The sequence below is a fragment of the Bos grunniens genome, chromosome 11 (assembly GCF_055505025.1).
Source record: "Bos grunniens cultivar Pamir isolate PY7600 chromosome 11, Bosgru_T2T1.0, whole genome shotgun sequence".
In the NCBI taxonomy this organism is placed as follows: Eukaryota; Metazoa; Chordata; class Mammalia; order Artiodactyla; family Bovidae; genus Bos; species Bos grunniens.
This window is the reverse complement of record NC_141175.1, coordinates 59897507-60041685: the sequence shown is the minus strand read 5'-3', so window position 1 is coordinate 60041685 and position 144179 is coordinate 59897507. Positions and strand designations below refer to the sequence as shown.

The following is a 144179-nucleotide window of genomic DNA, read 5'->3' as shown; positions in this document are numbered from 1 at the left end:
TTTGACTGTTTAACAGTAACTGATAGACCAGACTAGGAAGCAAATATGAAGAAATGTTACTGCCTGGATGTCTTGTGTGTGCATGCAAGAGTGTGCACTGTTAAATTAACTATGATCTTGCAACAGAGATAAGCAGCTGTGGGGACCCAGAGGGAAGTAAGAGTGGGGTGGCAGTGAAAGGGAAGCACAAAATTCTAGCCAAATTAACAATTAAAGGTAACAAATATAGTTAATATATAATGTAATGTAACACACATGTATACATATACATATACAGGCACATACATATGTTCACAGGGAACTCTCCTCAGTATTATGTAACAACCTAAATGGGAAAAGAATTTGAAAAAGAATAGATACATGTATATGTATAACTGAATCATTTTGCTTTATACCTAAAACTATCACAACATTGTTAATCAACTATAAAATAAGAAGTTAATAAAAAACAACAAAAAGACTAAAAAAAACCCACTTTATTTTCACTTGGATTCAACATGTCTCATAGAGAGGAAAATAGTTCTTATTGGACTAAGTAAAAACAGTGCACTAAAAAAATATAAACTTTGGGGGCTTCCCTGGTGGTGCAGTGGATGAGAATCCACCTACCAATGCAGGGGACACAGGTTCCATCCCTGGTCCAAAGAGATTCCACATGCCGAGGAGCAACTAAGCCCATGTGCCACAACTACTGAACTCACACACTAGAGCCAGCAAGTTGCAAATAATGAGCCCAGGTCCTGCAACTGCTGAAGCCCGAGCACCCTAGAGCCTGTGCTCTGCAACAAGAGAAGCCACCACAAGGAGATGCCTGCACATCACAACTGTCGAGTAGCTGAAGGTACAGAAAGCCCATCAGTCAGTTCAGTTCAGTTCAGTTGCTCAGTCCTGTCTGACTCTTTGCGACCCCATGAATTGCATCACGCCAGGCCTCCCTGTCCATCACCAACTCCTGGAGTTCACTCAGACTCACGTCCATCAAGTCAGTGATGCCATCCAGCCACCTCATCCTCTGTTGTCCCCTTCTCCTCCTGCCCCCAATCCCTCCCAGCATCACAGTCTTTTCCAATGAGTCAACTCTTTGCATGAAGTGGCCAAAGTACTGGAGTTTCAGCTTTAGCATCATTCCTTCCAAAGAAATCCCAGGACTGATCTCCTTTAGAATGGACTGGTTGGATTTCCTTGCAGTCCCAGGGGCTCTCAAGAGTCTTCTCCAACACCACAGTTCAAAAGCATCAATTCTTCGGCGCTCAGCTTTCTTCACAGTCCAACTCTCACATCCATACATGACCACTGGAAAAACCATAGCCTTGACTAGACAGACCTTTGTTGGCAAAGTATTATCTCTGCTTTTCAATGTGCTATCTAGGTTGGTCATAACTTTCCTTCCGAGGAATAAGCGTCTTTTAATTTCATGGCTGCAGTCACCATCTGCAGTGATTTTGGAGCCCCCAAAAATAAAGTGTGACACTGTTTCCCCATCTATTTGCCATGAAGTGATGGGACCAGATGCCATAATCTTCGTTTTCTGAATGTTGAGCTTTAAGCCAACTTTTTCACTCTCCTCTTTCACTTTCATCAAGAGGCTTTTGAGTTCCTCTTCACTTTCTGCCATAAGAGTGGTGTCATCTGCATATCTGAGGTTATTGATATTTCTTCCGGCAATCTTGATTCCAGAAAGCCCATGTACAGCAACAAAGACCCAGCACGACCAAAAATAAATGTGACTTCCCTGGTGGCTCAGATGGTAAAGCGTGTGCCTACAATGGGGGAGACCCGGGTTCAGTCTGTGGGTTGGGAAGATCTCCTGGAGAAGGAAATGGCAACCCACTTCAGTATTCTTGCCTGGAAAATCCCATGGACAAAGGAGCCTGTAGGCTACAGTCCATGGGGTCACAAAGAGTCGGACACAGCTGAGTGAGTAGAGAAAGCCCATGTAGAGCAACAAAGACCAGCACGACCAAAAATAAATAAATAAATGTTAAAAAGAGAATACCTTAAAACAAAACAAAAAAAACTTTGAGTAATATAAATAAAAGTTACAAAATTCAAACCCAAAAAACAAAAAGAGCAGAATGGGACTTCCCTGGTGGTCAGTGGTTATGACTCCAATCATCCACTGCAGGGGGCACAAGTTTGATTTCTGATTAGGCAACTAAGATCCCACATGCGGCAGGCCAGGGCCAGAGAATAGGAAAAAAAATGGACAGAAGACCTGAAAAGACATTTTTCCAAAAAAGACATACAGATGGTCAACAGGCACATGAAAAGTTGCTCAGCATCACTGATCATCAGGGAGATGCAAATCAAAACCACAATGAAAGATCCCCTCCACCTGTCAGAATGACCGTTATCAAAAAGATAAGAAAGAATAAGCTAAGTGTTGGTGAGGACGTGCAGGAAAGGGAACTCTTGTGCACTGATGGTGGAACAGTATATCGGTGCAGCCACTGTGGAAAATATTGTGGAGGTTTCTCAAAAATTAAAAATAGAACTACTGTACAATCCAGCTATTCCATTTCAGGTATTTACCCAAAGAAAAAGACACTAATTTGAAAATATATATCCACCCCTATGTTCATCACAGCAAGGAATATTTACAATAGTCAAGACATGCAAAGGACTAAGTGTCCATCAATAGGTGAATGGATAAAGATGATGTGGTATACACGTATGACAGAATATTACTCAGTCATAAAAAAGAATGAAATCTCACCATCTGTGACAACATGGATGAACCTAGAGGGTATTATGCTAAGTGAACTATACCAGGCAGACAAAGACAAATACTCTATGATCTCATTCATGGAATCTAAACAACAAAACAAATGAACCAACAAAACAAAACAGAAATGGACTCATAGAGATCTCACAGCTGAGAACACCCTGGGGAAATAGATAAAGGAGATTAGGAAATACAAACTTCCAGTTATAAAGTAATTGTCATGGGGATGTAATATACAGCATAGGAATACAGTCAATAATATCGTAATAACTTTGTATGTTGACAGATGGTAGATTTATCGTGATTATTCTGTAATGTATGAAAATATGGACTCTCTATGCTGTACACATGAAACCAATATAATACTGCTGGTCAGTTATAATTCAAATAAATAAATAAATACATTTTGAATTTTAAAAGTATTTTAAACTAATTCTAATTAAAAAACAAAGCATATAGCTCATGTACTGTCAACTTGGGAACCGTAACAAAATACCATAGATTTAGTGGTTTAAACAACAGAAATTTATCTTCTCACAGTTCTGGAGGTTGAGAAGTCTAAGAGCAAGGGGCTGGCCAGTTCAATTCCTGGTGAAGACTCTCTTGCTGGTTTGCAGACAGCCATCTTCTTACTGCTCCTCACGTGGTAGAGAGAGAATGTGAATTCTCCCAGGTCTTCTCTCATAAGGACTCTAGTCGTATCAGATGTAACAAAGGAGTATCTTTATTTCAGGCTTCCCTGGTAGCTCAGACATGCGGGTAGCTGCCTCAGACAGGTAGCTGCCTGTCATGTGGGAGACCCAGATTCGATCCCTGGGTTGGGAAGACCTCCTGGAGAAGGAGAGGGCTACCCGCTCCAGTATTTTTGCCTGGAAAATCCCATGGACAGAGGAACCTGGTATCCTACAGTCCATGGGGTTGCAGAGAGTCGGACACGACCGAGCACACATGCACGTGCATTAATTACTGTTTGACAGCATTTTGCCCACAATAGAACATCACCTATAGTCCTTGCTACCGGAAGTGTAGTCTGCAGACCAGCAATACCAGACTTCACCTGGGGGCTTAATGAAAAAGCAGAGTCACCATCACAACCCTCCTGAATTATACTCTTTTCTAAAATAAATCTTTGGGTGATTTGTGTTCCCCTTACTTTGGGATTCTCTGGTGGCTCAGATAGTAAAGAGTCTGCCCGCAATGCGGGAGACCTGGGTTCAATCCCTGGGTCGGGAAGATCCCCTGGAGAAAAAAATGGCAACCCACTCCAGTATTCTTGCCTGGGAAATCCCATGGATGGAGGAGCCTGGCTGACTACAGTCCATGGGGTCGCAAAGAGTCAGACACGACTGAGCAACTTCACTTTTGGGTGATTTGTGTACCCTTCACTTTGAAAAGCAGTGGTCTATAGGATACCTACTCTCTCAAATACTCTGAGACTTGCTTTATGACTGCATAATCCATTTTGATAAGTGTTCTATTTATGCTGGAAATAATGTATATCCTATGATAATTGGGTGTAGATTTCCATATGTATCCTTTCATCCAAGCTTGTTAACTGTGTTGTTCAAAGCTTCTATGTATTTTCTGATTTTGTCTGCCTGAACTACCATTTACTGAAAGATGTGTATTGAAACTTCCCAATTTAGTAATGATTTCTCAATTTCTCATTATAGTTCTATCAATTTTTACTGCATATATTCTGGTATTTATAAATGAATTGTTTTATACTCTTGCTGAATTAAACTTTTTATCATTACATACTGATGTACATATTGATATATAGTGATTTCTACTCACTGTTTTTTAAAGGAAAGTAGTGATCTTTCTAAAAAATATTTATTTATTTGTGGCTGCATCAGGTCTTAGTCGTGGTGCGTGGGCTTCTCTCTAGCTGGATGCTCTGCCTCCTGAGTTCGTGGGCTCTGTAGTTGAAGCACTCTGGCTTAGTTGCCTCTTGGTGTGTGGGATTTTAATTTCCTGACCAGGGATCGAACCTGAATTCCCTGCCTTGGAAGGTGAATTCTAAACCATTGGCCCACCAGAGAGGTCCCAGGAACTCTATTCTTAGTGATGTTCCTTTTCATAAATCACACTGTGATATTAGTGTAGCCATGCTTGCTCTCTTTGGGTTAGTATTTGTCTGGTATATCTTTTAAATTCCTTTTACTTTCTCTTTAGGCTTGAGGTTTGAACCATAAAGCACCATTTCACTGATCCAGAAATTGTTGTAATCTTCTGCCATTTTTGAAGTTTGTCCTTGTGCTTATAATTTCCAAGAATGCTTCTCATTTCTTGTGTTTTCAGTATCACATCCATTCGGTTCAAGACTGGTTGTTCTAAAAAAAAAAACAAAAAAACAAAACAACAACAAAAAAAAAAGACTGGTTGTTCTATTTGTTCATCTTGATCCTTCTGTTTATGTTGTCGGCTATTGTCAAGTATCTGGTGATCCTTGCTTGTCTGTTCACATTTCTAAATGAAGAACTCTTGATAAGTATTTGTGGCTATGACAAATTCCTCTGCCATTGTTCAAGTCTGTTTCCCCAACAGACCTTACTCTTGAACAGGGAGGCTGAGCAACCACTGCCTGTAAGAGCCGATGCTTGGGGAACAGCAGGCCAGCAAGCAAGGAGGAGCCCCCATGGTTGTCAGAGAAAGGAAGGTTACTCCACAGGAGAAGCACTGTGGTGTGTTTTATTTCTGGGAAGATAAGTATCTCTCAGCTTCTGTACAACCATCATGGACACGCAGTTACTGGGCATTTCTTTGCTTCTTCTGGCACTAATACTGCCCACGGCACACCCTTCAGCTAATTCAGTTGCTGTTCTAAGGATTTTACATGCAAATGATTCCCCACTGGCTGCTCTGAGCAGAAGGGGCTACACAGGTGATTTAACTCATTCTTGCAGACATAATCACTGGACACTTACCCTGGTCTCTGTATTTTGAGAATTGCTTTCCTTGGGGACCCTTTTAGAGGAGCATTCTTTACTATATCTGTTTCAGATGTGTTTTCTCTATGAACCTCATCAGATGTGTTTTCTTTTTTTTCTTTTTCTTTTTGCTCTTTTTTTAAAATATAAATTTATTTATTTTAATTGGAGGTTAATTACTTTACAATATTGTATTGGTTTTGCCATACATCAACATGAATCTGCCACGGGTATACACGCGTTCCCCATCCTGAACCCCCCTCCCTCCTCCCTCCCCGTACCATCCCTCTGGGTCATCCCAGTGCACCAGCCCCAAGCATCCAGTATCATGAATCGAACCTGGACTGGTGATTCGTTTCATATATGATATTATACATGTTTCAATGCCATTCTCCCTAATCATCCCACCCCCTCCTTCCACTAGCTCTTAAAATTTTTGTGCTGTTGATGGCACCAAGTCTTATTTTTTCAGAACTGGTATATATTTATTATTTTAAAATCGGGGAACTTCCCTGGTGGTCCAGTGATTAAGAATCCACATTCCAATGTAGGGGACATGGGTTCAATCCCCGGTCACGGAAAAAAGATTCTACAAGCAGTGGAGTAACCAAGTCAGCATGCCGAAACTACTGAGCCCACAAGCCACAATGAAAGATCTCACAGGCCGCAGTGAAGATCCTGTGTGTCGCAGCTAAGACCTGATGTGGCCAAAAATAAATAAATAATTTTTAAAAACTAAATTAAAAAATAAAATTAGGCATTCCATTTTTTCACCTAAACACATGCTCAGTCCATCATGTTGAACTAAATATTTTATCACTAAGTTTAGATTTGTAGATTCCAATTGAATTTACAGTAAATTGTCCATTCCATTTCTCTGCCTCAACAAAATATAACTCTATTTAAAGAACCATTTTGATAACTATATTAAATTATTGTAGTAATTCTATATTAAAATGATGTTTCCTTTAACAAATAAAAAGATGTTTTCTTTAGAACAAAGTAGAAGAAAAATAAGTATCAAAGTTCTCTTTTTAACTACAGTAATTTTAGAATAATAATATATATACATTATATAATTGTAATAATACTAATTAGAATAATTATTTCTATTAACAGGCTTTATTTTGAATATTTCATTTCAATTTAATTAGTCATAAATCTTGCCACATCTTCCAGCATTTTCCTTTTTGAGTTGTAAGTTTTCTTTCTCTTCTCATCAATCAGAATCAATATTTAAAATTCTTTTTCCGCTTTCCCAAAGGTAGCAGAAATGAGAGAAATCACCTCTTTCTCTACATTTGACATTGTGAAACCCTATGAATGTTCGTAAATCACAATACTCCCAATAACTCAGCTTTATAGAGCTTCCAATTTGGCGTTTCTCTTCCATTGCTAGGGGCTTCCCTTGTGGCTCAGCTGGTAAAGAATCCGCCTGCAATGTGGGAGGCCTGGGTTCAATCCCTGAGTTGGGAAGATCCCCTGGAGAAGGAAAAGGCTACCCACTCCAGTATTCTGGCCTGGAGAATTCCATGGACTATAGTCCATAGGCTCGAAAAGAGTGGGACACAACTGAGTGACTTGCACTTCACTCACGTCACTTTAGTTCCATTACTAGAGGTAATGAAAGCCGAAATTCACAAATTTTATATACTTTAACATATATAATTTTGCATATATCATATAATGTTTGTACTTAGAGTATATATTTATAGTACATATATGATATATAGTATTATAATACAATATAATTATGTATATTATAGTACTATATAATATACAAAATTATAATTATATACAATTTATATACTTTATTTACACACACATATATATTTGAGCACAGCCAAGAGGAGCTACCCCCACATCTGAGGTCAGGGGCAGCGGCCAAGAGTGCCAGGCTGGGACAACACAGGAGCAGCCGAGAGGAGCTACCCCACATCCGAGGTCAGGGGCGGTGGCTGAGAGGAGCTACCCCACATCCGAGGTCAGGGGCAGTGGCTGGGAGGAGCTGCCCCATGTCCAAGGAGCAATGGCTGCATGGGCGCAGGAGGACCTAGAGGAGCTACTCCACATTCAAGGTCAGGAGGGGTGGCGGTGAGGAGATACCCCTCGTCCAAGGTAAGGAGCAGTGGCTGCACTTTGCTGGAGCAGCTGTGAAGAGATACCCCACGCCCAAGGTAAAAGAAACCCAAGTAAGACGGTAGGTGTTGCAAGAGGGCATCAGACGGCAGACACACTGAAACCATACTCACAGAAAACTAGTCAATCTAATCACACTAGGACCACAGCCTTGTCTAACTCAATGAAATTAAGCCATGCCCGTGGGGCCACCCAACACGGGCGGGTCATGGTGGAGAGATTTGACAGAATGTGGTCCACTGGAGAAGGGAATGGCAAACCACTTCAGTATTCTTGCCTTGAGAACCCCCATGATCAGTATGAAAAGGCAAAATGATAGGATACTGAAAGAGAAACTCCCCAGGTCAGTAGGTGCCCAATATGCTACTGGAGATCAGTGGAGAAATAACTCCAGAAAGAATGAAGGGATGGAGCCAAAGCAAAAAGAATACCCAGTTGTGGATGTGACTGGTGATAGAAGCAAGGTCCGATGCTGTAAAGAGCAATATTGCATAGGAACCTGGAATGTTAGGTCCATGAATCAAGGCAAATTGGAAGTGGTCAAACAAGAGATGGCAAGAGTGAATGAACATTGACATTCTAGGAATCAGCGAACTAAAATGGACTGGAATGGGTGAATTTAACTCAGATGACCGTTATATCTACTACCACGAGCAGGGATCCCTTAGAAGAAATGGAGTAGCCATCATAGTCAATAAAGGAGTCCGAAATGCAGTACTTGGATGCAATCTCAAAAATGACAGAATGATCTCTGTTCGTTTCCAAGGCAAACCATTCAATATCACAATAATCCAAGTCTATGCCCCAACCAGTAATGCTGAAGAAGCTGAAGTTGAACGGTTCTATGAAGACCTACAAGACCTTTTAGAACTAACACTCAAAAAAGATGTCCTTTTCATTATAGGGGACTGCAATGCAAAAGTAGGAAGTCAAGAAACACCTGGAGTAACAGGCAAATTTGGCCTTGGAATACAGGGCAAAGGCTAATAAAGTTTTGCCAAGAGAACGGACTGGTCATAGCAAACACCCTCTTCCAACAACACAAGAGAAGACTCTACACATGGACATCACCAGATGGTCAACACTGAAATCAGATTGATTATATTCTTTGCAGCCAAAGATGGAGAAACTCTATACAGTCAGCAAAAACAAGACCGGGAGCTGACTGTGGCTCAGATCATGAGCTCCTTATTACCAAATTCAGACTTAAACTGAAGAAAGTAGGGAAAACCACTAGACCATTCAGGTATGACCTAAATCAAATTCCTTATGATTATACAGTGGAAGTGAGAAATAGATTTAAGGGTCTAGATCTGATAGAGTGCCTGATGAACTATGGAATGAGGTTCGTGACATTGTACAGGAGACAGGGATCAAGATCATCCCCATGGAAAAGAAATGCAAAAAAGCAAAATGGCTGTCTGGGGAGGCCTTACAAATAGCTGTGAAAAGAAGAGAAGCGAAAAGCAAAGGAGAAAAGGAAAGATATAAATATCTGAATGCAGAGTTCCAAAGAATAGCAAAAAGAGATAAGAAAGCCTTCCTCAGCGAACAATGCAAAGAAAGAGAGGGAAACAACAGAATGGGAAAAACTAGAGATCTCTTCAAGAAAATCAGAGATACCAAAGGAACATTTTATGCAAAGATGGGCTTGATAAAGGACAGAAACGGTATGGACCTAACAGAAGCAGAAGATATTAAGAAGAGATGGCAAGAATACACAGAAGAACTGTACAAAAAAGATCTTTATGACCAAGATAATCATGATGGTGTGATCACTTACCTAGAGCCAGACATCCTGGAATGTGAAGTCAAGTGGGCCTTAGAAAGCATCACTACGAACAAAGCTAGTGGAGGTGATGGAATTCCAGTTGAGCTATTCCAAATCCTGAAAGACGATGCTGTGAAAGTGCTGCACTCAATAGGCCAGCAAATTTGGAAAACCCAGCAGTGGCCACAGGACTGGAACAGGTCAGTTTTCATTCCAATCCCAAAGAAAGGCAATGCCAAAGAATGCTCAAACTACCGCACAATTGCACTCATCTCACAAGCTAGTAAAGTAATGCTCAAAATTCTCCGAGCCAGGCTTCAGCTATACGTGAACCGTGAACTTCCAGATATTCAATCTGGTTTTAGAAAAGGCAGAGGAACCAGAGATCAAATTGCCAACATCCGCTGGATCATGGAAAAAGCAAAAGAGTTCCAGAAAAACATCTATTTCTGCTTTATTGACTATGCCAAAGCCTTTGACTGTGTGGATCACAATGAACTGTGGAAAATTCTGAAAGAGATGGGAATACCAGACCACCTGACCTGCCTCTTGAGAAACCTATATGCAGGTCAGGAAGCAATAGTTAGAACTGGACATGGAACAACAGACTGGTTGCAAATAGGAAAAGGAGTTCATCAAGGCTGTATATTGTCACCCTGCTTATTTAAATTATATGCAGAGTACATCATGAGAAACACTGGGCTGGAAGAAGCACAAACTGGAATCAAGATTGCCGGGAGAAATATCAATAACCTCAGATATGCAGATGACACCACTCTTATGGCAGAAAGTGACGAGGAACTCAAAAGCCTCTTGATGAAAGTGAAAGAGGAGAGTGAAAAAGTTGGCTTAAAGCTCAACATTCAGAAAACGAAGATTATGGCATCTGGTCCCATCACTTCATGGCAAATAGATGGGGAAACAGTGTCACACTTTATTTTGGGGGGCTCCAAAATCACTGCAGATGGTGACTGCAGCCATGAAATTAAAAGACGCTTACTCCTTAGAAGAAAAGTTATGACCAACCTAGATAGCATATTCAAAAGCAGAGACATTACTTTGCCAACAAAGGTCTGTCTAGTCAAGGCTATGGTTTTTCCAGTAGTCATGTATAGATGTGAGAGTTGGACTGTGAAGAAAGCTGAGCGCCGAAGAATTGATGCTTTTGAACTGTGGTGTTGGAGAAGACTCTTGAGAGTCCCTTGGACTGCAAGGAGATCCAACCAGTCCATTCTAAAGGGGATCAGCCCTGGGTGTTCTTTGGAAGGAATGATGCTAAAGCTGAAACTCCAGTACTTTGGCCACCTCATGCAAAGAGTTGACTCATTGGAAAAGACTCTGATGCTGGGAGGGATTGGGGGCAGGAGGAAGAGGGGATATCAGAGGATGAGATGGCTGGATGGCATCACCGACTCGATGGACTTGAGTTTGAGTGAACTCTGGGAGATGGTGATGGACAGGGAGGCCTGGCATGCTGCAATTCATGGGGTCTCAAAGAGTCAGACACGACTGAGCGACTGAACTGATATATTTTATAGGCCAATCAATCCTTTGGAAATTTTCTAAGAAAACTTCAACTCACCAGCTTGTTTCTGTATTCCATTAAAGATTATATTCTTTTAGCTAGAACACAACTTTGGGGAGGGGGAAAGAAATCCTCCCATTTTAACAGAAAACTTGAGTTTTACAGAAAGAGACTTCATGTGGTTTCAAGACAGACAGGCAGAAACACACAAGTTTCTCAAGGCACATCAATGCCCACCGTGAGTGCCCTTCAAAAGCAGAACCTTGATTCTGGGACCTTAAGCTCAGTCTCCTGGGGAGCTGTTCATGTTTGTTCCTTCCTCCATGTAGGGAAGCATGTTGGCTGTTACCTCTGGTCCTGGCCATTTATTTACACTAGATTCTTCAGCGTCACTGCCAGAGATATTAAAAAGCAGAGAGAGACCTTGTCCTACTCCTTCTGTTGGTCTGGGCTATGCACCTATGTGGAGAGAGCGACGAAAATCTCAGACAGTGGGGAGAGGGAGGGGCAGTGTGGACGCCTGTCACTAACCACCTTTTCCTTTCCTCTTACTGTAAAGTAGTAAAAACAAGCAGCATCCAGACCTCTTTGCCGGGGAATGGGGCTGCTGTTTACAGATAAACAGAGACCTGCTGCCTGTTAGGATCCCAGTAACAAAATTCGGTCAGAAGACCGAAAACACAATTGTGTTTACAGATCAGCAGCGACATGCCAATGTCATGTTGGTGGCGGAAGGCAGAGGTCATGTTTACTGCAAGCAGAGGTGCCTGGAGCTGCCACGGGGGCTGCCGGCGGGGGATCACGAGGAGGAGGCGGAGGAGGCGGAAGCAGCTGTGAACCCGCAGTCGCCTCAAACCTCAGACCGCAAAGGGTCGGATAGCAGAAGGGAAGAATAGAGACTGCTGTGCTTCACAACATAGCATCCGAGCACCGCGGGGGCTGAAACGGGCCATCTTGACCCCCTGCGCGGGCTCTGGTTTTCCAGTTCTCAGAAACATGACTTCTGGCTGGGGAAAAGCCTGTGCAGAAAATAAGCTACAGCAACTCTTGCTCAGTCGTGTCAGACTCTTTGCGACCCCATGGACTGTAGCCCACCAGGCTCCTCTGTCCATAGAATTTCCCAGGCAAGACATACTGGAGTGGGTTGCCATTTCCTCCTCCAGGGGATCTTCCCCACCCAGAGATTGAACTTGGGTTTCTTGCACTGGTAGGTGGATTCTTCACCACTGTGCCACCTGGCAAGCTTAGCCAAAAGGCTACAGCAGCAGGAGGTCACAAATGGCACAGAATAGCACCTCCTGGGTGGACATATTACTGTTTGGGACCATGACCCCTCCCCTAAAAACAGGTACTGGTTGCCCTGTGGATCAGTCCCCTTTAAAGGCAGGATGTCGTCATGGTAACGACATGTTTTCTGCAATTGGAGTGACCTGAGACCTTCCTGGTTCTGCCACATACTTTTGGTGTGACCGTGAGCAATTACTTAAGCTCTCGTTGCCAGAGTTTCATCATCTATAAAATAAGAAAAAAATTGCTTGTCTCTTAGAATTAGTAAGAGGATTAACAGAAATAATAAACGGAGAGCTAGAGTTCCAGGTGGTAAGCGCTCAATAAACAGTAGCTGTTGTTACAAGAAAGTTGTTGTTATTGGGGTGAAAGCCCTACTCCGAAGACAATTAGGTATAAGTTGGTGATTCATAAAGAGTTAAAGAGCTCAGGAAAAATAGTCCTGCTGACCTGTGCTTTGGCTTCTCAGCTGAAGGACTGCACAAAGCAGCCGCACTGAGGCAGAAAGTAGGGTGACCAGCTCGTCCCAGTTTGCCTTGGATTTTCCCAGTTTTTATAGGACAAGTCTTCGGTCCTGGGAAACGCCTGGCAAAGATGGATGGTTGATTGCCGTAGAGGCCACATGGCATTTGTTTGGGAATGATTATATTTAAAAGTAATGTACGTCATGGAATGTTTGCTCCTAGAGTGACCCTCTGTGTCTTAAAGCTCAGGCGTTTGGTTGGAGGGAGTCTAATAAGGGATAATGGTGCTTGGCCTCATTCCTCGTTAATGGCTTTAATTGGAGCTGGGGTTATCTGGCAGGGCAACTTCCACCCAGCCTGCTGGGCAAATCCCCTCCCCACTGGGCCCAGTCATCAGACAGATTTGTGTGGGGAGGCGGGGACATGGCTTTCTCTTGTTCTTCTCTGGGGACAATCCATGCAGAATGTTCAAGGGACACTGCCCACCATCCACCTTACGGGGCAGAACCTAGGATGAAGTTGGGTCTCTCCCAACCCTGACCCACCAGAGTAATGAGCAAGCTGGTGCAGCCCACCCTGGAGACCGCATCTGTGGCTCTTCCTAGACCTTGACCTCTGCCTCAGGGAGGAGCTGGACTCCAGACTTTGAGGTCGGCCCGCCTGGCGCATCCAGGCTGAGTGCTGTCTCCTGTGATCGCCAGCTTGCTGTCAGACGTTTGGGGGCAGCACACACAGCATGTCCTGATTCCTAACAGCCTCAGATCAGCATCCTCAGGATCCTTACAGTCCTTCCAACTTCCTCCTCTGAGCTCCAGGCACGAGGGAAGAGTGCTGATTAATATCAATATTGGGGAGCATTCAATATGATGTTTTAATCCAAAGACATGGTTTAGAAATTGAAATACATAATTTCAGTTTGGGCTTCCCTGGTGGCTCACTTGGTAAAGAATCTGCCTGCAATGTGGGAGACCTGGGTTCAATCCCTGAGTTAGGAAAATCCCCTAGAGAAGAGAATGGCAACCTACTCCAATATTCTTGCCTGGAGAATTCGATGGACAGAAGAGCCTGGTGGGCTACAGTCCATGGGTTGCAAAGAGTCAAACACAACTGAGCGACTAACCTTTCCTTTCTTTGTCATAGTCTGCATTCCATCTTGGAATACAAACATACATCCCACATCTTTTTTATTGGACACTGAGGTTGCCTCCATATCTTGACATGCATTACAAGAAGACAAATGCTATCTTTGGGGATATACAATATATTTGTTTACTGTTGCTACTGTAACAGATTACCATAAGCCTTACTGGCTTAAAACAGTACAAATTTGTTATTTTGTAGTTCTGGAGGTCAGAAGTACACATGAGTTGGTGGGGCTGCCTTCATTTCTGGAGGATCCAGGAGAGAATCTGTTTCCTGGACTTTTCCACCTTCTAGAGGTTGCTGTGTTCCTTAAGTGTGGCTTCCCTGGTGGCTCAGGTAGTAGTCTGGCTTCCCTCTTGGCTTAGACGATAAAGAATTTGCCTGCAATGCAGGAGACCCGGGTTCAATCCCTGGGTTGAGAAGAGCCCCTGTAGAAGGGAATGTCAACCCACTCGGGTATTCTTGCCTAGAGAATCCCATGGACAGAGGAGCCTGGTGAGCTACAGTCCATGGGCTGGCAAAGAGTTGGACACAACAGAAAGACTAATACTTTCACTAAGTCAAGGCTCTCTTTACCTTGACCTCTGCTTCCACTATCACATCTTCTCTGCCTTTGATGTGGACGTTGTGTGAGCCGTTATTGCTCATCACAATGGGAAATGTGTCTGGGACAAAGCCTGAGGTGGCTGTCCCTTTCTTGGTAGGGAATGCAGTACTGCATCTCTGCCCTTGATGGTGACTGCCATCTGTGGGGGCAGGGCAGTAACCCAACATGACCAAGCTGACCCTGCAGCTTGCTGGCAAAAGGATGGATCAAGAGCAGAAGGAACGTCTTCATGGAGTGGACATGAGTGTTCCTCCTCCTGGGGCTGTCCAGGACTTGAGGGAGAAGACTGTCAATTTACATACTCACATTTACATATTTAAATTATATTAAATGTAATTTAATATGTACATATTTAAAATTATATTTAAATATAATTGTCTTAGAAAAATTTTCTCAGAGGCAAATCTACAGGAATAAAAAAAAAATGAGAATGAAATAATCCTTTCCTTGAAATATAGCCTTGTGAGGCAAGTAAACACATACAGGAAATGAAAACCAAGGGGACTGGTGTAATAAATCTAACAGAGTGAAGTGTTATTGTGCCTGTGTGATTCTATAAACAGTGAATAATTTGTTGTGTTTCTTTTTTTTTTACATTTATTAAGCACCTACTGTGTGCCAAGCCTGTGCTGATTCTAGGGCTGCTTTTGTAAAGTAGGTGGGCATAGACCTCTTATCTTCTCTCAAAGAGAGTACAGTTCAGTTCAGTCGTTCAGTCGTGTCTGACTCTTTGAGACCTGGTGGACTGCAGCACTCCAGGCTTCCCTGTCCATCATCAACTCCCAGAGCTTGCTCAAACTCATGTCCATTGAGTTGGTGATGCCATCCAGCCATCTCATCCTCTGTTGTCCCCTTCTCCTTCTGTCTTCAATCTTTCCCAGCATCAGGGTCTTTTCCAGTGAGTCAGTTCTTGGCATCAGGTGCCCAAAGTACTGGAGTTTCAGTTTCAGCATCAGTCCTTCATGAGTATTCAGGACTGGTTTCCTTTAGGATTGACTTGTTTTGCACTGGTTTGTTCTTTGCACAGAATGGCAGCCCATCAATGGAGAAGATGAGGAAAGGCTTTGCTTCTGAGATGATGACTAAGTGTACAAAGATGACACAAGAATCAGTCTGCTTGTTATCAAAGAAATGCAGACTAAAATAAGAATGGAACACTATTTTACATCAGTCAGATTGGTCAAGTATTAAAAGGCTTGACAACACTATGCATAGCTGAGGATGTAAGAACATGGAAATTCACACAGGCTGATGGTGGAATAGATATTGAAAATATTAACTATATAGCCCAGCAATTCCTCATCTAGGTATATGACCTAGGACAACAGTTCTCAAAGTTTTCTCCCCAGTACCCTTTCAGGGTTCTATGAGGTCAAAGCTATTCTCATAATAACGTTAAAATACTATTTTACTCTTTCACTTTCATTCAACAGATTCAATGCACAGATAGAAAGAATCCAGACTCTTTTTATTAAGCCACACATTAGAGATATGCAAAATAGAAAACAATTTTATCTTCTATTTTTTTTTTGTTTTTGAAAAGAAAATGTTTATCTTATATATGTCATTTTTAAAAATTAAAGTAATTTTATTTTATAAAATTTAGTATTGTAATGCTAGTTGCTCAGTCGTGTCCAACTCTTTGTGACCCTATGGACTGTAGCCCTCCAGGCCCTCTGCCCATGGAATTCTTCAGGCAAGAATACTGGAGTGAGTAACCATTCCTTTCTCCAGGGAATCTTCCTAACCCAGGGATCAAACCCAGGTCTCCTACATTGCAAGCAGATTGTTTACTATCTGAGCCACCAAGAAAACATTTTCAATTTAGTTTCTAATATGGTAAAGAGTGGAAGGTATGATATACATAAACAAAAATTCTTTGGATTCTCAATGATTTTTAAGAGTGAAAAGAGCCCCCAAACTAAAAGATTTGAGAATTACTATCCTAGAGAATTTTTCACATGGGTGTGAAAGAAGACATAGAAAAGGATGTTTATTTTAGCACTGTGGGTTTTTTTTTTGGTTTTTTTTTTGTTTTTTTTTGATGACACTGTGCAGCTTGTGTGAACTCACTTCCTCGACCAGGGATTGAACTCAGGCCCCTTGCAATGCAAGCACCGACTCTTAACCACTGGACTGCCAGGGAATCCCCAGGACTAGTTTTGATAATTAGAAATAGGAAACAACCTGAATGATTGTGTGGGACTTGCATAACTACTTTATGGTATATTTATAAAGTAGCACACCATCAACAGTTAAACTGAATGAATCAGATGAATGTGAATCAACACTAAAAACTTCAAAATCAATGTTGAATGAATAAAAATGAAGTATTAAAGGAATTATATTTAGCATTATTCCATTTATATATGATACAAAGAGATATAAGTCCATTCTATTTGTTGTTTTGGATACATACAGGTATAATTAAATTATAAAATATAAATGGCTGCTGCTGCTGCTAAGTCACTTCAGTCGTGTCCGACTCTGTGCAACCCCATAGATGGCAGCCCACCAGGCTCCCCCATCCCTGGGATTCTCCAGGCAAGAACACTGGAGTGGGTTGCCATTTCCTTCTCCAATGCATGAAAGTGAAAAGTGAAAGTGAAGTTGCTCAGTCATGTCCGACTCTTCTCGACCCCATGGACTGCAGCCTACCAGGCTCCTCCATCCATGGGATTTTCCAGGCAAGAGTACTGGAGTGGGGTGCCATCGCCTTCTCCGATATAAACGGCTATCATATAATAATTCTGACAATGCCAAGTGCTGGTGAGGCTGTGGAGCAACTGGAATTCTTTTTTCTTTTAATATTTTATTTATTTATTTATTTTTGGCTGTTCTGGGTCTTTTTTGCTGCAGGTGGGCTTTCTTTAGTTGCAGAGAACGGGAGCTATTCTTTGCTGTGGTGCGGGGGCTTCTCTTGTGGACCACTGGCTCTAGGCATGCAGGCTTCAGCAGCTGCTGAAGACTCTAGAGCTCAGGCTCAGTAGTTTTGACTTAGTTGCCCTGCAGCAAGTGACATCTTCCCATATCAGGGATCGAACTTGTTTCCCTTACATTGGCAGGTGAATTCTTAACCACCTGACCATCAGGGAATTTCGAAACTGGAGCCCTTACACACTGCTGGAGGGATGGTCAAACGGTCCAGCTTCTCTGAAAAACTGTTCAGCATTCTCTTATAAATGTAAACATACACCTATCATCTGATCTAGCCACTTCACTCCTCAGTATTTATCCAAGAGACATGAATGTACTGATGTTCACACAAAGACCTGTACACAAATGTTTATACCATCATTTTTCATAATGGCTGCAAATTAGAAACAACCCCAAACTCCTTTAGTAGGTGAATCAATAAGCAAACTGTAATATTAATCTATCCACACAGTGGAATATTACACAGCAATAAAAGGGGACAAATTATTAACACACTCAGCAACTTAGATAAACCTCAAAAGCACAATGCTAAGTGAAGCAAATCGGTCTCAAAATGTCATGTACTACTTGATTCTAGTTATGTGATATTTTTGAAAAGACAATATTATAGTCATGAAAAATAGATTTGTGGTTGTCAGGGGGTGAGGTGTCAAGACAGTGTAGCAATGCAAAGAGATAACAGGAGATAGTTTTTGGAAATGATGAAGCTATTCTATATTCTGATGAATCTGTATGTGTGCTAAAATTAATAGAATTGTACACAAAAAGAAGTGAATTTTAATACTATCTTTTACGTTAAAATTTTATTTGGTGGCTCAGAAGGTAAAGCGTCTGCCTACAATGTGGGAGACCTGGGTTCGATCCCTGGGTCAGAAAGATGCCCTGGAGAAGGAGATGGCAACCTACTCCAGTACTCTTGCCTGGAGAATCCCATGGATGGAGGAGCCTGGTGGGCTATAGTCCATGGGGTCGCAAAGAGTCGGACACGACTGAGCAACGTCACTCACTCACTTAGTTTTAGAAAGTTTTAAATTTACAGAAAAATTATAACCATAGTACAGAATTTGCATATAACCCACACCCAGTTCTTCCCACTGTTAACATCTTACATTAGTGTGGTAACTTGGTCACAATTAATGAACCAATTATTTATGTATTATCAACTAAGTCCCTGCTTTATTCAGATTTCCTTACTTTTTTTTTTTAACCTATTTTTTTACCTATGTCCTTTACTCTTCCAGGATCCTATCTAGGATACAGTATTGTATCTTGTTATTATGTCTTTTTAGCCCCTCTCTCCCACCTGTAACAGTTTCTCATTTTCCTTATTTTTGATGACCTTGATAAGTGGCTCAGAAGGTAAAGAATCTGTGTGTAATGCAGGAGACCTGGGTTTGATCCCTGGGTTGGGAAGATTCCTTGGAAAAAGGAACAGCTATCCCACTCTAGTATTCTTGCCTGGAGAATTCCATGGACAGAGGAGCCTGGTGGGCTACGACTAGTCCATGGGATCACAAATAGTCGGGGGCAACTGAGTGACTAACACTTTCACTTTTCACTTTCATTGACAAGATTGAAAGGTCAGCTATTTTGTAGAATGTCCCTCCATTGGGGTTTAGTGTCTTTCTCATAATTAGGCTGGGATTTGGGGTTTGGGGGAGTAAGGCGGCAGAGGAAGTGCCTTTCTCAGCACATCATATTGAGGGTAGACTTCCCTGTAGCTCAAACAGTAAAGAATCTGCCTGCCATGCAGAAAACCAGGGTTCAATTCCTGGGTTGGGAAGTTCCTCTGGAGAAGGGAATGGCAAATCCACTCCAGTATTCTTGCCTGCAAAATTCCTGGCAAGAAGGACTGTCGACGTCCTTCATCACTGTTGATTGACTTTGACCACCTGGCTGAGGTCGTGCTTGTCAGGCTTCTCCACTGCGAAGTTAACCCTTTTTCTCCCCTTTGGTACTCGGGAGGAAGGAAGCACACGTAGTGCATCCTTAAAGAGCGTTCCACCATGCTCCACTGGCTTTTCTTTCTTTTGGCTGCACTATATCTTCACACGGGCTTTCTTTAGATGTGGCCCAAGGCATGTTGGGTCTTAGCTTACCAACCAGAGGTCAAACCGGAATCCCCTGCCTTCGAAGGTGGATTCTTAACCACTGGACCACCAGGCAAGTCCCCATTCTCTGCTGTCTTGAGAGATGAACGTCTAGTTTGGAGTTCTTCTGTGCAGGATATCTATCTATCCTCCCCTTCCATTTATTTACTTAGACATTTATTTATATTAGGATGGACAGATGGAGATTTATATTGTGGTTATAAGTCAATAACATAATTTATTTTCGTATTGTTCCCAGCTTGTGCCACTGGGAACTCTTTCAGTTGGTGCCCGTGTCCCTTTAACATATCCCCATTGCTGCACATGATGGTCTTTGGCACTTCTTTCCTTTCTGGTACTATAGATGCTCCACACTCATCTTGTGTATTTTCTGCCCCTGCCCTACATTTAGCCAGTTCTCTAAGCCTGTCCCTTCTATTGGGTAATGGTTTTATTTTTATTTATTTTTTGAACGTCTCTTTTTTATTTAAATTAAAAAATTATTTATTTATTTATTTACTTTTCAGCTGCGTTGGGTCTTCGTTGCTGTGTGCGGGCTTTTCTCTAGTTGCGGCAAACCACTCTTCCTTGTGATGTGCGAACTTCTCATTGCAGCTTCTTTCGTTGTGGCCCTAAAGCGTGGATTTCAGTAGTGTGGTGCACAGGCTCAGCTGCTCTGCAGCATGGGGGAATCTTCCCAGACCAGGGATTGAACCCATGCTCCCTGCATTGGCAGACAGATTTCTATCCAGTGTGCTTCCAAGGAAGTCCTACTGGATAATGGTTTTAGAAAGCAAGATCCGGGCACTGCATGTGCTTACTATACTACTGGTGTGCTTTTACTTCTGGGCTCTCTCAGCTGACAGAATGAGGAGATGTATTTATACTAATTCATATAGGTATGTGTGCGTGCTCAGTCACTTCAGTCGTGTCTGAATCTTGGTGACCCTAAGGACAGTAGTCCATCAGGCTCCTCTGTCCATGGGATTTTCCAGGCAAGAATGCTAGAGTGGGTTGCCATGCCTTCCTCCAGAGGATATTTCCCAGCCCAGGGATCAAACCCACATCTCTTGTGTCTCCTATATTTAAGGCAGATCCATTACCACTGAGCCACTGGGGAAGCTCTATATAGGTACACGTATCTATGAATATTTCTATTTGTGTCCATCTCTATTACACTAAACATGAGTTTATACTAATGTCTCCAACACTAGTTCAGAACTGCAAGGATCATTCTGGCCTTCTTCCCTCACTTGTCTGTAACCCCCTACCAGTGAGAAATCCAGCTCCCAATATCTACTATCCATTTACTTAATTGTTTAATTTCTCATGTGTATACTGTGTAATGGTTTTAGACTTGTCCATATCCCACTGAGAAATAATTTTACCAACTAGAATACAGTGCTTATGTAAGTTTCCCTTTGCCTTTAGTCTTGTAGCCTCTCTTCATTTTCAAAGTCACTTTGTTGTTCAGTCACTCAGTTGTATCTGACTCTTTGTGACCCCATGGACTGCAGCATGCCAAGGTTTCCTGTCCTTCATGTCCAATGAGTCAATGATGCCATCCAACCATCTCATCCTCTGTTGTCCCCTTCTTCTGCCCTCAAAGTCACTTAGGTCAGCACTTTTTCCCTTGCTCCAATCAATGAGGCTATTTAATATGTTTTATATATTCAGACACTTCATGCATTCATTCTTCTGTCATAGTCTGCATTCCATCTTGGAATATAAACATACAGCCCACATCATTTTTAATCTATTCATCTCTTGATGGACACTTAGGTTGTTTCCATATCTTGGTGATCAAAAATAGTGCTGCTGTGAACACTGGAGTGTGTCTAACTTTTCAAATTAGTGCTTTTGTTTTTTTCAGATATATGTCCAGGAGTGGAATTTCTGGGTCATTCGGTTGTTTTGTTTTTAGTTTTTTGAGAAAACTACATACTGCTTTTGTAGATATGTATTTTCAATTCATTTGTATATATACCTAGGAGTAAAATTACTGGTCATAACTATATTTAACTTTTTGAACAATTGCCAAAATGTTTTCCAAAGTGGTTGCACCATTTTGAATTCCCATCAGGAAGAAATGAGAGTAGCTGTTTCTCTGCATCCCAACTGGAAATTGATATTTTAAGATTTATTGATTTTAGACATTCTAATTGGTGTGTAATGGTATCTTATTGTTGATTTAACGTGAATGCCCTTAATGGCAAATGATATTCAATATATTTTTCTTCCTTTCTTGCTCTGGGTCTTCATTTACAGTGCAGCGACTTCTCGTGGTGGTGGCTTCTCTTGTTTTGGAGCACAGGCTCTAGGCACATGAGCTCCAGTAGTTGTTAGCATGCAGGCTTAGTAGCGCCATGGCATGTGGAATCCTCCTAGACCAGGGATCGAACCTGTGTCCCCTGCATTGGTAGGCAGATTCTCATCAACTGTACCACCAGGGAAGTCCTCAATATCTTTTTGTATGTTTATTTTCCATCTGTATATCTTCTTTAAAGAAGTATTTGTTCAGCTCTCTTGCTTGTTTTAAATTGGAGTGTTATTTTCTTATTGTTAAGTTTTAAGGGTTTTGTATTTTTTTATACAAGCTTTTTATTGGGTAATTGATTACAAACTACTATAAGATAATTTTTTTAATAAGAATAAAGAGAACATTAAGAGTAAGGAGAAAAAAGGAAGCAGGGGCATGGTTTCTGGAGCTGGTAATCCTGACTTCTGCTTCTGGCTTTTCTTCTTGTTAGCTGTGTATCTTCCTGGGGACTCAGTTTCTCTGTCTGAAAAATAAAGGTTAAAAAATATCTATCTTTGAGAGTGACTAATATGGACTAATTATGGACTAATACGGACTAAGATAGTTAAAAAATATCTATCTTTGAGAGGGACTAATATGGTGAACTGTAAAATTACTGGTGCTTGTGAAACATTCAATAAATGCTAATTTAAATCAATTTACCTTACCCACGATTACCGGGTCAGCAAGAGGGGGAACCGGAAAGCTAGACATTTCTGCTTTCAAAACCTGTGCTTGCCCCACGTTCTCCCCACTAGAGGGCAGCACTAGAAGTCCAGCCGCCCTGGGGGCCAATTTTGCCTCCGCTGCCTACTAGCTGTGTGACAGTGGAAAGGAGACTTTATCTCTCTGAGCTTCAGTTTCCTCATCTGTAGAAGGAGGGTTAGATGAGCCAGTGTATTTTAAAAAGAATCTAGCACTGTCTTTGGGACATCAGATCAGATCAGATCAGATCAGTCGCTCAGTCATGTCCGACTCTTTGCGACCCCATGAATCGCAGCACGCCAGGCCTCCCTGTCCATCACAAACTGCCGGAGTTCACTGAGACTCAGGTCCATAGAGTCAGTGATACCATCCAGCCATCTCATCCTCTGTCGTCCCCTTCTCCTCCTGCCCCCAATCCCTCCCAGCATCAGAGTCTTTTCCAATAAGTCAACTCTTCACATGAGGTGGCCAAAGTACTGGAGTTTCAGCTTTAGCATCATTCCTTCCAAAGAAATCTCAGGGCTTATCTCCTTCAGAATGGACTGGTTGGATCTCCTTGCAGTCCAAGGGGGTCTCAAGAGTCTTCTCCAACACCACAGTTCAAAAGCGTCAATTCTTCGCTGCTCAGCCTTCTTCACAGTCCAACTCTCACAGCCATACATGACCACTGGAAAAACCATAGCCTTGACTAGACAAACCTTTGTTGGCAAAGTAATGTCTCTGCTTTTGAACATGCCATCTAGGTTGGTTATAACTTTCCTTCCAAGGAGTAAGCGTCTTTTAATTTCACGGCTGCAGTCACCATCTGCAGTGATTTAGAGCCCAGAAAAATAAAGTCTGACACTGTTTCCCCATCTATTTCCCATGAAGTGGTGGGACCGGATGCCATGATCTTTGTTTTCTGAATGTTGAGCTTTAAGCCAACTTTTTCACTCTCCACTTTCACTTTCATCAAGAGGCTTTTGAGTTCCTCTTCACTTTCTGCCATAAGGGTGATGTCATCTGCATATCTGAGGTTATTGATATTTCTTCCGGCAATCTTGATTCCAGTTTGTGTTTCTTCCAGTCCAGCGTTTCTCATGATGTACTCTGCATAGAAGTTAAATAAGCAGGGTGACAATATACAGCCTTGATGAACTCCTTTTCCTATTTGCAACCAGTCCGTTGTTCCTGTCCAGTTCTAACTGTTGCTTCCTGACCTGCATACGAATTTCTCAAGAGGCAGGTCAGGTGGTCTGGTATTCCCATCTCTTTCAGAATTTCCCACAGTTTATTGTGATCCACACAGTCAAAGGCTTTGGCGTAGTCAATAAAGCAGAAATAGATGTTTTTCTGGAACTCTCTTGCTTTTTTGATGATCCAGCGGATGTTGGCAATTTGATCTCTGGTTCCTCTGCCTTTTCTAAAACCTGCTTGAACATCTGGAAGTTCACGGTTCACATATTGCTGAAGCCTGGCTTGGAGGATTTTGAGCATTACTTTACTAGCGTGTGAGATGAGTGCCATTGTGTGGTAGTTTGAGCATTCTTTGGCATTGCCTTTCTTTGGGATTGGAATGAAAACTGAACTTTTCCAGTCCTGTGGCCACTGCTGAGTTTTCCAAATTTGCTGGCATATTGAGTGCAGCACTTTCACAGCATCGTCTTTCAGGATTTGCAATAGCTCAACTGGAATTCCATCACCTCCACTAACTTTGTTCGTAGTGATGCTTTCTAAGGCCCACTTGACTTCACATTCCAGGATGTCTGGCTCTAGGTCAGTGATCACACCATGGTTATTATCTTGGTCATGAGATCTTTTTTGTACAGTTCTTCTGTGTATTCTTGCCATCTCTTCTTAATATCTTCTGCTTCTGTTAGGTCCATACCATTTCTGTCCTTTATCAAGCCCATCTTTGCATGAAATGTTCCTTTGGTATCTCTGATTTTCTTAAAGAGATCCCTAGTTTTTCCCATTCTGTTGTTTTCCTCTATTTCTTTGCATTGATCGCTGAGGAAGGCTTTCTTATCTCTTCTTGCTATTCTTTGGAACTCTGCATTCAGATGTTTATATCTTTCCTTTTCTCCTTTGCTTTTCGCTTCTCTTCTTTTCACAGCTATTTGTAAGGCCTCCCCAGACAGCCATTTTGCTTTTTTGCATTTCTTTTCCATGGGGATGGTCTTGATCCCTGTCTCCTGTACAGTGTCACGAACCTCATTCCATAGTTCATCAGGGACTCTATCTATTAGATCTAGACCCTTAAATCTATTTCTCACTTCCACTGTATAATCATAAGGGATTTGATTTAGGTCATACCTGAATGGTCTAGTGGTTTTCCCTACTTTCTTCAATTTAAGTCTGAATTTGGCAATAAGGAGTTCATGGTCTGAGCCACAGTCAGCTCCTGGTCTTGTTTTTGCTGACTGTATAGAGCTTCTCCATCTTTGGCTGCAAAGAATATAATCAATCTGATTTCGATATTGACCATCTAGTGATGTCCATGTATAGAGTCTTCTCTTGTGTTGTTGGAAGAGGGTGTTTGTTATGACCAGTGCATTTTCTTGGCAAAACTCTCTCAGTCTTTGCCCTGCTTCATTCCATATTCCAAGGCCAAATTTGCCTGTTACTCCAGGTGTTTCTTGACTTCCTACTTTTGCATTCCAGTCCCCTATAATGAAAAGGACATCTTTTTTGGGTGTTAGTTCTAAAAGGTCTTGTAGGTCTTCATAGAACTGTTCAACTTCAGCTTCTTCAGCATTACTGGTTGGGGCATAGACTAGGATTACTGTGATATTGAATGGTTTGCCTTGGAAATGAACAGAGATCATTCTGTCATTTTTGAGATTGCATCCAAGTACTGCATTTCGGACTCTTTTGTTGACCACAATGGCCGCTCCATTTCTTCTGAGGGATTCCTGCCCGCAGTAGTAGATATAATGGTCATCTGAGTTAAATTCACCCATTCCAGTCCATTTTAGTTTGCTGATTCCTAGAATGTCGACATTCACTCTTGCCATCTCTTGTTTGACCACTTCCAATTTGCCTTGATTCATGGACCTAACATTCCAGGTTCCTATGCAATATTACTCTTTACAGCATCAGACCTTGCTTCTATCACCAGTCACATCCACAACTGGGTATTCTTTTTGCTTTGGCTCCATCCCTTCATTCTTTCTGGAGTTATTTCTCCACTGATCTCCAGTAGCATATTGGGCACCTACTGACCTGGGGAGTTTCTCTTTCAGTATCCTATCATTTTGCCTTTTCATACTGTGCATGGGGTTCTCAAGGCAAGAATACTGAAGTGGTTTGCCATTCCCTTCTCCAGTGGACCACATTCTGTCAAATCTCTCCACCATGACCCGCCCGTGTTGGGTGGCCCCACGGGCATGGCTTAGTTTCATTGAGTTAGACAAGGCTGTGGTCCTAGTGTGATTAGATTGACTAGTTTTCTGTGAGTATGGTTTCAGTGTGTCTGCCCTCTGATGCCCTCTTGCAACACCTACCGTCTTACTTGGGTTTTCTCTTACCTTGGGTGTGGGGTATCTCTTCACGGCTGCTCCAGCAAAGCGCAGCCATTGCTCCTTACCTTGGATGAGGGGTATCTCCTCAACGCCGCCCTTCCTGACCTTCAATGTGGGATAGCTCCTCTAGGCCCTCCTTCGCCCGTGCAGTCACGGCTCCTTGGACATGGGGTTGGTCCTCCCCGCCGCCGCCCTTGGCCTCGGGCTTAGGGGCGTGGGATAGCTCCTCCGCCAGTCCCTCCATAGTAGATGGTATATATTTCACTTACATGTATTTTAAAAACATGCAACATAGCATATTGGGAAAGACAATGAACAAAAAGTCAGGAGTCCTGGACTCATGTACCTCATCTTGCTGTGTGACCTTGGGCAAGTCTTGACCTCTCAGGACCTGAGTCTGCATCTACATTAAAGCATTAGAATCATGGAGGTGGGGGAAAGGATATTTTAAAATACAATACAAATTATGAAATATACATGACTGCTGCTTAGTCACTTAGTCATGTCCAACTCTGTGACCCCATGGTCTGTAGCCTGCCAGGCTTCTCTGTCTATGGGATTGTCCAGGCAAGAATATTGTACTGAGTAGCCATTCCCTTCTCCAGAGGCTCTTTCTGACCCAGGAGTTGAACCCAGGTCTCTTGCATTGGAGGCAAATTCTTTACCATCTGAGCCACCAGGGAAGCCCACATATATGGTGTAAACACTAAAATCAAGGTAGCAGATGCTAGTAGAGAAGAAAAGAAATGAAATTGAAGAAAGACTCATATATGAGTTTCAATTGTACTTCTAATGCTTTATTTCTTAAAGACAATTTGAAGTAAATATGGCAAAATATTTAGCTTTGGTAACATGCATGGTAGAACATGGTGGATATTATTCAATATTTATTCTTTTAAAAGAGAGAGAAGAGTTTGGTGAAAAGAAGATTGAGGATGGAGGTATTTGTTAAGGATGTTACAGGCATAAGGAAGTGAGCAGCAACATAAAGGAGATAAATAGTATGGTGTTTCCTGAGATATTGTGGATACACTGAGTTCAAGAAGGGAGTGGCTGAGATAAGCAAGCAGTCTAGACAGAGTCAGGTCAAGGAGGGTCTTGACTGCCACAGTGGGTCGTATGACTTGATCTTGTTTGCAGTAGGCATGGGGGATGGTGGTCACCAAAGAGTTGTATGGTATGTGATTGCACATTTTAAAATCATTCATTTATTTGTTCTAATTCATACTTCATTGACCAATTCACTTTTAAATGCCGTGCCAGTTATTGTCCTGGGCACTACTAGTGTTGAAAAAGATAAGCACTGTCCTTTTTTTAATGGAGTAAGTCTTGAGGAAGCAGGCACTGAAGCTACTGATTAATCCATCATGATACATTACTCCAGTAGAGTGTAGCTGCTAGAGGCAAGCACACCAGTTAGGGCTTTGTACAAGAGTTGGACTGGGGGACTATTTAGAGAGCCTGGTCCTGGGCAGTGGTAGGCAAGAGGAAGAAGAAAGGATGAAATTAAGGATGATTGCTGCTAAGTCACTTCAGTCATGTCCAACTCTGTGCAACCCCATAGACGGCAGCCCACCAGGCTTCCCCGTCCCTGGGATTCTCCAGGCAAGAACACTGGAGTGGGTTGCCATTTCCTTCTCCAATGCATGAAAATGAAAAGTGAAAGTGAAGTCACTCAGTCATGTCCGACCCTCAGCGACCCCAAGGACTGCAGCCTTCCAGGCTCCTCCATCCATGGGATTTTCCAGGCAAGAGTACTGGAGTGGGGTGTGGAGGTAATAATTGTTGGTTGGATGAGTCGAGAAGAGAGATCAAATCATCACTGATGTCTTTAGCCAGAGTGCCGGGGGAGCCAGTGGTGCCACCCTCTGTGGAGAATAATATTATCTTCTGTGTCCTTTCTGTCTCTTGCATCTATGGCCCTCAAAATTGTTTAGCATTTAGTAGTCCTTCTGTTTCTGCAGAACACAATGAAATATTAATATTTGTACCTTGAGAGTGAAATGTATAATACTGTGATAAATCAAGCACCATTTTATATTAACTCCTAGCATAAGCAAATTATAACAGACACTTTGAATTAAAATAAAAATCCCAGGAGAAAAAGTTAAAATTAAAAATTTACTCATTAATTTTTTCCCCCCCGAAGACTAGAAAATGACCATCTTTATAGTGCTTGAGCATCAGAAAATCTTGGTCCACTTTGAGATGCCTGGATTCTGTGAGCATAGTTGGAAGACCCCTACTTTTTATGGTGAATCAGAGCCCTTCCTGGTGGTGTTTCCAGAAAGTTGCATAAATATTCCAATTCTCTCTTTAATAGCAGAGATGATGGGAGGGGCAAGGAATAGTACTACCAGTAGGGATTTTTGGTGCTAATGCTGGCAGAGGGACCATCAGTCTAATCCTGAAGCTTCTCGTGATGTCAGTATTGGGGGAGCTTTCAGAGTCAAGAGTTGAGTGGCAGTCAAGAGTTAGTGGTATGGAGATGGATGCTCAAATGGGCCTTCAAAATGAAGTTAAGAATGACAAACAACCTAAGTTTTTAAATGGCCAGAAGATTTGAACATATGTTTCTCTAAAGAAGACAATCAAATATACTCACATGAAAAGATGCTCAAGTTATTAGTCATTGTGTGCATGTGTGCTAAGTTGCTTCAGTCACATCTGACTCTTTGTGACCCCATGGACTGTAGTCCACCAGGCTCCTCTGTCCATGGGATCTTCCAGGCAAGAATACAGGAGTGGGTTGCCATGCCCTCCTCCAGGGGAACTTTCTGACCCGGGTATCGAACCTTAGTCTCCTGTGGCTCCTGCATTGCAGGCAGATTCTTTACCACTCAGCTTGGCTTATTAGTCATTAGGGAAATGTAAATTACAATAAGATAACACTTCCTACCTGCTAGGATGACTATAATCAACCAGCTAAACAACAGTAAATGTTGACAAGGATGGGGAGAAATGGAATTCTCATACATTGTAGGTAGGATTGTGAAATGGTACAATCACTCTGGAAAACATTTGGCAGTTTCTCAAAATGTCAAACCTTACAACCCAGAAATTTCACTCCTAGAAAATTGAAAATATATATCCATAAAAATATGGTACACAAATATTCATAGCAGGATTATATTTTTAAAAAGTAGAAGTATCCAAATTGTTCATCAGTTCATGAATGGATAAACAAATGTGATACATTCACACAAAGGAATATTATTTGGTTACAAAAAGGAATGAAATGTTGATACATAATGCAACATAGATGAACTTTAAAATATCATGCTGAATTTACAAGAGGGAAGTTTATAGAGATATAAGCTTACCTCAGGAAACAAGAAAAATAAAGATCAGAGCAGAAATAAATGAAATACGGACTAAAAAAAAAAAAAAAAAACAGAAAATATCAATGAAACTAAGAGCTGGTTGTTGGAAAAGATAAACAAAACTGACAAACCTTTAGCCAAACTCATCATGAGAAAAAAGAGAGGGCCCAAGACAATAAATAAGAGATGAAAAAGGAGAAGTTATAAACAACACCACAGAAATACAAAGGATCATAAGAGATTCCTACAAATAGTAAATGCCAATTAAAAACAGTCTTGAAAAAGGGGACAAATTCCTAGAAAAGTACAATCTCCCCAGACTGAACTAGGATGAAATAGAAAATATGAACAGACCAATGGCCATAATGAAACTGAATCAATAATTTTAAAATTCCCAAAAAACAAAAGTTCAGGACCAGATGGCGTCACAATAAATTCTACCAAACATTTAAAGAAGAGTTAACATATACCCTTCTCAAACTATTTCAAAAAACTGCAGAAGAAGAAATGCTTTCGAACTCACCCTGAGGCCAGAGTTACCCTGATACAAAAAACCAAAGATATCACAAGAAAAGAAAATTACAGGCCAATTCTGATGAACACCAGTGGACAAACCTTCAACAAAATATTCACAAACCAAATCTGACAATACATTAAAAGGATCATATACCATGATCAAATGGGGCTTATCCAAGACATGCAAGGATGGTTCAAGATTTGAAAGTCAATCAATGTGATATACCACATTAACAAACTGAAGATAAAAAACATTTGGTCAGCTCAAAAGATGCGTAAAAACTTTTGATAAAATTCAACATCCAGGTGTGATTAAAAAAAAACCTCCTCAGAAAGTGGGTATAGAGGGAACACACTTTAACATAATAAAGGCCATATATAATAAGCTCCACAGCTAACATCATACTCAACAGTGAAAAGCTGAAAGCATTTCCTCTAAAACCAGGAACAAAGCAAGGATGCCCACTCTCACCACTTTTATTCAACATAGTATTGGAAGTTCTAACCACAGCAATCCTACAGGAAAAAGAAATAAATGGAAGCATTCTGGTCACTGTTAAGATCAGACTTGGGGTAAGACAGCTTGAGGGTGTGGAGGGGAGGAAGAGTTTGAATCACTGAAACCAGTCAGAAGGCCATCATAGCAACCCAGGTAACACATGGTGGAGACAGGGATGCACCATTGTGGAGAGAGTGGTGGTGGTTAGAAGCTCTTAGATCTTGGATATTTTTGATTGCTTATTTCATTTTTTTCTTGTGCATATATTGACTTATTATCAGTTTTATAAAATTTAGATAATATATGCATCTTGCTTTTTTATCACTTATCAATGAATTGTGGAAACTCCAGCAAATTTCCTAGTAAAAAATTGATTTAAAATAATCAATTTTAATTGATTTTAATCAAGGGGTGGCGGTGCGATACGCCTTGATGAAAATACTGAAATGTATTCAACTGTTAATGGTTGAATGTAAATTAACTATGAATGTTAAATGTCATCTATATTTATAGGTATTCACTTCATTTCCACTATTTTTGTCTCTGAAAAATGCTAGATTATATACATATTATTATTACAACTGTTTTTACTTATTGGGATAGATTTCAAAAGAATAGTACCGCTGGGCTCAATGTTACATGCAATTACAATATTATATTATGAGAAATTTCAGACATACACAAAATAGAGATAATAATATAACATAATGAACCTCCATGTACCCACCATGCTGCCTCAGCAATTATCAGAACATGAACAATCTTGTTTCATTTAAATACCCTCCCCCTTCTCTTTCTTTCCACCCCCAGTACACACTGGATTATTTTGAAGCCGTCTGGATATATTTTTAAGGTAGAGACAAGATTTCCTAACATACAGGATGAGGCATGTAAGAGAAAAAGAGGAGTCAAAGACTGTTCCGAGATTGTTGGACTGGGCAGCTGAAAGGCTAGTGTGGGCATCAGTTAAGATGGAGAGGACTAGGGGTGAGGGAGGTTTGGGAGGAAACATTTGTTTTTGGACAGGTTGACTCTGTGATTGGTTAGGCAGTTAAGTGCAAATGTCTAGGGGTCAGTAAAATAAATGGACCTGGAGTTTGAGAGAAAGTAAGTGCCTGGAGGCATAAATTTGGGGACCACTGATTTATCCCATCCACAGGCTTGGATGATATCATCAGGAAATGAGTGTAGGTAGAATAAAGACCAAGCTTCATGGCCTCTGTGGACAGTAGAATGTGTGCATGCTCAGTCGTGTTGACTCATTGTGACCCTATGGAATGTAGCCTATTAGGCTCCTTTGTCCATGGAATTTTTCAGGCAAGAATACTGGAGTTGTTGTCATGTCCTCTTCCAGGGATCTTCCCAACCCAGGGAATGAACCTGAATCTCTTGTATCTCCTGCATTGGTAGGCAGATTCTTTTACCACTGTGCCACGCAAAGAAGGTCCAAACCCCAGAGCCTGTGAATATGTTACTTTACTTGCAAAAGGGATTTTGCAGATGTGATTAAAATTAAGAACCTTTACATGGAGAGATTGTCCTAAGTGAGTGAAAGTGAAAGTGAAAGTGTCAGTCATTCTGACTCTTTGCAACCCCATGGACTGTAGCCTGCCAGGCTCCTGTGTCCATGGAATTCTCCAGGCAAGAATACTGGAATGGGTTGCCATTCCCTTCTCCAGGGGATCTTCCTGACCCAGGGATTGAATCCGGGTCTCCTGCATTGCAGGTAGATTCTTTACCATCTGAGCCACCAAGGAAGTGTCAGATTATCCTAAATTATCCAGATGAGTCCAATCTAATCACATTGTATGGTCAGGCCACTCAAGATGGCTGTTCTCTTGCTTTCCATACATCCCCTTCTTGACCAGTGGCTGCTTCACTTACAGCCTACTCACATGACTGACCTTACTACATACTTGCCCTGGCCCAGTTAGTGATTGTTTGAACTTTTAGATCAGAATATCTCCACTATGATAGAGATACCACCCACTTATCAAAGGGGTGGTAAGGGGCATACCCCTCTGCTGGTTTCCTGAGTAACCGATGAGCCAACCTGATGTCAGTTCACCCTATAACTGGCAGAGGAAATGCAACCTACTCCAGTATTCTTGCCTGAGAAACCCCAGTGGACAGAGGAGCCTGGCGGGCTACAGTCCATGGGATCACAAAGAGTCAGACGACTGAGCGTCTGAGTAGCAGCTCCTACATGAAGGGGTGGAAGAAGCAGCTGAGACCTCTGACTGAGAAGCAGCCAGGTGGATAAGAGGAAACCAATGAAGATGGTGTCCCAGAAACCAAGGAGGTAGCAGGAGTCTGGGCCATGTGATGCTGATCAGTCTAATAGAAGAAAACAGAGATGCTGCCATTGGACTTAGGAATGTGGTGTGTAATTCTCTGAAGAGTTTTCTGCAAAGGGGAACAAAGACATGGGATGAAATTTAAGAGATATTTGTTGTCACTTTTTTTCTCAGTGGAGCAGTGGGACTTCCCTGGTGGTCCAGTGGTTAAGAATCCACTTCCCAATGCAGGGAACACAGGTTTGATTCCTGGTGGGGCACCTAAGCCCATGTGACTAGAGCAGTCACGTGAGGTCACCATGCCACAACTACAGAGCCTGTGCACTCAAGAACCCACATATGGCAACTACGGAGCCTGAATGCTCTAGAGCCCATGCCCCACGAGAGAGGCCCGAGCACCACAATGAAGAACCAGCACAGCCAAGAAATAAAAATAAATAAAATGGGAGAAGAAGCAGTATGTTTGTAAGCTGGTAGGAGTGAGAGAGAAAGTGAGAAATAAAGAGAGAGGGGAGACTAGATGGAGGGCTATTTCTGAGAAGAGAACAAGCTGAATCAGCTTTTCTGGAAAGAGAAGTTCAACAGATGGAAAAGCAGAGCCTTGGGTGTTATTGGAGGAAGCTGTGTGGCAATTTTGCCAGGAGTCTATGATTTTCTCTTCTGTTTGTGTCATCTCCTTAGTGAGGTAGAAGGTGGGGCCAGGGCTGAGGAGGTCTGGAGAGAGAGAAGACGTAGAATAATTACCTAGGAGAATGGCAAACGGCATGAAAAGGTGGTGTAGTTAAATTTGGAAAACTCAGCAGTGGGCACAGGACTGGAAAAGGTCAGTTTTCATTCCAATCCCAAAGAAAGGCAATGCCAAAGAATGCTCAAACTACCACACAATTGCACTCATCTCACATGCTAGTAAAGTAATGCTCAAAATTCTCCAAGCCAGGCTTCAGCAATATGTGAACCGTGAACTTCCTGATGTTCAAGCTGGCTTTAGAAAAGCAGAAGAACCAGAGATCAAATTGCCAACATCCGCTGGATCATCGAAAAGGCAAGAGAGTTCCAGAAAAACATCTATTTCTGCTTTATTGACTATGTCAAAGCCTTTGACTGTGTGGATCACAATAAACTGTGGAAAATTCTCAAAGAGATGGGAATACCAGACCAGCTGACCTGCCTCTTGAGAAACCTGTATGCAGGTCAGGAAGCAACAGTTAGAACTGGACATGGAACAACAGACTGGTTCCAAATAGGAAAAGGAGTACGTCAAAGCTGAATATTGTCACCCTGCTTATTTAACTTCTATGCAGAGTACATCATGAGAAATGCTGGACTGGACAAAGCACAAGCTGGAATCAAGATTGCCGGGAGAAATATCAATAACCTCAGATATGCAGGTGACACCACCCTTATGGCACAAAGTGAAGAAGAACTAAAGAGCCTCTTGATGAAAGTGAAAGAGGAGAGTGAAAAAGTTGGCTTAAAGCTCAACATTCAGAAAACTAAGATCATGGCATCTGGTCCCATCACTTCATGGCAAATAGATGGAGAAACAATGGAAACAGTGACAGACTTTATTTTAGGGGGCTCCAAAATCACTGCAGATGGTGACTGCAGCCATGAAATTAAAAGATGCTTGCTCCTTGGAAGGAAAGTTATGACCAACCTAGACAGCATAGTAAAAAGCAGAGACATTACTTTGTCAACAAAGGTCCATCTAGTCAAGGCTATGGTTTTTCCAGTGGTCATGTATGGATGTGAGAGTTGGACTGTGAAGAAAGTTGAGTGCGGAAGAATTGATGCTTTTGAAGTGTGGTGTTGGAGAAGACTCTTGAGAGCCCCTGGGACTGCAAGGAGATCCAATCAGTCCATCCTAAAGGAGACCAGTCCTGGGTGTTCATTGGAAGGACTGATGTTGAAGCTGAAACTCCAATACTTTGGCCACTTCATGCAAAGAGTTCACTCATTTGAAAAGACCCTGATGCTGGGAAAGATTGAGAGCAGGAAGAGAAGGGGACGACAGAGGATGAGATGGTTGGATGGCATCATCGACTCGATAGACATGGGTTTGGGTGGACTCCGGGAGTTGGTGATGGACAGGGAGGCCTGGCGTGCTGTGGTTCATGGGGTTGCAAAGAGTCAGACACGACTGAGCAACTGAACTGAACTGAAATCATGTCTGCTGCTTTTGTGACCCCATGGACGGTAGCCTGCTAGGCTCCTCTGTCCAGGTGACTTCCTAGGCAAGAATACTGGAGTGGGTTGCCATTTCCTTCTTCAGGGGATCTTCCCCACCCAGGGATTGAACCCACATTTCCTGCCTTGGCAGGTGGATTCTTTACCACTGAGACACCTGGGAAGCCATGGATGAGAGAAGCACAGAATAACTGCCAGGCAGCATTCAAGACCCACTTAAGGTTCACTTACTTCCAAAGGGAAATAAAGTGGAAAATATCACTAAAAATAGATCTGCAAAGGGCAGGTTTCCCCTGATGCTAGATCTCTAATTCCCCGTTCACATTCTTCTGACAGAGGCTGTGAGCATTCGGTCTTTAACTCACTCTTAGCAACTTTTTGGCCTCTACTCATGGGGCCTCTGGGCTCTTCATTGTTAGCCGCCTCCCTGGAGCTAGTCTGCTGAATATCCTGTTCAAGGCCAGATGAAACAATTTTTCTGTTTCCAGCTGTACCACACCCTTTGGCGACCTCCCACTGAGTTCTGATTTCTGGTCTAGACAAGACCCTTCTTCTTCTTCTTCTTTTTTTTTTTTTTTGCTCATTTGCATAGTAGAGATTATTGACATCAGCCAGATCCCAGTGAGTGCACAAACCCGTCTCAGCCCAGGTTCTCAGCCTCAGCACCAGTCCAGGCTCCTCTCCCAGGTGGCATCTTCCTTTTCTTTGGAAAATATCATGTGAAGACTCACATCTGAGTAACAAGGATACACCCCTTGTAGAAATAATACAGTGATCCCCTTGGGTAGTTCTTTCCTAGATCTTGGGGGGCGGGGGGTGGGGTGGGAAGTAAGCATAACTAAGGAGGTGAAGGGGGAAGAAGTGCTTATTAAAAAGGTAAAGTCAGGGACTTCCCTGGCAGTCCATTGGTTGAGACTCTGCTTCCAATGCAGGGAGTGTAGGTTTGGTCCCTAGTCGAGGAATCAACACCCCACACTCTGCGGCACTGCCAAAAAAAAAAAAAATAGAGGTTAGGTCAAAGGCAATCTGTTCTAATCCAATTTGGTCATATTTTAGCTATGTAGGACTGAAGTGTGTGTGTGCCTGCTCAGTCATGTCTGACTTTTTGCCACACCATGGACTAAAGCCCACCAGGCTCCTCTATCCATGGAATTTTCCAGGCTAGAATACTGGAGTGGGTTGCCATTTCCTTCTCCAGAGGGTCTTCCCAACCCAGGAATAGAATCTGAATCTCTTGCATCTCCTACATTGGCAGGCAGATTCTTTATCACCACCTTGGAAGCCCTAGCACTGGGGAGGTAAGGTTATTAAGAAGGGAAAGACCTAGAAAGGTCACTGTAAAATTAGGGAAGATATTTTTAGATGCATAGGTGAAGTCTTCATTTTCCGTGGAAGCTTCCAGAATTGCCTGCTTTGGACTCTGCTCCATGTAGAGTCAACTATTTGCTGTTTCATCTGGAGGAAAGCTCCTTTGCTACCTTCATAATCCCATTCACCCATTCCCTCTGCCAAAGAGCCCTCTAGCCCTAATCACCAACTTTAAAACTTTTTTTCAAACTTTAACTTCCACTTCAAATTTTACCTCCTTTATCATCTTTGGTTGTTTCAGCCAGAAGCTTTCTTAAGCTTCTTCATAAGTTCTTAAAGCAATGTACTTTTTCTTTTATTTATTATCACCCTGATGAAAGTGAAGTGAAAGTGTTAGTGGCTCAGTCGTGTCTGACTCTCTGTGACTCCTTGGACTGTAGCCTGGCAGGCTCCTCTGTCCATGGGATTCTCCAGGCAAGAATACTGGAGTGGGTTACCATTCCCTTATCTAGGGAATCTTCCTGACCTAGGGATTGAACCCGGGTCTTCTGCACTGCAGTCAGACTCTTTACTCTCTGAGCCATCAGGCACAAGGTAAATGCTATCAACTTACTAAGGAGCCTTTTTTAGACTCCCCTCCCCACCCCCAGTAACCTTGCTCTTGCAAAGGAACCATAAGACTACAGAGTCAGGGTGTCCAGAAGAAGGCTAAGACTCCAGGATTTTAAAACCATTGTAATAAGAAGGATGCAATATAAGTCACATGGCTGAAGAATTGGCATACTGGATTCTGTCCATAGGGTTCCAGTTTCTTTGACTCCTTCTTTGACCAGAAGACCATTCACTGACAGATACCAGGAACCTGGTTCAGATGTTAGATGGAAGGCACAGGAGAACTAGGAGGAACTCAGAAAATACAAAAGGGTTAAGTTTAGGAAAATCATTACAAAATCTTAAATTTCAAATCATATAAACAAGAGATGGATCACAGGACTTTGTTGGTGATCCAGTGGTTGAGACTCCACCTGCCAATGCAGGGGCACAGGTTCAATCTCTGGTCCAGGAAGACTGCACATGGCACAGGGCAAATAAGCCATGCACCACAACTCCAGTTGTGTCTGCACCTACAGAGTCTGCAGTATAGAGCCCAGGAGCCACCACTGCTGAGCCCATGTGCCACAACTGTTGAAGCCTTGTGTCCTAGAGCACATGCTCTGTGACAAGAGAGGTCACTGTGATGGGAAGCTTGCACACTTCAAACAAAGGGCAAACACTCACTGAAACTAGAGAAAGACAGTGCACAGCAATGAAGACCCAGTGCAGCCAAAAATAAATAAATCTTAAAAAAAAAGAGATGGATTACAAAGTATTATTCACACTACAGAAGTACCTTAGAGCAAGGGTCCCCAGTTCCCAGGCCATGGACAGGTACAGTTCCTGTTAGGAACTGGGTTACATAGCAGGAGGTGAGCGGTGGGCCAACTTCATCTGTATTTACAGCTACTCCCCATCACTCACATTACTGCCTGAGCTCTGCCTCCTGTCAGATCAGTGGTAGCATAATAAATGTAATGCATTTGAATCATCTTGAAACCATCCCCCACTCCCACCTATGCTCCATGGAAAAAGTGTCTTCCATGAAACCTGTCCTTGGTGCCAAAAAGGTTGGGGACCACTGCCTTAGAGTATGCCTTTGGATAATAGCATAGTGAAGGGCAATGAAAATAGAATTTGACTTACAAAAAATATACACAAATTCTGAGAAACATTCATTATACTAAACGTAGTACACTAGAGAGTTCAGTCATTCAGTTGTGTCTGACTCTTTGTGCCCCCTTGGACTGCAGTACACCAGGCTTCCCTGTCCATCACCAACTCCTGAAGTTTACTCAAACTCACGTCCATTGAGTTGGTGATGCCATCCAACCATCTCATCCTCTGTCATCCCCTTCTCCACTCACCTTCAATCCTTCCCAGCATCAGGGTCTTTTCTAATGAGCCAGTTCTTCCCATCAGGTGGTGAAAGTATTGGCGCTTCAGCTTCAGCATCAGTCCTTCCAATGAATATTCAGAGTTGATTTCTTTTAGGATTGACTGGTTTGATCTCCTTAAGAGTCTTTGCCAACACTACCATTCAAAAGCATCAGTTCTTTGGCTCTTGGTATGGACCTAACAGAAGCAGAAGGTATTAAGAAAAGGTGGCAAGAATACACAGAAGAACTGTACAAAAAAGATCTTCATGACCAAGATAATCATGATGGTATGATCACTCACCTAGAGCCAGACATCCTGGAATGTGAAGTCAAGTGGGCCTTAGAAAGCATCACTATGAAAAAAGCTAGTGTAGGTGATGGAATTCCAGTTGAGCTATCTCAAATCCTGAAAGATGATGCTGTGAAAGTGCTGCACTCAGTATGCCAGCAAATTTGGAAAACTCAGCAGTGGGCACAGGACTGGAAAAGGTCAATTTTCATTCCAATCCCAAAGAAAGGCAATGCCAAAGAATGCTCAAACTACCACACAATTGCACTCATCTCACACGCTAGTAAAGTAATGCTCAAAATTCCCCAAGCCAGGCTTCAGCAATATGTGAACCGTGAACTTCCTGATGTTCAAGCTGGTTTTAGAAAAGGCAGAGGAACCAGAGATCAAATTGCCAACATCTGCTGGATCATCGAAAAGGCAAGAGAGTTCCAGAAAAACATCTATTTCTGCTTTATTGACTATGCCAAAGCCTTTGACTGTGTGGATCACAATAAACTGTGGAAAATTCTGAAAGAGATAGGAATACCAGACCACCTGATCTGCCTCTTGAGAAACCTGTATGCAGGTCAGGAAGCAACAGTTAGAACTGGACATGGAACAACAGACTGGTTCCAAATAGGAAAAGGAGCACGTCAAGGCTGTATATTGTCACCCTTCTTATAAAACTTCTATGCAGAGTACATCATGAGAAACACTAGGCTGGATGAAGCACAAGCTGCAATCAAGATTACTGGGAGAAATATCAATAACCTCAGATATGCAGGTGACACCACCATTATGGCAGAAAATGAAGAGGAACTAAAAATCCTCTTGATGAAAGTGAAAGTGGAAAGTGAAAAAGTTGGCTTAAAGCTCAACATTCAGAAAACTAAGATCATGTGATCTGGTCCCATCACTTCATGGGAAATAGATGGGGAAACAGTGGAAACAGTGTCAGACTTTATTTTTGGGGGCTCCAAAATCACTGCAGATGGTGACTGCAGCCATGAAATTAAAAGACGCTTGCTCCTTGGAAGAAAAGTTATGACCAACTTAGATAGCACATTAAAAAGCAAAGACATTACTTTGCCAACAAAGGTCCATCTAGTCAAGGCTATGGTTTTTCCAGTGGTCATGTACGGATGTTAGAGTTGGACTGAGAAGAAAGCTGAGTGCCGAATAATTGATGCTTTTGAACTGTGGTGCTGGAGAAGACTCTTGAGAATCCCTTGGACTGCAAGGAGATCCAATCAGTCCATCCTAAAGGAGACCAGTCCTGGGTGTTCATTGGAAGGACTGATGCTGAGGCTGAAACTCCAATACTTTGGCCATCTCATGCAAAGAGTTGACTCATTTGAAAAAACCCTGATGCTGGGAGGGATTGGGGGCAGGAGGAGAAGGGGATGACAGAGGTGAGATGGCTGCATGGCATCACCGACTAGATGCACATGAGTTTGAGTGGACTCCGGGAGTTGGTGATGGACAGGGAGGCCTGGCATGCTGCGATTCATGGGGTTGCAAAGAGTCGGACACGACTGAGTGACTGAACTGAATGCTTTCCTTATGGTCCAATTCTCACATCTATACATGACTACTGGAAAAACCATAGCTTTGACTAGATGGTTTGCCTTGGAAACGAACAGAGATCATACTGTCAGTTTTGCAAGTACTACCTTTCAGACTCTTTTGTTGACTATGGCTACTCCATTTCTTCTAATTCTTTTTCTCCTATTCTTGCCCATAGTTCAGTTCAGTCGCTCAGTCATGTCTGACTATTTGTGACCCCATGGACTGCAGCACGGCAGGCCTCCCTGTCCATCACCAAATCCCAGAGTTTATTCAAACTCACATCCATTGAGTCAGTGATGCCATCCAACCACCTCATTCTCTGTCATCCCCTTCTCCTCCTGCCTTCAATCTTTCCCAGCATCAGGGTCTTTTCAAATGAGGCAGCTCTTTGTGTCAGGTGGCCAAAGTATTGGAGTTTCAGCTTCTACATCAGTCCTTCCAATGAATACCCAGGACTGATTTCCTTTAGGATGGACTGGTTGGATCTCCTTGCAGTCCAAGGGGCTCTCAAGAGTCTTCTCCAGCTCACAGTTCAAAAGCATCAATTCTTCGGCACTCAGCTTTCTTTATGGTCCAACTCTCACATCCATACATGACTACTGGAAAAACCATAGCTTTGACTAGCCAGACCTTTATGGGCAAAGTCAAGTCTCTGCTTTTCAATATGCTATCTAGGTTGGTCATAACTTTTCTTCCAAGGAGCAAGCATCTTTAATTTCATGGCTGCAGTCACCATCTGCAGTGATTTTGGAGCCCAAAAATTAAAGTCTGTCACTGTTTCCATTGTTTCCCCATCTATTTGCCATGATGTGATGGGACCAGATGCCATGATCTTAGTTTTCTGAATGTTGAGCTTTAAGCCAACTTTTTCACTCTCCTCTTTCACTTTCATCAAGATGCTCTTTAGTTCTTCACTTTCTGCCGTAAGGGTGGTGTCATCTGCACATCTGAGGTTGTTAATATTTCTCCAGGCAATCTTGATTCCAGCTTATGCTTCATCCAGCCCAGAGTTTCTCATGATTTACCCTGCATATAAGTTAAATAAGCAGTCTGACAATATACAGCCTTGACATACTCCTTTCCCTATTTGGAACCAGTCTGTTGTTCCACATCCAGTTCTGACTGTTGTTTCCTGAGCTGCATACAGATTTCTCAAGAGACAGATTTCTTGCCCACAGTAGTAGATATAATGGTCATCTGAATCAAATTTGCCCATTCTGGTCCATTTTAGTTCACTGATTCTTAAAATCTTGATGTTCACTCTTGCCATCTCCTGTTTGACCACTTTCAATTTACCTTGATTCACGGACCTAACATTCCAGGTACCTATGCAATATTGCTCTTTATATCATCAGACTGTACTTCCATCACCAGTTACATCCACATCTGGGCTTTTTTTTCCACTTTGGCTCAGCCTCTTCATTCTTTCTGGAATTATTTCTCCACTCTTCTCTAGTAGCATACTGAGTACCTACTGACCTGGGGAGTTCCTCTTTCAGTATCATATTTTTTGCCTCTTCATACTGTTCATGGAGGAGCTTCCCTCATAGCTCAGTCAGTAACAAATCTGCCTGCAATGCAGGAGACCCAGGTTCGATTCCTGGGTGGTGAAGATCCCCTGGAGAAGGAAATGGTAACCCACTCCAGTATTCTCGCCTGGAGAATCCCATAGACAGAGGAGCCTGGCAGGCTACAGTCCATGGGACCTGGACACGACTTAGCGACTAAACAACGATGACCACCACCACTATTCATGGTGTTCTCAAGGCAAGAATACTGAAGTGATCTGGCCTTCCCTTCTACAGTGGACCACGTTTTGTCAGAACTCTCCACCATGACCCGTCCGTCTTGGGTGGCCCCACATGGCATGGCTCACAGTTTCACTGAGTTAGACAAGGCTGTGATCCACATGACCAGTGCTGTGTCTTCACTGTGACATGCAGGATATTTTGGTTGACACATGTGGGATCTGGTTCTCTGACAGGGGATCGAACCTGGGCCCCTTGCATTGGGAGTTCAGAGTCTTAGCCACTGGACCACCAGTGAAGTTCCTTCAATCTTTTTTAAAATGCATATTTGTTCCTTCCCAAGATTAAGATCAAACACCTTGTATTGTCTTTTTATTCCATTGATTTACACTTAGAAACAGAGGCTAACTATTTTCCAGTACCATTGAGTTATCTATCCAAATCACACTTTCTCATGTGTAGTATTCCAGACTACGGGTGGACCATGAATTATTATCTAAGCTCTCATTAATGTTTATAGTTTTGTATTTTGCTGTTATAAACAGTGGGCAGGGAGTATCTTTGCAGAAATCTGTGTTCACACTCATGGTTAGGACAAATTCCTAAAAATGAAATTGCTGATTCATGTAAATACCTATGGATTAAAAGGCATCCAAGCATCTCAAGACATGGACAGGAGAAAGGGATGTTTCCAGTTGCATTGTACACATTTTGTATGACGCTAAGTGAGGTGAAGAGTGGTACTGACTGGGATTTCCCTACTGGTTCAGTGGCTAAGACTCCTTACTACCAATGCAGGGGGCCTGGCTTCGATCCTTTGTCAGGGAACTGAGATCTCATATGCTTTGCAGCACAGCCAAACAGATAAATAAATAAATTTCATCATGTTCCTTTATCATATATTTTAAAACACATCATTTTCTTAAATTGAAGTATAGTTAATTTACAATTTTATGTTAGTTTCAGATGTGTAGCATAGTGATTCAGTATTTCTGTGGATTATATTCTCTTATAGTTTATTATAGGATAAAGGGCACAATTCCTTGTGTTATACAGTAGGCCCTTATTGCTTATATATTTTAGACATAGCAGTTAATCCTATATCCTTAATTTATCCCTCCCCTCTTCCCTCTCTTCTTTGGTCGTCATTGGGTTATTTTCTATGTCCTGTGTCTATGAGTCTGTTTCTGTTTAGCATATGCATTCATTTGTATTATTTTTTAGATCCCACATATAAGTGATACTATATAGTATTTGTTTTTCTCTGACTTATCTAACTAAGCACAATATTCTCTAGGTCCATCCATGTTGCAGCAGATGGCATTATTTCATTCTTTTTTATGGTCAAGTAATATTCATATATATACATATGCCACTTCTTCTTAATCCATTTATCTATTGATGGGCACTTAAGTTGCTTCCATGTCTTGGCTATTGTAAATAGTGCTATGAACTTTGAGGTTCATGTGTCTTTTTGAATTAGTATTTTCATTTTTTCTGGATATATACCCATGAGTAGAATTGCTGGATCATATGGTAGCTCTACTTTTAGCTATTTATGGAACCTCCATAATCTTCTCTAAACTGGCTGCTGCTGCTAAGTCGCTTCAGTCATGTCCGACTCTGTGCAACGCCATAGACGGCAGCCCACCAGGGTCCCCCGTCCCTGGGATTCTCCAGGCAAGAACACTGGAGTGGGTTGCCATTTCCTTCCCCAAAATTGGCTGCACCAATTTACATCCCTACCAAGTGTTCCCCTTTCTTCCCATCTTCTCCAGCATCAGCTATTTGTAGACTTTTTTATGACAGCCATTCTGACAGGTATGAGGTGATATCTCATTATGGTTTTGATTTGCATTTCTCTAATAACTAACTATGTTGAGCATCTTTTCACATCTGTATGTCTTCTTTGGAAAAAAAATGTCTATTCAAGTCTTCTGCATATTTTTTAAACATACCATTCTTAACGTCTACAATGTAAATCATTTGTTCTTTACTAAGTTTCAAACAAATCAAAACTATAATAATTTCTGAAGAAAATTTTGTTTTTACTTTGAAAGGGGCACTTCTTTGGTTGTTTTTTTTTCTTTTTTTTTTTTTAGTTAGTTTTGTATTTTATCAGTGTGGGCAGTAACTCTCCTTTCAGGTGGAGAATAGTACACTGGCTTGTTTTCAGCATCAGCTTATTCTCTGCTTTGTAAGCAGTGACATCCTTCCTCCCTGATTCTGATCATCACCTCCAGCCCCTGTGAAGGACCGTGGTTCTACAGGACCTTAGTGTCACTACAGACAGGAAAAACTTGAGGACTGAAGCCAGAGAGGTTCTGTCCAGGGTTCCAACAGAAATGTAGTTCTCTTCTCCAGAGTCCAAAGGGGAGGCTGCCAGCAGCCCTGTCATTACAACAGGAGGATGAAAGGGCTGTCAGTAGAAGGATATAACCTCCGGTGAGGGTCTTGAGAAAGGAAGGATCTTCAGACTAAAGGGGATGGATGGCAAGGAGTGCCTTGAAGGGTTTGCTTAGTGCTTTATACCTGAGCCAAGTTACCTGAACAAGGAGAGACTATTCTTTTTTTTTTTAATTAAAAAAAAAGTTTTGGCAACACCACAGGACATGAGGGGATCTTAATCCTCCCGCCAGTGATAGAACCCATGCCTCTTGCAGTGGGAGCATGGAGCCCTAACCACTGGACTGCCAGGGAAGTCCCCATGGAGAGACCACTCTTATGAGAACCCTCAGGGATCTCAGTCGACCTGCCGAGGATGCACAAGGCTTCCGGTGCCCTCTGGAACCCAGCCCAGCTCCTTTGCTCCTCTCCCTTTTCCCAGCACTCCTGCTCTACTTCTATGGACAGCTTACCCTAACACTCCCACCTTCTTACATCAAGCCTAAGGACCATTTACGTTTTGTTGGGGTCCAAATTCCCCAAGATGGTGATGCTCCAACTCCAGGTTCTAGCTCCACCTCGACTACTACTCAAGTGAGCCATCTTAGATCCCTTATTCCATTGGCTTCATTGACTTCACGTGTAAAACTAAGAATTGGATGATCTATCCTGTAAAGGATCTTTCAACTTTCAAGTTAGTTAAGTTGCTCAGTCGTGTCCGACTCTTTGCAACCATGTGGACTGTAGCCCACCAGGCTCCTCCGTCCATGGGATTCTCCAGGCAAGAATACTGGAGTGGGTTGCCATTTCCTTCTCCAGGGGGTCTTCCCTACCCAGGGATCGAACCCAGGTCTCCAGCATTGCAGGCAGACGCTTTAACCTCTGAGCCACCAGGGAAGCCCTTAACTTTCAAGGTGTTTCTACAAATCACTGCAGCAAAATGCGCTGTGCTTAGTTGCTCAGTTGTGTCTGATTCTTTGCAATCCCATGAATTATACAGCCCATGGAATTCTCCAGTCCTGAATACTGGAGTGGGTAGCCTTTCCCTTCTCCAGGGGATTTTCCCAACCCAGGGACTGAACCCAGGTATCCCGCACTGTAGGTGAATTCTTTACCAGATGAGCCACAAGGGAAGCCCAAGGAGTGGGTTGCCATTTCCTTCTCCAGGTGGTCTTCTCAACCCAAGTCTCCTGCATTGCAGGCAGATTCTTTATGGTCTGAGCCACAAGGGAAGCAGCAAAATAGGGACCACCAAAAACAAGCAAGCATCTAAAGGAAAATTATAGGCTCCTAGGAAACCTCAATGTATCCTCATAAAGTTTCATTTGAGTTATGGTGAAATGACAATGGGACCAATCCTTTCTCCAATTCCTTTTCTTGACAGGGTAACAGCTCTTGTGATACAAGAAACTGTCACCTATATGTCAAAAAGTGGAGCTCACAGACCAACTGGTGAGTTTCAGTTTACTTTCAGATGTAAGGAGTCTGAGGGGCAATTTAAGTCTCAGGTAGCAATTTGTTCAAGATATTTTAATGATTAATAAGCATGCCAGGACAAACTTTTGGAAATGAGAATGGGCCTGAGATTTGGGGGACATTTAGCTATTAAATAGGCTCTAAATAGGCTCTTACTCTGAGGAAGAGGAGGAGGAGATGAAATAGAGGAAAAAGAGAAATAGGAAGAAGGCAATAGGAAATTTTATTGTCTTACTCAAGGTAAATGAAGCTCATCCAGCCTCCCCCTCCCTGGAAACACTGGCTTCTTCCTGGCCTCTTGATCTTACCTGCCCACCAAGACTAAGTCACTTTTTTAGAGAAGAAGACAGTTAAGGGATTCAAGTGCAGACTCCAAAGTCAGCCAGCTTGAGTCTGAGTCTCCTCGCACTACTTACCTGCAGGGCTATGGGCAAATACTTAACCATTTCTAAACCTTAGTTTCCTCATCTGTATAATGGGTTCCTATATTATAGGCCCTAGATTTAAATGAGAGAAAGCAAGTCATGCCCCTAGCAGAGTATCTAGTGCTCAACAGACACCAGCCATTGTTATACTGAATCTCCCTGGATTAAATTCTATGGCAAGAGACCCCGCCTCTCCCCCTAGACCTCAGTCTGCCACCCACTCCTCTGCCCACAGCACCCCTCCCCCTTTTTTTAAAAAATAGGATTGATCATTCTGATCCCCTACAAGGAAATGTGCGGAGCCGCAGACAGAACGGAAGAGCAGCTTATGGAACCTAAAGAAACTCATGGCAATCAGCGGCCCTGGTGCTTTCCACCTGGAAATCCTCCCTATTCATCCTTGGTTGGTGGGGAGGGCCAAAGTGAACACACCAGATCTAGTGGAGGCCTCCCTTGAGGGTAAAAGGAGAATGGAGAAGGTTCCAAGCCCAGCTCCACCACTGACGAGCTCGGTACACGGTGGAGCTCAAGACGCATTTCCTTCTTCGTCTCTGAGCGATGCCCCAGAAACCACAAGAGAAGACGCTAAGTCCCCAGTAACAACTTTCATCTTTCTGCCTGCTTCTCCGCTCTGGCCTCTGGAGGAAAGTTCTCGCCTGCCTGCTTCGCTCCTCAAGAGTTTATCAGGCGCTTCCCCGGGACCCAGATGGCCCAGCCACTCCTGAACCACCTGGGGAGGGAGTCTCACCAAAGCCTGCTTGGGGCCCCTTCCAGGTGCAAAGCCGGTAATGGGGCCAGCCTCGGGGCAGGCGGCGGCTGCGGGTCGGCAAGCAGGGCCTAGAGCCGCCTGATCCACAGAAACTTGGGGGTGGGGAGGCGACATCAAAGGCGCGGGGGGCCCAGAGCGCTGGGGTTGTGGCGCAGGGCGGGGCGGAGGGGGCCAACGCCTCGCCGACCTGCACATTTCTGTTTCTTTCAGGGTAAGAGAACACGCCTTTTGAGGATGACGATCGCCTTCCTCTTCCTGCAGAGCCGCGGTCCTTACACACTCCGAGCTGGGAGGAGGCTGCCGGGCGCCCGGGGAGGGGGCGGTAGCAGGGGTCGGCCTTCCGCACGTTGTAGCTTGGCACCCACTCCCAATGGCTCAAAATTCTCCAAACAGCAGAATGGGCTTGAAAAGAGATAATGACAACTGAATGACAGCCGTGATTTCAGGAGGCAGATATTCGCGGAGATGCCGGCACCGATTCTTCTCTGTGGTGGCCTAGGTGTAGAGGCTTCCGGGAGGTGGCGCGGCTCCGGGGAGGGGGAGGGTAGAGGTTCTCAGCCCCCAGACCAGGGCCTCGGGGCTGGACAGACGATTGGACATTCGCCCTTGGCAAGGTCGGAGGCCCTCGAGGTCTCAGCAGGCGGGGTGCGGCTGGTCCCCCTGGCAGACCCTTGGGCTCTTCGCGGGAGCTTCGCTTCTCATGAAAGTGGGCTTGAGAGTGGAGGGGATGAGCATTGGAAGAGGTAACTTGGGGGTGCTGAGGCAGATTGTGGGGGAGGAGGCTAGAGACACTTCTGGAGAGGACCTCCTGGAAAATAGGCCATTGTGAAAAGCATCACCTGGGAACTTGTTAAATAGGTAAATCATCTGAATCAGGTTGACCCTGGCAATCAATTGACTCAGCAATGGGCAGGCCCTCCTCCAAGTGATTCTGATGCCGGCTCAAGTTCAAGAATCCCTGGTACAAAGGAAGGGCACTGACCTCTGGGGCTGGGACCCTCAGTTCTCCCATCAGTAAAGGAAGGGTGGGGCCAGATCAGGGAACCCTGGTGGATGGAATCAGGCAGGTTACACAGGGTGAGAGGGGGCAGGTAGGTAATGTCACACCCCAAAGGGCCTGTGCTCTGTGCCAGCCAGATGTCACCTGGCCTGAACTGGGGACAGATTGTTGCTATATTATCTGGTTTTGCAAGAGAAGCTGGAAACCTAGGTTTTTAAAATGTGAAGTCTTCTGTGTTTTAAGTGTTGGGAACTAGTTAGACATTTCAAAAACATTGTGTGGGTCTTCACTATAGGGCAAGCACAACACATCTACCACCTGGATTTGCCCTGTGGTTCCTAGTTTATTCTTTAAACTCCAAGATCTCATCTTACCTTGAAATAGCCTGTGAGATTGACAGAAATGTGGCCAAAGCCCTGGGACAGAAAAGTACGGCTTTCTGAAGTTCTAAGAAATTATTATTAGGAGAGACAATTTTTTGAACACCTGGTAGTCACACAAAAATATCATTGTTCCTTTAACTCCCTCCTTGCTCTTCTCTATCATCCTCTTAATCAGGGCACCTCATTGTTCTCATTATAATTTAGACCTAAAAAATGCTGACCCACAGAAACGGTAAGTAACTTGCTCAAAGCTATCTGCCAGAGTCAGACAACATCCTCATCAAGACCCGCTCTAAAAATCACCTAGCATTTACCAAGTGTTTTGCCTCCATGCCAGATATTGTTCTAAGTACTTTACAGATATTAACTCTTTTACTCCTACAACAACCCTGTGAAATGAGGATCGCTTTCATCTCCCACTGTACAGATGAGGAAACTGAAGCCCAGAGAGGTTAAATGACTTGCCCAAGGTCACCCAGTTTGTAGGCTGGTAGGTGGCAAAGCTGGGATTTGAACATAGGTGGCCCATCTGACTCCAGAGCCTACCACACTTTACTGCCTTCCCTGCTCTCAATGATAGGCTCCTCCTGTCCCACCAGGATGAGGTCCCTAGGAATGTAGCAACTCAGATGGGCATAAAAGAAGGTACAATTGAGCCTCTTTGCAGGGCAGGAATAGACACACAGATGTAGAGAATGAATGTGTGCAAACAGTGAGTGAAGGAGAGGCTAGGACAAACTGGGAGAGTAGCCTTGACATATATACACTACCATGTGTGAAATAACTAGCTAGCAGGAAGCTGTGGTATAACACAGGGAGCTCAGTTCAGTGCTCTGTGATGACCTAGAGGGGTGGGATGGGGGGTGGGGTGAAAGAGGGGCTCAAGAGAAATGGAATATATGTATACATATAGCTGACTCACTTCATTATATAGCAGAAACTGACATAACATTATAAAGCAATTATACTCCAAGAAAAAATCTAATCCAATATGAAAAGAAAAAAAGGGTCTGTGCTGATGGAGCCCAGCAAGCCAAGCGCATGCAGAGCTCTGACCCAGCAGGTCAGCCTCTCTGTAACATCCTCCCTAATGTAGCCAGTCGGGCTTAAGGTGTCAGGGAATTTGACAGTTTTAACAAAGGAGGTGTCATCTGGAGAAGATGAAAGAGCAGAGCTATTTATTTGAGGATTAGAGCCTTAAGAAGTGTCTGTAACTCTCCAGGCTGCATTTCTGCATCTCATTCTTCTTGTTCCTGACAGTGTTCTCAGGGCTTTGGTGGTAAGAATGCCCTGTAATCTAGTTTAATGTCCCATGGCATTCTAGGCAGAGGAGCTATTTTCCTACCCCACAGCACTTGCTCTGAAATTGTCCAGATGGAAAGAGCACTGAAAAAGGAGTCAGGAGGTCTGGGTCCTAAGCCCTCGCCTTATAAATAGTTGATTGCGAGACCTGTGGAAATGACTTTTACCTTCCTGGGTTCCGGCTGCTCCTTCCCTGGTGTAGCTTGCACCACGTGTAGCTAAGGTGGAAATTCCTTTTCCCACCTGCGCTCTCTACATGTCCTGTGCTCAGCAGCCATGTGTAGCAGGTGACAACGGTCATACTGGATGGTGCACATGTCAGACATCCCTCTTATTGTAGCAAGTTCTGTAAGGAGGTGCTGCTGGTGCTCGAATTAGCTAATCCTAAAGCCCTTTGAGGGGCTTCCCAGGTGGCTCACTGGTAAAGAATCCACCTGCCAATGCAGGAGACAAGGTTTGATCCCTGGCTTGGGAAGATCCCTGGAGGAGGGAACGGCAACCCACTCTGGTATTCTTACCTGGGAAATCCCATGGACATAGGAATCTGGTGGGCTACAGTACATGGGGTCGCCAAGAGTCGGACATGACTGGGCAACTGAGCACACACACTCAAAACTCTTTGAACCCTTAAATCCTATGCTTTGTTTGTTTCTGATACATGAGCAGTCACTATTCATAGCTGCGAGATGTTCTCTAGGGTTGGTTGATCTTTGCCAGTGAGGCGGGTACAGTGAGCTTTTAGCTGGTAATTTCACCTTGTGCCCAAGAGCGACTATTAGAGAGACATCCAGTCAGAATTAGCAATGCAGCTTTAGACCATGAATGTTCCTGCTCTTTGATTCCTATTGGCCCGTAAAAGAAGAGAACGTTGGATTTAATTATTTAAGCGTAAAGGTAAGAATGAGACGAACAGCACTATTCGACAACAGTCAGGATATGGAAACAACCTAAATATCCATCAGTAGATGAATGGATAAAGATATATGCATGCAGTGGAATACTATTCAAGCATAAGAATAAAATAATGCCATTTGAGCAACATGGATGGACCTGGAGATTATCATACTAAGTCAGAAAGAGAAAGACAAATACCATATGATATCACTTATATGTGGAATTGAAAATATAACACAAATGAACTTATCTACAAAACAGAGACAGACTCACAGACTTTTGGTCGCCAAGAGATTACAGGATGGAGGAAGGATGGAGTGGGAGTTTGCGATCAGCAGGTGCAAACTGTTATGGAGAGAATGGGTAAATCACAGGGTCCTACCATATAGCACAGGGAACTATTTTCAATATCCTGTAATAAACCATAATGGAAAAGAATATGCATGCATGCATGCTAAGGTGCTTCAGTTGTGTCCAACTATTTGCGACCCTATGTCAGGCCAGGCTCCTCTGTCCATGGGATTCTCCAGGCAAGAATATTGAAGTGGGTTACTATGCCCTCCTCCAGGGCATCTTCCCAACCCAGGTATTGAACCCACGTCTCATTATGTCTCCTGCCAGGCAGGTTCTTTACCACTAGCGTCACCTGAGAAGTCCAAAAACGAATGTATAAGTGTGCATATATGCTTATAACTGAATCACTTTGCTATACAGCAGAATTTAACACAATATTGTAAATCAACTATACTTTAACAAAATAAATATTTTTTTAAAAAGAATGATATTATTGCAACTGATGTTGGGATAAAAACATTGAAGGGGTTTCATCAAATAAGAGTAACAGCTAATATTTATCTAGCACTTAGCCTATGTCAAACGTTGTTCTAAGCACTGAACATGTTTTAACCCTCATAGCAATGCCATGAGGCGGGTACCACTATTACCCCATTTTATGGAGGAGCAAGTTGAGGTATAAGAAAGGTTCAGCAGTGCCCACTGCCACGTGGCTAATATTTGCTGGGGCTGGAATTAGGGCTGCCAGATAAAATCCATTCGATTTTTACTGGGTGCCCTGTATTTTTATTAGCTAAATTGACAACCCTAAGTGAGACACAAGTCTAAGCATTCTGGCTCCAGAGTCTGTACTCTGTCTCTATTTGCTGTCTCTTGGAGGACGCTCTTCGGAGAAGGCAATGGCAACCCACTCCAGTACTCTTGCCTGGAAAATCCCATGGATGGAGGAGCCTGGTAGGCTGCAGTCCATGGGGTCGCTAAGAGTCGGACACGACTGAGCGACTTCACTTTCACTTTCCACTTTCAAGCATTGGAGAAGGAAATGGCAACCCACTCCAGTGTTCTTGCCTGGAGAATCCCAGGGATGGGGGAGCCTGGTGGGCTGCCATCTATGGGGTCGCACAGAGTCGGACACGACTGAAGCGACTTAGCAAGAGCAGCAGCAGCAGCAGCAGCAGAGGACACTCTTTGGAAGAAAAGCTATGACAAACCTAAACGGCATATTAAAAAGCAGAGGTAGAGGCATCACTTTGCCAATAAAGGTCCCTGTGATCAAAGTTATGTTTTTTTCAGTGGTCATATATGGATATGAGAGTTGGACCATAAAGAAGGCTGAGTGCCAAAGAACTGATGTTTTCAAACTGTGATGCTGGAGAAGACTCTTAAGCGTCCCTTGGACAGCAAGGAGATCAAACCAGTCAATCCTACAGGAAATCAAACTGGAATATTCACTGGAAGGACTGATGCTGAAGCTCCAGTACTTGGCCGCCTGATGTGAAGGGCTGACTCACTGGAAAAGATCCTGATGCTGGGAAAGATTGAGGGCAGGAGGAGAAGGGTGTGACAGAGGATGAGATAGTTTGATGGCATCACCAACTTAATGGACATGAGTTTGAGCAAACTCCAGGAGATAGTGAAGGACAGGGAAACCTGGCGAGCTGCAATCCATGGGGTCTCAAAGAGTTGAGGTGACTTAGCGGCTGAACAACAACGAAAGAGAAAGGTAATTTTAGATGCTATGTTCCAAGACATGAGGAAGCACCTCCTTGGAACTCTGCAGCTCTCCTCAATGCCACCCCAAGTCCTCAACTCAAACGCATGGATATCAACCAGAGCATGAAGAATCTGGGAGTACACACTGTATACAAACTAACCAATTACAGATGCCCTGTAACAGGATCCAGGTTTTCTGTCCTAAAGCATAAACCCAGCTTCACATCTAGACAAGTAGCTGCCGTCATTCCCAGAATTCCAGAAAGCTACCCACCCCGTTCCCATGGATGCCCTCTCAACACTTTTGCTTTAACACATGACAAAAAAAAAAATCAGGCCATGACTTGAGAATACCTGAGGCATATATTCTAGAAGTTTCATCAGCCAATTCCAGATCTGCTAGAATTGAATCTTCAGAGGTGGGATAGGGGCATCTGCATTTTTAATAAGCTCACCGGGTAGTTCTATTGGGTGCCCAGGTTTGATGACCACTGTTTAGAGCTGCTATTGATGCTATTGTCCATTCTCAGGAAATTTTCCCTACATCACGCACCCCATCTTCCAGGACCTGCCGTCTCCCTTGTTACCTTGAATCCTTTCTAGTCTTTTCCATCCTTGCCTATTTCCTCCACTCGTTTCTCTCTTTGAAAATATTTGTATTTTTTTTTTAGGCTGCATCAGGTCTGAGTTGTGGTACGTGGGGTCTTCTAAAATAGTTGTGGCATCTGAACTCTTAGTTGAGGAATGTGGGATCTAGTTCCCCGACCAGGGATGGAACCCAGGCCTCCTGCACTGTGCGCACAGAGCCTTAGCCACTGGACCACCAGGAAAGTCCCCGTTCAACCCATTTCTTGTTTATTCTCCCCACCCCAGAGCTGAATCCTCCCAGGCTTTCTCTCCTAACATCATTCTGATTTCTATGTAATCAAATTTCCGGCCCATCACTATATCAATATTCTCATGACCCATTTATGCACCACCTTCACTGACTGTCCTGGGCTTCCCAGGTGGCTCAGAATGTAAAGAATTTGCCTGCAATGCAGAAGTCCTGGGTTAGATCCCTGGGTTGGGAAGATCTTGGAGAAGAGAATGGCTACCCACTCCAGTATTTTTGCCTGGAGAATCCCATGGACAGAGGAGCCTAGTGAACTATATATAGTCCATGGCATCATGAAGACTCAGACACGACTAAGGAGCTGAGACTTTCACTTTTCCACTGTCAGAGAATCTAAGTTAGATTTGTGGCTGGGACCTCAGGGGTGGGGGTGGGGAACAAAACTCAGTTTACAAATGGAGAAGGGAAAAAAAAAGGTTGAACAGATGAAGTAACCCTCCCAAGAGGCAGAGAGAGCTTGAAGGGAATCTCTCTGGAGAATCTGGTCTCCTGAGATCCAGGCATGTGCACGTAACCTGTCTTATATTTACAGGGACAAAGGCTACAGCTCTAAGCCAGATATTGACTCAAACAAGATATTTGGTACATTTTCGCCCCTGCTCCAGGGATGATTTCGATAATTGGAAATTTATGGGTATTTGGTGAGCCCAAATCAACTCGCCACAGCCTAGGAATTCTTGGAGTCTCTAAAATGTGAGATAAGCGGGCCTGTCAGCTGTTTAATTAACTATGTGTACTTTGCAGAAACTATGACTCACCTGTACTGATCTGCACTGACAGGAGAGTCTGACAGGTGGGTGGCGGGCTGGGTGTCCTTTACGGCAGTCAGCTCAGAAACCAGACGAGCACCCTTCTTTTTCTTTAAACACCTGCCCTCGAGTTGCGGTCTATTAGTGATTCCGTCTAATTTGGCAAGAAATTCTTGAGTATCTGCTGTATCCCCAGCACTTTTAGGAATCATACTGTCTGAGAAAGGGCATATGTGCCATCTTGTTAGACAAGACAGGAAGAAAGGTGATACAGGATGTATGCTCCCTGCTGGTGTCAAAATCAGTGAGTTGTTGTTGTTTAGTGACTAGGTCATGTCCGACTCTTTGCAACCCTACAGACCATAGCTTGCTAGGCTCCTCTGTCCATGGGATTTCTCAGGCAAGAATCCTGGAGTGGGTTGCAATTTTCTCCTTCCAGGGGATCTTCCCAACTCAGGGATGGAACCCACGTCTCCTGCATTGGCAGGTGGATTTTTCTTTCTTCTTTTTTTTTTTTTAAACCACTGAGCCACCAGGGAAGTCCATCAAAATTGGTGAAAGCAACTCTAAAGACTAAAGACCCTTAGGAATCCTTCAGTGCATCTGTGAAGTGAGCATTGAGGACCTACTTTGTATTGCAGGCAGGCCTGAGAGCTGAAGAAGTGGATGGAGGTGAATAGGGTGTGGTCCCTGCCTTCAGGGAGCTGGAGGCTATTACTGGAGGTGAGAGGCACCTTGGGGCCTTTGGATACAGGGAAGTTTTACTACAGCTGATAGTCTTAAATTAGAAGAAAACCTCTGGGCTTGAGGGTAGGGAGGGGTCTCTGTGGCTCACATCACTCCAGGAGTGACACAGAATGAAAAGAGGGCTCATTTTTTCCATACATATCTTATCATGGTGATTTAGTCTCTAAGTCGTGTCTGACTCTGTAGTCCACCAGGCTCCTCTGTCCATGGGATTTCCCAGGCAAGAATACTGGAGTGGGTTGCCATTTTCTTCTCCATGTTAATGTATGATACATGTGAATCATACCTGGGCAAGCTACTTAACAATTCTCTGCTTCTATTGGTTGACTGGTGAACTATACATACTAGTTACATCTACTTTGCTGAATGGTTTTGATGTTTTCTGTTGGTTTTTTGTTTTTTAGTGGGAACTTTTTTTAAAACAGTCTTTATTGCATTTGTTAAAATGATGCTTGTTTTTTGTTTTGACTTTTCGGGCCGCTAGGCTTGTGGGATCCTACATCCCTGATCAGGGATTGAACCTCCACCCCCTGCATTGAAAAGTGAAGTCTTCATCACTGGACTGCCAAGAAAGTCCCATGTGGTGATGGTTTAATTAAATTAGACATAGCAGCTTAAACTGCCTTAGTAAAGTACCTGACTCTGGACATGAAACAAAGAGGGTCAGTCATTCCTGCATTTAAAACAGAAAGCAGCTCTATCACTTCCTTGGTTTGGAATTCCGTAGAGCATGCGGTGGGGGTTGCTGTGTCACTGAATTACCAAAATGATCAGGTGGTATGGCACTGTGGCAAAGCATGGCAAAAGAAGGATCAAGGAAAGAAGAACAAGAGCAGAGCAAGGGTAGACGGAGGGGGAAGGGAGAGAGGACGTATCAGACATCGCAAGAGCCAGGTGGGAGAACATTCTATCTGTGCTTGTGACAAGCTATTCAGAGCCCACACAAAGGAAAGCAATGCCATAAATAGATAATTATTTAGGTAGTATCTATTTAATCAGTCCAAAATGGTACTCAATTACTAGAGAGTTAGAAATCCTTAATTACTGGTGTGGCATTTTAGAAGAAGAGCCTAGGAAATATGCAAATGCTCCTGCTGGGTGCCCAGGTGGGACCCAGGCATGCCAGGTGGCTGCCATTCATTCACCTGGGAGAGGCACGGGGACTGATGTCATCAGAAAGCAGCTGGGACAATTATAGGTTTGTGGGGGAACAACTGGAGAACTGGGAGAAGCGAGAGGAAGCTAAGCTGTGCCTAAAGCTATATTGTGGCTCAGCTGGTAAAGAACTCACCTGCAGTGCGGGAGACCTGGGTTCGATCCCTAGGTTGCAAAAGCATGTCCACTTCAGTATTGTGGAGAAGGGAGAGCCTGTCCACTCCCGTATTGTGACCTGGAGAATTCCATGGACTGTATAGTCCATGGTGTCACAAAGAGTCAGACAAGACTGAGGGACTTTCATTTCATTTCACCTGTACCTTTTTTACTTTGAAAAAAAGAAGAAGAAAAATTACAGCCATGATACATGCTGAATGAATGAATGAGGTTGAGAAGTTTTTTGTTTGATTTTTAAATTTTATTTATTTATTTTGGTCCACACTGGGCCTTGGTTGCTACGCTCGGGCTTTCTCTAGTTACAGGGAGCAGGGAACCAGCAAGGAAACCAGCGTAGGGTCAGGGAGCATGTGGCATTTTCCCAGCACAGCCCAACAGAGGAGGTGCCCCCGAGACTGCCTGTGGTGCCCATCCTTGGGCACTCTTCACTGTGGTGCTCTGGTTTCTCCTTGCGGTGACCTGAGCACAGGCTGTAGGGCACACAAGCAGGCTTCATTAGTTGTGGCATATGGACTCAGTAGATGCACTCACAGGCGCTAGAGTGCAGGCTCAGTAACAGTGGTACATGGGTCAGTTGCTCAGCAGCACGTGGGATTTTTGTTCCCAGACCAGGGATCAAACCTGTGTCCCCTGCCTTGGCAAGTGGATCCCCAACCACTGGACCACCAGGGAAGCCCATGAGAAGTTTTTACTAATTTAACCCATATTCTGTCTCTCATTCTAGCCCCACTTCATGAAACAGAGAAAATTGGTTTTCTGTCTAGAAGAGAGAATACTGACTATAATAAAGCAACTCTGCATTATTTTACGGAGAAGGCAATGGCACCCCACTCCAGTACTTTTGCCTGGAGAATCCCAGGGACGGGGAAGCCTGGTGGGCTGCCGTCTTGGGGTCGCACAGAGTTGGACACGACTGAGCGACTTAGCAGCAGCAGCAGCAGCATTATTTTAAGTACTTTACATGATGACTGTAAGCCCCAATAACTAGCCTCAGAGGGAGGTACTATTAATATGCCCATTTTATGGATGAGGAGACTGAGGCATAAAGTTCATGTAACTTAGGATCACACAACTGAGGGGTGAAACTGAGAACCACACTAGGTAGTCAGGGTTAGAGTTTACATTTCTGACCACCAGGCACATATTTTCTCTGTCAAGATCCCAGGAACAGTCTTGGACATAGGTGCAGTGAAACATGGAAGGAACCAGCAAGGAAACCAGTGTAGGGTCAGGGAGCATGTGCCATTTCCCCAGCGCAGCCCACACAGAGAAGATGCCCCCAAGACTGCCTATGGTGCCCGTCCTTAGGGGGCTGACTGTGGTGTGGGCATCATGTCCCCCATCCCCACCTCCCCTGGGGCTTCTCCCTGGGGTGACTTCTCAACTCCTTTCAGGGAGTGTTACCCCACATATAACTCTTCTGCTGCTGCTGCTGCTGCTAAGTTGCTTCAGTCGTGTCCAACTCTGTGCGACCCCATAGACGGCAGCCCACCAGGCTCCACCACCCCTGGGATTCTCCAGGCAAGAACACTGGAATGGGTTGCCATTTCCTTCTCCAATGCATGAAAGTGAAAAGTGAAAGTGAAAGTGAAGTTGCTCAGTCGTGCTCGACTCTTCGCAACCCCATGGACTGCAGCCCACCGGGTTCCTCCGTCCACGGGATTTAGAGAGTCCTAAAATGATAATGTGTTGTGTTTTGTTTTGTTTTGTTTGAGATAGAATTGATTTAAAACATTATATTAGTTTCATGTATGAAACATAGTGATTAAAAGTTTCTATACATTAGACTCCATTGTGCGTGTGTGCTAAGTTGTTTCAGCCATGTCCAAATCTTTGCAACCCTGTGGACTGTAGCCCACCAGGCTCCTCTGTCCATGGGATTTTCCAGGCAATAATACTGGAATGGGTTGCCACGCCCTCCTCCAGGGGATCTTCCCAACCCAGGGATCAAACCCACGTCTCTTAGTCTCCTGCACTGGCAGGTGGGTTCTTTACCACTAGCGCCATCTGGGAAGCCCTACTCCATATACAGTTATTATAAAGTATTGGCTATTTTCCCTGTGCTGTACAATGTACGTAATGTGTGTCCATCTTGGGTGATGCCTACACTGTGAGCAGGATTCCTCACCCTCACTCCCGCAAAATAATTTCAGGAAGACTTCAATCCAGGGCCAAGAGTTCCTATGGGTAATTCAAAGGTATCAGAGATTTCTTGTGGTCACATCAGAGTCATGCCAGTGAGTTATCTCTTAAATGACCAAAAGGAACCTTAACTAAAAATAAGAAGTTCGTCACATAAAATTAAGAATTTATTGCCAGAAGGCACTTTTCCACTGACTGGTTGTGCAACCACAGTGGGAAATAATAGATGCTGAGGAGCTCATGTTGGGGATTCCTTGGGGCTTTCTTCCCACCTTGCAGTACTTTCCCACGCCGAGTTAAACCTGGACTCTCTTATCTCACTTTCCAGATAGTGTATGTACAGATGTGTGTGTGTGTTGCAGATATCTGTGTGTATATATATGTGGCTATGACAAGCAGTGTGGAGGAACGTGGCTTGAACTATGACCGGAGTGAACTGAGCCATTCTACTTTTCCCCCCATGAGTTGTGTGACTTTGGATTGGTCAACTTCCCTCTCTGGGCCTTGCTGTGGTTAACTCAGAAGGCATAGGAATTGGACATGTTTTCACCCAGAATTTAGGATCTCCAGGGGCTTCCCAGGTGGCACTGGTGGTAAAGAACCTGCCTGCCAGTGTGGGAGACCCATGAGATGCGGATTCAATCCCTGAGTTGGGAAGATTCCCTGATGAAGGAAGTGGCAACCCACCCCAGTATTCTTGCCTGGAGAATCCCATGGACAGAGGAGCCTGGTGGGCTACAGTCCATGGGATCAGAAGAGATGGACATGACTGAGTGACTAAACAACAACAATAGGAGGTGACACAGGACTTCCCCTTTCAGATTTGGACTGTGAAGAAGGCTGAGCACCGAAGAATTGATGCTTTTGAACTGTGGTGTTGGAGAAGACTCTTGAGAGTCCCTTGGACTGCAAGGAGATCCAACCAGTCCATTCTGAAGGAGATCAGCCCTGGATTTCTTTGGAAGGAATGATGCTAAAGCTGAAACTCCAGTACTTTGGCCACCTCATGTGAAGAGTTGACTCCTTGGAAAAGACTCTGATGCTGGGAGAGATTGAGGGCAGGAAGAGAGGGGACAACAGAGGATGAGATGGCTGGATGGCATCACTGACTCGATGGACGTGAGTCTGGGTGAACTCCGGGAGTTGGTGATGGACAGGGAGGCCTGGCGTGCTGCAATTCATGGGGTCACAAAGAGTCGGACACGACTGAGTGACTGAACTGGACTGAACTGATAAGCAGCATCTCCCAGACCCCAAGTCCAAGTCCTCCCTATCTTCTCCTGTTGCCACCCCGAGGCAGCCACCCATGAGAACTACCTCTGCCTCCCTGTTGATATTTCAACACTTTCTCCTCCTTCACCCCCCGCCTTGCTGGGCGGGTGGTGGTGGGGGGGGGGGGGCGGCGGCAAAGCCACAATCAAAGTAGGCATGTCCAAACCTTGGTTCTCACAGCACCGCCAAGCAGGCTGCTTTCAGAGATGAGCTCCATCCTGACCCAGACTTGCAGCCCAGCTCACTCATCTGCAGACAGCTTTGTTCTTCCAGGCCCAGCACGAGACTCAGTTTCAACACAGCCACACAGATCCAATCTTCCCGGCCCACCCCAACCGCAGGCACTGCCTCCAGCACCTTGCTCATGCTCTCAGAGACTTGGCTCATTGTCTCCTGGGATGGAGGTGCCCAACACCCTCTAAGTTTCTCTGATCCCAGGTGAGAGTGGTGACAGGAGCACAGGTGAAGGGGGGCGGGGATTGTGCAAGGCTCCTCTGGAGGGCCAGTGAGAGCATCTATTTATTATTTTTCTGCTGATTTATTGGGCTGTCTGAGTCCTACCTTTGGTGAGAAAACTTGGAGGACGCTGATACTGCTGTTCTTGAAACCAGAAAGATAGTGGTGGTGGCAGCAGCCACATGGCACACAGGAGGCCTTGGAATCTCAATGGATGGCTTCACATCGTATGTGACAGTGTGAACCCCAAGCACTCAGGGCCTCTTATGGTCCCCAGAGAAGACAGCACCATTTGGGGGATGTTGGAAAGACTGTTCCAGGTTGTTCCTTTCTGTAGCTTCTCCAGGTCCAAAGACTGTATCCAGGCATTCCTCTCTTCAATGGGGGAACAGGTGTAAGCCAGTCCACTTATAAGCCACTGTTTAGAATTTACATTTTGCCAACAATTGACCTATACCAACTGACCTATACTCACTGAATTCAGTGAGATATGGGCTTTAATTGAAACCAAAATAAGCTCAGGAGTAGCTCAGAGCTCTGTGGACATCTAACACCTTCTTCCTCTCTGTGGATTTATCTTCAGTTCTTCCCAGACCTCTAAGCTGTTGCCTAAACATCCTTCAAGGGGCTTCTCTGGTGGCTCAGTGGTAAAGAATCCACCTGCCAATGCAGGAGATGTGGATTTAATTCCTGGGTCAGAAAGATCCCCTAGAGAAGGAAGTAGCAACCCACTCCAGTATTCTTGTCTGGGAAATCCCATGGACAGAGAAGCCTGGTGATACGAAAGAGTCAGACATGACTTAGTGACTAAACAACAACATCCTTCAAGTCCTAGTCCAGGTTCCAAGTCCTGGATTAAACCTTCCCTGACCATCCTCTTGATTACACTTTTTCTAAGCATCAGAGCCGCCCACGTAATATGGCCATCAATATTGTCTATTGTTCACTAATTCCTTCTTATCTGTGAGTGTTATCTCCCTAAAGAATCTGGAAGACTGGAAGGCCTATCTTTTATTTCTTTTGGAGCCTAACTTCCATATTCTCTGGCACAGTGCTGATCCTGGAATTAAAGTTTAATAAATGCTTGCTTGATTGAGAAAGATAATACTTTGTCAATAGATCAAAGAAGCCAGAGATAAGGAACAACTGTTCCAATCCCTTGGAAGAGACAGTCTTGTTTACCAATGGTTGTCCAAGCTCCCCTTCATTCCCTCACCAGCCCCCTGGGGTCATGTGACTAATTCTGGCCAATAGACTGTGAGTAGCAGTGCCTCTGTCACTTCCTGTTTGAGGGAGGAAGTCCCCCATTTTGAGTTTTTCACACTCTTCTCTACCCTCTGCCACTCATACTGTTGCTATGTCAGTATTGCAAGATGGTGGTATTTCCATCGACTTGGGTCCAAGTGACCCTGTGGAGCCAATCACCCAGTGTGAAAATCATAAAATTTGTATAAAAGAAATAAACTTTGTATAAAACCTCCAAAATACGGGAGTTTGTTCCTGCAAATAAGCCTCACCTGACTACTATGACTCCTACTCTACTTACTTAAATATGTTTTAGAAATAAGGATGATCTTCCCATTGAACGTAGAAACACAGAAGACAAAGAAATAATTTTAGTCTAAAATAGGCCAAAAAAGGGGCATCTTGCCTGTTGTTTCTTAAAATGTGGCCCAAGGAGATATATGTTAAAATGGATATATGCATTAAGACGCTGGTTAAATTGCAGATTCTTGGACCCTTTTCTAGACCAGGTTCTGGCCTAGAATTTGGGTATTTTAAAAAGCATTTTTATCGAAGTATAGTGGCTTTTCAATGTTTCTTCTGTACAGCAAAGTGAATCAGTTATACATACACATGTATTGCTGTTGTTTAGTTGCTAAGTCATGTCCAACTCTTTTGCAACCCCATGAACTGTAGCCCACCAGGCCTCTCTGTCCATGGGATTTTCCAGGCAAGAATACTGGAGTGGGTTGCCATTTCCTTCTCCAGGGGATCTTCCAGGCCCCAGGATATAATTCAGTTCTCCTGCACTGGCAGGCAGATTCTTTATTGCTGAGCCACCAGAGAAACCCTACGTATGCATATATACCATCTTTTTAAGATTTCTTTCCCATTTAGATCCACTAGTATTCAACATAGTTTTGGAAGTCCTAATCACAGCAATCAGAGAAGAAAAAGAAATAAGACCAATCCAAATTGGAAAAGAAGAAGTAAAAGTGTCACTCTTTGCAGATGATATGATACTATACATAAAAAATCCTAAAGACGCCACTGGGAAACTACTAGAGCTCAAAAATAAATTTGGTAAAATTTCAGGATACAAAATTAATACTCAGAAATCTCTTTCATTCCTATACACTAACAACAAAGATCAGAAAGAGAAATTAAGGAAACAATTCCATTTCCCATTACAACAAAAAGAATAAAATACCTAGGAATAAACCTACCTAAGGAGACAAAAGATCTGTACTCAGAAAACTACAGGATACTGATGAAAGAAATCAAAGATGACAAAAAAAAAGATGGAGAGATATGTCATGTGCTTGGATTGGAAGAGTCAATATTGTGAAAATGACTATACTACCTAAAGCAGTCTACAGATTAAATGCAATCCCTATTAAATTACCAATGACAGTTTTCACAGAATTAGAACAAAATATTTTATCACTTGTATGGTAATACAAAAGACCCTGAATAGCCAAAGCAATCTTGAAAAAGAAAAATGGAACTGGAAGAATCAGGCTCCCAGGCTTCAGACTATACTACAAAGCTATAGTAATCAAGAAAGAAATATAGATCAAGGGAACAAGATAGAAAACCCAGAGATAAACCCACACATCTATGGTCACCTAATCTATGACAAGAATATACAATGGAGAAAAGACAGTCTCTTCAATAAGTGGTGTTGGGAAAACTGGGCAGCTACATTCTTCAGTAAAAGAATGAAATTAGAATACTTCCTAACATCATACACAAAAATAAACTCAAAATGGATTAAAGACGTAAATATAAGACCAGGCACTAAAAAAGTCTTAGAGGAAAATATAGGCAGAACACTCTGACATAAGTCACAGCAAGATATTTTTTGACCCATATCCTAGAATAATGAAAATTAAAAAAATAGTAAATGAGATCTGCTAAGTCTGCTAAGTCACTTCAGTCGTGTCCGACTCTGTGCGACCCCATAGATGGCAGCCCACCAGGCTCCCCTGTCCCTGGGATTCTCCAGGCAAGAACACTGGAGTGGGTTGCCATTTCCTTCTTCAATGCATGAAAGTAAAAAGTGAAAGTGAAATCGCTCAGTTGTGTCCCACCCTCAGCGACCCCATGGACTGCAGCCCTCCAGGCTCCTCTGTCCATGGGATTTTCCAGGCAAGAGTACTGGAGTGGGGTGCCATTGCCTTCTCTGAAATGAGATCTAATTAAACTTAAAAGCTTTTGCATAACAAAAGAAACCATAAACAAAATGAAAATAACAACTTCAGAATGAGAAAAAATTTCTGCAAATGAAGCAGCAGACAAGGGATTAATTCCCACAATATACAAACAACTCATGCGGCTCAATTAAAAAAAAAAAAAAAAACGACAATGAAAAAGTGGGCAGAAGACCTAAATAGATATTCTGCAAAGGACATACAGATGGGCATTTATATTTTAATAAGCTCCTAGGTAATTTTTTATGCACAATTAAAAGCATGTCAGAAGCTTTTTAAAAATGCTGATTCTCTGCCTCACTTCTACAGAGCTTTTTTTTTAATTGAAGTATAGTTACTTTACAATGTTTCAGGTATAGAGCAAAGTGATTCAGTTTTATGTAGATATATAGTGCGTGTGTGTTAGTTGCTCAGATGTGTCCAGCTCTTTGCGATCCCATGGACTGTAGCTTACCAGGCTCCTCTGTTCATGGAATTCTCTGGACAAGAATACTGCAGCAGATTGCTATCCCTTCTCCAGGGGATCTTCCTGACCCAGGGATTGAACCCAGGTCTCCTACATTGCAGGCAGATTCCTTAATCTCGGAGACACTAGGGAAGCCCTTATGGACATACATAATATATAAATATGAATATATACATATATTCTTTTCAGATTCTTTTCCATTATAGGTTATTACAAGATAGTGAATATAGTTCCCTGTGTTATACAGTAGGTCCTATTGTTTATGTATTTTATATCTGGAGAAAGGCCTATGTATCACTTTGTTGTTTTTTGAAGTTCTCTCTTATGATTTTTTAAATGTGAACTATTGACCTGAATTAATTGTCTAAAAGTGTCTTCAGTTCATGTTTCAGAGTGTTAAATAAGAAGGAATAGCTTCACGATTGAGATGTGAGCTCAGATGAAGGTAACTGGTATGGTGTCCTGATTCATCTGTGACTCCTCCCCGTTCAGATGTCACCACCTACACAATACAAGGCAATGCCGTGGGACCCTATGGGCATGGGTGGCTCATCCAGATGAAGTGACATTCTCTGGGACCAGAAACTTTATCTTCACAAAAAGAGTGCTTCTTCTAAAATGTTCAGCTTTCATAAAAGGCTATTTCTGTCACCCGGTTTTGTTTCAACTCTTTTCCTCATCTATAAAGTGGGCTTAACAGCAGTCCCTAGTCTTATAAGTTTGTTGTGAGAATTTAGACAAAACAAAAGCAAGTTACACACACACATCCACTCATGATTCATTGCACAGAAAAGTTTTTTATTTCACCCAGATGAATCAATTCTTACAAGAAAAGTCACTATCTTCGACTTCCCAGGAGGCTCAGTGGTGAAAGAATCCACTTGCGAATGCAGGAGATGCAGGAGACACAGGTTCAATCTCTGTGTCGGGAAGATCGCCTGGAGGAGGAAATGGCAACTCACTCCAGTATTCTTGCCTGGAAAATCCCATGGACAGAGGAACCTGGTGGGCTGCGTTCAAGCTCAAAAAGAGTCAGACACAACTGAGCACATGAGCATCAATAGTCTTCAAGAATTCCTGGAAAGTTAAAGTGTCACTTGACAGGAGGTGAGCAAATGTTGGAGAAGGCAATGGCATCCCACTCCAGTACTCCTGCCTGGAAAATCCCATGGACAGAGGAGCCTGGAAGGCTGCAGTCCATGGGGTCGCTGAGGGTCTGACACGATGGAGCGACTTCACTTTCACTTTTCACTTTCATGCATTGGAGAAGGAAATGGTAACCCACTCCAGTGTTCTTGCCTGGAGAATCCCAGGGACGGGGGAGCCTGGTGGGCTGCTGTCTATGGGGTCACACAGAGTCGGACACGACTGAAGTGACTTAGCAGCAGCAGTGGCAGCAGCAAAGTAAATGTCTTTTTGTTTTAAGTTTCATTCTAGTAACTTTGGACTGGCAACTTTGCTCTCAGTCATCACCAACATTTTAGAATCAATCTTTCTTTTTTTTTTTTTTTTCCTTCTTATTTTTGGCTGCACAGCTTGTGGGTATCTTAGCTCTCCAACCAGAGATTGAACCCAGAACCATGGCAATTGAAGTACTGAGTCCTAACCACTGGACCACCATGGAGCTCCCTAGTCTTAATCTTTTGATCGTGATCACTAGGAGCTGATATTGGTTCATTGAGAATAAGCCACTTTCTGATAAGATTGCTTATTGAATTGTTAGGTTAGTAGATGCAGTGTATCTTAATATTTAGCAAGGCATTTGGCAAGCTGTTTTGGGGTTTCTTTTGTTTTTTCATTTTTATGAGACTATTGTGAATAAAACAAAAGCATGAGCTTTTAATTAAATTCTCCAAGCATATCTAAAAAATCATTGTTGATGGCTCTGTGATCTTTCTACAGTGTTGTACACTCTCAACCTTACCTTAACTTAGAATTCCTCAGAACCACCAAGGCAGCATCCTACTCAGTGTAAAAATACCATAAATAGCTGTTAAATGAATGCTTCCAAGGGACAGAATTCCTTTTTTTTTTTTTTTTTTGAGATATATTTTATTTATTTATTTTATCCGTGGCTGTGCTGGGTCTTTGTTGCTGCTTTTGGGCTTTGTCTAGTTGCAGCAAGCCGGGGCTACTCTTCATGTGGGTGTGAGGACTCATTGTGATGGCTTCTCTTGTTATTGAACACAGGCTCTAGGCGTGAGGGCTTCGGTAGTCACAGCACGTGGGCTCCATAGCTATGACTTGTGGGCTGTAGAGCACCAGCTCAATAGTTGTGGCACACAGGCTCAGTTGCCCCAAGGCATGTGGAATCTTCCAGAACCAGGTATCGAACTTGGGCGCCCTGCTTTGGCAGGCAGACGCCTAACCCCTGGACTGCCAGGGAAGTCCACCAAGAGATAGAATTCTGGTTAACTTCCCTTCACTGCTCTCTTCTTGGCTCCCTTGTTGACTTATAGCTTAGACAATAGTGATGGGTGATGAGGTCAAGGTCACAAATGTTCTCCCATGAAATTAATAGGTAGAAAGATGACCTTTTTTTGCTCAATGAACAGGGGCATAAATGTAGTTGGGGAGATCTGGTCTAGCAACATTCTCATTAAATCAGTGTTTGCTTGACCACAAAATCAATTCTAGCCCGTGATGTTCTTGGCAATTGAAACATTTAAAGGTCTTAGCATGTTTAAAGTCATCAGATCATCTTTAGGTAATGATTTCATTGCAGTCAGCACCAGTAAGCCTTTATTGAATCTTACTATAGTGGATTGAACTGTGACCTCTTAAAAGTCATATCTAGTAGAGCCTGTGGTGATGGTGGTGCTTTAATAGGTAAGTCGTGTCCAACTCTTTGTGACCCCATGGACTGTAACCCTCCAGGCTCCTCTGTCCCATGGGATTTCCCAGGCAGGAATACTGGAATGGGTTGACATTTCCTAGTGACTTTTTTCTTTTAGTTATTTTATTTTCAGTTTTAAAATTTCTATTTGGTTCTTCATTTCATCTTCTATTTCTTTGTTGAGGCATTTTTCATTTGCTTCAAGTATGCTTATAACTGCCTGCTAACATAACATGTGTGTGCTCAGACATGTTCAACTATTTGCATTTCCATGGACTGTAGCCTGCCAGGCTCCTCTGTCCATGGAATTCTCCAAGCAAGAATACTGAAGTGGGTTGCCATTTTCTTCTCAGGGGCTCTTCCTGACCCAGGGATCAAATGCACATTTCCTGTGTCTCCTGCATTGGCAGGTGGACTCTTTACCACGTAGCCACCTGGGAAGCTCCAGAACCTGTGTGTGTGACTTTATTTGGGAAAAAGTTCTCTTCAGATATTATTAAGTTAAAGGGATTTAAAAGTGAGATCATCCTGGATTGAGGGTGAGTCTTAAATCCAACACCAGGTGTCCTTATAAGAAGGGAAGGCAAAGTGAGGACAGAGCCAGAGATTGGAGTGATGCCACCACCAGCCAAGGGAATCGGGACTGCCAAGAACCACCAGAACCCCAAAGAGACAACGAATGATTTGTCCATAGAGTTTTTGGAGGGAGTACAGCTCTGCCACCATCTTGATTTCAGACTTCTGGTGCCCAGAGAGAATAAAATTCTGCTGTTTGCAGCCCCCAGATTGAAGTGGTTTTCTGTAGCAACTCCAGAAAACTAGTCCAGTCACCGTGGTATTTAATCAGAGCTATGGTGACTGGAATAAGGACTGGTCTGGCAAATAGGATGGAGGTCTTTAAGAGAGTGCCAGAGAGGAGAGGGAAAGAGAAGGACATTGATGGAGCCCTGCTCTGAGCCAAGCGCCAGTGGGTTCAATCTATCCCCTCATCAGTCTCACAATGTAACTCCCAGTTACGGCTTCCTTCCTTCTTCTCCTCAGACAATCTCTCCTGAGCATGCACTGGGTGCACAGCCCTCCTCTGAGGCACTTGGGATAAACCAGAGGGACATAGGTAACACCTCTGCCTTCATGGAGTCCATGTTCCAGTGGGGAGGAGGGAGGAGTTCATTGAAAGCAGAAAACTAGACTATGAAACAAAAACCAGAGTGTTTGTTGTTGTTGTTTCAAAAATAATTTTCAGATTTTTGAAAATTTTATTTTATTCATTTATTTTGACTGTGCTGGGTCTTTGTTTCTGCATGGGCCTTCATTAGTTATGGCGAGCAGGTGGCTGCCGTCTAGTTGCAATGCATGGCCTTCTCATTACAGTGGCTTCTCTTGTTGCAGAGCATGGGCTCTAGAGTGTTTGGGCTTCAGCAGTTGTGGCACGTGGGCTCAGCAGTTGCAGCTCCTGGGCTCTAGAGCACAGGCCAATAGTTGTGGCACACAGGCTAGTTGCTCTGCAGCAAGTGGGATCACCCTGCACCAGGGATCAAATCCATGTCTTTTGCACTGGCAGGTGGATTCTTTACCACTGAACCACCAAGGAAGCCCCTAGATATTTGTTTGTAATACCCAGCTTGGATGAAGACATCAGTCACCACAAACAGTCATAGAAAAGGCTTTGACTTAAGGAAGTGTTAACATCAAGGGTGAGTTAAGAGACCCTTACTCCACCCTGGAGGAAAACAAAAGTCAGAATTTGCTTCAGTATTGGTTAATAGCAAAAAGAATTTGGAGAAAACTTCCAAATTTTACCTAGACTTACTTTTCTTACTAACCTCTCTGGGACTGTCGCCTAGTCATCACAATCAATGTTTTAGTTTTTACTAGCAAAGGCACATTTAAAGGAAAAGTGTGAGTTTTTTTCTGGGGCAAGGGGCCCTGCAAGAAACCTGGGTGGTTGAATCATGAAGCATGACTATCCTATTGGTGGTAATTTACTCTAATTGAGTACAAAATACCTAGAAGGAATTGAAATGTCTCTTGATTGCTACTTTGTAAGCCCAGAATTTTAACAGATGGTGAAAAGCAAAGAAATCATTTTCAGTTTTACGAAGGGAATTAACAGGAAGACAATAGGCTTCTCTTGAGACAGAATCCTTTGTGTGTTCATTTTGCTAGAATTCAGCTCTTCCTCAAAGGAAAATATAGCACCAATTACAAACCTACCGCTATTTATACTGAAGCCAGTAAATTCCAGTGATACATTTATTTATCAGGAACAGGGATGTTTTGGTTGCATGGCTGCAGGTGTAGACAGCGCTGCAGCCCTTGGTGATGAAGAGTTCATTTGCTATTGCCGACTTTGCTTTTTATCCAGTGAACTCCGTTATAAAGCGATGTCTCGAGAGATTTGTTATTTGAAATTGTGCGGTGCATAAGAAGGTACAGAAAGCAAGCCCCATCTTTATTCCTGGGAGAATCTGTATAGGAGTAACGCAAATAGACAGATTCAATTCAGGAGCAATGGAGGCTTCTTCTTGTGATGGCTGGCCAAGAAGAACAATCCAGAAGCCACTGTGCAAAACCTCCTGTGTCTTAATGGCCTGAGATCTTGCATGGAAACCACATCCAGGGCCGTGGATTTACCCAAACAAATAGTCGGAGGCCTTCCAAAGCTGTAGCCTAACTGCTGTTTACACTGTAAATAAGAAAGACATAAACAGCTCTCTGATGAGCTGCTGTCACATCTGGGCTGCTTCATGGGAACAGAGGCGTGTTCGGGAGGCTTGGCTGGCAGCAGCTGCATTTCCCCAAGATTGGCCCTCCTGGTAAAACTTTGGAGATGTAGCCGATAAGAGATCTGGAGAGGAGCCTTCTTGGCACTCCCTAGAAGGCTGTTCTTGAAAACAACACAGGGCTGAATTCCCTCATCAACTCTTTCCGTCAAACTAGCCATCTGGGAGTGTGTTGTTTAGTCACTAAGTCCTCTCCGACTCTTTGTGACCCCCATGGACTGTAGCCTTCCAGGCTCCTCTGTCCATGGGATTCTCCAGACAAAAATACTGGAGTGGGTTGCCATTTCCTTCTCCATAGGATTTTTCCAACCCAGGATTGAACACCCGTCTCCTGCATAGGCAGGCAGATTATTTACTGCTGAGCTACCTGGGAAGCCCCTGGGAGTGTGTAGCAGGAATGAACGCTCATACTCAGCATCTGGCCTGGCTGAAAATCCTGGACACTCCCTTTATCACTTTGGTTGTGCCACTAATCTGCAAAAGCCCAGAGATTAGCCTTCCAGCAAAGGGGTGTGTCAATATGCCAATACTTAACAGAAAGAACATTCTGCAGAAAGCTCTATGCTCCTTGGTATGGAAGATGAAAATAGAGACAGTCCCTGCCCTCAGAGCTGTCAATCTGGTTGAGAGGATAAATTGGTAAGAATTCAGCCAGGGGAGGAAGATGAAGGAGGGTTTCCAGCCAGGGAGGGTGAGCCAGGCCCTAACCCTTGGGCTGTGACTTGCAGTCTGTGAACCATTTTTGTGGGACATGTTCTGTTCCTCCTTTGATTTCTCATGGCATTTATTGTTCATAACTGGTGTTCCCAGGCAGCTTAGTGGTAAAGAATCCACCTGCCAATGCAGGAGATGTGGGTTCAATCCCTGGGTTGGGAGGATCTTTGGAGAAGGAAATGGCAACCCACTCTAGTATTCTTGCCTGGGAAATCTCGTGGACAGAGGAGCCTGGAGGGCTATAGTCCACGGAACACAAAGAGTGGGACACAACTGAGTGATTGAGCATGCAGGCATGTGGTTCCCAAACTGTGTGCCGAGGGACCCAGGGCACGGCAGCAAGTTCACAGGGTGCTGCTGATGTTTTAGATTTTCTCAGAGAACCATCTGTCCAAATGCATGCAAAGTGCTAGCTCAAGATATTGCGGTGTCCATGTTAGATTGTGCTGCATTACTTTGGATGATCTATTTGTATAGTTGCTGTGATTTTTCTTTTACAATGTTCCACATGACAATCAGTTTGGAACAGGAAATAAGGGTGGCAGTATTGTGTTCAACCAACCTGATTCCAAGGTCTGAAAGGTTGTGCAGAGAATTGTAATTATTTAGTAATGAAATGCAAACACTATTTTTTCTTTTTGTCTTTTGAGTGTTAATTTTGCAAGTGGCTACTAAATTATTAAGCCGTAAGTACTTATTAAGTTGTTTGGACCTAATTGCTTAATTACTTAATAAATGGAATTGTTGGTATTTCTTCTGGCTTAAGGGCACCTTGAAAAAATGGCTAAGACACTGAGGGTTCTGTGAACAGAGAAAGTTATGGAAGCTCAGGTGTACAGCATTTACCGTGTGATTTCTTTCTTTCTTTCTTTCCTTTTTTTTTGGCCACACCACGTGGCATGCAAAACTTCCCTGACCAGGGATTGAACCTGAGCCCCCTGCAGTGGAAGCCGGAGTCTTAACCACTGGACCACCAAGGAAGTCCAATGTGAATTCTTGTTTTCTCTCATCATGTAACATCTTGGGAAACAAGATGGGTTGGATGGGTTCTGTTTGCTTCTTTAAGCAGTTTCTCCTGGGAGTGGACTTGAGAAGAATAAGAGAATATTTTCTCTAGAAGATCCAAAGGAGCTTCGAGAAAGGAGAAAAACTGACCAGCAAGTGAATGGGAGAGAACTGGATGAGTTTAGACAGGAGGAGAACCCAAACAAGAGAAAGGCCAGGGGAAGAATTTATAAATAAAATTAAGTTTAATTAACTCAGCGGTTAGAGGATGGTATCACTTTTATGCAAAGGCATGTCCCCACTTCTCTGCTAGGCTCTTGAACAGTGTATGTTTTTCCTTATTTCATAATGAGGGATACATTTTAAGTAAACTTGTTTTATTACTATTAATAGATGTTTTAAAGTCAGTGCTAATGAGGGAATGAAAAGTGACTTCCATTTGTTTATTTGTTTGTTGTGTTTTGTTTTGTTTTTGTGCTTCATATCTAGAGTTTTCCATGCCTAGAACATTCTTCTTTGCTATTTAAACAAAGCATCATTTTCCCCACTGTTGACAGCTGGATGTAAAGATGAACTTGAGGGGAGTCTTGCCTGGATGAATTTGCCAGCTCCCAGTAAACAGGGGTGCCATATGTTATGTTCCTTTGACTCCTGGAGAGTCTCGAATGCTAAATCACTATAGATTCTTCATGGAATGGACTCATGAGGGCCATGAATAGAGGAAAACTTGGGAAGTTATAACAATGGTTTAGAATTTAGTTCATCTTTTGTTGACCCGAGGAAGTCAAGTAACACTCCAGCAGAACCAGTGGGTGGCAACTCAGTCTCTCAGAGCTCAGTGTCTTCATAGCATTGTTGTGAGGTTTACTAGAAGTTGTGTGACAGGATGGTGTGCAAAATAAACATTCAATAAAGTTCCATCTGAAATCAACAAGACAATCGAATATGTGTTTCCATTGCCCCTGACTTGTGTCTTTTTCTCCTCCAGACTTCTTGGTGGTTGACTGGCCATGTGAGCTTTGTATGTCCTTCCTTGCTCTGCTCTCCGATAACTCTATTCCTTTGATTTCTACTTGTCAACCTACTCTCTGATCTTTATGCCCTGGGTCTTGCGTTTGTGTGTTTGATGCCTTCTGTGTGGGACCCTCCCCCGGCAAGTGTAGCAGCTGCCTTGGTAAGGATTTGCTGAGGATCAAGAAGGCTATGATTGTGACCACATCTTCAGAGAACATTCAAACATGGGAATCTCCCTCAAAGCCAGATTGTCTTCTGAACTTGGAAATTCACAATCAAGTAGTGATTATATTGTTGTTTAGTTGCTAAATTGTGTCCAACTCTTTTGCTACCCCAGGGACTGTCGCCTGCCAGGTTCCTCTGTCCATGAGATTTCCCAGGCAAGAATACTGGAGTGGGTTGCACTTCCTCCTCCAGGGGGTCTACCCACCCCAGGCTGTGTCTCCTGCATTGCAGGTGGATTCTCTACCACTGAGCCACCAGTGGTTATATAGGGGCTTCCCAGGTGGCTCAGTGGTAAAGAACCCCCCTGCCAATGCAGATGTGGAGATGCGGGTTCGATCCCATGGACAGAGGAGCCTGGTGGGGTACAGTGCATGGGGTCTTAAAAGAGTTGGACATGACTTAGTGACTAAACAACAACAACTGGTCATATAACTGATTCTAGAGCCAGACTGCCCATGCTCAAAAAAATAGATTCTGGTTCCACTGCTGCTGCTGCTGCTGCTGCTGTTGCGTCAGTCGTGTCCGACTCCATGCGACCCCATAGACGGCAGCCCACCAGGCTCCCCCGTCCCTGGGATTGTCCAGGCAAGAACACTGGAGTGGGTTGCCATTTCCTTCTCCAATGAGTGAAAGTGAAAAGTGAAAGTGAAGTCGCTCAGTCGTGTCCAACTCTTAGTGACCTCATGGACTGCAGCCTACCAGGCTCCTCCATCCATGGGATTTTCCAGGCAAGAGTACTGGAGTGGGTTGCCATTGCCTTCTCCGCTGGTTCCACTATTAATGGCATTCATTTAATGTTTCTGTGTTTCTGTTTCCTTTTCTATGAAATGAGAATAAAAATATCATCTACTTCATAGTGTTGCTGTGAGGATGAAATGCATAATACATGAATGTGCTAGAACGTGTGCCAGGCACAGAGGAGGAGCTCAGGCATTGGTGGCTGTCTCCATCAAGGGTCTGGTTTTAAGCCTGCACCACCATCTGCTGGCTGTGTGACCATAACTGGGTCCTTTCACCTCTCCTGGTCCCAGATTTCTTGTCTGCAAAACGTTGATGGCACCATGTATAATTGCTTTGCCAAGTTGCTGGGATAGGAGACTGGAAAAGTTCTGCACACAAGTAAGATTTCAATGTGTTCTTAGTGCCCCCTTCTTTTTCCATTATACTCAACAGAGAGCATGGGGAAGTTTTCTCTTCCTGAGAGAGGATGCTGAATGCTGGACAGGGTTCTTAAGTCCAGCCTAGGCACCCACCGGCCACCATGTTGGACTCAATCCAAGTAGCTGTCTCAGGGCTTCAGTGGTGTCTCAGCAGTAAAGAATCAGATGCAGAAGACACAGGAGACACAGGTTTGATCCATGGGTTGGGAAGATCCCCTGGAGGAGGGTATGGCAACCCACTCCAGTATTCTTGCCAAGAGACATGGACATAGGAGCCCATGGACATAGGAGCCTGCTGGGCTGCAGTCCCTGGGGTCGCAAACAGCTGGACACTTGAAATGACTGAGCATACACGCAGCCATCTCACCAGGGCGCCCGGGGAGACACATTACTTGCATCTTCCCTGGGTTTCTGAATGAGTCCAGAGCCTGGTTTTCTGTCTCTCCTTTTCTCAATTAGGGAAACAGTCGAGCACTGTCGATTCTTTTTTTCAGGTCTCAACAAGTCCTGTGCTGCCCTGAAGGGAGGAGGAGAAGAGAAGAGACAGGAGGAAACTCTCCCTGTAAAACTTGGCTTTGACTGAATAGCTTCCAGTTGCCTTGAAATCCAATCTTCTTTTGAACTTGAATTTGCCATCAGTCACATTCTTGGAAGGCAGTAAGCTCCAGCCCAGTCCTGACAGTCACAGGGGATAATTCCTTTCCAAGAACCTGGAGTGGTAGAAGCGGGCTGACTGCTAATGTTTCCTTTCACCTGCTCAGGGAGACTGAAGTGTCAGGGGTTTCAGCCCTGAGAGACCCTAGAGACATCCTATTATCTGAGTTTAGGAGAAAAAGTGATCTCTCTCTACCTGCTATCTCTAGAACTGAGGGATAGTTTAATATCTCTTTTATACTTCATTATCAAACTCTCAAATGCCTGGCTTCTTCACCCCAACCAACAAAACCTGACTTGAGACTGTTTGATTAATTAATTAAACAAATGAATTAATTAATTCTGATTAATTAGTTAATTCAACAAATGTATATAAAGTACCTACCATGGGTTCTAGGCATTGGAAGAACAGTGGACAAAATATCTGCTCTCCATGAAGTGCACCCCCAGCACTTAGACAAAAACCAACCAAAGTCAAGATGGATATCTATCAGAGATAAATGCCTGGGTCACAAGCCAAAACATATAGGTTTGAGAGAGAGAGCTCTACCGTGTAAAAGACGTTTGACACTGGGTATACCACTTAGGTTCCCTGAAACTCAATCTCTCATCTATAATGGGCATTGTGTGACCTGCTCATCCCTTGTCCATGCAATGATAAAATGAAGGGAAATAAGTGAAATTATTTTATGCTGCAATATTGCATGCCAGTTGGTGGCATACAGATCTGCTGTACCAACTCAAACTTTTTGGTCAGTTATAGAGGGAACATTTATCGAGCATCTACTATATATCACACATTTGGAATACCAAGATGAATAAGATATGGCCCCTTCTGGTAGATATGTCTCCTTCTGGTAGAGGAGACACACACAGAACAGGTGGTTATACAAGTGTGTGATGAAAGCAGCGATGCAGCCATCCGAGAGAACCCATGGTTACCCAGGGTAGCCGTGGATAGCCCCATCCTCGGGAGAGGAAGATGATGGAACACGAGTTGAGTCTTAAAAGACACATTAAAAGTAGCCAGATGAAGAGAGTGGCATGAGAGGGGGACTTTCCTGCTCACAACGTTTCTGTGAACAGAAGAATGGAAACCATGGCAGCTCAGTTTCATGGTTCTCAGGCATTGAGTAATGGCCGGAAGTGATGAAAGAATAGTTGTTAACAGGAAGCAGCTTCTGGGAAGCCTTGTCTACCATGATGTGTTGGAATTTTTTATCTAGACAACAGGGTAACATTGCAAGGCTTTGAGCAAGAACATCAGAGCATCATCTCTAGGTTTTAGTTAATGGCAATTGTGTGATGGATTGGCTAAAGGGACACTTGCAGAAGTAGTGAGATAAGAATATTGCTGTAATTTCATAGCACAAGGAACTATACTCAATATTTTTGTAATAGACTATAAGGGAAGAAAATCTAAAGTATGGATAGTGTGTATAACTGAATCGCTGTGCTGTTACACCTGGAACTAACACAATATTGTAAATCAACAATTCTTCCATAAAAAAAGAAAGAATATCGCGTATACTTACAGCAGGGTGGTGGCCTGAACTCAGGTGACAAAGAAAGGTTACGGTGGATTTGTGAGATATTTAGGAGGTGAAATTACAGGACTTGGTAATAGCTTGAATGGAGTGAGGGAGATCCAGAGATGAAATGATGCCCCAGTTCCTAGGATGATTTCCTAGGTGGAGGGTGCAACAGGAATCAGAAAAGAGAGACGGTGGGGCAACCCAGGCGGGTGTCCAATTCTCCATGCTCCCAATGCAGGGGGCCTGGGTTCGATCCCGGGTCAGGGAACTAGCTCCCACATGCCATGACTAGGAGTTCACATGGCACAACTAAAGGCTTCTAAACACGGCAATGGAGATCAAAGATCTTGAGAGCTGCAGCTAGAACCCAGCACAACCAAATAAATAAATACATATTTTTAAAAAACACTAAAAGAAGAGAAGGTGTTAAGGGAGAGAAGACAAGTTCTATTGGATTGGATTTCTGGGTGGAGCGAGAAGTCCAGAAGCTGGTTGCATACAGGCAGCCCCAACATGCTCTGTACGTGTTAATGTCAGTTGCCACGTATAGTCAATACCTAGTCCTTCCCTGCACCTCTCAGCTGCCACAGCGTATTAACAGGAGTAATTGTACAAGGCAATTACTCTACTTCTCTGCCAGCTCTTGGGTCCACAAATCACTACAGAATAACAAATGTGCATCATGATCCAGGACCAATCACATCATAAGATTAAAAAGTAGGTCAAAGTTCAAGCAATACAGACATCAAGTGCAAAGCCCCCAGTCATGCCAACACACCCCTCTGACCCTCTGCTCCCATCCTCACTCCCCCCCCCGGAAGAGTTTCCTGGGGGAAAAAAAAATGGGACTTCAAGCCAAGTCCTGAAACACATGGCTGGACTGTGACATCTTCCACTACCTTCAGAGTGAAAGCTAGAAATCTGCCAGGCTTGCTTCGCAGAGATTTTCCTGTTTTGTGCAAATAATGATTCTTGTCATACATGACCTGGAGACCACCCCTGGCACCTGAGAAACACAAAGGAAAACAGAAAGGACAGAGGCATATGTCATAGTTCCTCTTCTTGTATCCAAAAGAGTGTTTCATGACTCTTTTTGGACTGAGGAAAGAAGAGAAGAGAAAGAAAGTGGGGCTGTAATGCTGTAGGAATGACACTAGCCTGGGAGCCTCAGTTTCTTCATCTGAAAAATGGGGCTATTGAGCCACCTCATGGGCTTTATTGTAAAGCCCAAATGAGATGCTGTGTGTGAGAGAACTTTTTCAACTATGAACGATTGTTCAAAGCTGAGAGGCAATAAGTATATCTGGATAAAAGAGAGAAGAGGTGGAGAATGCAGGATCTTGATAGACAAACAACACAGCACAGGGAAGTATGTTCAACTATCTTGTAATAACCTATAATAGAAAGGAATCTGGAAGAGAATACACACACACACACACACACACACACACACACACACACACACGGCTGAGGGGCTTCCCAGCTGCCATTGCAGGAGATGTAAGAGATGCAGGTTGGAATCCAGGATCAGGAAGATCCCCTGGAGAAGGAAATAGCAACTCACTCCAGTATTCTTGCCTGGGGAATCCCATGGACAGCGGAGCCTGGCAGGCTATGGTTCATGAGGTTCCAAAGAGTCAGACATGACTAAAGTGACTTAGCGTGAACACACACATAATGACTAAATCACTCTACTGTACACCTGAAACACTGTAAATCAGCTATACTTCAATTTTAAAAAATTAATATTAAAAAATATATATATATACAGGGCCCTGGTTTCCTACACAACTCAGAATCAGTTACAACAGCTTCAGGAACTTCTTGGGTTCCTACTACACTCTGGGCTCTGTACTATGATTACTGTGTATGTGGGTGCTCAGTCACTCAGGCATGTGACCCCACGGACTATAGCCCACAGGCTCCTCTGTCTGTGGGATACTCCAGGCAAGAATACTGGAGTGGGTTGCCATCACCCCTCGCCAGGGGATCTTCTGACTCAGGGGCTGAACCTGCATCTCTTGCGTCTCCTGCATTGGCAGACGGATTACTAGTTTCCATCTGTTTTCCTGCTTGAAGCAGGCCAGCAAAAGCACTACAGTACAGTTCAGTTCAGTTCAGTCGCTCAGTCGTATCCAACTCTTTGCAACCCCATGAATTGCGGCACGCCAGGCCTCCCTGTCCATCACCAACTCCTGGAGTTCACTCAGACTCACATCCATCGAGTCAGTGATGCCATCCAGCCATCTCATCCTCTGTTGTCCCCTTCTCCTCCTGCCCCCAATCCCTCCCAGCATCAGAGTCTTTTCCAATGAGTCAACTCTTCGCATGAGGTGGCCAAAGTACTGGAGTTTCAGCTTTAGCATCATTCCTTCCAAAGAAATCCAGGACTGATCTCCTTCAGAATGGACTGATTGGATCTCCTTGCAGTCCAAGGGACTCTCAAGCACTACAGGGCTGTCTTATTCACTGCTCTGAGAGTAACAGCTCAGCTGTTAGCAGCAGCTGGTGCCTTTGTGGGAATGGACTGATCAGAAAGCAGGGGACAGAGTATTTGACATTTGGCAGGGAAGAGGCAGAGGTTTTCAGGATGGGCTACTTCTCAGGAGGCCAAGTGAGAGCACCCACGGCATGGCAGGAAGGGAGAAGCCTTGGGATCCATCAAATGTGGGTCAAAGCTCAGAGCCCCCACCAACCATCTCTGTGACTTCGGACAAATGAGTCATCTGACCTCTACTGACCTTACTTTTCTCTAACACTGGGATATTAACAGCACTCTTCTCACAGTGATGCTATGAAGCTTACATTCAATAATGTATGGACCATCTTTCCAGGCCATGGAGGAGGCATCATCTGGTAGTATCAGAAAACCTGCCTCCAGGGGGCTCCTGATCAGCTCAAGCCCAGTCCCCAGGGTCCTTCATGCCTCTGCTAGGGATAATCTGAGCTGTCCTCAATGCAGAATTATATGCTGGGAACCATAAAAGATAGCCCAGGGCCAGACAGACACCTCTGCGCTTTGACCACAGTCTGTATTTCTTTTCTTCCATCTCTCCTGCCCACTCATCTTCTCTTCTTCTTTTGCTTCTTCCTTCCCCTGTTCCTCCCCTCTTCCTTCTTTCTTTCAAAAAATATTTACTGAGCACCTACTACAAGTGAGACATCATTTTAATTTTTATTTACTGCCCCCCCCCCCTTTTTTTTGGCCACACCACAAGGCTTGAAGGATCTTAGTTCCCCAACCAGGGATTGTACCTAAGCCCTGTGAGTAAAGGTGCTGAGTCCTAACCACTGGACCACCTAGGGAATTCCCCAGGCATTATTTTTAGAGCTGAAGTTGTAGCAATGAATAAAACAATGTCTCTATCCTCTAGGGCCTTAAATTCTAGCTGGGGGAGAAAGAGAAAGAAGCAGAGTAGATATTAATTAGGACTGTGAGGAAACAGCTAAAGAAGGGAGATGGGCAGGGACTCAGAAGGTGGGAGAGGGGGCATTTTAAGGAGATTTGTGGGGGACGAACTCATTGAAAAGGTGAGCCAGGTGGTTCAGACGGTAAAGAATCTGCCTGCCATGCCAGAGACATAGGAGACATGGATTCGATCCCTGGGTCAGAAAGATCCCCTAGAGAAGGGAATGGCAACTCACTCCAGAATTCTTGCCTGGAAAATCCCCATGGACAGAGGAGCCGGTCAGGCTACAGTCCATGGGGTCACAAAGAGTCGGGCATGACTGAGAGACTAACATTTAACGTTTAAGCAGAAGCTTGCTGTGAGATTCATTTTCTTGTCGTCAGCAGCAACCTGGTAGTGGCAACATTAAAACCCACTCATCCATTCTGTGTGTAGATACAGTTTGGGGTGCAAAGTACACACCCCCATATGTGTAAATGCATATGCGTATGAAGGTGTTGGGTAGGTGGGGTCCCCGACAACCCCATTGTGGGTGCAGCCTGGACCCTATGACTGTCCCTCCAGCTGACTGACAACACTGCCCCCTCCCTGTCTCCTTCCCCACCAGCTTGGGCATGTCCCTCCCCTCCTGCTTGTAACTGCAGACCCACCACCGTGGGGACAACCTCGTCTCTCTTCTCTTAGGTTGTCATTGCAGGGCTGGGGGCTGTGAGGGCCTCTGGTGACTGGATGGAAGAGAGAGGCAGAAACATAAACTTTAGAGTCATTCTCCTACCTTCTCTCATGGCCACATCACTGCCAAGGGGCCTCCATGGATGACATCCACCACCCCTTCTTGCTTCCCACCTTTGGAGAGACCCATTCTTGTTTTCACTCCCAGGCTCCCTTCCCAGCTCCCGGGATAAAGTTCTTGGGAGATGCAAGTATCTGTTTTTTCTCTCCAGAGAATCTTTCAGCCATCTCTCCATCATCACCACCAAGATATATATTTGCCTTTCCTCACAGAGGCAGAGGTGGGAAAGAAAGAAGATGGGAAGGAGGGAAGGAAGGAAGAAGGAAGAGGAGAATGAAGAAATGGAGAGAGAAAGAGAGGGAAGAAGGAAAGAAAGAAGGAGGGATGGAGAGAGGAGGAGGAGAGAGGAAATGGAAGAACTGAGCCTTCACAGCCCATGGGGTTACCATCTCTATAACCGGCCACCTCCAGCCTCAGGAACTCTGAAAGGACTGGGGTTTGGCTTGGGGCCATGATGCATGGAACCTCTTCTAAGGCCCCCTGCCATCTGTTCTGTAGTTAAACAGGAAGAGAGAAAACCTACAGAGGCAACAGGTGGCAGAGAAGAAGAAGGGGACCGTACAGGTCAGGGAACTAGTAGGGGGTAGTGATCGAAGGAGCAAAGCAAGATGGCCAGGGCCTTGGGGCGAGGGGTGGGGAGGTGCAGAGGGTAGTCCCGGAAGGTCTCTTCTGTCAGAATCCTCTCCAGTTCTCTCCAGCTCTGGCCTTGCAGGGGGCCCTGCCAGGGGCCACAGGACCCCTCAGCAGATGCTTGGTGGGTGAGCAGGACAGCCAGCTCGGTGGGCTCAGTTCTCAGCCAGAGGGAGGCCCGCCAGCCCCGTACACCCACCAAAGGCGTTGAGTCTCCCACGGGGAGAGGAAAGAATTGCCAAACTCATTTCTTCTCTGAAGTCAAAGAAAACAGTATAAACACGGTGGGCTCTTTGAATTATCCACATGAAATGTTTAATGTGTTTAGCCTGGAGCAGAGGAGACTTAATAAGGAGATGTTCCCATAGTGATTTTGTTAAAAATTTTAATAATCAACTACCATTTATTGTATGGTATCCTATCAGCCACAAGGCTCCAGGCACCTTGCCATGTGCTCTTCTCTCTGAAAGCCCTGGAAGGATGCCCCACCCAGATTCACACACACACACACACTAATACCACCAGTGTTCCAGGAAATTTCTCTGAGACTCAGAAACATTAAGGAACTTTTTTAAAGTCATAGAACTGGTAATAGAGTCAGAATTGGAAACCCAGGTGGGCTAACTCCAAACCAGGGACCTCCATCACTAAACTAATCTGTTTCTACTTACACTTCAAGGATGAATCAGACAAGTAGATTCAGTCCATTCAGTGCAGAATGAATAAATAAGGCAGAATGGGCCTCTTGAACCATCTATAGCTTAATTACTTTTTCCTAAAAATCTAAGCAATTCTGCAAGAGTTAGAGCTTCTTCAAAGGTTGAGATATTCCATTCAGAAGTTAGCACCTCATGCCCTGTAAGTACTTTAAAAATCAAAAGGATCTTTTGAAATATATTATGTGTTTTATTTCTAAATGATAAGGTATTACCATCACATGACAACAAAGGTACAGACCAAATGATAAAGAAGAATTTATCCTCGATCTCACCTCCCAATTCATCCACTCCTGCCTTCATAGGGAAATCACTAGAGACACATAGAATTTGCCAAAAACAAAATGAAACTAAGTATTTGAAAGCTTCTAAATAGAACTTCTCAAAAGATGGGATGTATATGTTTCAACCATTTTCATTAAAAAGAAGAAACAGACCCTGAATCATTACAAGATTAGGACTTTCCTAAAGAGTTTCCTTCATGGTTGCTTCAACTCTCCCCACTCCTCTCAAATGCCATCCCTTTTCTGCTTCCAGTGCAAGTCCTGCTTTCATTTGCCCCAAACATTAGACAAGGACCTTTCTCCTGGATACTCTAATCACCTCCTACCCTTTCTCTGCTTCTGTTCTATTGCCCTTCTCTCCAATTACCCTCTAATCTTTCAAAAACACGAATCCGACTGTTTCTAGAATAAAGACCTCAATTCTTAACATGGTCTCTGAAGGATATTCTTGGTTGCTTAGCAACCCTCTACCTCACTCCTATGAGAAATGTTATCAGTTAGGCTGTGTTGAGGGTTTCCCCTACGGCTCAGTAGGTAAACAATCTGTCTGCAATGCAGGAGACACAAGTTCAATTTCTGGGTCAGGAAGATCCCCTGGAGGAAGGCATGACAATCCACTCGAGTATTCTTGCCTGGAGATTCCCATGGACAAAGAAGCCTGGCAAGCTACAGTCCGAAGTGTCACAAAGAATCAGACATGACTGAGCAACGAGGCACACACACAGGCTATACTGAAACGCAAGCAACAGAGCAACTGACTCACAGTAGCTTAAGCAATAAAGACCTTTAAGCAACTCATACGTGTTCCTTGTTTAATGTAGTTGCTCTACAATGTTGTCAAAGACCCATGATCTTTCTGCTCTCATCTTCAGCATGTTGGCTGTTGGCCCTCCCATCTGTCACCTCATGAGTACAGGAAGGCTGCTATAGCACCAGATATTACAACCATATTTGAAAGTAGGAAGCCTGGGAATGTTGGTGAGTGGGGCATTGCTTCAAATGATAGTCTTCTTTTTTAAGAAAAAATTATTTATATTATTTTTGGCTGTGCTAGGTCTTCATTGTTTTGTATGACTTTCTCTACTTATGGTGAGCAGGGGCTACTCTTTGTTGCTGTGTGCAGGCTTCTCTTGTTACAGAACATGGGCTCTAAAGCACTTGGGCTTTGGTAGTGGTCCACAGGCTTAGTTGCTCCTTGGCATGTGAAATCTTCCCAGACCAGGGATCAAACTCATGTCCCCCGATTGGCAGGCAAATTCTCATCCACTGCGCCACCAGGGAAGTCTGATCATCTCCTTTTATAAGCAAATATGCTAAGTCGCTTCAGTCGTGTCCGACTCTGTGTGACTCCATGGACAGCAACCCACCAGGCTCCTCCGTCCACAGGATTCTCCAGGAAAGAATAACTGGAGTGGGGTGCCATTTCCTTCTCCATATAAGCAAATAAATATCCCCCAAAAGCCTCCCAGCAGACTTTCTCTTACATGTCACACATCGGTACTGTGTCACTGGGCCCTTTATAAGTACAGTAGAACCTGGTAATGTGAAAATATGGCAAAGGAAAATGGCATTACCATGACTGACTTAAATCAGTCATGATTCATCAAGTGAACCACTGGGACATGGAGGGAAGTTTGGAGGAGACTTCTAGGAAAGTGATTATTTTTTAGGACAGCATCTGCACGTGATCTTGTTCTCTTCCTTAGGATGCAGTCTTGCATGGACATAAAGCTCTTCAATCATATAGCCATCTTGTTTCCACCCTGATAAGCAGTGATGCAAAGAAGAGGGCAGAACTAAAAGCATAGATGGAGCCTGTGGTGGGCAGGCCTCTGAGCTGCACCCCTTCCTTGGTCCTTGCCTCCTGGATTCATGCCATTGGGTAATCTCCTCCCCTTGAGTATGGGCAGAACCTAGAGACTCTCTTCTAATGCACAGAATAGGGTGGAAGTGGTGGTGTATCATTTCTGATATTAGATGATAAAAAGACTGCAACTTCCACCTCAGGTTTTCTCTCTCTGTGTCTTAGCTCACTTCCACTGGGTGAAACAAGCTTTCATGCTGCACACAAAACTCTTGGGCTCCAAAATCACTGCAGATGGTGATTGCAGCCACTATATTAAAAGACTCTTGTTCCTTGGAAGAAAAGCTATGGCAAAACTAGACAGCATAGTAAAAAGCAGAGATATCACTTTGCTGACAAAGGTCCATATAGTCAAAGCTATGGTTTTTCCAGCAGTCATGTACAGATGTGAGAGCTGGACCATGAAGAAGGCTGAGTGCTAAAGAACTGATGCCTTAGAACTTTGGTGTTAGAGAAGACTCTTGAGTATCCCTTGGACAGCAAGGAGATCAAAATAGTCAATCCTAAAGGAAATCAGTCCTGAATATTCATTGGAAGGACTGATGCTGAAGCTCCAATACTTTGGCCACCTGATGTGAAGAGTTGACTAATTGGAAAAAGACCCTGATATTGAGAAAGACTGAGGACAGGAGGAGAAGGGGATGACAGAGGATGAGATACTTGGATGGCATCACCAACACAATGGACATGAGTGTGAGCAAACTTCAGGAGGTGGTGAAGGACAGGGAAGCCTGGTGTGCTGCAGTCCATGGGGTTGCAAAGAGTCAGAATGAGCAACTGAACAATAACAACAAATCTATGGAGAGGCCCAGATGGTGAAGAACCAAGTTGCTCAGTCTAACTGCCTTGGAGAACTGAATAACCACTGCCAAAGCCACTCAGCTGATCTCGGAAGCAGGTCTTTCGGTCTTAGTCATGTCTTAGGATGACTGGAGCCCTGGTTGGTACCCTGGCTGCAGCCCCATGAGAGGTCAGAGGCATCCAACCAAACCACTCTTAGATTCTTGACCTAGATAAACTGTGAGATAATAAATGTTGTTTTCAGCTGCCTAATTTCAGGGGTAATTTGGCACACAGCAATTGTTAACTAACACAGCCATTAGATGAAGTCAACTCTCAAGCCTGTTTGTGCATATGTCTTCCAGTTACATAAGACAATACATTTTCTTCTTTATTAAGCCAATTTAAGATGTTTCTCTTATGTGCAGCCAATCAAAATTGATCTAATTGATCAAAGCTGATCTAATTGATCAAAAGAAAACTGCATATTATCTTTCTGTAGCCTGTCTCTCTGGCAGCAACTGAAAACTCTTTCCCATTTTTCTAAAATACTCCAGCCACCAGCCACCATGGACTTCTTTTAATTCCCTGAGTCCATCATGCTCCTTCCCATCTTCTGGGTTTTTACTCACTTTATTCCTGCTAGCCCAAACATTCTCCACTTTATCTTGTTAACTCTTTTTAGTTTTTCAGACTTTAGCTTGTAATTCATTTCCTGGTAAAGTCCCTAACCCCTCCAAATAATACCATGCCTCTTATTTATCTATTTTGGTTTTGGCTGCACTGGGTCTCCCTTGCTGTGTGAGGGCTTTCTCTAGCTGGGGTGAGCAGGGGCTACTCTCTAGTTGAGGACACAAGCTTCTCATTGTGGTGGCTCCTCTTGTTGTAGGGAGCACAGATTTAGCAGTTGTATCATGTGGGCTCAGTAGTTGTGGCTCTCAGGCTCTGGAGCACAGACTCAGTAATTGTGGCACATGGGCCTAGCTGCCCCATAGCATATGGAGTCTTCCCAGAGCGGGGATCAAGCTCATGTCTCCTGCATTAACAGGCAGATTCTTAACCACTGGACCACCAGGACAGTCCAGTGTTATGTTCTCCCAGCACCATGTACCTTTTTCCAGGCACTTATCACAGTGCTCATTATGTTTTGTGTCATCCTTTGGGTATTTCTTATCTTCTTTCTCACTGAGGACAGGGCTCATAGCTACTGTAGCTACTCGTAGGTACATAATTACATAAGGTAACACTGGGCCGAGGTGTTCAATATAGTGATGGAACAGGGCAAGTTCTCAATGAATAATTAATAAGTGAATATATAAGAGCTTTGGAAACATATACTGGTTGCCCTAATGAAGGACCAGGACTAACTAAGAATAGATTTTGGAGTCATCAGTATAAAATAAATATTTTCACTCTTGGAAGAAAGGAGTCTCCCAGGAAAACTATGTGAGTGAAGATGAAACTTGAGGATTTCTATCGTGTGGAGGTTGGGGAGGAAAGAAGCCACAGTAGAGTAGGTCCACAGGTAATGAGGGAGAAAGTCTAAAATGCCAAAGTCATTTAACCATCAGAAGGAACTCAAGTCCTTGAGAAGCAACAAGAGGTGGGACTCTCAGAGTGCCAACCAAGTAAGGGGCACAGTGAAAATCAAGCTGGGTTGTTGTTGCTGTTCAGTCACTAAGTCATGTCCAACTCTTTGCAACCCCATGGACTGCAGCATGCCAAGCTTCCCTGTCCTTCACTATCTCCCAGAGTTTGCTCAAATTCATGTCCATTGAGTCAATGATGCCATCCAACCATCATCATGCAGAGAAGCAGCTCAGAGTGTTGGGTCCTGAGAAGGACATACGAGTGGCTCTTCTCCTGGAGTTAGGGGACCAGAATGGTCTTCCCGCTCCTCACACCTGTCCCTGTACCCCTGCCCAGTGGCAGGAATAAGACAGACAGTAGAACTGTAGCACGTGGATGGGCTTCCCAGATGGTGTAGTGGTAAAGGATCTGCCTACCTATGTAGGAGATTCAAGAGACACAGGTTTGATCCCTGGTTCAGAAAGATTCCCTGGAGGAGGAAATGGCAACCCACTCCAGTATTCTTGCATGGAAAATTCCATGGACAGAGGAGCCACACTCTGATGGGCCACAGTCCATGGGGTTGCAAAGAGTCAGACAGGACTAAGCACACACAGGCACATATACACACACACAGAGTTGTAGTTCTTTGAAAGCAGTGACAACCACAGCACGTTGTAAATGAAAAGAGATTCTCTCCCAGTACAGATTCAAGTGGCAGCATCCATCAGTGTCCCCCAGGGAAGACTCTGCCAACCCCAGAAGGGTCATAGAATGATGATGTAATCCGACATCTCTGCGGATTATTCGGCACTGCCTCTTCCTTCTCTCTTTCTCTTTTCTTAAGATTTGATACAGGAGCTCAAATTATTTTGACAGTTATTTTACCTTGACTTTTTTGTTCAGCCCTTGGCTCATACATCTAGATGAATCTGAAATCTACGTATTCATTACAACATCATCTATCTGGCACGACCATGTGAGGGATGAGTCTGGATCTGATGAACACAGTGTCTATCTAAGCTAAGAGTTTGAATCAGAAGATGAAATTTCCAGATAACTAAAATTTTCTGCTTGAGCAACAAAAAAGAAAAGAAAAGAAAAGAAATCAAACATTATCAAGTTCAACACCCTCTCACTTTGAATACAATCTGCAGCTCCTTCCTTCTTTTTCTTTCCTAATGGTAAAGGGGATGGTAGGGAAGTAGAAAGATGAGCAAGATAGAGAGAGGAAAGGGAATGGGGGACATGGTTAAGAGCAGAAACTCTCTGAAGCAGGTGTCAGCAAACGTTTTGCTGTAAAGGGCTGGATAGTAAATATTTCAGTCTCTGTAGAAACTGCTCACTTCTGACGTTGCAGTATAAGAGCAGCCACAGGCAATATACAAATGTGCACAGCTGTGTTCCAATAAAACTTCATATGGTCACTGACATTTGAATTTCACATGATTTTCATGTGTCACAAAATCTTCTTTTGATTTTTTAAGTTTTGTTTTTTTTGTTTTGTTTTTTAGTCTAAAGCAGTTTTAGGTTCACAGCAAAATGGAGAAGGAAGTACAGAGAGTCCCATATACCCCACTACCCACATATGCACAGCCTCCTCTATCATCAAGATCCCCGCCAAATGTGGTCCATGTGTTACAGCTGACGCACCTACACTGACATCACCATCGCACAGAGTCCATAGCTGACATACAGTATGGTTTACTCTTGGAGTTGTTTATTCAATGGTTGATTTTTTTTTTCAATAATTACAGTAACAATTTTTAGCTTATGTGTGTGCTAAGTCGCTTCAATTGTGTCTGACTGTAGCCCACCAGGCTCCTCTGTCCATGGGATTCTCCAGGAAAGAATACTACAGTGGGTTGCCATGCCCTCCTCCAGGGGATCTTCCAAACCCAGGGATCGAACCCACCTCCTTTATGCCTCCAGCCTTGGCAGGCGTGTTGTTTACCACTTGTATGACCTGGCGAGCCCTTCTTAGCTTATATACCAAACAAATACAAGTAGAGAGTGGGATTTGGTCCACAGGCTGAAGTTTGCTGATGCATAATCTAAAATGTGAGTGGAAACTACCAAAAGAAGCAAGTCTCTAAGTTTCCCTTCCCTCCCGTCTTCTTCTCTCTACGCTCCTCCTTTCACCCCTACAAAGTTCAAATTTTATCCTGTAACATTCGTACTGTTCCTCTTAGTTTCTACCTTGGTAGTGGTTCAGTCACTAAGTTGTGTCTAACTCTTGCTACTCCATGGACTGTAGCCTGCCAGGTTCCCCTCTCTATGGGATTTTCCAGGCAAAAATCCTGGAGTGGGCTGCCATTTCCTTCTGTTCTCAAACAAATACTTACATTTGCATTCTAGAAATTGGTTCTTAACCACATGTTCACATTCCTGTAACTGAAGGATTAAGGAACATTCAGAGCTTTCTCTAGAGTAAGATTCTTAAGAAAAAAAGATAACAAAGGCAGTAGGACTTATGGGAGAGTACATGACTTCTAAAAGTCAGCTCTGTTGGGACTTACCTAGTGGTCCAGTGGTTAAGACTGCACTTCCAGTAATCAAAGGGCTCAGGTTCAATCCCAGACAAAGGAACTAAGGTCCCACATGTCATGTGGCCAAAAAGTATAAATAAAGTAAAATAAAATTGGGTCTTAAAATTAAAAATAAAATAAAATGTTTCTTAAAAAATGAAGCTCCATAAAGTATGTGCCTTCCCACATTTTTCTCTATCACTGTATTACAAAGTAAAAATCATTTCTTGCTAACTGTAATGCTTAGATTTGATTTTTAAATTGTCTTACCTATGCAGAATGTTAAGTGATTTTCTCTAAAGCCTAAAAATGTTCAGCCATCCCTACTTTTGGATGAAACAAATGGTCAGTATTGCCACTCACAATCAGGGAAAAGCCTTCATAAGTATACTTATTGTGGGCTGATGTCCTTGTCCTTATATTTGCATAACATAAAGGTCATGGCCATCAAGGAAGAACACAGTGTCTGAAGTGAGACAGGCTTGGGTCTAAACCTAGTTCTGCCACTAATTGTAGGACTTACCATCTCCTTCTTCTTCTTTTTAAAAGATATTTACTTATTTTTATTTATCTGGCTGCACTGGGTCTTAGTTGTGGTGTGCAGGATTTTAATTCCCTGACCAGGGATGGAACCCAGGTCCCCTGCATTGGGTGTGCAAAGTCTTAGCCACTGAAGCAACAGAGATGTCCAGGACTTACCTTCTTGAAGCTTCAATCCCATCCCCTGAAAGCTAGAAATAATAAAAGTCAATTGTTCTGATGTTTAAATGAACTAACAAATATGAAATCCTAGTTCACATTAGTGTTCTTCATCCCTTCCATCTCTGGAGGCTATCCTAACACCCTGCTGGTTTACCAAGCCCCCTTGTTTAACAATCAGCAACGACCTTCTATTTTTTACCTGAAGGCAGAGCAAGCAATAAAAAAGCATTCAAAGTGAATCTCCTGCATTGAAGGTTTTTTTTTTTTTTTTTTAAAGCTGTCTCAGAATATTCAACTTGGATTCAATTACTTACAGCAATAATTAATAGCACATTAGTCCATGAAGCCGGCTTTCTAGAAGTAATAAAGCCAAGCAGAACATGAGCTCACGGCTGCTCTTGGCTCTTAAGTCTCTGCTGAGAAGAGGAGTCTGCCAAGGAATGCTAGGGGGAATTATCAGGGGTGAGGGCTTGCCAAAGCAGAATTAGCCAGGCTCTGATGCGTGCGGTGGGCGCCGGGCAGATGGGGAGACGGCTGAGAGCGAGGCAGGAGTCAGGGAGTGGGTGGGGGCTACAGGGGAGGCTTGGAAGAACCGCAGCAAATATAGGCTGGGGTTGTGATGGGGAGGTGGGGGTGCTGAGCCCAGAACTGTGTACTTGAGTTACAGAGGGGCCTTGCTGTACAGCCCTGATTCAGTTGCTGAAGCTAGAAGAGACTCACCATCAGGTGGTTCTGCCCTCTCGCTGTGCAGATGACAAAGATGTGGCACAGCCGTGTCCAGACCTGTCCATGTTCTGTGAAGGAAGAGCCTCCTTGAATATGGCTCTTCCTAGGGGTCATTCATGGCTTCCCTGGTGGCTTAGACGTAGTCCTCCTACAAAGCAAGAGACTCTGGTTTGATCCCTGGATTGGGATGATCCCCTGGAGAAGGGAAGGGCTACCCACTCCAGTATTCTTGCCTGGGGAATAGCCTGGACAGAGCAGCCTGCTGGGCTACAGTCCATGGGGTAGCATAGAGTCGGACAAGACTGAGCAACCATTCATACATCATAGGGGTCATTCAGAGAGGGTAAGTCCAGTGTCTTGGCCTGGCCAAAGTAGAAACAGATGTCCAGAAACTGCTCAGTTCATCTTGTAAATGTCCAGGCAACATTACCTGCTTGTCCATCACCCTTGGGCAGAAAGGGCCCCCCCAACACACCCACACTCACTTGCTATTGCTTTCTTTTGGGTTGTGAGAGCTGAAGTCAACTGTTAGAGCTTTTAAAAAACAATTTGTTGCTATTGCAACAAATATTTACAGTATTTATTCTAATAGTAATACTAATAATAAGTGTGTTAGTCATTCAGTTGTGTCCGACTCTTCTTGACCTGATGGACGGTAGCCCACCAGGCTCCTCTGTCCATGGGATTCTCCAGGCAAGAATACTGGAGTGGATTGCCATTACCTTCTCCAGGGACTAATAATGAACCAGACACCAATTTGTGGAAATGATCCTTCCACAAAAAGGGTAAGAATTAAATGCCTGTGATTAGCCTGGGGGGATGGAGGGTTCACCTCCTGATTGCCCGCTGGAGAGTCTCCCAGTAAGAAGGACCCCTGCTCTGTTACCTGTGTCTTCAGAGCCATGGCCACCCAGCCAAAGCTTTGCCTACCCGTCTCCCACCCCTCCCCTGGCTAAACACCATCCCCCCACCCCACTTTTCTCCCCTCACCATGTATACCCCTCCACACGAGGAGGGAACCTGGCAATGGGAGAAGGTGGTTGCTTGGTTTTTCAGGGGAAAGAGGTGCCAATTACAGCCTTTATTAGGCTCATACCGCCGTCTCCCTGCCTCTCGACTGCTGCAGACCACACACACACTCAGTTTTCTTGCTCTGGGACTAGAGGCCTGTGTGGTCCTGCCGACTCACTTATAATAAATCTGTGAGCTTAATAAAAGGCATCACTTCTATCTTTTGATCTCTCTTGAGTTACTCATTAGCTCTGGGTAACACACTTCTTGACTGACAAGCCCTTCTCAGGGAAAATCCAAGCTTGGTGGTTCTTCAAACAAAAAGTGGCATGGAGAGGTGGTGTGTGTGTATGTGTGTGTGCACGCACATGTGTTCTTATGTTGGTGGTGACATACTGTGTGATTTGTAGGAAGGGAGAAGGGGAGGGAATAGCTTGGGTATCCTAGGAGACATCTGGGACAAGGTCTCCATAAGAGATGAACATCACCCAGGGCCAGTGCTGCTGGCAGAAAGTTCTAGAACCCTCAGCCGTTGAGCTCTGTAGGCCCCACCTGTTCCAGTCTTCCCTCCTGCTTTCCTTTAATCCTTCTGAGGATCCCATTTCTCCATGGACCCTCTCTATTGACTCCCTGTTAGCACCAAGTCTTAACTTTAATTTAATCTGAGTTTGTTTTCAATGCACTAAGGCCACTTTCTTGTCTGTAAATTCATTGAATGGATCAATACTCCTTTTTCTTTCCCATCTCCTGGCACACCCCAAAATCTGTCATACCAGCCACCATGTGTAGGCGCTAGCTACACTTCCTCTGGACCAGGTTCTGGGCTGAGCTCTGAAAGTGGATTATCCCCATGTGTCTTCACCACTGTCTGAAGTAGAGACAGCTCAGACCTGCATTAACAGTTGAGGAAAGTCAGGCCCCAAGGATGTAAGTGAGTTGCCTGAGGTCACACAGCTCATAGGTGTGAATCTCACTCTGGAGCCATCTAAACCCACAGGCCCTGCCTCAGCCTCCCCTCCCCTCATGTTGGGCCTCCCTAGGATGCTCAGCTGTGCCTGCATTCTACACCCCCTCCAGCACCCAAGTCAGAAGTCGAGGTAAAGTTCCCAGGGTTCCAGTCTCCCTGGGACTCACGTCATGCTCACTCCCTCTGTGGGACTTCACCTCGGGCCACGGCTGCTCTGGGAAACCACAGCCACTCAGGGGACGGAGGGGTAGACGCCAGACTCAATATCGACTCACTCACTGTGTGTTGGCGTTCTCAGCTGAGAAAACAAAACTACGAGGCCCGCCATGTTTGGTCCTCTTTACCTCACAGACAGCCTTCTCTCCAGCCACCCCCACATGAAACCACAAGCTCAGGGGCCACAGGGCCTCAGAAGACAGAGAGGTGAACTGGCCTGGTGGAGGAGAGTGCAGGGGCCTCAGCCGAGGCAGGCTCAGGCTCCAGCCCTGCCCCTCAGCACCTATTGACCTTGGCCGTGTCTCTCAGCTTCTCTGCTCCATCTCTTCACACATAAAAGGGAAGTAATAATAATGACTACTTCTTTTTTAAAATCTTTTTAATAGTTAATTTATTGATTAATTTCTAGCTTCGATGGGTCTTCATTGCTGCACATGGACTGTCTCTAGTTGTGGCAAGCGGCGGCTGCTCTTCATTGGGATACTTGGGCTTCTCACTGTGGTGGCTTTTCTTGTTTCAGAGCACAGGCTCTAGGCGCACAGGCTTCAGTAGCTTCAGCACAAGGGCCTAAGTTGCCGCATGGCACGTGGAATCTTCTGGACCAGGGATCAAACCCGTGTCCCCTGCAACGGCAGGTGGATTCTTAACCACTGAACCACCAGAAAAGTCCTCTTTTTTCTTTTTAGTAATTTTAAAAATTATTATATATTTTACATTGGGCAGTTCAGGAAAGGAAGTAATTGCAATGATTCAAGCACATAAATGATTCAAATTTTAAAAAATCCTTTGTGATTACGTCTAATCAATAGTAGAAATGTATGTAGACACCAACTCAGCTAACAAAATAAGTAAAGTAACTCTATACACTGTAAATCTCAGTAATGAGAAACATGAATGATCAGTTAAGTTGTTTTGCCATTTTGTTTTTTTTTAAGAAACATGATTCACATTTGCTTCAATCACATACACATTCATTTCAAGTGTTAAATTAGACCACTGATGCCAACAATTTAAACCTATGATATTAAAAGGAAATCTAGTTTAATACAAAGAAATTTAGGAAGAAAATGTCAAGACCCTGATCAGAAGTATTCCACACAAGTTGTACCACTCTAGTATACAAAGGTTCAAGTAAGGTTGAGAAAAAAGACTTGATTCTTTTTCCCAAGGAAAGCATGATCCAAGAAATAGGTGAGCTACACATTCTATGGAAACCAGCCAGAAATCTATACATTGCCAATAAGGCACTCCTTGCCTTAATAAATAACCACATTTTAAAAACCTATATGCATGCACACTAAGTCACTTCAGTTGTGTCTGACTCTTTGCAACCCTATGGACTGCAGCCCACCAGGCTCCTCGGTCCATGGGATTCTCCAGGCAAGAATACTGGAGTGGGTAGTCATACCCTTCTCCCAAGGATCTTCCTGACCCAAGGATGGAACCCAAATCTCTTATGTCTCCTGCACTGGCAGGTGGGTTCTTTACCATTAGCACCACCTGGGAAGCCCCCTCAAAAGAAACCTAGGTCATGTTATAAAAACAGAACATATAGAGTAATATTTGTGACTACAAGTGTGATTTGATTTTTGCCTTCTATAAACAATATTCTTTGAAATGCTTAAAGTTCTTTTCTGGTGTGACAAGCTACAGGTGTACATGGGATGGTCTACTGATTAACCTTCTTAAAGTATTTCTTGGAAGCAATCAGATGGAGTTGGATTATAGGAGAATCCAGTGTCCAGCTGGCTAGGCAAACTTCTCAATGGCATTGCACAAACTGGAATGCCTTCACCAAGCTAGGGTCTCTCCCATGCTTGGGCCCACTGGGAGATCATTGACACTCAAAGGCTTGATGACTCCATTGGGGTCAATTATGAAGAGACCTCTTAGTGCAAGAACAGGACCTTCTAACAAATAGCACACCCTAATCTCAGGAAGTTTATTTAGTCACATCTGACAAGAGCATGATGTTCATGTGGCCCAAACTACCATTTTTCCTCAGTGTATTTATCTGGGTCAGGTGGCTGAGTGGGAATCTACCTGACACTGCAATGATTCTACATTATGAAATTCATTGGCTTTGTCACCAAAAGCAGTAATTTCCATAGGACACACAAAGGTGAAATCTGAAGGATAGAAGAGCACCAAATATTTCCCCTTAAAGTCATCAAGGCTTGGACTTCCCTGGTGGTCCAGTGATTTGGAATCTGCCTGCAAATGCAGGGGACATGGGTTCAATCCCTGCTCTGGAAAGATTCCACCTGCTGCTGGTCAACTAAGCTCATGCACCAAAATGAACAGTAGGCCCTGCTGCTACAAGTAGAGAAAGCTCATGAGCAGCAATGAAGACCCAGCACAGCCAAAAATTGATTAATTTATTAAAAAAAATATAAAATCATCAAGGCTTAGTTCTTTGAATGCTCCATTGATAACAGCTGTACCCTTACAGTAGCATGCATGCTGGGTGACAGCAAGAGCATGGTATAAGGTCTGCAGAAGCAGAAATGTCCCAAGGAATGGCACCCACATGTCTGACAATCGAAACCCCAGAGCTACCTTTCCACATGGCCACCATCTTCAGTGTCAATAATGCCTATTTTATATTAAGTGAGATAATCCATGTAGAAAAGCCTGGCAAAAGGAAGTCTTTTTTTCAAGGTGAGCTATGATTAGTGTCATGGGTTGAATTGAGTCCCCTCAAAGTTATGCTGGAGTCCTAACTCCCACTACCCATGAATGTGACATTATTTGGAAATAGGGTCTTTGTAGATGTAATCAATCTAAGATGAGGGCATTTGGATGGACCCTAATTCAATATGGCAGATGTCCTTATGCGAAGGAGAAATTTGGACACAGATGTACACAGGGTGGAGAACCCCTGGTGAAGACACAAACCTAGAGGGAAGGTGGCCAGAAGCTGGAAGAGGCAAGAAGGACCTTTGTCTTGAGGTTGAAGAAGGAGCATGGCCCTGCTAACATCTTGATTTCAAACTTCTAGCCTTTAGAACTATGAGAAGATAACTTTCTCTTATTTTAAGCCGTCCATTTTGCGACTTTTTTACAGCAGCCCTAAATGAAGCCCAGGCAGCCCAGTGGTAAAGAATCCACCTACCAATGCAGGAGACATGGGTTTGATTCCTGGATCAGGAAGATCTTTCAGAAAAGGAAATGGCAACCTACTCCAGTATTCTTGGAAAATCCCATGGACAGAGGAGTCTGGCAGGCTACAACCCACAGGGTCACAAAAAGAGTCAGACATGACTTACCGACTAAACAACAACAAAACTAGTACAATTAGCATTAAAAAGATTTCTGGACTAGGATACCCAAGACTTCTTTCTTAGTTTTGACTTTGCTTCTAAATAGTTTTGTAAACTTGGGCAAATTATAAAGGCATCGATTGTTAGAGCTGAAAAAGACTTTAGGATCAGGGGAAGAAACCGAGGCCCACAAAGGGGAGGGACAGGCATATAACCCCAGAGAACCTCAGTGACTTCATCTGTCAACAAGAGATAATTATCCCCAGCCCACTTACTCTGCCCAGCTGTGGTTGACATGTCAATAAGATCACCTGGGTAGACCAGTTGCCACCACAATCTCAGCAACACACACACACACATACTACTGTCTGCCTTCAGAGGAGCACCCTTGTCAGTTTCCCAGGATTCTGGTTGATTCAGAGAAAGGAGCCAAGCCAATGATGAGCTATTTGAAGCAGATGGAATCCATAGGGTGTCTGGGCACCCATGTGACCATGAACCCACTGGTTAGGTAAGGAGGGAGGAGCTGGGTGAATGTGTCAGTGTGTCCTTTGAGAGGCAGTACAGAGAGCATCTATTGACATCAGTGAAGGAGAGTTTGGGCTCTTAGGGAAGAAAGTGATGAATGGACACCTGGATTCTGCACCAGGTGTTGCTGCCTGAGTCACTATGCATCCTTGGGCAAGTCTCATACCCTCTCTGGGCCTTTCCATATCTGCCTATACAATATGAAGCTGGGACCTGCTCCCAGATCTCTGTGACTCCAGAATCTCTGATCTTAACCATCATCTTATGCTGCCAAAAGAGATGAAAGCAACCGGTCAGTCCAGGGAGTACAGAGTGTCAGTAGGGCATTATGGACATATGCATACATCTATGTTCTAAAGTCACAGAGCTGACAGCATCAGAAGGTGATCTGGCTCAACCTGCCAGGTGATAGCCCTCCTAAGTGGATGTTGTAATAGCTTCTGGATACTCCAGTGATGTTTTTCTTATTCCTCTTGAGCATACTCATTCTGCTGGCATGAAAAACAGTCTTCCTTATATGAGAAAGTGATGAATATAAAGATTATGCTCAGTTGCTCAGTCATGTCTGACTTTTTGCGACCCCATGGACTGTAGCCCGCCATGATCCTCTGTCCATGGAATTTACCAGGCAAGAATACTGGAGTGGGTTGTCATTTTCTCCTCCAGGGGATCTTCCCAACCCAAGGATCAAACCCATTCCTCTTATGTCTCCTGTATTAGTAGGTGGATTCTTTATCACTACTGCTACCTGGGAAGCCCAAATATAAAGATTAAGAGTTTACAAAACCAATTCAAAGTCAAGCTGGGTTCTGCCATGCTTTTTAGCCTGTATGAATTTGGGCAAATCACTTTGCCTTTGCTAAGACTGATGTGGAAACTTTGCAGAGTCACCGTGATGGTGAAGCAACGGAAGACTGTGACAGCTCTTGGCAACCCCGGAACACAGCAAGTGCTCAAGAAATGTGGGCTTTCCCTCCCTTGTGTTCATCTGGAGTCAAACAGATTTACCTACTCTTTGTACTTCTGAAATTTCTTCAACTGTCTGAAAACGACTCTCAAGTGGTTCCCCAACCCTTAGCGTTTTCACCTTTCTCTCCATCATCATCTTCATCATTGCCATCAACACCATTATCTTTTATTATCATCATCACCAACAGCTTCCTCACCATCATCTTTAGTCATCAACTCTTTTTTTTTTTTTCTATTGTACCATTCAGCTTGTAGGGTCTTAGCTCCCAAAAGTGAAAGTGAAAGTCACACAGTCAGGTCTGACTCTTTGTGATTCCATCTACTATACAGTCCATGGAACTCTCCAGTCCAGAATATTGGAGTTGGTAGCCTTTCCCTTCTCCAGGGGATCTTCCCAACAGGGATCGAACCCAGATCTCTCGCATTACAGGCAGATTCTTTACCAGCTGAGCCACAGGGAAGCCCAAGAATACTGGAGTGGGTAGCCTATCCCTTCTCCAGCAGATCTTCCCAACCCAGGAATTAAACCAGCGTCTCCTGCATTGCAGATGGATTCTTTACCAACTGAGCTATGAGGGAAGTCTTGCTCCCCAAACAGCAACTGAACCTGAGCTCTCAGTAGTGAAAGCTGGGAGTTCTAACCACTGGACTACCAGGGAATACCCCATTACTATCTTTTATCTTTATCATCCTCATCATCGCATCACACACGTGAGTTAATACTAGAATTTATCATGTATTCTTACAGGTGTGGCCAGTGGATCCTTCAACAATCAGTGAACTGAATATTTTTCTCGTTTTATAAATGATAAAACTGCATCTCAGAGAACTAAGCTAACTTTCTCAGACTGACGCAGATAAAGGCATCAAAGACAGAAACCTAACCTAGGTTTCATGATGCCAAATCTTAGGACGGTTCCTTTGATGGCACTACTGTTTGGGGTTTTTTGGGGGGGTTTTGTTTGTTTTTTATTTTTTAATGTGGCTGCATCCAGCCTTAGTAGCAGCCCATGGCTCTTCATTGTGGTGCTGTAGTTGTAGCACTCAGGCTCTCTAGTTTTGGCACCTGGGGTCCAGAGAACAGACTTAGATGCCCAGCAGCCTACAGGATCTTAATTCCCCAGGCCAGGGACCGAACCTATATCCACTGTGTTGGAAGGTGGATTCTTAACCATTTGACCACCAGGGAAGTCCTGGAATTACTGTTTTTAGCAAACATATCACCCAGACAGCTCAGGTTATACAAGGAATGAGGTGGGACCCTCCATGTGTTTTCCAATGAGGTTTGATATTCTCCATTAAGTTCTTGTGCAACTGACTTCTCAAACTTAAAGGGAAAATTTTGTGCTTGAGTGTGTGACTGTGTATGTGTGTGTGTGTGTGTGTGTGTGTGTGTGAGAGAGGATGTAGGTATCCCTGGAAACCTCTGGAGCTCTGCTCCTGCCAAGCAGACTTGGGATTCAGCCCACACCTGTGAAATTTGGATGTCTTTTGTCCCCTGAGAGTCTCACTCTGCCTGGCTAATCCAGGCAGAGCTTCCTGCTGCCTCCTTTCAGGACGCAGTTCAGACCAGAATATTAATGGAGATTACAGCAAGGAGAAGAAGCAATCTGAGCGAGGGAGGGGGCTGCCGGGCAGGAAGCTTGGCATCCTGGCGGAATCTTTCCATACATGATCTCGAACCACTTGTTTGGAAGCAGTATGTGATGCAGGGGGGCCTTCCCTGGGGTGTCTGGAGCTCGTCTGTATCCTCTCCCCAGGTTGTTCCGAGGACAAATCGTCTCATACCTTTTTCAGGTAATTGACATGCACGCATCTTTCTTCCCCCCATGCATATCAAACTCTGCTTACTATAGAGTGACCTTACAGCCCAGTTGGACTGAGACAGGTTTACATCTACTGTCCTGACGTTTTACTATCTGTCACCATCAAAAGTGAATGTGAAAGTCGCTCAGTCATGTCTGACTCTTTGCAACCCCATGGACTGTACAGTCCATGAAATTCTCTAGGCCAGAATACTGGAGTGGGTAGCCATTCCCTTCTCCAGGGGATCTCCCCAACCCAGGGATCGAACCTAGACCTCCCGCATTGCAGGTGGATTCTTTACCAGCTGAGCCATCAGGGAAGCCCTGGTCACCATCAAAAGTGTCCCTATTTGGATTTTCTTCCAAGAATAAGCATCAAAGAAGACAGGGAACAAGAGCTACCACATGTGGGGGTTGCCATGTAGATTACTGGGAAGAGCATTAGACTTGGAAGCAAAGGAGGGTTAGACCACTTTCTACCTAAGTAGGACTCAGATGTGTCATCTGTAAAATGGGCATAATTATACCAACCTCCCAGGGTTTTTGATGGTGAATGGCCTTAGTGGGCTCTGTTCTCTGCAGTCATCACCTTGAATGATCTGTTTTACCTTCATTTTTCAGTTACAATTAAGCCTGTTTTTCTTCAGAATTTTTGAACGTCTGGTCACGTGAAATCAGTGGGGACTTTGGGCCAGCCAGGGTCAGGGCCTGGTCACCTATAGGATCTGCTCAGAGCTATAAATGATCCATGGAAAAAAAATTCAACCCATGTTTCAGTGTTGTGCCAGCTGGGACAGCCACACCCAAGGAACTGCTAATTTGGTGGATGGATTTGGAACTGGAAAATGAGAAAATGATTTACTTGTTGGAAGTTTAGAATATGAGAGGCAATAAGCAGAAAGTGGTATTAGGAGATGGATTAACTACACTAAAAGACTGAATGTCTGTCAGGGAGGAAGATACTGGAGTCAACCCTGTGAAGTCATTCCCCTGGAGATCCTGGCTTAGAAGATTCTCTTCAGCCTGTTTCCTGAGCCCAGCACTGCTCCCCAAGCCCTACATTACTGAGTTCCAAAAGGTCCCCTCGTGCCACTCTCCCGCTCCCTTCCACTGCTGGTGGTTGACAGGGACACTCGTCAGTCGCCATCTGGCCTGCCTACTATGCTGCATCTTTTCCGACCACACAGCACCTGAGCACCTAAGGCCATGACTACAGACACACCTCTGAGACCACCTCAATAAAACGGATATTGTAATCAAGCAAGTCCCACGGATTTTTTGGTTTCCCAGTGCATTTCAAAGTTACGTTGGGTTTCTGCTTCCCTGGTGGCTCAGATGTAAAGAATCTGCCTGTAATGCAGGAGACGCAGGTTGGATCCCTGGAGAAGGGAATAGCTCCAGTATTCTTGCCTAGAGAATTCCATGGACAGAGGAGCCTAGTGGGCCACAGTCCATGGGGTCGCAAAGAGGATACTACTGAGTGACTAACACACTTTCCCTGTTCTTATTGGTAAAGAATCCACCTGTCAATGCAGGAGACACGGCTTCAATCCCTGATCCAGGAAGACCCCACATGCCTCGGAGCAGCTAAGCCCGTGCGCCGCAACTACTGAGCCTGCGCTCTAGAGCCGGGGAACCACAACTACGGAGCCCACGTGCCAGAACTAGTGCAGCCCGCGTGCCCTGGAGCTCATGCTCTGCAACAAGAGAAGCCACCACAATGAGAAACCCTAGCACTGCAACTAGAGAGTAGCCTCCACTCGCTGAAACTAGAGAAAAGCCCGCACAGCAGTGAAGACTCAGCACAGCCAAAAATAATATTTTAAAGTTCTGTTAGTAGACTGTTGTATGATGTGTACAAAAGCATTATGTCTAAAAACTAAGATACATACCTCAATTGAAAAAATCTTTATTGCTATAAAATGTTAACCATCATCTGAGCCTTCAACAAATCATAATTTTTTTTGCTGGTGGAGGGTCTTGTCTTGATGTTGGTGGCTGCTAACTGATCAGGATGGTGGTTGCTGAAGGCTAGGGTGGCTGTGACATCTTAAAATAAGACAACAATGAATTTGCCACATCAATTGACTCTTATTTTCATGAATGATTTCTCTGTAGCATGCATTGCTTTCCAATAGTGTTTTACCCACAGGAGAACTTCTCTGAAAGTTGAAGTCAGTCCTCAGAAACCCTGCCACTTTTTCATCAATAAGTTCATGTAATATTCCAAATCCTTTGTTATCATTTCAACAGTCTTCACAGCATCTTCATTGGGAGTAGATTCCATCTCAAGAAACCACTTTCTTTTCTCATTTCCTAGAAGCAGTTCCTCATCTGTTCAAGTGTTATTATGAGATTGCAGCAATTTAGTCACATCTTCAGTTTCCACTTCTAATTCTCTTAGTATTTTCATCACAGCTGCAGTTACTTCCTCTACTGAAGTCTTGAATCCCTCAAAGTCATCTGTAAGGATTGGAATCAACTTCTTCCAAACTCCTATTCGTGTTGATATTTTGACCTCTTCCCACGAATCACAAATGTTCTTAATAGAGTCAAGAACAGTTCATCCTTTCCAGTAGGCTTTTTTTTTTCTCTTAAACATATTAATATATATTCAACTCATCCATAATAAGATAAAGATTAAAATATTTATGATAAGAGAAAAAGCACCAACATGTATTTTCCTCTATCAAAATGCCAAAAATAAACAACTTCAAATGGAGAATAAATTTTATAATATCTACCAAAATAACCAATACATAGGCTCCTTAACCCATCAACTCTGGTTTTAAGAATTTATTCCACATGAATAAAATAATATATATTGCTATTGTTGTTTAGTTGCTAAGTCATGTCCAACTCTTTGTGACCCCATGGATTATAGCCCACCAGGCTCCTCTGTCTGTAGGAATTCCCAGGCAAGAATACTGGAGTGGTTGCCATTACCTTCACCAGGTCCAATAGGTTTTCCAATGATTCTGCCCAGATCCATCACTATCTCTGGCATCCACAGCATTATGAAATGTATTTCCTAACTAATAAGACTCAGAAGTAGAAATAACTCCTTGCAGAGTGGATGTTGTATTAGCAGGTAGGAAAACAAAATTTATCTCATTATGCATTTCCAGAAGAGCTCTTGGCTGATCAGGTACATTGTCAATGAGCCGGAATATTTTGAAAGGAATCTTTTTTTTTTTTTTCTTAGCAGTAGATCTCAACAGTGGGCTTAAAATATTCAATAAACCATGTTTCAAACAGATGTACTGTCTGAGTGTTGTTCTATTTAGGTTTTGTTCTACTTATAAAGCACAAGCAGAGCAGATTTAGCATAATTATTAAGGGCCCTAGGATTTTGGGAAATCAATAAATGAGCATTAGCCTCATTATTCCCACCTGCATTATTCCCTAATAAGAGAGTCAGCCCCTTTGAAGCATTGAAGCCAGGCATTGACTCTCTAGCTCATTGACTGCTCTCTAGCTATGAAAGTCTTAGATGGCATCTTCTTCCAACAGAAGGCTGTTTCATCTACACGGAGTACCTGTTGTTTAGCATAGCCACCTTCATTAATGATCTGAGCTAGATCTTATGGATAACTGGCTGCAGCTTCTACATCAGCACTGGTTGCTTCACTTTGTACTTTTACACTACAGAGATGTCATCTCTCCTTAAACCTTATGGACCAACCTCTGCTAGTTTCTCACTTTTCCTCTGCAGCTTCCTCACCACTCTCAGCCTTTACAGAACTGAAGAGCAATAGGGCCTTGCTCTGGATTAGGCCTTGACTTAAGGGAATGTTAGAGCTGGTTTGATCTTCTATCCAGACCACTAAAACTTCTTCCACATCAGCAATAAGGCTGTTTTACTTTCTTATCATTTGTGTGTTCACTAGAGCAATGCTTTTCATTTCCTTCGATAACTTTTTCTTTGGCCCATGAGACCTAGCTTTTGGACTATCATGGCTTTCAACATATCTTCCTCACTAAGCTTAGTCATTGCTAGCTTTTGCTTTGAAGTGAGAGATGTATAACTCTTCCTTTCACTTGAAAACTTAAAGGCCTTTAAAGGGTTATGAATTGGCCTAATTTCAATACTGTTGTGTCTCAGGGAACAGAAAGGCCCAGAGAGAGGGAGAGAAAGGGACAATGACCGGCCAATGGAACAGTCAGAACACACACACACACACACACACACACATAACATCCATCCATTAAGTTCACTCCTTATATAAGCATGGTTCATGGCTTCAAAACAATTACAATAGTCACATCAAAGATCAATATCACAGATCATCCTCACAAATGTAATAACAATGAAAAAGTTTGAAAGTAAAAGTGTTAATCGCCCAGTCTTGTCCAATTCTTTGCAACCCCACGGACTGTGCCACCCCTAGGCTCCTCTCTGTCCATGAAATTTTCCAGGCAAGAACACTGGAGTGGGTAGCCATTCCCTTCCCAGGAGATCTTCTAAACCCAGGTTTTGAATCCAGGTCTCTCATATTGGAGGCAGATTCTTTACTATCTGAGCCACCAGGAAAACCTAAAAAAGTGTTAGAAATACTGTGAGAATTACCAAAACATGATATAGATCCAAAGTGACAAAATGCTGTTATAAAAATGGTGCCAATAGACTTGCTCAACACAGGGTCATCACAAACCTTCCATTAAAAAAAAAAAAAAAAAGATATCTACAAAGTGGAATAAAACAAGGTACCCCTGTACTCAGAGCCACAGGTGTTTCCAAATGCAGAAAGTATTGCCAGGCCTTGTTTAGGCTGTTTTCTCTTCTGAACGGGTCCTGGTTTTCCCCACCATGTGAACGCAGTCACCTTTTTTATTTATTTATTTATTTATTTATTTTTAATTTTATTTTATTTTTAAACTTTATATAATTGTATTAGTTTTGCAGTCACCTTTTTTAAAAAAATATTTTTTTAAATTTGTTTGGCTGTGCTGGGTCTTACTTGGTGGCACATAGGATCTATAGTCATGACTTGTGAATTCGTAGTTGCAGCATGTGAGATCTAGTTCCCTGACTAGGGATCGAACCAGGCTCCCTGCATTGGGAACTCAGAATCTTAGCCACTGGACCACCAGGGAAGTCACTGCAGCCACCTTTCAACACCAAAAATAAAGATTATTGATCCTCAAACCTTTTCTTGACTCCAACTCTCCGGGCCGTGTGAATCATTCCTCCCCTACTACTTCACTGTGAGTTTAGTTTTCTTTGCAAACATGGCCATACTTTAAGGGTGTTAGGTAGTTAGAATAGAAAAAGGAGTCCAAATTGGCAGCAGCTAAAAGACAAAGAATGAGATAAAGCACGAGAAAGGGGAACAAAGGAAAAATCCATGGACCTGAGCGGGAACCTCAGGTGAAACAAACATGCACCCTTCCTGATTGATGATGGAGGCAAGCCCTAATTTGCATAGGGCAAGCTGGGGTGGGGGGAGGAGACAAAAAGTATAAAGGAGACAAGATGAGGTGAGGTCTCTCCTCCAGGGTCAGCCTGCCCTCATGCCTTGGGGGTGTACTATCCTCTATTTACCAAATAAAATTCTGAGCTGTAACCAAGCTGTAACACTGATCTGTCATTTCAAATCTTTGCTGCAATGAGACTGAACTGAGGAAACTGCACACTCTTCCAACAGAGGAAACTGTCTCTGTGTGTGTCCCCTCCATCCTGTGAGCTCTGGAAGGGGAGGTGCTGTCCCTACCCAGCTTTGCATTTCCAGTGACTCACACGATGGGATTCAAGTTAACCTCTTTAAGACTCTTCTCAGGACACAAGGTGCTTTGACTCTTTTATTAGTTAGGGTTCTGCAGAGAAACAGAACAAATATATTCATTATGTACAGAGATGTAGAGCTTGCCTTGTGGCTCATTGATAAAGAGTCTGCCTGCAATGCAGGAGATGCGGTTTCAATCTTGGAGTCAGGAAGATACCCTGGAGAAGTAACCCACTCCAGTATTCTTGTCTGGGAAATCCCATGGACAGAGGAACCTGGAAGGTTACAGTCCACGGGCTTGCAAGAAAAGTTGGACATGACCTAGAAACCAAACAACAACCGAATATAAAGACAAGGGTGACACACGACCCAGAGAAGTTGACACGTGAAATGAACCATCACAACTCCTCTGCAAAGCTGGATATTGTTTAAAGGCAACCAGCATCCATTCCCTCCCACTTCTAGCCTCTTAAGTACACTGTAGACTCAAACCTGAGAGCTGTTTCCCAGATTCCTTTGCCAGCAAGGATATTATTAAGGTTCAGGTTCTGCCAATGGATCAAACTGCAAGAGATTTTGAAGCAAGGCAGAGACATCCTCCATCCAGCACCAGGGACAGAAGAATAAACTCCTGCAGATGTAGTTTTACAGTGGCTGCTAGATTCCTATCCTCTTATGTCAGCTGTGCTGGCAGCACTGTAAGCAGATAGGGGTGAGGGCCCCTGTGAAAGAGAACCACACATGGCTTTCTTGACAGAAGAAAAGCCATTTTTGGCCTAAGGCATTTCATGATCTAATCCTGGCCTCTCACTGTTTCCATTGTTTCCCCATCTATTTGCCAAGAAGTGATGGGACCGGATGCCATGATCTTAGTTTTCTGAATGTTGAGTTTTAAGCCAAATTTTTCACTCTCCTCTTTCACTTTCATCAAGAGACTCTTTAGTTCTTCTTTGTTTTCTGTCATAAGGGTGGTGTCATCTGCATATCTGAGGTTATTGATATTTCTCCCTGCAATCTTGATTCCAGCTTGTGCTTCATCCAGCCCAGCATTTTGCATGATATCATCTGCATATAAGTTAAATAAGCAGGGTGACAATATACAGCCTTGATGTACTTCTTTCCCAATTTGGAACCAGTCTGTTGTTCCATGTCCTGTTCTGTCTGTTGCTTCTCCACGATGGCAACAATGGAAACGGTGAGAGACTTTATTTTGGGGGGCTCCAAAATCACTTTCAGATGGTGACTGCAGCCATGAAATTAAAAGACTCTTGCTCCTTGGAAGACAAGCTATGACCAACCTAGACAGTATATTATAAAGCAGAGACATTGTTTTGCCAACAAAGGTCTGTCTAGTCAAAGCTATGGTTTTTCCCAGTAGTCATGTATGGATGTGACAGTTGGACTATAAAGAAAGCTGAGCACTGAAGAATTGATGCTTTTGAACTGTGGTGTTCGAGAAGACTCCTGAGAGTCTCTTGGACTGCAAGGAGATTCAACCAGTCCATCCTAAAGGAAATCAGTCCTGAATATTATTTAGAAGGACTGGTGCTGAAGCCTTAAACTCCAATACCTTGGCCATGTGATGTGAAGAATTGACTCAAAGGAAAAGACCCTGATGCTGGGAAAGATTGAAGGCAGGAGGAGAAGGGGACAACTGAGGATGAGATGGTTGAATGGCATCACTGACTCTATGCTCATGAGTTTGAGTAAGCTCTGGGAGTTGGTGATGGACAGGGAAGCCTGGTGTGCTGCAGTCATGGGGTTGCAAAGAGTCGGACATGACTGAGCAACTGAACTGAATCCTTGCCTTAATGCTTGTCCTTGAACAAGTCTTGCTGATTAACAATTTTAAGGGAACAAAAGAATGCAGGAGCAAAGGAAAAGCAGTCAAGAAACAATAGTTGAGTGATAAAACAGAGTCCTAGTTCCTCCTGAAAGAACATACATCACAGTCTGATACTTACCTTTGAGTTCTGCAGGCAACTCCACCCAAGTGGAGGAGGGAATGATGATGTTGACCTTGTCTGATACTTGTGACTTCAATCAACTACAGCTTAAACTCTGTCGACCTTTGTCCCAGTTCTATGCTGAAATCTCCTCTGCTCAAGCACCTTCATGAATATGCACGTACCCTTAGCTTAAAACTTCCCCAATTTAGATGTTCTGGGAGACATTGCTTTGAGAAAGATCCCACAACAAGTAAGTTCTCCTTACTTGCTGTGAATAATAAATCCTTCCTTCTCCCCATCTTTGGCTTGGTTGTGTCTTGGCCTGACACCTACAGAGGTGAACCCAGTTTTCAGGTGATAGTGGTAAAGAACCCACCTGCCAAAGCAGGAGACAGAGGAAATGCAGGTTCAATCCCTGGGCCAGGAAGATCTCCTGGAGAAGGAAGTGGCAACCCACTCCAATATTCTTGCCTGAAGAATTCCATGGACAGAGAAGCCTGACATGGGGTCACATTGAGTGGGACATGACTAAGCAACCAAGACTAACAGCACTGTATAGAAAATTGATCTAGAAAATTGATTCATTAACTTAGCTTAATGAAATTTGCTCCTGAAAATGCTCTTGAGGTGTATTAATGTTGGTATGATTCTATTTTTTAAATTTTGTATATCTAGATCCAGAGTCCAAATAACTTCAGGTCAATACAATGATATTTCTTCTGGGGTTCAGTGCAAAAAGGAAAATAAAAACACTTTAGAGATTTCAAGAAAAATTGGTTTATTGCAGAGAATAAGGTATTTGAAGTGAGGAATAAAGCCTGGGGCCAGCAAATACTAGATTTTTGTTGGGCTGCCTTTGCAGGTCACAATCCAGAGGTCAGAAAGCTACAGAGACCTGCTGCTGTCACCTGAAAACTGGGCTCACCTCTTTGTAGGTATCAGGCCAAGACACAACCAAGTCAAAGATCAGGAGAAGAAAGGATTTATTACTCACAGCAAGTAAGGAGAACTTACTTTGGGATCTTTCCCAAAGCAGTGTCTCCCAGAACATCTAAATTGGGGAAGTTTTAAGCTAAGGGTATGTGCATATTCATGAAGGGGCTTGAGCAGAGGAGAATTTAGCATAGGATTGGGGCAAAGGTTGCCAGAATTCAAACTGTAGTTGACTGAAGTCACGAGGATCAGAAAAGATCAACATCATCATTCCATTCTCCACCTGGGTGGAGTTTCCCTGAGAACTCAAAGATAAGTATCAGATTGTGATGCATGTCCCTTGAGGAGGAACTAGTACTCTTTTATCACTGAACTATTGTTTCTTCAAGGCTTTTCCTTTGTTCCTGCATTGTCTCTCTTCCCCTAAGATCCCTAATTATTGAGACCTGTTCAAGGGCAAACACTGTGGCCAGGCTTAGGTCACAAAATGCCTTAAGCCAAAAATGGCTTCTCCTGTGTCAAGGAGAAGAAGATGACAGAGGGTGAGACAGTTTGGATGGCATCACTGACTCAATCGACATGAGTTTCAGCAAATTCGGGGAAATAGTGAAGGACAGAGAAGCCTGGTATGCTGCAGTCCATGGGGTCACAAAAGTCGGACACAACTTAGTGACTGAACAACAAATGTCAAGAAAGCCATGCTTTTGACTTCCCTGGAGGTCCAGTGGTTAAGAGTCTGCCTGCCAGTGCAGGGGACATGGATTCAATCCCTGGTCCAGGAAGATCCCACATGCCACAGGGCGACTAAGCCCACGACTACTGAGTCCTTGCATCCTAGAGTCTGTGCTCTGCAGGAAGAGAAGCCTCTGCAGTAAGAAACCTGTGCACCACAACTAGAGAAAACCTGCACACAGCGACAAAGACCCAGCACGGTCAAAAGTAAGTAAATAATAAATAAAAATTAAAATAAAGGAAGTGCGCCTGGTTCTCTTTCTCCAGGGACCCCCCTACCCTATCTGCTTACAACACAGGTATACGGTTTTCCTTCTTATTTCCATTTTTATTTTATTGAAAAAAATTAATCAGGATAATGTTTTCTCTGTTTATACTATAAAATTTAACAATGAAAGATGACTTGCTTATCAATCAGGAGGTTATTTTTGTGAAATTGAATCATACTGACCACATCTTCTAATATTATCATCTGTGTTTTGTGATTTTATTTTTACAAAATCTAATTGTCCTAGTGAGAGTCTAAATTTTTCAGTTTTGCCAGGAAAGTTTAATTCTCCTGTCAGTTTTTAATCCATAACAAATTTCACCGTATATGGCTTTATCTGTTGACAGTTTAAGCACATGCTGAACATTCTTACATAGACTAATTTTTCTTGGATCAAATTTTTGCAGTTCTGATGTTTACCCACAAGATGTGTGTGACTTTATGATATAATAAGCAACATAAGCAATAAGACTAAAATATATTTAGTCATCATACCCTTGTAATTTCCTAAGTTATTAGGGCAATTAAGAGCGTCTTTTGTTTTAATACTTGGGTTTTATCCTCAGTTCCTAAAATAGCTTCAGAGATCTAAAGATAAACAGATATCTTTTATTTGTGATAACAACCGCCCCTCAACCACACCTGAGTTTATGTTAATAAGATAATTTTTAGAAAGCCCCTAGATAACCGCAAATGGGGGCTGGTTGCCAGAGGAGCCAATAGAGTGATTACAGGGTTGCAAGTTCAGCCTCTCCTCCTATCTCTGAGAGATGAAAGAGGCCAGTTGTTGAATTAATCATCAGTGGCCAGTGATTTAAGCAACCATGCCTATATAATAAAGCCTTTATAGAGACGTCCCTGGTGGTCTAATGGTTAAGAGTCTGCCTACCAGTGCTGGGGACATGGGTTTGATTCCTGATCCAGGAAGATTCCACATGCCACGGGACAAGTAAGCCTGTGTGCCACAGCTAGTGAGCCCACTCCCTAGAGCCTGTGCCCTACAATAAGGGAAAACACAAGCCTCAGCACTGCAACTAGAGAGTAGCCCCCGCTTGTTGCAACTAGAGAAAGCCTACATGCAACAATGAACACCCAGCACAGCCAAAAATAAATACACAACTAATTTTTTTTTTAATCCTCTGTAAAAACTCCAAAGGATAGAGTTTGGCAAACAAGAAACATCCATGTGACAGGAGAAGGGTGAACACTGACCCCATGGGGACAGATGCTCCTGTGCTCAGAATCCTTCTGGACCTTGTCTTGCAAGTTATGAGAGACATGGGGACCCACCACTTGTGTTTGAAGTTGGAAGGAGACAGGCTTGTGGGACTGAGCCCTTCACCTGGGGAGTCTGCACTAATTCCAGTTAGCATCAATATTAAATTGAACTGTGGAACACCAAGTTGTAGGTATTGCAGATCCCTCTTCTGTAGGGGTTACAGAATTGCTTGGTGGAAAATCCACTTATTTGGTGACCAGAAATGAAGCATTCTGTGAAAAGTGTTGCAGTAGAAGAAAACAGAGGAGTTTTTTTTGTTTTTTGTTTTTTGTTTCAGTGTTATGGTTCAGTTTTTAGAGTTTACTGTTTGGGGGCTTGCCAGGTGGTGCTAGTAGTAAAGAATCCACTTGCCAATGCAGGAAACTAAGAGTTTGATCCCTGAGTCAGGAATATCCCCAGGAGGAGAAAATGGCAACCCACTCCAGTATTCTTGCATGGAGAATCTTATGGACAGAGGAGCCTGGTGGGCTACAGTCCATGGGGTCGCAAAGAGTCAGACACAGCTGGGCACACATGTGTTCTATTTTAGTCGATGTCAGATTTATTTCTTGGTTATAACCGCTACAGGTAAATTCTACCAGTAATCAATTCACTATAAGTGAATTAATTGTACACAGATCAATTCTTTGCATGGTTTCTTAACTGAAGCAAAGTAGATCAGAACAAAAAGGCAGAGGATGCATGGGCATAGTCAGCTCACAGTATTCCTATCTTCAAAAAAATTCCTGCTTGCCTGATTTCCTTAACTGTATAATATACTTGTCCTGAGGATTAAGTTAAACAATAGGTCAAATGCTTAGCACTATATCTGCAGCATTAAGCACTCAGTAATAATTAATCACTGTTATACTAACTCTAAGTGTTTGTGAGTTAAAAATAAACTTGGAATCCTGTGAGATGGATGCTATTATAATCATCCCTATTTTACCACAAGGGAGCATAATTGATAGGTGGTTGGGTCACGTGATTCTAGAATATGAGACCAGGTCTCCTGACACTGGTTACAAAATCCTTTCTCTCGCCCTACACAGCTCTGCAGGGGAAAGAATGATTCTGTCCCAAGAGGAGGCAGACAGCTCTGTGTTGTGCCAAGTGGACACAATGGTGGTATACATGTCAGATCATTGTGGGAATTCAAATCAAACACTGCCAAGGACTTTCTTGGTGGTTCAGATGGTAAAGTATCTTCTGGCAATGCAGGAGACCCAGGTTCAATCCCTGGGTGGGGAAGATCCTCTGGAGAAGGAAATGGCAACCCACTTCAGTATTCTTGCCTGGAGAATCCCACAGAAAAAGGAACCTGGCAGGTTACAGTCTATGGGGTCCCAAAGAGTTGGACACTACTGAATGATTAACACTTTGGATAATGCAGGATAATCTCTCTATTTTAGGGCTTCCCTGGGGGCTTAGATAGTGAAGGATCTGCCTGCAACGTGGGAGACCTGGATTCAATCCCTGAATTGGGAAGATCCCCTGGAGGAGGGCATGGCAACCCATTCCAGCGTTCTTGCCTGGAGAATCCCCATTGGCAGAGAAGCCTAGTGGGCTACAGTCCATGAGGTTGCAAAGAGTCGGACATGACTGAGTGACTAAGCACAGCACAATCTCCCTATTTTAAGGTCAGTTGATTAGCAACCTTAATTCCATCTGCACCTTAATTCTGCTTTGTCATCTAACCTAACATATTCACAGGTTCTGGGGGATTAGCACATGGACATCTTTGGGACCCAATATTCTGCCCACCACAAGCCTATAGAAGTCTCCTTGGGGAAAAGTAAGGCATAAAAGGGCCCATCATTATGGAAAATTGGTCAGTTCCTGCATTTCATTCTAGCTGTTGGGCAAATTCCTGGGAGATGGTGTGATGTGGCTTTGGTGTCAAGCAGATCTGAATTAGAAGTGTGGGTTTAACACTTACTGATTAGTTACTCAGGCACTGAATTATCTTATCTTCAGGGTGACAATGGTAATACTGAGGCACATATTTTAGCAAGAGTTCAATAAGACAACACCTGTGACTCTGCCTAACACATTCCAAGTGTTCAATATCCTTCTACTGTCACCCACTTTACGATATGTAGGATCTCTTATCACGTCTTGACACTTATTTACTTAGCAAATATCTATGGAGCATGAACTATGTGTTGAGTATTGTATTAGGTGCTGAAGGGTAACCAGCACCTGGATCTGCCTTATCTGACCTTCAAAAACACAGCGGGGACAGCGCTGGATAATGGATCATGCAAGGAGCAGCAGCAAAGAAACCAGAGGGTGGCGATGCTTCCTCCAAGATCTGTGTCTGTCACCTTTTACTAGGCAAGGCCCAAGAAACCCCTGAATTACAGGGCAAGGCTGCCGGGAATGGGAGAGAGTAGGTGTCAAGAAAATGAGGTTTGAATTCAGACCTAGATTTTTTTTTAATACTTTTCATTATGAAAATTCCAAATATTAACAAAAGAAGAGAATATAAAACTGTTGTTTGATTCCACAGCCACCAACCACATGTGGCTATGGAGCGCTTGAAACATGACTAGTCAGAAATGAGATGTTCTGTAAGTGTAAAATACCCACCAATTTCAAAGAATTAGTTTTTAAAAAACATAAAATATCTCATTAATAATTGTTTATATTAACCACATTTGGTATGGTGGAGCAAATAAACTGTATTACTATAACTAATAACACATTTTACTCCTTTTTATTTTTTTATTTTTAAAACAATTTTATTTATTTATTTACTTTTGGCTGTGCTGGGTCTTTGTTGTGCAGACTTTTCTCTAGTTTTGGTGAGCAGGTGCTACTCTTCATTGCGGTGCACAGGATTCTATTGTGGTGGCTTCTCTGCTACAGAACACGGCTCTAGAGCATGTGAGCTTCAGTAGTTTCAGCACAGGGTCTCAGTAGTTGTGATTCCCTGGCTCTAGAGCACAGGCTTAATAGTTGTGGTATATGGGCTTAGTTGCTCCAAGGCCTATGGAGTCTTCCTTGATCAGGGATCTTACCTGTGTCTCCTGTACTGGCAGGTGGATTCCTTATCACTGAGCCACCAGAGAAGCCCCATTCCTTTCTTTTTTTTCCCTAAATATTTATTTGGCTGTACGAGGTCTTAGTTGCAGCATGCGGATGCTTAGTTGTGGCATGTGGGATCTCCTTCCCTGACCAGGGATTGAACCTGGGCCCCTGCATTGGGAGCACAGAGTCTTAGCCACTGAACCACAACGGAAGTCCTACCTCCATTCCGTTTTAAATGTAGCTAAAATATTTTAAATTATGTATATGGCTCACCTTAAATTTCTATTGAGTCAAGCTGATATAGAATAAACCCCCGTTTTGAATGAATCATTCAACTTCAACAATTTTCAATTTCTGAACACTACTGTTTCATTTATATCCCTACCGACCTCCACCCCACTGAATTATTTTGCAACAAGTTCCAAGTATTATTCGTATGTCTATATTTCAGAATGTACTTCTAGAATGACTATTTTTTTTAAATAGTCTCATTATTACACTTAATAAAAACTAACCTATATCAATTATATCTCACTAAAGCTGGAAAAAGGAGAAGGCAATGGCACCCCACTCCAGTACTCTTGCCTGGAAAATCCCATGGATGGAGGAGCCTGGTAGACTGCAGTCCATGGGGTCGCACAGAGTCAGACACGACTGAGCGACTTCACTTTCACTTTTCACTTTCATGCATTGGAGAAGGAAATGGCAACCCACTCCAGTGTTCTTGCCTGGAGAATCCCAGGGATGGGGAAGCCTGGTGGGCTGCTGTCTATGGGGTGGCACAGAGTCGGACACGACTGAAGTGACTTAGCAGCAGCAAAGCTGGAAAAAACTGACAGTAATTCTTTAAGGTTATGATATAGAGATTTCTGGTTTCAGTAAAGATGGGATAGACTGATTTCTTCCTCTTTCTGCTGCTGATGCTAAGTTGCTTCAGTCATGTGCGACCCATAGGTGGCAGCCCACCAGGCTCCCCCGTCCCTGGGATTATCCAGGCAAGAACACTGGATTGGGTTCTTCCTCTTTCTAGTATAGCTAAAAACCCTGGACTTAATTATACAAATTGGGCTTCCCTGGTGGCTCAGTGGTAAAGAATCTGCCTGCCAATGCAGAAGATGCAAGAGATGTAGGTTTAACCCCTGGGTAGGGGAAGATCCCCTGGAGGAAGAAACGGCAACCCACTTCAGTATTCTTGCCTGGAAAATTCCGTGGACAGAGGAGCCTGGCGGGCTACAGTCCACAGAGTCACAAAGAGTCGGACATGAGTGAGCACACATGTGTTTGTGTTAACAAGCAGTTGGAAGCATACTTGAAGCAAATAAAAAATGCTTCAGCAAAGAAGTAGAAGATGTATATAATGAAGAACCAAATGGAAATTTAAAAACAAAATAAAATAACTAAAAGAAAAAAAATCACTAGATGGACTCAATAGCATAATGCTGTAACAAAGGAAAAAAATCAGTAAACTTCAACATAAAATAAATTATCTAATATGAACAACACAGAGAAAATAGACGGAAAAAGAACAGAATTTCAGGAATCCCTAAGACTGTAACAAAAGATTTAGCATCTGATGTCACTGGAACCACAAGACGAGAGAGTGGGGGCTGAAACACATTCTACAGAATAATGTCTGACGTTGTCCCAAATTTGGCAAAAGACATAAACAGGTTCAAGAAACTGATTAAACCCCAAACAGTACAAACCCAAAGAAGTTTATGCCAAGACTCATCACAGTTAAACTTTTGAAAACTAAAAGCAAAGAAAAATATTGAAAGTATCAAGTGAGAAATGGCACCTTCAACAACAGATTTCTCATCTACAATGATGAAAGAAAACTCAGAATTCTATGTCCACAGAAATATCATTCAATAATACAAGGGATATTAAGACATTCTCAGATGAAGAAAAACTAAGAGAATTTGTCACCAGCAGACCTGCCTTAGGAGATAGCTTAACTATGTTCTCTACAAAGAAAGGACTCTTAGAACATCAAGAAAGATGAAAGAATATGGGAAAAGTAAAATATGAGTAAATACAGAAGATTTTCTTCTCCCCTTGAGTTTTCTGAATTATTTCATGGTCGAAACAAAATTATAACATTGTATGATCTGTTTCTCAAAGTATGTATAGTAAATATCTAAAACAATTATAAATGCAAGAAGGTAAAGGGACCTAAATGGACATAAGATTTCTACATTTCACACAAACAAGCAATAAAATGCTTACACTAGTAGACTGCAATATTACATATATGTATATATGTGTGTCGGAGAAGGCAATGGCACCCCACTCCAGTACTCTTGCCTGGAAAATCCCATGGACGGAGGATCCTGGTAGACTGCAGTCCATGGGGTCGCTAGGAGTCGGACACAACTGTATAACTTTCAAGTAGACAACCTGAGCGACTTCACTTTCACTTTTCACTTTCATGCACTGGAGAAGGAAATGGCAATCCACTCCAATGTTCTTGCCTGGAGAATCCCAGGGACGGGGGAGCCTGGTGGGCTGCTGTCTCTGGGGTCGCACAGAGTTGGACACAACTGAAGCGACTTAGCAGCAGCAGCATATATGTGTGTGTGTAATATGAAGAGCAACTACTAAAAAAAAACCATACATAAAGATACATCCAAAAACACTGGTGATATATGAAAATGAAATTCAAAAAATATATACACATAATCCATACAGGGGCAGGAAAAAAGACATAGAAGAATGGAAAACAAAGGGAATAAGCAAAAAACAAAAAAATGATTCATAAGCCCTAATATATCAATAATTACAATAAATGTAAGTGGTCTGAATACTCCAGTTAAAAAAGAGATTGATCCAGGGGATTAAAAAAATATATGACCCAACTATATGCTATCTATAAGAAACTCACTTCAAATATAATGATGTGGGTAGGTTGGATATAGAACAATACCCTGGGAATTCTTTGGCAGTCCAATGGTTAGGACTCTGTGCTTTTACTGCCAAGGGTGCAGTTTGATCCCTGGTTGGGGAACTAAGATCCTACAACCACTTGCTATGGTCAAAAACAAAAACAAAAACGGGATATCTCCAAAATACCATGCAAACATTAATCAAAAGCAGGGCCATGCTGAAATCTTGACTTCAGGCTTCTGGTCTCCAGAATTATAGGGGAATGTAGTTCTCTTGAGCAGCCCAGTTTGTGGTATTTGGTTATAGCAACCACTGCCTCCTTCAGAGCTAAGCATACAACTCCCGCTGGGGAGCCTTCCCCTGCACCACCTTGCCAACCAAACCAAACCTTGCCATCCCAAACCAAACTCATCACTCACTTATCCGTTTCCTCCACTAGTCAAGGGGGTCACTTCCACAGGGGACACAGCAGAAGCTTTGTGAGGGCAGGGAACTTGCCTCCCTTTCTTCTGCCATTCATTCCTTCCCAAACTAGTTTTTGATCACCTGTTTCTGGCCAAGTATTGTTTCAGCCCAAAGGATACATCATTGAACAAGACAAACAATACTCTTACTTTCAGGGAGCTTGGGTTCCAGTGGCTCAAGGGAGACAAAAGCTTCTAAGCATGTTAATCAAATAAAAAATGTCACTTCAGATAATGATAAGTTTATGAAGGAAAGTGATGGGCGAGAGAAAGATGACTCTGGAGAAGGGAGAGGTGGGGACTTAGGGAGAAGGCTTGCAGTGCCCTTACAAACGCAGCAAGAGAGACCTGAATGGAGCCCGCCATGCTGTGTGAAGCCCATCTTCCTCATTAAGGTCTGCATTCCTTGGCACTTGGGATGGTGTCTGTAGAGCTTGTCATTTTGTTCCTAGAATCTGTGATGTATTTGAACTGGCACTGACCCCCACCTGGAGCAGGTGCCCAACAAAATCATGTCTTGTTGAAGGAATGTCTGAATGGGGAATGTTATGAGAAAAATGCTAGAAACCACAGAAAGGTCCTGGTATATATTGTGTGTTCCAAAAAACACCCCTGCCCCCGCCCTTTTCTCTCATTGTTAGCAGCACACATGAACTTGGAGCCCATTGGCCCCGTACAACTTGACCCTCACATTACCAAAGATGCCCCTTTCCAAGAGACTGCCCACCAACATGACTCCATTCTGCAAACCCCACATGCAGGTCAGAGCAGACTTACTGGCTCCTCACAATACAAGCATTTCATGCTGGCAATAAGCAGTCATACTGATACAAGAGTTATAAATTTACAAAACCCTCTCACATCCACCATATCCCTTCAGTTTTTCCAAATTCCTTTAATGCAGACGGCACCATCTCTGCCATTTTTATGGACAAATATCCACTCTCAGAGAAGCAAAAGGATTCCCCAAAGTTCACCCACGGAAAGTTGGAGGAGACTCTGACTTCAAATCTCTCACACCTCTGACTACACTACAAGGCCAGGCCGGGAAGAAAATCTAGTTAATGACTCACCTGCTGAGGGAGGTGTCAGGAAAAGGAGACACCTGGTTGTGCAAAATCAGACTATGCAATCCAGGGACTTCCCTGGTGGTTCAGTGGTTAAGAATCAGTCTTCCAAGGCAAGAGAAGATCCCTGGGTAAATAAGATCCCACATGCTGCGCAGCAATTAAGCCTGTGCATGAAACAAAGACCTAGCACAGCCAAAGAAAATGAGAGAGAGAGAGAGACTATGGGGTACTGAACCACATATTGTCAGCAAATGTTGTTATTATTACTGATGGCAAAAGTTCCAGAAGCAGTGAAGTCCTTTGTTGTCTAGAAAGATACTGCCAAGTTAGGGGTCAGAAGCCCCGCAAGCAAGACATCCCGCCCCCGTCCCCCGCACAGCCACACCCCTCTGCCCCCAGCTGGCTGGGTAACCTCAGGTACATCAGTGAACCTGTTGCTTGAATGGGCTTCCCAGGTGGCACTAGAGTTAAAGAACCCGCCTGCCAATGCAGGAGATGTAAGAGACAAGAGCACTCTTTTGTTTATAAAACAAAGTAACAAATTAAAAAACAAAAGGGAAAACAAACAAAATAAACAACAACAAAAAACAAAAATAAACAAAATAAAAGAACTGAGTTTCCTTCCTTTCCTCCATCACAGGGTGACCATGAGGGTAAACTAAGGAAGGGAAGTGGTTCTCAGGTGTGAGTGGAGGCCTATGAGCCCCTGGAGTTTTGCCCAATATTTGAGTAAAGATTTCCATCCAGAGAGAGGGAGAGACAGACAGGAGAGAGATCTCCCTTCCAGATAGCCCAGAGATGAAAGGCAGATAATGGGCTGGTTCTCAAACCCTGTAGTTGTGGCAAAAATCAGTGACCCACTACACTGCAGTCCTCCAGGATCCTCAGGCAGGGGACCACGGGGCAGGGGATGGGAATGGTTCCTCTCATTGTCAACTCTGCTGATCCACAGCCAGCATTTGGCTTCCCACCTTCACATCTCTGGGCCTTGCTGGTGAAGAGGTGTCAGTCTCCAAGGGGAGGTGTCCCACAGGAGACATGGCATAGGGGCCACTGAAGAGGAAGCCAGGATGGCCACCTGGCCACGTTGCCTCCTCCCTCCAGTGAATCAACAGGAAAAGAGGTCACTGTACTGTCTGGAGTGATTGCTCCTGACTCTCAAGAGGTAATCAGGCTGCAGCACATAGTGGAGGTCAGGGGGAATATGTCTGGAATGCAAGGGTTTCCCTGGGGTCCTCTTAGGACTCCTGTAGGCTGTGATAAAATTCAGCAGAAAACAACATCAGCCCAGTGCAAGCAGATTTGCTATCTGCCCAGGCTCTTCAGGAAGAAAAAGTTTCAGGTCACCCTCCCAGGGTTTTCCCAGGTGGTTCAGTGGTAAAGAATCTGCCTGCCAATGCAGGAAACACAAGAGACCCAGGTTCATTCCCTGGGTCAGGAAGATCCCCTAGAGTAGGAAATGGAAACCCACTCCAGTATTCTTGGCTAGAGAATCCCATGCACAGAGGAGCCTGGCGGGCTACAGTCCATAGGGTCGCACAGAGTCAAACACGACTGAGCAACTGAGCAACAACAGCAACAATATCCTCCTAAGCAAGGAATCTCAACCACCCAAGGTATTTGCCCAGGGAGGATGGAGTATGGAATGGACAGTGGAAAAAGAGAATTATGAATACCAGCTATTACAAAACCAGTTTCAGAACAAGCACTTTAATATGTGCACACCTTACCTGCCTCCTGAGAAACCTGTATGCAGGTCAAGAAGCAACAGTTAGAACCAGACATGGAACAATGGACTGGTTCAAAATTGGAGAGGTTCTTGCATAGGTCTATGGGGTGGCCCCTGAAGGAGAAAAACTCCAAGCCAAGTTAAAGGACATACAGTGGCTAAGGATGTGGGCACACTGGGACATGCCCATGAGTCTCTCTCTGGAGCTTGGGCAGGAAGGAGCCAGCCTGCCATTAGGGACCCTCTGGCAGCCCGCCAGGAGAGAGGGAACATAGGCAGAGGTCAGGTGAGCAGATTGAAACAGGCATGCACCCAGTCTATTGAACAGATGCTGGCGGTCCCATCAGCAAGCTGCCAGGCTCCATGTAAGATCAAACCCCAGCCCCAGCACCTGTGCTCCGGGCAGCTGGCCCTGCTGCGACAGGTAGGGACCCAGGAGCCAGGTGCTTCCTCCCACGTGACAGAGCCCAGAGCCTACAGCTGTCAGGGATTAGGGTGCACTGCCGTGGGGCACTAAGGGGTTAAACTCCAGGCAGTCCTTCTGCACCCAGCTGTCTCCTCTGCCTTTTTGTCTGCTGCCTTCCTGCTGCTCCATTGGAGGCTCTAGGATTGCCACAGCCTCTTCATCAGCCCGGTGATACCTTTAGGATTCATTTCTAATGAACACAGTCAGCCTCCAGGGTTTTGAGCATCCTGACCCAGGAGCCCAGAGGCCTGATGAAGTAGAAACAAAAAGAAACTCCTGCGTGGCAGACTCAGTATAACTGTTATTAGCTGCGCTCCTGCTATGTGCCGAGTGGGTTGATAGTTACAGTCTCAGCAACTCTGTGAAGCTGGTCTTAGCATCCGCATTTTCTAGGGATTTCTCAGAGGCTCAGAGGAATTAGGTAACTTAACAAACTTCACACAGGGAATAAAAAGCCAACAGGAAAATCAAAACCCAGTTAGTGTGACTTGAAAGTCTTTTCTCATCTCAATCCCAGAGGTTGCTGTTCGTTAGATCTCCCTCTTTTAGCCCAGATGGGGCTGGGGTGGGGGGCAGAGGGGGAGAAGCATGATGTATCACAGTCGTTCTCAAAGTATGGTCCGAAATTGGCGGCCTCGGCATCACCTGGGACCTGGCTAGAAATGCAGAGTCCCAGGCACCCCCCACCACCGACCTCCTGAATCAGACCCCTGGGATGGGACTTAAAAGTGGACATTTAATTTCCAAATAAATGGGGTTTTTAAAGTACCTTTGATATTAATTTCTCATTCTGATATTAATTTCTCATTTAAATGCTTTTTTCTCTGCAATTACCTTCTATGTTTTTTCAGTCTTTTTAACTTTATAGAGGCTTTCAATGGCTTTGTCAAAGATCTCTCTTGGTGAATGTCACACTGCACTTGAAAATATGTGGGTTATTTTTCAAATATCTCTTGATATTGATTTCTAACATAATTCCGCAGTGATAGGACAACAAACGCTGTATGATTTCAACATCTTTAGACCATGAAATTTTTGTACCTTGTTTTGCATCCCTGGATATGTTCCAGTGTCTCCTGGTTTATAGTCTATGGGAACTTGAGTAGACTGTGTATCCTGCTGTTGTGTGAAAATTGTATAAATCTTAATTAAGATGAATTGGTTCATAGGTCTACTATATTGGTAGGTCTACTAATTGGTTCAGGTCTACTATATCCTACTTGTCTACTCCTTCTAGTAATTCTTGAGAGCTTGACACTGAAACTCCAACTAAAAAAGCTTAATTTATCTACTTAAAAAATAATTGTAATCTATACTGGAACTATATGTAACTTTCTTCTGTATTTTCCAAGTCTCCTGTAAACATGTTTTCATACTTTCATAACTTAAAAAATAAAAAAGAAAGAAAAAAAAAAAAGAAACCTTAGGTGGGGCCCAGGCATCGCTGTGTTAATGAGTCCTGCAGGTGGTCCTGATGTGTGCTGGAGGTGGAGAACGAGGGTCTAAGGCTGCGGCCCTTTAGGCCTGGGCTGCGGTGCCCTGGCTGCGTGGGGCTCCCAGGTGGGGAGGGCTGAGCGTAGGCCCGGTGGCAGGACACTAACCAGGAGGAGTGGTCCAAACCACCTCACGGTGGTCCATTCACAAACCACCTCTCCTGACCTCAGCTATTTTAGCCTCAACCAAACACAAGGATGCATATCATCTCCCTCTTGCCTTTTTTTCTTTTGAACTTTTTATTTTGTATTGGAGTATAGCCAGTTAACAACGTTGTGATAGTTTCAGGGGACCAGTGAAGGGACTCAGCCATACATATACATGTATCCATTCTCCCCCAAACTCCCCTCCCATCCAGGCTGCCACATAACATTGAGCTGAGTTTCACGTGCTATAGAGTAGGACCTCGTTGGCTATCCACTTTTAAATATAAGAGTTGTACACGTCCATCCCAAACTCCCTAATTATCCCTTCTCCCTATCCTCCCCCCCAACTGCCCTCTTGTTTTTGATGACATTTTGGGATAAGCACTGGCTGCAAATCCCAGCTCCACCACTTCCTGGCTGTGTGACCTTGGCCAAGCCACATTCCTGATCTGAGCCTTACACTCCTTCTCTGTAAAATGAGATGGTTGTGTCTCTACCTTTGAGAGTTGAGTGCCAGGAGCTCAGCGCCATGCCTGGCATGTTGTTGGCAGATGTTACTGCTGTGGCTGCTCAGGGTTCTGATGACTAGCCCAGGTCTCCTCTCCAACTGCTTGAGGTCTGACCCCCTAAGGAGGCCGAAAGGAGTAGAGTCCCGCAGCCCTGCCTCTGCTCCCGGCAATGAGAGCGTTACTCCCTCAGGAATCCTGGAGATGACTTGGGTCTGGGGAGGCCCTGCTCATGCCTGCTCCGGCGGCATGATGCTGGATTCATTACTCACCTGCTTTGGGCCTCAGTTTCCCATAAAGAGAAGATATGCTCAGAGTTTTGTGTTTTTTTAACTTTTTATTTTGTATTTGGTTATCGCTGATTAACAACATTATAATAGTTTGAGGTGAACAGCAAAGGGACTCAGCCACACATAGACATGTATCCATTCTCCTCCCAAGCTCCCCTCCCATCCAGGCTGCCACATAACATTGAGCAGAGTCCCCTGTGCTGTACAGGCGGTCCTTGTTGGTCACCCATTTTAAATACTGTGCTCAGAGTTTATCCAGTTGGTTTCAGGATTCCTGGAGAGAGGCTGCCAGGGCCATCTGAGCACTGATGGAGACTGATCAATCATTCCACAGAAAGTACAATATAAAAGACAGACCACACCAAATGCCCTCATAGATTGCAACATTTCAGAAACATTAAGCGTGAATTTCCAAAGTGAGGCAGTACAGCAGTGCTGAGCAGGTTGTTGGCAGAGCCCTTGGCCACCTTCTGAGTAAGACTGATAGCTTCTCAGAGAAGTTCCATCACAGACTCCTGGTGGCAATTTTCCCACTGGAAACCTCTCCTGTGAGCCCTACAGGGGTTCGTTTGCCTCTCTTTGAATATAGTAACTCCCCTATATACAAACTTTAAGTTGTGAACTTTCAAAGATACAAACATGCGTTCCATCAGCATCAGGCATAAGTGAAATTGCAGCTTGCCCTCCATCTCTTGTTGCTGATGACCCTTCAGCTCTACCATCTCCCACCTCCTCTCCCTCCTCCAGTCAGTAACTCTTCTTGCCTCTTCACTCCATGCCAGCCCCTGTGTGCCAGCTGTTGTACTAGACTACTGTACTTTTCAAGGTACTATAAGACTAAAAACGTTTTCTTGTGTTTGTATTGTTTGTGAAAGAAGTATTATAAACCTATTACAGTACAGTACTATATAGTTGATTGTGTTGGTCATTAGGCTGACTTTGCTGGACTTAAGAATGTGCCCTCAAACAGAACACATTCATATGTAGGGGATTTATTGTACTTCCAGTGATGGGAGCTCCTCTCTTAGGATAAACTCTTGTCTTTGGTCTCTCATGGCCTCCAAGGCCCCGGGATAAGTCTAGGCCAAGAGCCCTCTGGGTATTTGCAGACAAGTCCCAGAGTCTCCACCAGCAAAGTCTCGTGTTTGTCTTGAGTCCTCAGCCCTAGCACCTATAACCATCTTGTTCCCAGAATATTCTGGCATAGTCTAAAAAATAAAGTTAATTAAAATCACATAGGGAATTTCATAACCCTTCCCAGGCTTACACACCTAAGGGGCAACAGTAATAACATCCCCACCCATTCCTACGTGTTTAGAGCTTTTCCTTCAAAGCAACTCCTCACTATTTACAAACTTACAGGAGTCAAGAAGTGACAGTAAAGGTGGCAAATGGATTTCACTTGCACACTGAAGCATGATTCCCTGGATTTTGGGGTGCCCCTGATTTGGGGGTTGCTTTGGAAGTTATGTGCTTAGCAAGTCTATTTTGGTTCATCAAGGACTCCCAAGAGTCTGTCCCAGACAACTTTGTCCCTAAACTCTAACAGGCGGATCTTACAGTGATAATGGATGGATGGATTCTTTGATTCATTCACTCAATATCTGAGAATATGAAGATGAACAGGGTCTATACTGTCAAGAAGCTGACGGTTTGTGGAGGGGAAAAATATGAATAATAACATGTGTGCATATTCATGCTTGTCCAATTCTTTGCAACACCGTGGACTATAGCCCGCCAGGCTCTGCTGTCCATGGGATTTTCTAGGCAAGAATACTGGAGTGGGTTGCTCCAGGGGATCTTCCTCTTCCAGGGGATCTTCCCGACTCAAGAATCGAACCCAAATCTCCTGCTGCTCCTGCATTGGCAGGTGGATTCTTTATCACTGAGCACCTGGGAAGCCCATACATATATACACATTCTTTAAAAATTCCTTTTCCATTATGGTTTATCACAGGATATTGGATATAGTTAGTTCCCTGTGCTATGCAGTAGGACCTTGTTTATCCATTCTATAAATACTAGTTTGCATCTGCTAATCCCAAACTCCCAATCCATCACTCCCCACCCCTCCTCCCCTTTGGCAACCACAAGTCTGTTTTCTGTGTCTGTCTACACAGCTTCTGAAACAGAGTAGGTGATTCATGTATATTCATAGGAGTCATGTGTATCCTGTTTGGCTGAGTCATGTAGTGTTGAGTTGGAGTGAAATACATGTTAAAGGCAGATATAATTTTCTATTTTAATTTCAGAAATATATATGTGTGTGTGTATTTTAGATGTGCAAAACAGTTATCAACAGAAGTGATCTTTTATTTGTATGTGGGAGGTAGGGAAGGTCAAGGGTTACGAGTAAAAGGAAGGTTTACTCTCTACACTTCCCTGGTTTTTTTTTTTTTTCACAGTGCAGAAAGTTAGAAAGATTGTAGGAGCCTTTCACTTTTACATGACAGATTTTTATTTTGTGATAAAGAAATATGTTGTTTGAAAAAATACATATACACCAAAGCATTACCAGAAAATGGTATTGATTTCAAAGCCCAAACATTTCAGAGTTCCAGTTAAGTGTATGCTAACTTGGTCTTCACTGAAGTATCTATCTCATCCTCAGAGACTGTACATTACAGTTTACAGAGATGCCTCTCTTCGATCCACAAGCAGTCTCACTCCGTGGCAGGTGGGGGCTCATGAGGCCTGATGATTAATTGTGTTAAGGGGGAACTCTAACAGGTGTTTGAATTTTAAGAAGAGAACAGAAAAGACAGTTATTGAAGACCTACACTACTAGTTATAATGAGGGTAACACTCCTAATAACAAAAGCTATTATTCCTGCTGTTGTGTGATTTGAAACTCCCTGAGGCTGCCTTGGCTGGTGAGGAAGCAAGTCCATTCTGTCTGCTTCTGTCCTTCCAGCACTTAAAGGTATCTGGAGCTCAGAAGAGGCTCAGTGAGCTTTTTTGGAAATATAAGTTGAAGAAATGAATGAAAATTCTGTTTAGATTCCAAGTCACACTCACCATAAACACAGTTTGCCCTGGTGACGCTGGCTCAGGAGTTTTAAAGCAAAGGGACACAGCATGCCAAAAATGACCATTTATGACTTCCTCTGGATGTCCTGGCAATTGGTCCTGATTCCACATCCATGCTGCTGCTGCTGCTGCTGCTAAGTCGCATCAGTCGTGTGTGACTCTGTGCGACCCCATAAATGGCAGCCCACCAGGCTCCCCCATCCCTGGGGTGATGTTTAATAACCCAAGGGTTAAGGAAGGCTTAGAACTTTCCCTTTAAAAAATGTCTACTTCATCTTTCATTTTATTGTCCTGAATTTCATAATCAAATCATTTTCTGCATCCTGATATTTGGATGATGTCCTTTAAACTTCTAAATAGAGGCCAGAGCTTCCTATGTCTTGCTCTCAATTTCTCTGGGCTCTGCTTTCCTTTCTTTTTAAAAAATTTTTACTGGAGTAGAGTTGCTTTACAGTGTTGTGTTAGTTTCTACTGTACAGCAAAGTGAATCAGCTAAACATATACATATATCCCCTCTTTCATGGATTGTCTTCCCATTTAGGTCATCATGGTCTCTCCTCTCTTGCCTTAGATGATTCTGAGGTATTGACTGTCTGGTTGAGGGTGGGGTGGGGAGGGGTTTCCTCCTGATTAAGGGATGACCACTAGGAACAGATGTGAGCAGCCATGGTGTAGACAGCATGATTCCTACTCCAGCCTAAGACCTAAAGTAACAGGCCACATGGGGTCCTCAAGTCTCAGCCCAGCTCACCATTCCAAGCCAAGTGGCCAGTGTGCCTCTGGGCCACAGAACCCCAAGATCCTAAACACACCTAAGGGTTTCACATTGTTCCATTTAGTAACAGGCTTGTTGGTGATTCATTTAAATGGGGGCATCTTTGGGATCTCTGGCTGTCCTAGGGTCTTTGGTGAAGCATCTTCATCCACCTGGTCCTCCAACAACTCCAAGGCTGCCATAGCCTGGCTTCACTCCTCTGCTTTGCTCCTGAGGAGCTTTGTAGAAATCTTGTCTGTGTGGAGGGAACCCCACAGGACCACCCATATTTGAGGAAGTCTGAACCCCAGTTTTGTAATCATTGCTGGTTATAAAATGAGAGTACCACAGACTTAGCGATTAAAAGAACACACGTTTGAGGGACACCCCTGGTGGTTCATTGGCTAAGACTCTGAGCTCCCAATGCACGGGGGCTTGGTTCAATCACTGGTCGAGGAACTAGATCCCACATGCTTCAACTAAGAGTTCTCATGCTGCAGCTAAAGATCCCACTTGCCACAACCAAAAAGATCTCACATGCTCACATACTACAACTGAAAAACAAAACAAAACAAACAAACAAACAAACAAAAACTCGCACACCATAACAAAGACCCCACATGCCTCAACTAAGAACTGGTGCAGCCAAATTAAAAAAAGAAAAAAACTCACACATTTCTTACCTCACAATTTCTGTGGGTCAGGAGATGGGACGTGGCTTACCTGGGCTCTCTACTGTGGGGTCTCTCATGAGACTGCAAATGAAGTAAGCATCTGCCAGGGCCGGGTCTCTGAGGCTCCAGGTGGAAAAGATCCTCTTCCAAGTTCATGTGGTTGTTGGCAGGATTTAGTTCCTCACAGGTTGCCAGACTGAGAGCTTCGGTTTCCTCTTGGCAGTGATCCAGATAGCCCCAGTTTCTTGTCTCATGGGTCTCTTCATAGCACAGCTTATAACACAGCAGCTGGCTTTGCCAAAGGACAAAAGGGAGAGAGTCTGCAAGAAGATGGAAGTCATAGAGCCGTATCACTCATGGGAGTGACAGCCTTCAATGTATTTGTTGGTTAGAAGTAAGGTTCACTCTCCCTCAAAGGGAGGAATTGACAGAAGCATGAATACCAGGTAATAGCCAACAAGGTGGGGGGTGGCTAGGGGAGGGAGTCTGTTCACCACAGTTCAGTTCAGTTCAGTTCAGTCGCTCAGTCGTGTCTGACTCTTTGCGACCCCATGAATCACAGCATGCCAGGCCTCCCTGTCCATCACCAACTCCCGGAGTTCACTCAGACTCACATCCATCGAGTCAGTGATGGCATCCAGCCATCTCATCCTCTGTCGTCCCCTTCTCCTCCTGCCCCCAATCCCTCCCAGCATCAGAGTCTTTTCCAATGAGTCAACTCTTCGCATGAGGTGGCCAAAGTACTGGAGTTTCAGCTTTAGCATCATTCCTTCCAAAGAAATCCCAGGGCTGATCTCCTTCAGAATGGACTGGTTGGATCTCCTTGCAGTCCAAGGGACTCTCAAGAGTGTTCTTCAACACCACAGTTCAAAGACATCAATTCTTGGGTGCTCAGCTTTCTTCACAGTCCAATTCTCACATCCATACATGACTACTGGAAAAACCATAGCCTTGACTAGACAGACCTTTGTTGGCAAAGTAATGTCTCTGCTTTTCAATATGCTATCTAGGTTGGTCATAACTTTTCTTCCAAGGAGTAAGTGTCTTTCAATTTCACCACAGGGGTGACCAAAACTGTATAAACCCTAGAGAGTACACATTTCTATCACAACCGCTTATCTCTGCCATCATAATGCAAAATCAGCCATGCATGCAAGCATGCTTAGTCCCTTAGTCGTGTCCAACTCTTTAAGACCCCATGGATTGCAACCTGCCAGGCTCCTCTGTCCATGGAGATTCTCCAGGCAAGAATACTGGAGTGGGTTGCCATGCCTTCCTCCAGGAGATCTTCCCAACCCAGCCATAGACAGGATGTCAACAAATGAACACGTTCGAATAGAACTTTATGAACACTGAAATTTGAGCTTCTGGTAACTTTTACATGTCACAAAATACTAGTCATCTTTTGATTCCCTACCTCCCCACTCCCGAATTATTTAAAAATGAGCAAATCAAGTTTTATTAATCTGCGTTGCTCCAGCATCAGATGCTTTTGGATAACCTCTCTGCATGCAGTCAGTTTCTATTGTTGGATTTTAGAGATTGTTTGGTTTAAGTCTTTCCCCTCCACTTCTTTTTTCTTTCTTTCTTTTTTTGGGCCACCTCACAGCTTGTGGGATCTTAGTTCACTGACCAGGAATGGAACCAGGATTCTAGAAATGGAAGTGCAGAGTCTTAGCCACTGGACCACCAGGGAAGTCCTTTCCCCAGACTATTTTAAGGGAGGTAAATAGTCCCTGAATTTGTTGAACCTCAAATTCCCTCCTCAATTTTACTCTGGGAAGTCAGGCTTAGAGAAATGCTTCTTTGTCCTGAACTGACTTGTCCTGGGGCTGGAAAGCATCCTTTGACCAGAATATACAGGCCGCTGATGAGGACCCTCGGTTCAGAGGAGCAAAGTGATTGCTCCCCACTTTGAGGCTGCAATTGGGCACTACATGTCCTACCTCCCAGTCCAAGGCACTCTCAAGAGTCTTCTACAGCACCACAATTGGAAAGCATTGATTCTTTGGTGCTCAGCCTTCTTTAGGTCCAACTCTCACATCTGTACATGACTACTGGAAACACCGTAGCTTTGACTATACAGACCTTTGTCAGCAAGTGATATCTCTGCTGTCTAAACTCGAGTGCTCTTTTAAAATGTTAATGGGATCATGCCTCCCCTTGCTTGAAAGCCTTAGATTAAAACCCCAATTCTTCCCTGCAGCCCACAGGCCCTGCCTGCTTCTCCCACCATTCCTCCCCCAACCTCCACGTTTGCTGCAGCCTCTCTGGGCTTCCTCTTTGTTCCTCTAGCAACCAGGCCCCTGCCCACCTCAGGGTGTGCCTGCTGTTCCTGCTGCCTGCTGTCTTACAGGCTCTTTACTGGGGCTTTTGAATTATTGGTTCCTCCCATTCAGGTCTTGACTTAAATGTTGCCTCCTCCAAGGGGCCTCTGCCAGCCTCCTTTCTAAAGGAGTCACACGCACTCTGGCTGCCAGTCTGTTTATTCCTTCTGCATCCTTTATGACCCTGCAATCATCCTCTATATTTACAGGTTGATCGTCTTTCTCTAATTTACTGCTGCATCACCAATACTTACTGTAGAAGCTGGTACATGGGGCAACTCCTCTAACATTTATTGAACGAACCAATAAATGGGCTTCCCAGGTGGCTCAGTGGTAAAGAATCCACCTGTCAATGCAGGAGACGTGGGTTCGATCACTGGGTTGGGAAGATCCCCTGGAGAAGGAAATGGCAATTCACTCCAGTATTCTTGCCTGGAAAATCCCACGGACAGAGGAGCCTGGTGGGCTACAGCCCATGGGGTCTCAAACAGTCAGACATGACTTAGTGACTAAGCACACCCACAGGAACCAATAAATGCTTCTCTTCTCTTATCAGGAATAACCACAACTCAAAAGTCCTTCAGAGAGTGAATGCTTGAACAAACAGTGGTATACCCACATCATCGATACTACTCAGCAAAGAAAAGGTACACACTGTTGATATATGTAACAACTTGTGTGGGAGCTTAGGGGAACTAAATTGGGTGAATAAAGTGAACAAAGGCAATTTCAAAAGGTTACATACCAACCTAGTTAGCATATTAAAAAGCACAGATATTACTTTGCCAACAAAGGTCCGTCTAGTCAAGGCTATGGTTTTTCCAGTGCTCATATATGGATGTGAGAGTTGGACTGTGAAGAAAGCTGAGTGCTGAAGAATTGATGCTTTTGAACTGTGGTGTCACAGAAGACTCTTGAGAGTCCCTTGGACTGCAAGGAGATCCAACCAGTCCATCCTAAAGGATGTTCATTGGAAGGACTGATGCTGAAGCTGAAACTCCAATACTTTGGCCACCTCGTGCGAAGAGTTGACTCATTGGAAAAGACCCTGATACTGGGAGGGATTCGGGGCTGGAAGAGAAGGGGACAGCAGAGGATGAGATGGCTGGATGACATCACCGACTCCCGCACATGAGTTTGGGTGAACTCTGGGAGTTGGTGATGGACAGGGAGGCCTGGCGTGCTACAATTCATGGGGTCGCAAAGAATCAGACATGACTGAGCGACTGAACTGACTGACTGACTGACTGACATACCGTATGATTCCAGTTATATAACACTTGAAATATCAAAATTATAGTGATGAAGAACAGATGAGCGGTTGCCTGGAGATGAGAATTGGGTGGAGGAGAGTGAATCTGTTAAGGGGCAGCATGAAGGAGCCCTGGTGTGTTAAAACAGTTCTGGATCTTTTTTTTTTTTTTTTTTAACATTTATTTATTTGGCTGTACTGTGTCTTAGTTGTGGTATGAGGGCTCTAGCTCCCTGACCAGGGATCGAACCCTGGGCCCCTGCACTGGGGGCTCGGAGTCGTAGCCACTGGACCACCAGGGAAGTCCCACAGTCTGGATCTTGATTGTGGAGGTGGTTACACAAAGTTACATGTGGGATACAGTTGTGCAGAGCTATTACACATATACACAGAAAAGTATTTGTAAAGCTGGTGAAATAAGTTCCGTGCATTATAACAATGTCAATTTACTGGTTTTGATACGGTACTATAGGCAAGCAAGATGTTCACCCTGGGGGAAGCTGGGGGAAGGGTGCCTAGACATGCCTATTCATTTTTTCCCCAACATTTTATGAATCCACAATTGTTTCAAAATAAGATATGTTCCCTACAATTAAAAAAAAAAAAGACACAGAGTTCCCTGGTGGTCCAATGGTTAAGAATCCACCTGCCAATGCAGTCGACATGGGTCTATCCCTGTTCCAGGAAGATCCCACATGCCATGGATCAACTAAGCCCCTGAGCCACAACTCCTGAGCCCATGCTACACCACAAGACAAGCCACCACTATGAGAAGCCCAAGCACTGTAAATAGAGAGTAGTTCCCTCTTACCGCAACTAGAGAAAGCCTGAGTGCAATAGCAAAGACCCAGAACAGCCAAAAATAAATAAAAAGACAAGCTAATATGCTTTTAGGGTTTCCCTGGTAGCTCAACTGGTAAAAAATCTGCCTGCAATGCAGAAGAACCTGGTTAAAGATCCTCTGGAAAAGGGATAGGCTCTTCACTCAAGTATTCATGGACTTCCCTGGTGGCTCAGATGGTAAAGAATTTGCCTACAATGAGGGAGACCTGGATTCAATCTCTGGGTTGGGGAAGATTCCCTGGATGAGGTCATGGAGACCCATTCCAGTATTCTTGCCTGGAGAATCCCCATGGACAAAGGAGCCTGGTGGGCTACTGGCCATGGGATCACAAAGAGTCGGACACAACTGAGTGACGAAGCATAGTGTGGTACGTGTGTGTGCACTATGAATATGCTTTTAAACCTATTTTTATAGGCAGCGTTGCCATTGAAGTATAAAATATGTGGTATGGAGAAGGCATTGGCACCCCACTCCAGTACTCGTGCCTGGAAAATCCCATGGATGGAAGAGCCTGGTAGGCTACAGTTCATGGGGTATCAAAGAGTCCGACAGGTCAGAGCGACTTCACTTTCACTTTTCGATTTCATACATTGGAGAAGGAAATGGCAACCCATTCCAGTGTTCTTGCCTAGAGAATTCCAGGGATGGGGGAGCCTGGTGGCTGCCGTCTATGGGGTCACACAGAGCTGGACACGACTGAGGTGACTTAGCAGCAGCATTCAACTATAAGCTTTTTTAAAAAATAATTAATCAATGTATTTTGCCTTTAATATCAATGAACAATTCTTTTCTTTGGGGACTGGTATTTCTCCCTGGTTAATACTTGACATGGATGGTGCTTTACAGATCATACAGACTTCCACAGGCATCATTTCCCTGGAGACTATCAGTCCTCTGATCGGAATCTCTGTTTTATGGATGAGAAAACCAAGGCTCAGACCTTAAAGTCATGCACCTTCACTGAGAAGTGGAGCATGAGTGATTCGGGACCCAGTTCTCCTGATTCCAAATTTCCCCTCTTCCCCCTTTCCACCAATGACATACATTTGAATACCTGTTTGGAAATCCTTTGTTGTTCAGTTGCTAAGTTGTGTTTGACTCTTTGCAACCGCATGGACTGAAGCACGCCAGGCTTCCTTGTCCTTCACTATCTCCCAGAGTTTGCTCAAATTCATGTCCATTGAGTCAGTGATACTATCTAACCATCTCATCCTCTGCCACTCCCTTCTCCTCCTGCCCTCAATCTTTACCAGCCTCAGGGTCTTTTCCAGTGAGTCAGTTCTTCACATCAGGTGGCCAAAGTATTGGTGCTTCAGCTTCAGCATCAGTCCTTCCAATGAATATTCAGGGTTGATTTCCTTTAGGATTGACTGATTTGATCTCCTTGCAGTCCAAGGAACTCTCAAAAGTCTTCTCCAGCACCACAGTTCAAAGGCTTCAGTTCTTCATTTCTCAGCCTTCTTTATGATCCAGCTCTCATATCTGTACATGATATCCTAAATTAATCTACATTTCTGCTGATATTCAGACTCTGTGACCTGTACCCATTCTCTCTCTCCTATACAGGGCTGTGGCCTCCCAGCTTCCACCAGCCCCAAGAAGCTAATTAGTACTGCTTTTGAAAAACTCAACGTGGACTAAGAGAGAAAAGAAAAATTGTGTTGGTTGTTGCTCATCTGCGGATGTTTCCCTTGCAAAACCACATCAAAGCAGCGAAGCCCACCGTGGACTTGGCCAGAAACCAAAGCTCGCTGGCCAATCTGAGAAACGGCAAGTTCAGTCAGGCAGAAAACCATTTTATCTTCTGGGCCCAGATTCCTCGCTGAAAACTGATGGAGGTGGAACATCCCCCTAGCAGCAAAGCCCTCTCTAAGCCCCGAGTTGGCTTAGGGAGCCCCCTACTTAGGCTTGCCCCACACAGGCCTGATTGCGTTGGAAGATGAGGCTGCAAACAAACCCCACAGAGTATCACTGGGTGCCTACTGGACGTGGAGCACATGGTGAATGTAACCTTGGGAACAGCCCATCACACTTTGAGTGCTGAAAAATGAAAATGTGTTCCATCTTCCTGAGAGGCATTACCAAACCTGTGTTCACTTGGGGAGGAAGAGAGAAATCAGAGGGGTCATCCTGTTAGCCACCGAGGGCGTGTTCTGCAGGACATTGCAGGAAACTCACAGTAAAGATGCCCCCTCCCCATATAGCTCTCTGGGGGATCCCAGCATTCAGAACACATCGAACCATCTAAGATCTCCCAAGGAGGAACCTAGATTTGATTTTTTTTTTAGGGTTCACTTTTTAAAATTAATCTTTATTAGAATATAGTTGCTTTATAATATTATGTTAGTTTCTCCCGTGCAGTAAAATGAATCAGCTGTATATATACATATATCCCCATCCTTTTGGATTTCCTTCCCATTTAGGTCACCACAGAGCATTAAGCAGAGTTCCCTGGCTATACAGTCGGTTCTCAGTAAATTTGATTTGAAGGAAGTGTGAGATTCACAAGGTACAAGTATGGGGGTGGGTGGGGGCCAGGGGCTGCAGTCTTGAGGAGGGCGTTTCAGCAAGGGGCATCAAGGACACTCAGCCCTGGGTGCTCCATCTCTCCAAGTGTGATTGTGTTCCTATCTCAAAAACCCTGAGATTCTTGGTGGCTGGACCATGGCTTTCATCTTTATAGTCCAAGTGTCTAGTCTGGTAGGCTACAGGGGTCTCAAAGAGTTGGACATGACTAAGCAGACTAATACTTTCACTTTTCTAGCACTGTACCTGGCACATAATAAGTACCCATATGCTTTGAGTGAATGAATGGATTTGAGTAATGGAATTTTTTAATTTTAAGAAAGCACAATTTTAATTAATTAATTAATTAATTTTTGGCTGTGAAGGGTCTTAATTGTTGTGTGCAGGCTCAACAGTTGCATCGGGCAGGCTTAGTTGCCTCATAGCATGTGGGATTTTAGTTCCCTGACCAGGGATCAAACCCATGTTCCCTGCATTGGAAGGCAGATTCTTAACCACTGGACCACCATGGAAGTCTCTGAGTAAGGGAGATTAATCAAGGATTTCCAAGCTATGGAGGTGACACAATTTTACCTGTGTTTTAGGACTATCACCTTGACAGCCCTGTGTAAGCCGTGGCTATAGAGTAAGAGTTTGGGGATTTTAGATGGGCATTCTAAATCTGAGAAGATATGGCAAGTCACATCAATCTTTCTTCACCCCCTCCCAATTTTTTTTTAATCCCCTGTTGGCCATGCTCCTTGTCATGCAGGAAGGATCCTGGTTCCCCAACCAGAGATTAAACCCACATTCCCACAGTGGCAGCACAGCTTTAACCACTGGACTGCCAGGGAAGTCCCCTCACCTCCCAGTCTGATCATGTAAATGAAGAACCCAGTTAAGACATAGAAGAAATGAAAGGTCTTGAGCTCTTTGGAGATCTGAGGTTTCAACTAAACGTGGCAGTCACCTTCCCATTCGCTGTGCCTTACAGGGACCTTGGACTTGATAAATATATGTTGATTCATTAAACAAAAAGACCTGGGGAATAGCATACCTATGGAGGTATGGGCATTTTCAGTTCATCGCATCTGTTCTCTCTCTCTATGTTGGAAGAGTTCTCATCCTTATAAATTTTGATGAGAGAAGCCCACCTCACAACAAGGAAGCAGAAACTCATGAAATTGCTTGTCCAGCTTCCTTATAAGCCAGAGCACTGGCATGGGACCCAAGCAAGCCAACTAGAAGCCCCCTCCTTCCTTGGCTTTAATGAGGTGCCAGTGACACCATCTCATACTCAGCGATGAACTTCCTACAGGGCACATATCCCCCGGGCAGACAGGACATCACCAAATATATCAGCGATGATCCAGAGGGCTGACGACAGATCCAATCCTGCCACCAAAAGGCCATCATAAGTGACAGCCCTGCCTCCACACCTAAGAGAGGCCTACATAAGTGAGGAGTGGAAAAGACCCATCACAGCCATTCAACCCAGGAGCATGGCCTTCGAATGACAAGTAAAGACTCCTTGATTCCATATTTCAGACTCTAGACAATGACTCACTGTCAAAAGCTTAAGGACACTTGAAAGTTTTTTCTTATACCAATGGTTTCTGAATGTTCTGAAGAGATAAAACTTTGAGTTTATTTCATACTAGACGGGAGGTTAAAAGCATAATATAGAGGCCAGAAACATAGATCCCAGAATCAAACAAACTAGCATTTGGTTCTAAAATCCTGCAGTCCAATAAATAACAAATAAATGTTTAAAAAGAAAAGAAAAAAAAATAAAATAAAATCCTCCAGTCCAGCAGTGAAAGAAATTATACAAATGAATTTACTTGCAAAATAGAAACAGACTCACAGACTTAGAAAACAAATTTATGGTTACCAGGGGGGAAGGGATAGTTATGGAGTTTAGGATCAACACATACACACTGCTATATTTAAGATGGATAATCAACAAGGACCTACTATATAGCACAGGGAACCCTGCTCAGTGTTATGTGGCAGCTTGAATGGGAGGGGGCTTAGGGGAGAATGGATACATGCCTGTGTGTGGCTGAGTCCCTTTGCTGTTCACCTGAAACTATCACAACATTGTTAATCGGCTTTGGTGAAGGAGTTGGTCACTCAGTCACGTTCCACTCTTTGCAACTCCATGGACTGTAGCCCACCAGGCTCTTCTGTCCATGGAATTCTCCAGGTAAGAACCCTGGAGTGTGTAGCCATTCCCTTCTCCAGATAATCTTCTCGGACCCAGGGATCAAACCCAGGTCTCCCTAATTGCAAGCAGATTCTTTACCATCTGAGCCACCAGGGAAGCCCCTAGTGGGCTGCATTTCAACATAAAATAAAAAGTCTAAAAAAATAAAAGTAATAAATAAAACAGAAATAAAATAAAATCCTCCAGCTGTGTGACTTTGGTGAGTTCAGCTAATTGTGGCTATTATTGTTACTGTCATCATCATTGCTATTACGGTCTGAGGACACTATTTGAGGAGTCAGGATTGGGGTGACAGAGGGAGACAAGGTGACTCCAAGAACTCCGTCTGAGCACCTGGCTAAGCAGAGGCAGATGGGTGCAAAAAGGATTACATTTGCTCAGTGTAGCCCTGGGGGCAGAGGACCAACCAATGGTGGAGGCTTCAGGATGACATGTTTGGCCTCAACATGAGCCTTTCTAATAATAATCTGAAGATATGCCAGGGTCATTTAGTGGATAGTAAATCTTCAGGATGGGAGGCGTTAAAGCCAAAGTTGGAGGAATACTTGGTGAGCTGTTGGAGAGAGGATTTAAATGGATATTAGATTTGATCAAAAGTTTTAGCAGTGAAACTTCCCTTTTAAATGAAATGTACTGTGAAACCCCAGTCAATGCTATAATTACCCCAAAGGCATACTAAGCATAGGCTCAGAGCAGCAGTAAAGGAGCAAAAGGGAGAGAGAACAGTTCCACTCAAATAAACACAGTGAAAATGTTTCCATCAGCAAAACCAGAAACGGGCTACTTTAATGTCAGTGACTAAAAACAAGTTCTATGTAGGCATGGAGGCATAGTAGTTTCTCAGTATTTGGGGCCTTTAAAGTCTTAATCTGGTCCTGAGCTGATTATAACAAACAGATCAAAGCTGAACTGCTTTAAAGACGGCAGGAGTAAGAGCCAGGGGCCTCCTCCCAACAGGCCTCCCACTGAGGCCCCTACAGGGACTCTGAGGACCCCTAGAGAGTCCTGGAGCCCAGCCTGAAAAATCCCAGAGCATCCTTCTAATCCTGGGATTAGGGGCAGTTCTTCCCATCTGCACACACTGGCTCAAGTCAAGCCCCTCTTAGAGTTTCATCTACCATATTTCTACCAAAAGAGTTGGGGAGGACAGTGGGGGTGGGGTCCGGCTGCTCATCACGCAAAAGCCAATAAACAGACCAGGTTGGTAGAAAGGAAAGTTTGCTTTCTTTCCAATGCCTGCAACTGGGCTGGGGGTGGTGGATGTCTGTCCAAAGACCAACCCCAACCCCCACCCCCACCCATCCCAACAAGCAGGCAGTGAGAGCTTTTTATAGACAGAGTGTGTGTGTGTGTGTGTGTGTGTGTGTGTGTGTGTGTTGGGGGGGGCAGTTACATGTAGAAACAGCACTGCTAAGTCGCTTCAGTCGTGGCCGACTCTGTGCCACCCCATAGACAGCAGCCCACCAGGCTCCGCTGTCCCTGGGATTCTCCAGACAAGAACACTGAGTGGATTGCCATTTCCTTCTCCAATGCATGAAAGTGAAGAGTGAAAGTGAAGTCGTTCAGTCGTGTCTGACTCTCAGTGACCCCATGGACTGCAGCCCACCAGGCTCCTCCGTCCATGGGATTTTTCAGGCAAGAGTACTGGAGTGGGGTGCCATTGCCTTCTCCGAGAAACAGCACAGTCATCTTCAAATTGGTCATAGTGGCCTGACTAGCATCATCTTGGTTGTTTTAGGTACAGTTCATCTTAATTTCAGGGTCCATTTGCTCCCATTTCTTTGCAGTCAGTTCTCGGAATTGTGGCGGCTCAAGTCCCGGGTACAGTCTGGTCATCGTGTAGTTAATTTCTCCACCTGGTGTTTTAGTGTCTATAAGACAGCTCACAGGATGTGGCTCAGAAAGAGCTAAAGGTCCTTGATTATGCTTAATGACTAGATTATTATTATTTCGTTTCCTTTGATGGTTTTCCTTTGTTTCCACATTTCTCACTTCTCTGTTAAACGTATTCTTTGACTACAGTTTTCCACAGACAAAAAGCAGGCAGAGGTCACAGTGGGGGAGCAAGGACGATAAGGTCTTGCTCCTTTTCAATATTATTTCATTTTAATTTGCTTAGTCATTTTCACTTTTCAAATTCCTCCCCCGCCCCATATCTATTATCTTAGTTTACTCACCCAGTGTTTCTTGATGAAGGCTGGAGGATGTCTCTTTTATCTTTATTTTATAGGTAAGGAAACACATCTTGATCACACAACTAATTTTTAAGTGGAGAATTTCTAACGTACAAAAACTAAGATGCCACATGCCACAAGGCATGACCAAAGACAACAAACAAAAAAGGAAAACCTAAAAAGTGAATAGAAAGGTATAATGAACCCCTAAGTATCCACTGTTCAACCCCAGTAAACATCAGGCCACATAGTTCAACCTTATCTAAACCTCATCCGTGTCCTCATTCCGGTTTGATCTGAAACAAACTTCAGTCATCATAACATTTCATCCATAAATATTTCTGTGTATTTCATTAAAAGGTTAGGATTCTTCTCTCACTGTTTAAAACATAACCACCATACCATTATCATATTTTAAATGTTAAATATAATTCTTCAGTTAGACATCAAAAAATGTCTATTATGTTTTCACATTTCCAATTATTTGATAAATGTTAGGATTATTTCCATTTAAAAAATCATAATCCAAGTAACAACTTGACTTTACAATTTGTTAAGGTTTTAAATAATCTTTTAACCTATGCTCTCTCGGGCACTTAGTCCCTCAGTCGTGTCCAACTCTGGACTGTAGCCCACAAGGCTCCTCTGTCCATAGGATTTCCCAGGGAAAAATACTCCTCTGTCCATAGGATTTCCACTGAAGTGAGTGGCTGTTTCCTCCTCCAGGTGATCTTCTCAACCCAAGGATCAAACCTGAGTCTCCTGCATTGGCAGGTGGATGCTTTACCACTGAGCCATCGAGGAAGCCCTCATGCTATTTCTAATCTTGCAGTTTATTTGCTGAAGAAATTCAGACATTTTTCTATGTGTTCCCCACAGTTTGGATTGTGTTGATTGCATCCTTCTGGTGTGATTTAAAGTGTTTTTCTCTCCTCCCTTTTCTGTATTCCCTGTAAACTAGTATTCGGATCCAGAGGCTGGATTGGATGTAGATTACAAAGCTATTTACGGAGAGTAGGGAACTGCTTGGTGTGCTGAAGTCCATGCTACTGGGTCCATGCATGATCTCCTCTCTGCCACCAGGGTCAGTCTGCTCATGAGCCAGTGTGCAAACACCAGGGAGGATGAGAACAGAAGTGGGCTGACGGCTATTGGCTGAGGTCCTAATCACTCAGTTGTTTATCTCCTTCTTCTGCAGAGCATGTTCTCTGATGGGCATTAATGGGTCAGTACAAAGATTCTCACGCTTAGCGACCACCCCCAAAGGTCTATCCACAGGGCTCCTCTCCAAACTTACTTCTCCTTCAGCTTCTAATTTTGCTTTTCCAGGCCCTTGACAAACCATCTAAGCCATTGACCACAGCCCAGGTGGTCAGTGGCTTCCCAGGTGGTGCTAGTGGTGAAGAATCCGCCTGCCAATGCAAGAGACACAAGAGGCGTGTGTTTGATCCCTGGGTCGAGAAGATCTCCTGAAAAAGGAAATGGCTTCAGTGATTTTTGCCCAGAAAATTTCATGGGCAGAAGAGCTTGGCAGAATACAGTCTGTGGGGCCACAAAGAGTCGGACACGACTGAGGAAACAGCACAAACACCAGGAGTCTCTGTTGACACCTTAGTTAGGCAACTTCGCTGTCTCACAGAGGATGATCAAGTGTCCATTGGTAGGTCTTCTTACCATTACCATTCAAGGCCACGCCTGAGAGAGGCCGTAGTGTTCCTGCAGTCCACTTTGGGTATCACTCAGTTGACCCATCTGTGATCCACACTGGGCTCTTTTTCTGCTTTGTCAGTCAGCTGGTCATAAGGAGCACTTCCTCCTTACATAAGATCACAGAAGTAAACTAAGGAGGTGCTTTAGAGTAGTAGCGGGAAATGGCGTGGATGTCCAGGCCATCCACTTGTCTCCTCAGCCCACTAAAGCCCAATCCCCAAAGCAGCACTTTCATTATATGATACACTTCTGCTGCCTCCTTCCCAGGCCTATAACTTGTTGGCCCTCTCAGTATCCAGCTCCTGACCGCATGGCCACTTACTTCCCACGGTCAGAGGCTGTATTTCTACAAGAACCCAGGGATACGTCAGGAGTTGTTTTTGCAATAAAGGGACATAGTTCTCTGCTGCAAATGCCTCTCCCTGTTTCCTGAGGGCTCGTGTTGTGTTGTCACTCTTACTGGGATGTACAGGAGATGGACCTGGCATCTCTACCACAGAGAGATGGTCTGATGCTGTGTGATCTCCAAGGTTGTACAAACCAGGGAGCAGGGCTGCCTGTGCTATAGTCTGGAGCTGCTGGAGAACTGCTTTTGCTCTGGGCCTCACTCAAAACTAGGGCTTCCCACATGGCGCTGTTGGTAAAGAACTTGCCCGCCGATGTAGGAGACATAAGAGACACAGGTTCCATCCCTGGGCCAGGAAGATCCCCTGGAGGAGGGCATGACAACCCATTCCAATATTCCTGCCTGGATAATCCCACAGAGGAGACTGGAGGGCTACATTTCCTAGGGTCGCAAAGAGTCAGACTTAGCATGAGTGCACCACACCTCTCAAAACCATCAGCCTTCTGTATCTCCTGATAAATGGATCTTAGCAGGATTCCCAAGTATAGAATATGTAGCCTCCAAAACCCAAAGAAGTCTGCCAAGTGCAACTTCTAAAACCCAAAGTCTGCCAAGCGTTACATTTCTTTCTCAGTAGTAGGAATTTGAGATGGAACAAGTTATTCTTTGCTTGGCAGAGTTAGCCTCACCATGGCTCAAATCACTGGACCCTTAATAACTGTGTCAATAGAGCAGTTCCCTGACTCTTCTCTGTTTTTCTCTAATATATCTATTTAAAAAAATACTGGATGCATTTACATAGGTGCCATTGATAATAGCATGTGATAATATGTTTTTCAAAAATGATGAACCTTATGAAGGATGACAGGTAACTTTACCTAATTGTACACATATGACATCTAACACAGCCTCCACTGGTGTTTGGTATTCAACAACCGACTTTTTTTAAGTGGTTTTTAAAAATTAACTTATTTTTTATTTATTTATTTTTGACTGTGCTGGGTCTTCATTGCTGTGTGCAGGCTTTCTCTAGCTATGGAGAGCAGGGGATACTCTCTAGTTTTGAGGAGAGGCTTTCTCATTGCCTTGGCTTCTCTTATTGTGGAGCATGGGCTTTGGGGTACGTGGGCTTCAGTAGTTTCAGCACCCAGGCTTTGTTGCCTCACTGCGTATGGAATCTTCCCAGATCAGGGATGGAACCCATGTCCCCTGCACTGGCAGGTGAATTCTTAACCACTGGACCACGAAGGAACTCCGGGCTGTGGGGCTGGCAGCTTTGGCTTCCTTGGGAAGGTCTTGTTTTGTCGGCGCTCTGGATTTTGCCCTCATGTCTCCCAAAACTGCCTGTGCTATTCTGCCAGACTGCCAGATTGCCTCTGGCTTTGCTTCTCTCTGTTTTGTTTTGTTAGTTCATTAATTCATGTATTTTATTAACCTGTATACAATTACTTGTCTTCTGGTTTGTTAAAACAATAGGTCAGACAACATTTGCCATAATAATGTCTGTCAAAGTGACTGGTCATAAAAACTTCAGCACATTATTCATCTGAAGGACACTCCCAGTGAAGGTGATTGATTCTGCCATTCTCCTCCACCTTGTAGTTTTTCAGGACAGCCAGCTTAACCTTTTTTCTCTTATGCTTGTTCTTCTTGGGAGTGGCATGAGACTTCTTCCTTCTCTTAGCTCCACCACGATGTCTCAGCACAAGATGAAGAGTGAACTCCTTTTGAATGTTGTAGTTAGACAAAGGAAATCTGTCTTCCAGTTGCTGATCAAGAGGAACACCTTCCTTATCCTGGATCTTGGCCTTTACATTTTCTATTGTATCCAAGGGCTTGACCTTGAGAGAGATGCTGTTCCCTGTCAGGGTCTTCATGAAAATCTGCATCATGGTGGCAGTTCCACCGCAGATTGTGTATCCTAAAGTGGCTTTCCTTCTCTCCGTGAGCTTCAGGACAACCCAGCTAGTGTCTCCTTCCTGCGTTTGTCTTCACAGAGGCCACTGGTAAGGTTTCTCAAGGGGGTAACTGTCTTGTACTGTTGGGAATTTTTTATGTGTGTTTTTTTAAAATTTTATTGGAGTATAGTTGTTTTAGGGCTCCCCAGGTAGCTCAGATGGTATAGAATCTGTCTGCAATGCAGGAGACCCTGGTTGGATTCCTGGGTTGAGAAGTCCCCCTGGAGCAGGGATAGGCTACCCCCTCCAGTATTCTTGCCTGGAGATCCCATGGACAGAGGAGCCTGGAGGGCTACAGTCCATGGGGTCACAAAGAATCAGACGTGACCGAGAGCCTAAGCAGAATAAAGCATGTAGTTGCTTCACAGTCTTGTGTTAGTTTCTGCGAACGCAAAGCAAATCAGCTGTAGGTATACATTATCCCCTCTGTGGGGGTTTCCTTCCCATTTAGGCCACAACAAAGCATTGAGTAGAGATCCCTGTGCTCTCCAGTAGGTTCTCATTAGTTATCTGTCTTATACATAGTACCATTAGTACCTATACTTCATTCTCAATCTCCCAACTCATTCTATCCCTCTTTTCCTCCTTGGTGCCCAAACATTTGCTCTCTGCCTTGTACTGCTTTTAGACTTTGGCTTTGGTGAGCTCCAGCAATCCACTCTGTCACCCTGGCTGTCTGTCTGTCACTATTTCTCTCATACACACACCTTGCAGGACTGAAGGGCATATAGTCTACACCCCAGCTGCTGGGAGCTCTACTACAGACAACCCTGAACCCTAAGCTTAAGCAGAAATCATCTCAGTGGAAGGGCATCACCTCACCGATTTCCCTCTTCCTGGAGCTAGCCTATAACCAATGAGTAGTTGATACAGAGGATAAAGACCCACCTCACCTGCATCTTTCCCTTCCCTTCCTCTGAAAAGGCCACCCTCGAATAACCCTTCTGTTGCCCACCCAGCTGCACCCCTCCCCTAACCAGGGTGGCCAGCTTGGAGCCCCTTCCCTTAGGCTGCTCCTCTAGCCCCTCTGTTGGAAAGGTTCTTGAACCCAAGTCTTCCTACCTGACTTTCATATGTCAAGGCTGACTTTCATATGTCAAGGCTCCTGTTTGTTTGGGTTTTCACTGGGTAGAAAAAAAAGGGAGACTTCCAGAAGAGAAGAGAGAAAAAACAAGTAGAGAGGGGTGAGGATAATAGGCATGTACTCGTGAAGCCCAGTCCAGTTGGCCAAAGGATTTTTTCCACATTGTTGTTGTTCAGCTGCTAAGTCGTGTCCGACTCTGCAATCCCATGAACTGCAGCACACCAGTCTTCCCTGGTCTTTTCACACTATCTTAGAGAAGAGGAAAATGTACTCTTGCTACCTTCAGACAGTGAAACTACAGGTGATCTTTGCTTTTTTTTCCCCTATAGTTTCCAAATTTAAAAATTTTTATTTATTTTTGGTTGTGTGGGTCTTCATTGCTGCACCTGGGTGTTCTCTAGTTGCGGCTCACAGGCTTCTCATTGCAATGGCTTCTCTTGTTGAGGAGCATGGACTCTAGGGCGCCTGAGCTTCAGTGGTGGCAGCATGCGGGTTCAATAGTTGTGGCGCACGGGCTTAGTTGCTCTGCAGCATGAGGAATCTTCCCACACCAGGGATCGAACCTATGTCCCTGGCATTGGCAAGCAGATTCGTAACCACTGGACCACCAGGGAAGTCCAGAATTTTCTTTTTTTTTTTTTTGCAATGAACAAATAATTATTTAAAAAAGTAAACATACAATAAAGCTCTTTAGAAGAAGGAGGGGGCCTAGAGGGCTTCATTCCTCTCCTCCTCTGTTCTCTACCTTCCTCTCCCAAGAGGATGTAGTCCAGGGTGGCTATGGGCAGAGGAAGTCAGGCCGCAAATCTCCGAGGCAGCTCAAAGCCAGGATTTCTGGCCCAGCAGATTCTCTCATTCTTTGCTTCCAGCCCCAAATCCCATGCTTACTCACTTCACAGTACCTACTTTTAACCTGCCAAATGCCACTAAATCTGCAAATTAAACCTCAGATTACAGAACTCTTTTTGATGTAAAAAAAATGTGGGGATTTTTTAAATGTAATTATTCATACACTAAGATTTTAATTGTTCTGCTTTTCTCACTCTCTCACCTTTTTTTTTTTTTTCAAGGCAGGGTGATTCCCGAATGCGGGCCTGCCCAGGCAGCTCCATGGGCCGAAGAAGGAATTCCTGGGAGGCTGTGAGGGGTCTGAGCAGCAGCTGATGGCTCAGGCCACGCCCCTTCCCCCCTCCCCCCGAACCTCCCCACAGCCTCCCACCACCGCAACAATGCAACACCAAAGGCCAGGTCTCAACGTGGTCCCTATGTGGGGAGCCTTGGACCCAGGCTCAGCATCTATGGCACTGGGACTCAGGAAGGTTTTGGAGTGGGAAACCTGGAGCCAGCCTGGTACGGTTCAGAGAGATGGGGAAGTGGTCTGGGCTACCTGCCCACTTTATTCCCGTCTGCTCCTCTCCCCGATCTTGAGCTGCAACCAGACTGGTTTTTAAAACTTGTGATTTTAACCACTCCCCACCAGCAGTTAAGAATCTGCCTTCCAATGCAGGGGACTCAGGTTTGATCCCTGGTTAGAAAACGAGGATTCCACATGCCGTGGGGCAACTGAGATCACGCACCACAGTGAGAGAGAAGCCCCCGCTTGTGGCAGCAAAGACCCAGTGGAGCCAAAACAAAAATAATAATAACATAAAATTTGTGTTAAAATACACATAATATAAAATTTGCCCTTTTAATCAT

General features: G+C 43.9%; 1 long non-coding RNA gene and 2 pseudogenes across 2 annotated transcripts; all 3 read right to left on the bottom strand.

The window, feature by feature from the left end:
• Positions 1-26909: 26909 nt before the first annotated feature.
• On the bottom strand, positions 26910-126693 carry LOC147363168 (uncharacterized). 2 transcript variants are annotated; one of them, XR_015136811.1, is made up of 5 exons: positions 126101-126647; positions 89879-90032; positions 38220-38427; positions 37043-37154; positions 26910-35935 (listed from the first exon to the last, which is right to left on the bottom strand). It is a non-coding gene; the product is annotated as an uncharacterized LOC147363168 (long non-coding RNA). The 2 variants fall into 2 exon arrangements; XR_015136812.1 differs by lacking the exon at positions 89879-90032 and having other exon boundaries at positions 126101-126693.
• Positions 93748-99489, bottom strand: LOC147363169 (thioredoxin-dependent peroxide reductase, mitochondrial-like; annotated as a pseudogene).
• A 14190-nt stretch (positions 126694-140883) lies between the features above and the next one.
• LOC147363167 (ubiquitin-ribosomal protein eS31 fusion protein pseudogene) lies at positions 140884-141389 on the bottom strand (annotated as a pseudogene).
• Between the last annotated feature and the right edge of the window lie 2790 nt (positions 141390-144179).